Raw genomic sequence first — 140411 nt, 5'->3', positions numbered from 1 at the left:
TAGCAACTATTGCATTACTAAGGTACCTCACCTTAGTAATGCAATAGTTGCTAAAGGGAATAGCAGGTTAATATCTGGAAAATTATTGCAGTTGTGAAACAATATAAACACATTGGAAAATAAAATTGAAAAAACAAAGCACTGACTTTTCATGGGGATACAACTCGGGGATTGCACATGAAAAAACATTTTTGCCTCCTTGAGCTTCAGTCCCTTATATTTTGCTGCACCACACAGTATAAACATCGGATTCATTACAGGGCTGAACAATTGAAAAATACAAAATATGGCTATTAGTGGATATTTTATACAGAAGAACAATAGATAAACACTAACTAACATACATATAAATAAAAGCAATACATAATTATAACATATTATAAATAGGTGTAAAATTTGTGTTTTTGTAAAAGTATATGACCTAATGAATTCAGGTAAAAGCCACTATTGCTTATTGATTCAATCTATGATGTCCATTTCAGTCATGAAAGACAGATGTAGATAAAAGAGAGTAAAGGCTGGGGGAAAAAAATCGAAACCTGGATGCAAGTTAAGAAATTGAATGTGCAAATCAGGCAGCAGCTCAATATCAGCAACTTGTTCCGAGTCCTTTCTACACTGATTGCACATTATAGACAAATGCAACAAGATAGATAGAACTTAGTCAATACGGATGAAACAGGCTGGATGGTTGGTCTCTTCCATTTGAATAAACCCACAAACACGCACATACACACACTTCTACTAGTCTGTTTCTTCTTAGGCTCTTTTCATATCTCATTTTTTCTTTCCATATCAGATCTAATGGGAAAAAATGGAAATGTGCCCATCAGTCAGAAAGTGTTGTGCTTACATCAGGAGCAAGGTTTCCTTCTCCACAGTGACGAAAATACACCCAGTGACAGATGAGTCAGGGCGACTGTCAGTTGGTCAGTCTACAGACAGCAAGTCAATCAGTCAGTCAACGAAGAGTCAGAAATTCCGTGGGCCAGTCACTTACTTAGTGAGTCATGGAGCTGGCCACGTGTTAGTTAGTAAGCTGGTCGGCCAGCCAGTCAGTTAGGCCCCACTTAAGTCAGTCATTTACTACAGATGGAAAGCTGGACAGTCAATTAGAGTCAATATGGTAATCAGTGACTGCTGTCAGTCAGCCAGTGAGCATGATAATGATGAACCACAAGTTCATAGAGGATAATGACTCATAGAGCCAGATGTTTCTTATTTCATGTTTAGGAATTTGACAACGTGGAAAATATCAGCCCACTGAGTCTATCAACTGGAAAAAAGCTTGAAAACACTGGCAATATTGGTTAAATAATCCTCTATTTCACCTATGCAAAATTGAGGGGTGGGAATCGAGTTGACTTCCCATTAACACTGGAGAGTAAAGTTGCCATTTCCCTAGAAAACACCTGCTAGCCTGACTAACAGATCAAGAATTAGCAAGCAGCTGGAAACTGTTTGCACTTGTCTAGTGTGAGTGTTTCCCGTTACAGCAGGGGGGTAGAACAGTCTGCATAATGCCTGAGAAAAAGAGAGAGAGAGAGAAGAGTGGCAATGTGAGGCCTCTCTGATCACATCCACGCTCCACATCAAAAATCAGAGGCAGACAACGTTCACTTTCATCATATGAGAGTCGTTTGCTGAGGGGAATTGCACTTTGTCGTTGTCTTTGACTGCAGCAGGAAAACTGTGTCTGTGTGCTGTGTGTGTGTGCGTGCGCATGTGTGTGTGTCTGAATATTAGTGTTCATAAACATCGGTGCACTGTATGTGTCAGTGCGTGTGTGTGTGTGTTTAAAATGACACAGGGGGTGGTCGCACTTACAAACAGAAGAATGGCATATGGTGCCTTGCATTTTGGCAATCTCGAATGACAGGTGAGCAGAGGAATCAACAGTGAATGCAGGGTGTGTCGCGGGGTAGGGGGTAGCAATAGGAGGGCTTTACTTACTTAATGATCTCATCTGTGTGTCTGCATATGTGTGTTTGTGTGTGTGTGTGCATGTCTGTTTCCACCCTGAGGCAATACAGTACTGTTTTATGTAGATGAATGTGGAACAGGTCTCGCCGTTTAGCAGTGTTATATAAATACATAATAACAATACTGAGCAGGAGCTCAGCACAGAGCGGCTCTGAACGCAATGTCAACAGTTGCCTCAGGGCACATTTTTCTTCCTTACTGTGTTCGGATTGCAAGATGAAAGGTCTCACACAGTCCCAGCACCCCTCACCCCCACCACCTTCCACTGCCACTCTAACCTAACACACAAACGCCCTCCTCCCCACAGTGTTAATTGCACACCCCATGAGGCAGCAGGATGAGGCCCTAGTAGAAATGTCCAGTTTGAAGTCTAGTGCCTCCTGGATTAGGAAATTGTTGATTACCAAGTCCTGAATCTTGCTCTTTACCAAGATAATGATTTTTATCTGTCAAAACACCATGATTAGATACAGTAGAATTAATGCACCTATACTTTACTAATCATCAAAATATGCATGGACCATTGCTCCTTTACGGTCAAGAGAGATTTAGAAAGGGTGTAAATTCAGCTGTAACTAATTTGTAATTTAGTTATAAGTTGTATATATAAGCTGTTGCTGAAGGTGAGCGTCCAGATGAGACAACAGCCTGATACGGCACAAATGTTGAACCTTGCTCAATTTCTGTTGCAATGCAATATGATCGAATGCAGTTCATCTGCCATTTCGTGATTAAATGATCTATGCCGTAACGTTTCATAAATGGTTAATCTTTCCTAAATGTATTATTTACCACCCTGTAGTATTTGGCATCTGATAAGCCTTCAAATTACAGTTCTGCTATTCAAACTAGCCTACCTGAATTGTATTTCATAACACCACCCTGGTGTTTCAGGGCAGTATTATTTTTAAGTTGAAAAACAAGTAACCTTGGGTGTATAAAAAAGCAAAGTCTGGTTACCACTTTCATTTACATTTGCTTTGGCCCAGAGGATGTGATATTACCTGCAGCCCCAGCAGATCTGTAGGTCATAAGGTTTTACAAGTAGCCCTAATTAACTAATCCTTACTATGTACAGTAAATAACATAGGAAGTTAGATCCTAGAGTCTTACTGCAACTTTGTCCCTTGCCACTGTGGACCTCTGGACATGAATAGCATGAATAGGACAGCAGTGCTGCATATGCTATTAAAGCAGCAGACACTGAAAATATACATCTGTGACTGAGAGACAAAAGGACTAGACAGAGACCAAAATGTTGTATTTGTGCAGTACTTTCTAATAAACACTTAGACATTAGGGAATTGTGTTAACTTGTTAGGAAACACGGGACATTTAATTCCGATTAGACTGGAATAAAACCTTCTGTTCAGTCCGGCAGGACTCTGAGTAATGTAGAGAGAATTATATTAGCCAGTGTTAGCAGAATGACAGCTATTGTGAATCTTGATGTGCATGGCCGCCATGCTGATTGCTGCCTCACTGTACATGGTCCCGGCCTCCTGGATAATAGGAGACTATTTTTAGAATGTCAGAGAGAGAGAGAGAGAGAGAGAGATGGGTGGGGAGGGTGGGGTGGGGGGTAGAGACTGAGAAATGGCCGAGACGAATAGGGATGAAGCAAAGAGGGGGAAAAGTAGGTGAGGAAGAGAGGAAGGGAGACTGCATTGACAATTGTGCAACATTGAAGTAGCAGAGAGAAGACAGGAAAATGTTATGGGCAACCAAGCAACTAATAAGCTTGAACCTCAGCACTCTGCATAATGCGACAGCTCATTACTGCCCAATTAGGCATTACAATGCCTTGCTTACTGAGGTTTATTGATGCAAATCAACCAGGAAAAGATACCCTGGTGCCAAAAAACAGGAGGTGAAATTGAATGAGAATGTGTTGAAAGTACGTGCTCTGTGACAGTTCATTCAATTTACAAAGTCTCTGTGGGAGAGGTTATCCAAATTAGTACGTGATTGTGACAATACGGAGCTGATTTTTTTCATCCTCCAGTTATCAAGTGGCTGAAGATCCCTTTGATGATATTATGATGACCCTTTTTACAGCATAAGGCCACACACTCTGTTTCCAGTGATGTCATTAATTACACCATCTGTCTGACACCCATTTAGTTGGCATGTAACATCCTCCTTTACCTCTTTTTCTAACCTCAGTGCTGATCAAACACACAGGCTCATTCAGGCATATACACATATACACAAAAAAACCCTTGTGGCAGCTACAAACAATTTCCTTCTTCAACACACACACACACACACACACACACACACACACACACACACACACACACACACACACACACACACACACACACACACACGTACACTTACCATAGCCAGACACACAAAGACACCCCTGACAACTCACCCTTGGCGTTATACAGAAGCCTAATGTTCCCTCCTGCAGACTTGCAGAAGGCCACCAGGACACTTTAATTTCTTTATTTTCTTCTGGGCTTCTAATTCCCCTTCTCCCATATGCTGGATACATGGATTATCACATGCTACTAAACTCAGTCTGGATCAGGCTTGAGATAATTACTTTAAATACATAATACTGTGTAGTGTGTAATACTGTGTGCGTGTGCATGTACTGCTGACAGACTGTGGTCAAGTGCACTGATATTTAAGTAAGAGGTTGTCTTGACAGTCGCAGTCCTGCTGGGCACTATTTTAAGGTCAACACAATTGTGTATATAATAAATTGTTGCCTATAAAAACAATGGACTTCTTGTAACTGCTCTCCAATATGTTTACTAAGAAAAAAAACATTAAAATATCACAAACAAAACAAACTCTGCAAAAAATTAATAAAGCAGTTACAAGGGCTGTTGACTTGTGCATTTCTCTTGGAAACTGTACGGCCTCCTACATTTATTCCACAGCCCAGAACTGCATCCGCCTAATAATTAAACAAGATGATAAATATTTCATGATGCAGCTATTAAGTAGTGAAAGAGTGAAAACATCATTGTTAAGATGTTTGTTAGTAGCATATTTTACAATGCATTCACTTTGTGAAAAAATTCACATTTAAATAACTTATATGTATTTGTGGAAAATGGAATGTGTCAATGGCCGCACACATTTTAACAAGTTATAATATTCAATATTGTGATAATATTTGTTGTTCTAATAATGCAATGTCATCATTATAATAGTGTTTTTATCAAAGTTAAAATGTAGCTTAAAAAACTGTGGCTCAGTTTTCTTTGGGAGAACCCACATCCTACATCTCTATTGCCTGTTTGATTAATTAGTAACAGACTTTGTAACTTCCTTATATATATGGATAATCCAGACACAAACTATTCAGTGACTGCCAGGACCGTGGACTGTGCTTTACATTAAGAATGCAACTTTTGTTTCATCTACATCATCTTAATCTTCAGCAACATAAAAACGTAACTTTCCGAAAGCATCACTTAAACTTTGACAGACACAGCCCACAACTTTATTTGTTCCTAAAAACATATGTGTCTGACTGTGTTACATCATGTAACAACGATGTGTTTACACTCAAATAAAGCTCATACATTATGTATTTTCCAATATTTACTCTGTGGTAGATTGCTATGAGATTGCATGCAATAGCCACATCCAGCAATGAGGTAAGGCAAATTGTGAATCAGGTCTGGTTTGTTCATGTTGCTTCCTGCTGATGTGTGACCTCAGCACCAATTGCAGCTGTTTGCATTTAAATAATTTAACAGCCAATTACTGTAGTCATATATCTGTGAGTGTAATAAAGTTGTTTAAAATTATAGCTAACATTCACTCTCAATAAAGCTAGCTGTGGAAGGATTTGGCTTACTTTGCCACATTGCCACAACATTTTGAGAAAAAGCAGAGAAAAGACCAGTCTCCATTTTGTTTCCCTTCCAAGGGCACAGAGGAAGAAAGACACTGGCACAGAATCTTTCCCCAAATATGCCTATTTCAGAGAGAAATATGACCTATCAGTCACACTCATGCACACACTGCACACAGGCAATAATAAACACAGACTTTCAATATACACACAGAGAAGAGAGCTCTCATACACAAACACAGACACACACATGCACACACACATGCACACACACACACACACACACACACACACACACACTTTCTGTGAGCCTGGGTTGAGCTAAAATTCAAGCATGTCAGGTGGAATAGTCCATTTGAGGTGAGAAGCGAGGGGTGCAAATGTTTGCAAAGGTCCAGTCTGACTGCTTTTAATGGACCAGTGGTGTAGTCCGATAAAGGGCAGCCATCTATCTGCACCCACCCAGTCAACTCTGACACTGTTTCCAAGGAAACGCCACCCGCGGGAGCCAGAGAGGGAGGGTGGGACCTTGAGGGAACATATTCTCTGTGCATTCTGACTGCCAGTAGGAAGGAGGACAGGGAGAGAGTGATAGAAGGGTGGAGGAGTGGAGGGTGAGAGGAAAGAAGGGTGCATCAGCCGCCTCACAGGGGTTAACTTTAATCAGACATGGCACACACACACCCCAGGAAAAATAGAGCGACAAATGTAACTATAAACACATACTGTATGAACAAAAAACACACAGCAACCACGCTATGTGCAGATGTGTGCATGCAGGTGTCAGTTTCCTGCACACACAGGTACCACAGGATCCTTTGCAAAATGTTCAACAAATACAAAAAATCGTTTATTTTCTAATCTTTTTCTTTCACTTCTCTCCTGATCGTCAGAGAGACAGAAAAGACAGACAGCTGAGATAGAGTTGCCTTCCTGTAACCGGGCCCACTGCATCATCATCGTCATCATCATCCAGAGACCAGCTCACACTGTCACCTCCAATAATGTCACACATTAACAACTTCATCATTCGTCATATTCTTAGCTAACATGTTTGTGTTGATATGTGTTAGCTAGGATCAGGTAGCACATGTCAGTATGTTTTGTTTTTGAGAAACCCTTTCCCTTGAATGTTGTTTTTATGCAACCAAACAGCAAATGTAACCAGATTAATCTTTTTATAAGATGAGAATACTTTATGTTAACAATTAAAAAGCAAATACGCTGATTCTAAAAATATCAATAAAGTGTTCCCAGGCAACACATTTTTGTTCACTACATATCTTGCACCACAACTTCCAGTTTTTCTGATTACAGGATTATTTTATGTTCATGTTTGAGTATTATGTTTAAAAAAAGGATAACTTTGCTCATTTCTAATTTAAACATATTGTCCACAATCACAATATATGCATTTATGCCAATTAAATCTCTACTTCTACCCTTTGTTCTTAAAAAAACAAGTTGCATGGGAACATACTGCAGTCACCCACTAATTACGTTCAGTACAAAAACCGGAAAAGAAGTGTAAACAAAAATGCAATTTTGGTGCATAGAGCCTTTTAAGTTAAGTTAGGTTAAGTTTTTAAGAGACAGGGTTGGTACATACTGCTCATCATCTAGATTGGACTATAGTTAACGAGCAGGTCAGTAATGTACCAGGGAGCCAAACCACTAAGTGCTTTATAGTCAGACATTAAAATCTCTGATATGCAGGGAGCCAAAGAATTGATTTAAGAACTGGACTTATATGATGATATTTGTGAGTTTGTGCAAGCACTCTGAATGCTGCATTCTGAATGAGCTGCAGCCTTGAGTTTGTCTGTTTGTCCAGTCTACTGGAGGTGAATGTATGGACATTTTTTTTTTTTTTTTGAAATATGAATCCTATAGTTTTAGATATATTCTTTAAGTAATAAACAGCTGCTGTAGTTATGGCACTGATATGATTTTCAATTGGAGATTAGCACCAATCATGACTACAACGTCTTAACCTCCTCAGTATATTTTAAAGCCAATGGATCTGAACATGAACATACAGTACAACCTTTCACGGTTTTTAAGGAACCTACAGCTACTACATATGTCCAGCTTATTTATACTGTAGGCTTTAGATCAAGTAACAACAAAAACTGGTGGTATTAAATGTAAATAAACCCAAATTCTGAAGCTTTTTTCTTTTTTGCATTAAAGTACAAATCTTCCATTTAGGGACAGGTGCTTATGTTCAGTCCGCTTTTCACCACTATGGATTTTGTCTTGCATGTAAAAAGAAGAAAAAAAAATACACAAAAAAAATTTATTAATTTTTAAATATCAGGTCATCCTGTTACATTTGAGGCTTTGTACTTCAACTAACTAACCCCTCAACATTTTCTTTTTCTGTTGATCCTCTACTGATTTGTACTTGTACTTTTACTTTAGAACACAGCACTGCCATACTACAAACATACCGTCCCAGAGTCATTACCATAGTTATTACAAAACCACACTACATAAAATCCAGTCTACACAGCACTAAACTACATTGAACTACACTGGCCCACAGCCGCTAGCACCAATTAGAAGGTGTAATCTCTGCACATCTATCTGCCAGGAGGCCTGAGCACAAACGCTGAGCAAAGAGAGAGAGAGGGAGAGAGAGGAGGAGAAAATAACCATTATTATTAGCAGACAGCGCTGTCTGCATTGGAGGCTTGATCACCTTCTTTACACACAACCTCAGAGTTTGTGGGCTTTGTACAATAAAATGACTCACACACACACACACACACACACCCTTCCTATTTTGCTTTGTAATTTTGACTTTATACAGACAGCTAGGACCACCACTGCTTTTGTTGTGCAGTCTGCCACCATACTGTAATTGGGAAGTTGTAAAACTGGATTTCTCTTCCATCTATGTCCTAATGCTGCCATCCTCCTTCTGCCTTGCTTCTGATTACAGTCTGTATACTGTCTCACTGTGTAACACACTGACTTAATGTTATTATGCTTGAGCAGAGCCTTTGCAGCGACCCAGATGTCTATGTACTATAATCTAATCTAAGATGATTCTGCCTCTGGATTGGCTAATCCAACACCATTCTCCCTAATCTGACGTCTAATAGATGACATCTGGACGACACAACATAAAAAAGAAAAAAATAATGAATCCTAGCGACAATCTGATTGACTTGTTTGGGTACAATAATCTTGTCTGTACAGTAACGTTGTTCATGTAAGCATCAATTTATGTACATGTTTACCACAAAATGTACATGTATGTACAAATATTCTATTTTCTTTGAGACAAAGTCTACAAGGACCCACTGCTGTAATGCTCTAAAATGGAGGTTAAAATTTTGATGAAATCTTTATAATGTAGCCATTGAACAGGTTAGAATTTAAATAAATTGTAAATTTTAAATTTAAATTGTAAATAATGAAAAGGTTAATAAATAGTTCATACACATTTCTCTTATGTACCTCTTCTTTTGCCAGACAGCATGTGTCTCACTGCATTCACACAACTGTCTAAAACAAAATGAATAAGTCCAGAGTCTATTTCCGGGGTGTCAACACATTCCTTTGAATGTATAATGGATCAAATCATCAATAATCAATTGAATCTTTCACCTAGCGGTGGCATGTCGCCTCATTTTGGCTGCTCTTATCTTTTGCCCACTTCACAGGTGTGATCCGACCCCTGAGTGGATCCTCTCTGTCTTTCTCAAACTGCAGGAGACCTTCTCAAAGACCATAGCAACAGACCTGTCTTCCCTGTAAAAATAGGACTGGCTTCTGTGAAGCTGACTCGACGCCACCGATACAACACACACTTCACTTCATTGATTATGCGCCCAAGCCCCTCAGAGCCTGGCTTTACAAGTGATGTCTTCCCCTCCTCGCTTTGTTCACTCTCCTCATAGCTCCCATTTTCACCTTCTCACTCAGATTTGGAGCCATTTACCCCACCAATGCATCAATATTTTAGCTCTCTTAGATGTAAAGACTTTCCCTTTTTGTACATTTCTATTGTATTCCTGGGACAATAAAATGTTAATCTTATCTGGGCATGACAGAAATTATGTAAACATAGGCTGAAGAAAACCACAGTTGCCATATTGCAAAAATCAAGAAAAAAAGGGCCATCTGTATAGGTGGATCTTCTCTTTAAACATCACGACTTGAGAGCTGCTGTTGACACAAGTGGACACTTTTTGAAAAGCATATAAAGTATAGTAGAAATACTAACAATTAATAGCTGAGCAAATTTAGTAACAGTGCTTAACTTGCAATTCTTTTTACTATTATAATTATTGGCAAAATGTTCCTGGAAAACTTAAAAGTGTTGCCTGTATAGTCAAAGTTGGATGAACCGTATTATATTTTTCTGTTCCACAGACCTCAATTATTGTTTAAAAAGCAACACTTTGCACACATTACACATACATGTATAATTTCTGCTAATGCAAATACCCACTAATGCAACAAATGTGTATTGTTCAATAGCTAAAAATAGTCCCCAACAAGACAACAATTTACTCCTAAAATCTAGATCTGAATCTACTGAGCCCAGTTGTTTTATGAAAGTACCTTGCAGAACTTATAAAGAATGAAACTACATGTGTGGGTGGTTTTAAATTATTCACATGGTCATTGGCAATAAACACATTCTAGACCACAGCCAATGTAAGAAAGAAATTATGATATTTTATGGTGTTTCTTGTGATTTTACACATCTCAAGCTAAGTTCTTTTTAAGGTGTGTTCGAATTTAAGTATTTATATATAGGTATATATATTTTATAATATAATTTTTATATTGACGTGCACAATTACTAAATTCTCATGGTTGATTTTGTGTTATTACATTCTTTAGACATGAGAGCTGTGTATATATGGGGTCCACACACTGAAGCATGCTGGCATTTCACACCAGCTTTCAGCAGCTGTCTATTGACATCTGATAACACATTGAGAGAAGTATAAAATGCAGGCACCGGGGCAGAGGAGGCTGAGCAAACAAACACACCAAGAGGTGGGGAGGGAATGGACAGATGTATTGAAAGCTGTTGAGTGATGCATTTTTCTTTATTGCAGTACACACTGCTGACTGAGAGATAAGGAAAGAAGGATATGCTGTTCAGAGAGAGAGCGGTGTTTCAGTATGAATAAAATCCTTTCATATAGGTGCTCACCAAAACAAGGCCGGGCTGTACTGTACATATGTAAATCTGACACACCAAGGATGGCCATTCGAATACACATCCACTGTACATTCCTCAGTAAAGGTTTTTCGATGAAATTAAAGTCACCATCACTCATTCAGCAGCACATCTGTGATTCAAAATTTGAAGGTGAAAAATCACACAAAAATAAATCAAGCGTGATTTCTGATTTCAAAATAGCTCAAAGGCTCAAGTTATTTTTGGATAAAACAAAATTTCAAAACAGTATGTTCTCCTTAATGGCTTCTCATCACATCTATTTGGATTTGATTTTAAAGAACTCAGATTATGAGTTATCCTGGATTATGCAAAGGACCCTATGCACAAACACTTATCAGTTTCATTTCTTTGTCCTCCCAATGATATTCATGCCAAATCCCACAGCGCCGTATCTTTGCTCACAGCTGGCAAGTGTAACTAAAGGATTATGCAAGCAGCTTCTACAAGCAAATAGATTTCTCCCTACTTCAGAGGAAACTGCTTGTTGTGCAGCGCCTATCTGTCCACCAGGCATGCACAAAACACGTCTCCCATTTTCATTTTTTACTTGTTTTAACACTGCATTTCAGGGGGAGATAGAGAGAAGAGTGAGAAAACAGAAGCATAAACAAAACAAGCCCACAACCAGCAGATTTCACAATTATAGTGCACTCTATATAAAGGCTCAGCCATGCAGTCAGGTGTTGTTATTTCATAGGTAGATGGCTGCAGAGGGTAGCTTAGTTTCATCTGAACTAGACTGCATTAAAGCACATAATAAGACAAGGTGCTGACACCACAAGCCAATTAGCGTGCAAACATTCACTTGACAAAAAACACTGGTTAGCATCTTTAAGGGAGCCTTAAGTTTGTGACCCATAACTGGCCTTGCAGCAGCATTGAAAAAATGCGTCAAGTGACGCTGGGACTACTTCCTGTATGAAAATTATTTCTGAAGGTTTCTTTTCCATATAATGATCCGGTCAAGTCTGGTCTATGAGGCAATTTCTGATTCTCTGCATGGCTTCCCACCATCCCTGAGGGAGATGTGTATTAATTAGCATTGATCTAAGCAAAAATAAAACAGATCAGACTGGGAAAGGCACAAGGCTATAACAGATACAGAAGCTTCCTTGAAACACAGATTCGATTTAGTTTATACATTTTATGGAACTATATGACATCCCAATCCAGAAAATCATACCGTGCAAAACCAGAAAATAAATACCCACTTAGGTTTGTTGTTGTTAACTTAACTCAAATATTCCATATAATCATGTTTTAATTTGATATATAGCGAATAATGTTTAATCCACACATCCCCCTCAGATACTCTTCTGTCCTTTGTTTCTAATACACAATACATCACTCAGGGTCAAAGTGCTGATCTAGGCTCTCTCACCTGGGTCCTTTTGACCATTTTTCTTCCATAATGACCTGAAAGCCATAATGTAAATGTTTCTAGATCAGCAGTCCTAATCGCAGACCCAAGATGCATTCCATCTCCTCTTGCTGAGCAGGCAAGGCCTCTTTGAGTCATTAGGCTCCAAACAGCTGTGAATGCCTTATTATGTGCACAGCAGTGTATCATTGGAGTCAGAAAGAGAGCTGGTAATATCTAATTCTGATAAATGTCCACAACACATCTTTGTATGTGCAGCAAACTCTATTTAGAATTTTTTTTTCCACCTTCTTCTCCTCTCTCTTTCCCCTTTCTCTTTGTCAGCCAGGATGCCTATTTAATATATGTTCCTCCTTGCCTTTTGTGCTCACATTCAAAATGCTGCAAAAGATGTGACACCCCTGATGCCACTCATCACCTCAAAACCTCTGCAATACAACCTAATTAAAATTGAAACAAATAGATCCTTTATTATTACCTTAGATATAAGTTGCAGTCTGTGACTTCTGAACTGATCACGTACCCAAAACATTTGACACGGGAAAAACTCAGTACCTGAAGTTCACATTTGCTTGTTTAGACATGCAATAAGTCTGAATAAAGGTGTGTGAGAGTGTGATGTGTCATTTGATTCTACAGATTCTACAGATCTTATTCTGTATAAGTCGACCAAGGACAGCAGTATTTTATTTAAACATATATGGCAAAAAGGTGTATTACAGTACACTGACTAGCACTGTAGACACAGTAATAAATCACAAATATAACAAAACACTCCACCTAGAAAATAAATAGAAAAACATTTTTATCAAAAATATTAACAAACTAAAACTCCACTTGAAGCACCAGCAGTCAATGGGTATCTTTTATTTTTATTTTTTTCCCAAATTTAGCTTTTGTGTGGTTAGTTGGACAAAACAATGTTTGATGTCATGTTTGTCTTTGGGACAGTGTATAGACCAAACAACAGTGTCACTGTGAAAATACCACATTTCTGATTATTAAATAATCAGTCCTTAAATACGGAAAACAAGACTACCATTTCCAAAATCAAGACATATTTTTTCAGCCACATTTGTTGGATAAACATAAACTTTCTATTGGCAAACACTATGCAAATCTCTGCTGTGGTTTTTGATTTGGCTGCTAGTTGAAACTGTTCAATACTATCTCAGCCAACTGCAAGTCCACGAACAATCTCATGTACACCCTGTTTCCATTGTTAAGAGAAAATACACAGAGGAAAGAAAGGGGAGAAAGAGAGAGAAATGGAGAGTTTGGCTGGGAGGAACAGACAACAATTACACTTGCCCTAGGAGGCCGAGGGAACTTGACCATGTTGCTATGGAAACTCAAGTACAGCTGAAAGTAACACGAAAATCAATTCAGATTGAGCTTATCTCTCTCTTTCTCGCTCCTTTCTCATTTCAGAAGAGCTACAAAGCACATTTCCTCGCACGGAATCACATTTTAACCATTGCCAAGCTGATGCAGCACTAATCAGTTTTTTCTTTTTATCCACCACAAATGACAAATGTTTATTATAGTAACCAGAAAAATAAATGTTAAAATGCAAACCTCTGAAAGTGTATGAAAGAAAGATGCAAATGTGAAAGTGCTCTGACACAAGAATAATCACCCCCTATGTCTCAGGCATACCATTCATTCTCGCTCTTTCTCTTCTTTTCTTTCCATCCTGTTCACTCTGTCTCTTGGAGGGGCAACAGCAGCTGCATGCAGGTGATAAGCGTCTGCAGCGATGGGCGCACGGCTCTGATTGGCTTCCCCAACTCCTACGCTGATGTGAAGATTGCAGGCTGTATCTGTCAAAAGGCCACTCTGCTCGTGGTTGTCACCTCATGGCGTCATATGAGTTTGACTGGCCACATTCATGGTGTAAAGCCTGAGGTTTGCTTCCTTGTTCCTTTTGTATTTTAGAAAATTTCATAAGCAGAGATGATGTAATAGCATCATAGGAACATAATCAAAACTGTAACTAAGATAAAGGGAGCTTTTGATTGCTCAGATCATGTCTAACAGACATGAGGTTATGACAAGAACTGACTGCCTGTCACCCTTTTACCCCCATTGTTTTCACCACAGCCACTTAGAACCAGCCTGCAGGGAGCCTGGGTGTTGTTTGGATCCAACTCGTTGACTGCACAATGGCAAGGTGAGGTCAAAGACAGGCTGCTAGTATACTCGGTGTGTGTGTTTTTTCACTCGTGTTCTCAAGGCTCACGCCAAAGACGAGGCAAGAGGAGAGAAAACGAGCCTTGTAGAAAAATAATGATGCTTGATGCCTCATACATCAAGAAAAAGGTAGAGGGTCACATTGAAGGGAAGTCAGCTGCTCATTTGCTACTGAGGGATTCAATCTGGACAATGACTTTTTTGAAATCACAAAAGAAGTCAACTGAAACTGATATCATACAGTAAGCCTGTAGAGTAAGTTAAACTTTTTGATAATTTTTCTTATATTTACTGTGTGCATATTCTTAATAATGAACATTTGAATTTTAACCTCGGCACGAGCCAAATTTGTCTTAAAGTAAGGCATTTACGGTGATCAGGCATTTCATTATGACCACATGTGCAAACCCAATACAGTGGTTCTGCCAATTTAGTCACTTCATTGCAATATTTTACTTTCGTTTATTGTACAGGCTTTCTGGAAAGAGATAACCATGTTGACCTTGGGTGAGTACTGGTACAATTAGACAGTTTCAAACTTTGCAAAGAGTCATGGAAGGCATGGGGCAACAAAACTTTTCTTTTAAAGATAACTTTTTCAGATTTATAGATTGATAAATTGTTTTATGAAAAACTGGTGTCCAGCATTTGCTCCCAGATGATGACTGTGTCTGATCAGTATTACAGATACCCACTATGAGGGCACATGCAACAAGGCTTTGTGTGAAAGTTTAAAGAGGCTAAATGTGACTTACAGCATTTTTCCAGATTTACCACCTAGGGAGCAGAATAAGACCATGTATTAATCCTTGATTAGATGGAAAATGAGATAGAGAAGAAAATGGGGTGAAAAATCCTTATCACTGCAGGTCAGCAGAGTGATTTGAGTTATTAAGTGGCTTTTTTACTCTAATCAGTCACTTTTAAGATGGGATCAGACACCGTTGCATTATGGCATCTGATTGAGCACACCAGATTGTCTCCATTTCCCCCTGTGCTTCAGCTGGGAACATATGGGCAGTTCCTCCATGAACCACGCCACCTGCTACTAACTGCCACTAACACCCCCAGACACATGAGCAGAGGGAGTTTGCGCCTACACAGCCATAGTCATCCAACAGCCCACATCCAGAGCGTTTATAAACAGAAATTAATTGCTTGTTCCGGCTGTAATTAGCTCGCACCATGCTTATTACTAATCTGTGTCTTGGCCTTATGCCAGGTTAGTTCTGGCCCAGCTCCATACCATTTTCAACAGAGCATTGCTCTACAGTCATCTACAATGTCTGGCAGGATGGACCGTTCCACTATCCGACCTTCACTCAAGTATAAACCCATATTTCTAACTTTACTTTATACAGATCATTTTAGTAACCTCTTACTATTACTGCATTGATATGTGTACTGTACATATAAGTAGTGCTAGTTTTATTCAAGCAATGTTCTGATTTCATTAGATTGGATTAATAACTGCATAAGATCTGGAATTATTATTGATATTCATTTGACTCTATTTGATAAACTAGAGTCCTGCACAGACACCACAAAACTATAAAGCAACTTTAGGTCATTACTGTAAATTCAATTCTGGCAGTACACAGACAGTGCACTCTACCAAAACAGGTCTTATTTAAGCTTCTGTCTTCAATGCGAGTTGAAAACAAAGGGGCATCCCCATCACAGACAGCCAAATTGCCTATTAAAGATGAGAGCTTTGTTCAGTCTCCCAGTGCTCCCAGCCATCACCACCCTAATCATTCCCTGCCTAAACAGCCTAATGGCTGCCATATTGCTAGTGTTTATTAGTAAACACTGATGGAAGAGTGCCCGCTTCAACAGTTGTTGATTTTGTCTATCCGTATGGAGTATCAGCTGGGAATCACAGCCACCGTGCCAGAATGTTGTCTGCTGTTCAGTCTCCCGTCACTAAACAGGCCACTTTATTGTTTTATTTGCATAGTGATTGGGATGTCAGTAGATGCCTTAATATATTACATAAACTTTACTTTACATTACATTACTTCTTCTGGTATAATATGAAAGAGAATATATAATCAAGGAAGAGTCAAAATCTGAATTTAATTTCTCCACAAACTATAAGTCTGTTCCCCAGCTGTTGAACCAAAAGGACGTTCCAAAGATGACCTTAGGTTTAAGATGCTTTTGGGAAGCCCAGTCCAAGATCGATTTCCCTCCATCTATGTCTCAGTAACCCTTCTATCGATCCTTATCAAATATGTATCACGTCCTCAAGCCTTCACCACAGCTGAGATGGAGACTTCAAAAGGCAAAAGCTCAAACAGAAAGTCAAAGGAGAGCTTCTTTCAAAATGGCAATTCTCCTAGCTGAGGCAAGATGTGAAAAAAATGTATAAAGGCCGAAAATATGAGCCACACAACCCTGAAAACACAACAAATCTTGAATATAAAAAATGTAAACACAATTATTTCAAAAATGTTAACACACACTGAACAAATTTCTCCTGAATCAGGGTTTACAAAAAACAGAGACTTCAGTCTTCTACAAAAGACAACAATGACAAACACACTCTACTATCTGTGCTCAAACATTACTTCCTACTAAAAGGGTCTTGTCTCGTCCTCTTCCAATTCCCTAAACTCCCCATGTTGCAAATGCACAAAATGCATCCTTCAACTCTTGTTCCCATAATTCTCTGTGGCAGCAGCATAATTAATGCACGCAACTATTGATTTTTTTCTTTCTTTCTTTTTTATTTCAGGACAGTGACCCTACAACCCCACCCCTGACCAGCCACCATCCTCAACACTTTCTACCTAACAGTATCACACATTGCACACTGTCACTCATACGTGTATACCATAAATATAAATGTTAATGAATCAAACACACTTTAGAAGACACACAGACTGCACAGATAATAAGTACCCCATCTCCCTTAGCCTTCAGGCAGCTGTGTGTAAGTGGACTGGGAAAAGGGGTGCAGTGAAAGACAAGGGTCAGCATTTCACTAACTGCTGATCTGTGTGGGAGGAGGGGGGTAGCAAAATGATAGGCTGTGTTGTTTTCGTAGGGTTTCACTGCAGGATGGGTGGAGTAGCATGCAAAAAAATACATCCATGCATCCACAAACACACACTCAGCCACATATATGTATACAGTACATTAGCTTGCATGTACTGGTAACGAGTAGAATTATATCTAGACCATTTTCTGAATTGCTGTGTGATTACATGCAGGGATCACACACTCCTGCTCGAGCCATGACCCATTTACCAGCCCCCTAACAACAAGATCAACAAACAATTTTTGTGGGAGCAGGAGACACAGAAATCTGGAGAGAGATGGAGAATGTGAAAGAGGCAGAGTAAGGGAAAAGTAAATAAGGGAGGACAGTGGGAAGGGAAAGTGGAAAAGAGCATGTGGCTAACGTGACGCAGACACTTGTTTACTGAAGAAAAAGCCTCGCCCACTCTCCTCCTTTCTACCTTTTACATTTTTCCCTTCTTATTCTCTTGTTCCCCATCTCCTCATTTCCTTTCCTCTAATATGCCCTTTCATCCCTTGCATTTCTTTGCATCTTCATTCTTCCCAAGCTCATTTCTACCACCGTGCCCGCCTTTCAAGGTTGGCCTGACTTTGGGCGTGTTAAATTTACAACCTGTCTCCGCCTGCCTCTCAGTGCCCTCACTGTCAATCTCAGTGAGAAATGGAGGTGGTGGCACGTCACTGGCATGATAAATTCCTGCTGAGCAGTCATCTTGTAAACCAAACACCTACAGTTGCCCCTTTGAAGACATCCTTAACATTTTAGCGACTGAGCTGGTGGCTGGTTAAGACTGTGATTCTATTAGCAAGCAAACTGTTTAATTAGCCTCTATAAGCACTCACAAGAACCCATGAGAGAGGAGTGAGCAGAATCAGAGAGTGCAGAAGCACTTACATCGCTTAAATGCTAAACGCACAATTGGGAAGCAGCCGACATGAATTTGACTGAAAAATGTAACTAGAGGTTTTTTTTACTGATGCTGTAAGTATGGGATGGACTTATTTGCATAAAGCAAATAAAAAAACATTTTCCACACAGGAGGAGTTGACTGGTGCGCTATGCCAAGCAGGTTATGCAATGAGATGAAAAGAGATGAGAGAAGGCCAATAGTCAAGGCCAGCAAAGAAAATATCATCTGACTGTTTTTAAAAACATATTGCAAAACAGATATCCTGTGTAAATTTTATAGAAATATATAAAATTAATTTCTACACAATTACTGTTAGTTAAAGCCTAAAAGATATGGCCAGTATGGATAAAATGCATTATCATAGAGAATATAATTTTATATCACAGGATTAATATATATAAACCAATATAAGGTCACATAGAATTTAGTTTAAGGAATATTAAGATAAAGAGATATTTGGAAAGTTTGAATTGTCCTTGGAGTCATCTCTCTCTCTCTGAGTGGTCTCTGAGACCTTTTACCTCCACTCCTCTGTTTTTCTCCCTATGATATCCCACCTTTTCACCATTCCTATCTTTTCCTGTCTTCATCAGTGATGTTATACAGGATACCCGTTCTTATCTAGAGGCTAGGTTACTAGATGAAGGCGTTGCCTTAGCCTAAGTGCAACCAGTCACATCATCTCGTGTCAGTGAGATGCACCAAATGTATAAAACAATCTGATCTGTAAAGAGGTAAGAGAGATTTTTCTGTTATTGAGTGTGAAGTCATTTACTAAGTACAACACAATACAAACATAGTATATCTTCCAAACTAAGCACACAGTTGAATCAACCTCTCACTATAGTTTGAGCAAAACTGACCGTTATCACCTTCATGATTGAAGGGTTTATTAGACTGCATTAGCTTTAGCGTGGTGCACATAATAAACTACTCACTTTAAGTGAGTGCCTAGATGACGATCATAATGACAGCCAGGTTTAACTTGTGGTTCTGTCCCATAATCCATGCGAATTGTTTTATATTGATCTCCAAATTTGCAAGGAGCCTATACTTATGGAACAAGATTTAAATGAATGCAAATGTTGGCACATGCTATGAATAAACTGCAGGAGAGGCAGTGCATCATGTGCAGCAGAGATCATGTTGACTATGTTAATGTTGCTTTATAATATATCTACAGAACATAGTAAAAGTCACACACAATTTTATGATAGTAAAATAATCTGCATTAGCTTTAAGTTGCCTAACAACTAATAATGTACATTAGGACTCAAACAATAAAAAAACTTCTTGACAGAGAGTTACAATGTGTCAGTGACAACACATTTTCAGTTCATTAAATATCTGAGCAGTAGTTTTGCTGAAGGTCTTGTCTGCAACCAAGGCCACCCAGCTCATTACACTGCCTCATATCATGAATGATGAGAGACAAAATGTAGAGAGATGGAAATGAACAACACACACTATCCCAGCTCTAGGTCCACCATATAAAGTCCTGGCAGCAACACAGTCAGACAAAGCTCAACTCCTCCTTCTCTGCCCACCTTTATTTCTTTCTCTCTTTTTTTTTTTTTTTTTTTTTTTGGTGCTTTCATCTCTCTATTAGCTCTGTCAATTGTTTATCAAAAGCAGTGAGGAGGCGATCGTAGCCGGGCATTTGAAAGCTTATGCTGCGAGATCCATTTTAAAATTCATGACGGGTTAATGGTATGTTAGTGGCAACATTAGGACCCAGCGAGCTTGCGTAGTGCTCATTCACATTGAAAACAGGTCGCTTCAAATGACTACTAAGCATTCCTCATTCTGAGAGGTAATTCATATTGTAATTAACTTTTCAATCACAGCTGATTAATTAAGACAGGCCCTTAGTCTGTAATTATGCATCTATTTTTGTGAAGCACTAGATATGCAAAGATTTTGCAGCCATGATTTCAGCCAGTTTCCTCTCTGCATACAAGTTGATGATCTTCTAAAATCACATTTACACTTGATGAGATCAAACAAACAGATGATTGAAGGTCGATATCTTTCATGGAATTTGTTGAATGTTAATCAAGTGACAATTAAGTGACATCATCTGCATATACTTTTCACCAAGAATACAGTGATGATTATTTATGATCTCTATAAAGAGAAAAATCTCCAATTGTTCTTCTTCACATCCTGATGCACAATGCAAAGGTAGGAAAGTGCACTTGATGTTACCGGTCCCAACATAAATCTGGGATTAATAATTCAGTGTGACTGTGAGATAGATTTATTTGGTGTCCACAGAGACCTAGTCTTCTTTTATAATAAAAAAAAGAAAAAGGAAAGAAAAGAGGGGCTGGAGAAAGATTCAGAAAACTAGGCTGGGTCAACTGCCTGTCATGTTGGTATTCCTATGGTCTGGCTTGCTTTTTGCATATACACACACACACACAAACAGGAGCACATGCATCCTTCTAACTCTCGCTCCTAAAGTAAACATACCCTCTCCATAACAGTGCGAGGTGAATCCGCTCATGCATTAGAATCTACCATCAAATATTTATTACAGAGCAGCAGTGATTTTGACCGTGTGCTCATGCTTTTGACAGCACTCGCCTGCTGCAATACTTATTGGAGTAAACACGGACAATCCAATATCGTTGTTCTTTCAAACACTGGTGAAAGAACTTTAAGAACACCAAAAATAAAATATAATCCATCAACATTTCACTACATATTCTATATGTTGTCAGACTTACTGGGAAAAGCCATCGTTGTAAAGACATAATAGGTAATTTGAGAAATCATTGGCCATAATTAGTTTTTTAAGAAAAAATATGGCATAAATACATGTTAAAGCTGTGGTTCAGTTGGTATTTTACTGTACCATTTATATTTGGACCAACCTGACAAACCTTTTGACAGAGATGTAGAGAAGACATGTTAAGAGTATTTGATCCTCATAATGGACACGTTTTTTTAGCCACAGTTAAGATAAACATCATATGTAAATCTTGTCTACATGACTAATTTCATTTACACAGCATAATCATATCTGCATGCCGCATATTTGCCCGCTCTCCAGCTTTCAGAGTAACTTGAGTTACCTCGAGTAAATAAGTCGCTGGCATGGATCAGAAGACACATCTTCATGCTTGAGCAGACACATTTAAAATGCCACCAAAACACCGTCCCAGATTCTGCCCTCAGTCAAATGACATCAAGTGCTCACTTACAGGTCCCTGAACGCCCCAGTATGAATCAAAATCAGCCAGCGGGCAGTACATGGAGCAATCAGAGAGATAAGCATCCCATTTAACTTGAGTAAAAATCCAACCCGCAGAATGTTCTGGTGTCTTGAGTTATCATGCTGCGCCACTGGATTGAAACAAGGAGGGTAACTAGGTCAATGATGCTATGTAAACTGTTCCACTTTACCCCTTGCTGGACTAAAAATGGAGGCTGAGGAACAGTGCATATAGGAGAGAGATCTCAATGATTCAATGTGACAGATATCAACATCCTCTGGCTAGTGAGAGGACAGAGCTGCAGAGCCCCAGTCATGGCAGACTACGACAGTAAACAGGTAAGGAGATGACTCACAGTTAAACAGAACATAGCGTCCAAAGAGCACAGAGCAGAGCAAGGAGGGGGCAGAAATAAACAGCCAAAAAAAGGAAGCACACCTTAACCTCTGCAAACATTTGATCTCAGAAATTTGTCATTACCAGAGTGGAGGCTTTACTTTGTGCTCTTTGATAAATGACATACCTCATAGTCATCAGTCTTTTTAATATCAACACTGGAAATTGTCACTACCATTTAACCTTCATATATTAAACTTTATTTTTGACAGGATGTCTCTCTAGATTTATATGAGCACAAAAAATCCTGTACTGAATTACACAGTTATACTCATCTTACCTGAGCTGAGTGAAACTGTGTCTTTCTCCCATGATACAACAGTGACGTAGGCCTCAACAGAAGCAGGGATAATGCACTTGAAGACAGCTACACCACCTCTCATAGCCTTCTGGTCAGCTACTCTGACTGTATAGGGTTCCCGTGACACTACAGAACAAGAAAAAAATGCATATATAATTTTAAATTTTTTTTTTTATTAAAATTTTCTGATATTTAGGAATGGAGTAGAGCTGACTATCCCTGTAAAATAGTTTAACATTATACTTAAAGAATAAGCAAGATGATAGAAATTACATTCTGGGAAATTAAAACTATTTGATAATTAATTTCTAAAACCTGCATGATCCTTTTGATAGTTCAATGGCTGTTTTTGCTCACTTATCTGGTTGCAAGATATCTACCTGTGAAACTCAGAGCAGTCATTACCTGAATTCAGTCTTCACATGCTTTGAGCTTTTATTTTTTGCTTAAGACATGTCAGGATTGTTCTAGTTTTGGCAACACATATTTAAGTCACTTTTAGGGACACTGCTGCGTTTAAACTATAACAAAAAGCACTATTGCTGTTGCTACTATTAGCCACCCCGATTTCCTAATACCTGCTACTATTTTTTTCTCTCATTCTCACCACTGTTACAATACTACTGCGACTACCACTGCTATGTCCCTCACCTCCACTGTGCAAACCGACTTTTCCTTTAGGGACTCACCTGCTTTAATGTGGACATCCTGACTCCTAATCTTGCCAGAAGGGTTCTCGGCAGTGCAGTAGTATGTATTGTCATGGATTAGCTTGCTGAAGCTGGATGGCAGGAAGTTGAAGATCTGGAGGGTTCCATTGGGGTGGACATGACGGATGCCCGGGACATCATAGATTTCCTCGCCGGTAGCCAGATACCAGCGCAGCGAGGCAGGCGGCGCACCCCCAGCAGGACAGGGCACTGAGGTCCCTGTGGTGCTGGCAAATACTACCTCTTGCAAAGATGCATTGACAAAGTATAAGCTGGAATGTAGGTCCTCACTGAAAACTGCGAAAGAGAAAACACAAAATGTTTCCTGTTACAACCATGAATTTGCACCACTTTGTATTATGCTACAGAAACGAAGTTTCTTTGTTTGGAAACATATTAAATGTTTCCAAAATATAAACTTTGTTCTATTATATATATATATATGTATGAGGAGTGGATGGTAAAAAATTGGACCTGTTAGCTCCATAATAATCTCCAGCTTTTTGATTTGCTGAATGATGAAGCCAGACAATCTCTGTGTTTGAAAAGAAATTGTCAGTTGACAAAAAAAAGACAATCAAAGTATATACCATGATTGTTAGTATGTATCTCCCTTGCCATCATAACCTGGTGACGAGCCCAGAGGCTCTACACTAAATGGCTTACAGTGGCACTGGCAGCTGGCTTGGTCCCTCTCTGGGGAGAAAACATTTTAGCACTTCATAAATTCCTAACAACGTTTCAAATTGCAGACGTTTCAATCCTTTTCTCTGCTTCAGCAGCTCTCAACCAGCAATGAGAGACTCCAGTGACCTGCTGATGTACACATGCACATCCACACAACTCTCATTTGTTGTTACAAATTAGGACAACTCGTTCAAAATTAGCAGCACGCTACAAATCAATACTGTAGCATATTTATACAAGAATGTGTTGACATATTGGAGCTCTGGAAATATGCAATGAAATAGGAATGAAAGGTGAGTTTGAACCATAAACAAAAATAACCATGGCTATGAAGAATGGTTGGTACAAGGTCCAGACAACATCAAAGAAAGTCCCCTATCAATATTTAAGTTTGGCTCTACACAAAGCATAGATAATTCAACATAAGATGACACTTGTAGACAACAAGTATCTGGAATACAATCATCTTCCACATGTTAACTGTGATGTTACCTGTAGGACAACTTGAAAGAAGCGAGTGGGCACCAATCTATTTTTATATTTATATTTATATATATATTTTCCTGTTTGTGTCACCACTCTTTCTGTCTCTGTATTTTGATTTGTAAATGCTAACAGTGCACATTTCTGTTTGTTACTTCTATCTGCAAATTGTAAAAAATGATAACTAACAGTGCTTCTCTGGTTCTGCATCAGCATGCAGGTATGTTTAGGATCAGTTACTAGACTATGGCCTAATACTGTGAAGTTGCTTACGCTGATTAAAAAGTCTGTGATCATGCATAACATTATGACCACCTGTGCAATTTAATTCAATCCACTACAATGGCTCTGACATAAATTCTACTTTTACAAGGTTATAATTCCTCAGTTTTTAGGTTGAAACTGTCAAAAAGGTGATAATTCTACTATGTTTCTTATTAAGGTCAAAGAGGGTGGTGAAGTTTTACTGGAGTGCATTATAAGAAGACATGGTTCTATTTTGGCCACCTCATTCAATTGGTCATAATTTTATGCCTGATCAGTGTACATTTTAAGCATTACCATCGATCTAGGTTTGTGTCTGTTATTAGACAATCCCACACAAGCGCTACAACAACAGTTTGAGCTAATAAATTATTGGATTATTTAAACATTTTTAAACTTGTGTATTATTAGGTGTCTATGGGAAATTGATAATGATAACAAATAGAAAAATCCTCATGTTCAGCAAGAGAATTTATACTGTAGTAAGCTTATACACAAGGCATATTGTACAAGGTCACATATATTGTATATGAAACACTGACTCTGTAACCATTTGATTGACATACACTTTAAAGGATTAGAGTATATGCTGAAAAAAAAAATACATTTTAACACTGTCCTGTACAGTCTCATCATCTCATCATCATGTCAAAAAGTTGTAGCCAATTTGAATCTCTAAAATGTGTTGGGATAGTGTGTTAGGTTCTTAGTGGGTTTGTGGCACCAGCAAAGATGAAAATAATGCATCAAAGTCATATTAAATTCTGATTCATTCTCTTTTTTCCAGCTGGCACAGGGAGTATCAGTCTTCTCAGGGTTCTGTTGATAATACAGACTGGAGCCATGAACAGGGGGGTGAGATCAAAACCCCACCTGTTCATGAACGGTGTTCAAGGTTAGTGAGACGGAGAAGACACTTTGAAATCACTCATGTCAGAATTTTCAAAAAAGCTTTTATTGATGGAACATCCAGCATTTTTTTTGTGTAAAATATGAAATGTGCTGGTGATCACACTAAACCCTCTTGTATGCTCAGTCTAGGCAATTTGAGGAAAGGAAAGGAAAGCAAAGATTCAGATTTGCAGAAATAATCTGCAAACTAAATGTAAAAAAATCTTCATTAAAAATGCAATGACTGACACAACTGGCACACATCAAAGTTTTCTGCAAATACAATTTGGGTACTTAGTTAATTGATACTTTGAACGTTACAAAGCTACAATAGCAAATGGCTGGAGAGAAGTAGATCAAAGAAGTGTGCAGTTGCTTGGAAAGCTCCTATTCTGTTCAAGCATCAGAGAAATTGGATTAGGATTTATGTCATGGCTATTTTGATATTCGTCTGTTTCAAATATGAAAAGTATGTGAGAGCAACTCAATTCAGACTGGCTGAGTGATAGCAAGATTGATTTAATTAAAAAAGAAATGGACTCTGGTGGAAGGGTGCATGCTACTCGTTTTCCTAATTGACTAAGCTCGGGATCCACACCACAAATGGTGCGGTGACGCAGGTACATCACCCCCGTCAGACCTCACAAAGAGCACCATGTCATGCACCGACAACTGGCACCAGGGTCCAACCACTTACTACATTGCCCGAGAGGAAATCAGTAATTGGCATAATTTTTCATGAGCTCAACCGTAAAGGTGAAATAAATGACACTGTTCAATAATGCATTATATGCATCTATAATTGACTGTGATTTTTTCTGATGTGATATCTTCAGGGAGAAGGGAAACATTTAAAGCTTTTCTGTGTCCGAGCTAGCAGAAGAGCTGGACTGCATCCCATTTTTAACCTAAATACTCTATGTTTATACTATGTAAAAGACATACAGCTTTAAACAGATCAAAGATGTGTCAATGTACTTGCATTTATTGATTTTTGTCATAAATATTGCAAACTCTTTAGCAAAAGGTGCCTTATTTACACTTAAGCAACATTAGCTTTTATTTGGAGTCATGTTTCTGACCACCAAAGTCCAATAATCCCCTTCCTCGTGCTGTTGCTCTGTTTTTGGTCTCTACCAACTGCAAAAGGAAATATTTGTCACTGTAACTGCTAAATGCTCCACTAAGTTTGGTCCTGCATCAGTAGAACTCAAATGGATCCGTTTAGTTTTATTGCTAAAAACACTGATAGTTGGAAGTTGTGGGACAAGAAAACAAAGCCACAAGTTACGAGATGCAAAAAAGGGTTTGTAGAGCTGATGGGAACTGCATCAACTCTTAAAATGATTAGAACAGGCTTTTAACAAGTATCAGCAGTGCTCTACAAGTCTGTGACATAAAGTGTTTGTGTAGAATGTATATATGTCTTATAGTTTTCAGTAAAAAATAATTTCAAAGACATGGGCCAAAGATGAAAAGTATAAATAATAAATAAATAAACATACATTGTAGGTCAATAGCCATTCATATTTTCACTTTTTCCTTAAACAACAATCTTGCCTTAAAATTTTAGTTTACAAAATGTGAAAAATGTAATTGCTTGGCATTTAATGAATTCATGAATAGACTAATGACAATCATGTACTTTTTGCCTGAATAAGGCAAAAGGAGTTGTGCCTGTTGCCTCAAATTTAAGAGTATTTATGTTGTTTTGGAAAATGTGTTGCAGTGTTTTCAACATTTTTCACACACGGCTGATTTGGTATTAAATATGTGAGGCAGCTGCAGTGATGTTCCCTCTACAAAATGACAAACAACATGTGTGGTTTGATATCATCACAGGACTGTGAGCCTTCACACAATAAAGCTGATCAGCTGACAGGGTGTAACCAGTGTAACCATGACAGTGTGCTTTCTGAGTCACTGGATCACTAAATTTAAGTAAACTTGGAATCACATCTGATTTGAACAAACAACAGGTAAAGATGAATTCACGAACTGGGTTGTTGTTGAATCAAAGGCAGGAAGTTCTCATTATCACATTTTCAATCTTGTATTCACAGCTTAAATATTTTTACTGCTACTTGGACACCTGATCAAGGCTTTAAAAGTCATGAGGAATTGGTGCGATTTTCATTCTCTCATGTATGCATATTTAACTCTCCTTCTGTAGTCACAGATTTTGCCTTTCATGCAGCCACTGGCTTGGTTTATGAACACTGTGTGACACGGGAAGAAAAAAGAAAAGGAGAGCGCAAACAAGAAGAGACAAAGAGAGAATCAGAGAGACAGTGAGATTGATTCAGCTTCCCATATTTCAGAGGGCACTCGTGTTGCATCTGTTGAGCGAGCAGAGCCATTGTCTGAGTTGCCATTGCTGCCAGGGCGGGGGGACTCTGCACTGCACGGCAGCGTGGCACCGGGTGCTCCGTAGTGACAATGTGACAGCAGGAACCCTAGGTAATTAAAGCAGCTTTCTGCTCTCTGCCCTCAGGGCAAGTCTGCCTGGGATGTGGAGATCATACCTGGCTCACTCACATACAAGACTCTCAGTAGCCAAAGAGCAATTTTCCACTTTAACAAATTCCCGATCCGACTCCGGGTGTAAGGATAGCAGCATTGGTGTGATGCATGAAGTGCTAAAGCAAGTGATCAAGCTGTGTTCACAGCTGCTAAAAATCGGACTTGACCTGTGCATTAGTCAAATTTGAAATAAAGTGTATAGGTATATTCACTTTCATTTAATCTGATGAAAAGGGTTGAAAATCATATTTCACCACAGCAAATCAGCTGTATATCAAAGTCCATTAACCTGAAAGTAATGTCTAGTAGCTAGGAGTTCTGAGACAGGCAGACGACAACCTGGCAGCCCAGTGTGAGTAAGCATTCCCACTGATCTGCTCTGCCCAGAGGCAATACACCATGCATAGAAGTTAAATGACTGTCTTACAATTTGCTCTCATGAATATTAAGCAGTGCTGTGACAGTAGAAAGGGTTGGCTGTGCGCAAGCTGCTGATCCGCACTGACAGATCTGTCCTCTGATGTCTAGGAGGGGCTGGCAACGCTAAAACGAGGCCCCCACAGCAGATGAGCCTCCTCCTCCTCGGTCTATTTTCATGTCTTAAATGGGCCAGAGTGGCTGCCTGTCTCATCAAGGGGAAGCCAGAGATCCCGGACTGTAAAAGTGAGCGATAAAGACGTTTGTGTCTAAGTTATGCTGCTGTGGCTGATGATGAGTACATGAGAGAGGATCTGATAAAGGGAATAAGCTGTAGCAAACTATAGCAGCTCCCTCTGCTGCTGCTAATGATGAATAAAAACATTCACTGGTATAAATCAAAATTTCCATGTGATAAAACAAGTGCACAAGAACTTACTGTAGAGGAAAACCCATAGAGTAAAAAATATATACATTAAAAGTGCCCCATAGATTCCATCTTTTTTTACGGTGAGTTGGGTTTTGCCATGTGATCGGCAGCTATTGCAGTTAGAAGGAACTTATTAGACATTATTTAAGAGTTCAACACCTGCAAACTTAGCTAATAATGAAAACAATTCTCTAATTTTACCAAGATCTGAAAGCAGCAGCACGGCGTTGCCTATCCTCAACCTAATTAACTAGAATAAAAGCTACGTATTTATAGAAAACTAATGCTAATCCTTTTGACAAACAATACAAGGCAAATATATTTATAAATATATTTTATGGTTAATTTATTCTAGTGAGGTGCTGATTTGCCACATGAACTATCACAAAGACCGTGAAAGGGAAGCTTTAGACACAGTCTGATTTATAGTCACATTAAATAATCAACCTACAGTAATATGGTCATATTAGATGTATTGTCAGATAATAATTTTTTGGGGAATCCTTGTCCAACCCAAACAGTGTGACATACTGATAAAGTGTCTACTACTGCTGATTGACTAAAATTGCGTACAATAAATGTGAAATTGACAGCCAGGTAAACAACATACACTACAAACTTGAGTTGCAGCCCACTCATGCTAATACAAGCATTGAAAACACTTCTCACCAAAATGTCTGAGACTGTGTATTTCTACTGTGAATAAGATTGCCTAATAAAACACGCTATGTATTAAATTTAGTACTGCTGTGTTTAGGCTATGTTTCACGTTCAGTTTTGTTGTGGTCAGCCTCTCAGTAATCCAATAGTGTGTGCTTTTATAGCATTATGACACCCTATATTTTGGATGACGAGTGCACATACCACAGCAATGCCCTAGTTTTCCTGTTAAGCAATGAACATCAGAAACTTCTGTCCTTTAATATTCTCTACTATTACACTAAATTATGTTTGATTGAGACTTGAGTGGAGATAATCTAATCACTTCCATACTAATCTAATGGTCAGCGTACATAGGCTCTCTTGATAACATGATTAAGCACCAGCATTCTGGTTGTACAGATGCCTGTTGGCAGAGGCTTTACCTCGGTTATACAAGTAGACATAGCACATACTGGACAACCAACCTTATTATGTCACCAAACATTAAGGTTGAGGGCCCTCAGAAAAGTTGCTGTTGATGGTGTCTTTACATGACCGCTGTCCACCTGCATGCCAGCTAAGGTAACACAATCTCCATGAAGGCTTTAGTGTGCAAACACTGTGACATGAGATGCTGGTGAAAAAAATCGTCTGACACTGACAGCTTTTGACCTTCGGGATTTATGTTTCACTTGTGTTTCCTAAATCTGTTGACTGTGACACACCTTAGTGAAATAGTACCATAAAGAACTCTATTCTCATTCTCCCTCTTCTCAAATATTTACATGCGGTGACCTTTCCAATGTTTTACAAGCCACAGTTACACATACACTGGAGTCAAATGAACAAACACAAAATTGTACAATCAAAATATATAAAGTGTTAGATGGCGTTAAAGGTGTTAAAATTACTTTTAGAAAAAGGCAAGAGTGGATAGGGACTAGGCAGGCCTAATATTACTTTATAGGTTGATATAGCTTTTTTAGAAATAATATTAACATACTTGCCAAATTCATTTAGAGGAAAATGTTTTTTTAAATGGTCGTGGTGGTCAAAATGCAAACTAGAAATGCAGAATTCTGAGTCATGTGTACTGTTTGGGTACAGAACTAAAAGACTTCTCGTCAGGAGGAAATTGTGGTTTCAACTAATAACTTTTTTCTCTAATCTTAATCTTAGAGCTGCTGAGTGTGTCAACATAACCATAAAAACCTTTAAACATGTTTTAATTGCTACAAACTGAGACATTGTATTGCAAAATGGGATATTTGCATATAACACGTTTCTAGATTGCATTCATCTATCTTTTTCTATACCCTCTTTTTGTATTTCTTTTAAATGAGCCATTGGTTTGAACTGTGCCACAGTGCAAGTGCTCCTTTTCTTCAGCTCCTTTAAACTTGCTATACAAATATGCTGCTCTTACAACTAATATTGTACAGGTAGTAATGTCCTTATGCGGCCTTGGCAGCCTTCTGAAGATATTTCACTGTCCCTGTTTTGTCCAGGAGATGTCTGTGACCAGCAGCTGGTGAAGTGTGTTAATGTTGATGTCACAGCAGCTGGCTGCTCTCATCCTGTTAGCTCTGCTTGCCTTTATCAGCACCCCCCACGCTCATTTTAATACTCCAGACTCATTTGACCGTCTTTATGGACTTATCATATTAAACATTTATCGCAGCCATTTCCCTAAACCAAGCATGTTTATTCAACACTTAGGGGACCACAGCACAGCTCCTTTCAGCACTCCCCCCCTCCTCCCTACCCCCACAGCATACACACATCCCTATTTTCTCCTTTTTCTAGTTTATCTCCTCCTCTCTTTCTCAGCCTCCCGGCTTGCTTTATTACGACCCTCCTCCTCTATGTGCCACTGCCTGAATAAAAAGAAGAGGTATTTTTGTACAATTTCTTCACTCTCCTCTCCTCCCCACTCTGGTCATCCTTTCCTCTAGTGGCTGGGACTGAAGGGGCTGTGCTGTGCTGTGTTAAACCAGGCAGCCAGGCAGACATAAATATATTCTGAGCATTTAGTAGTTTGGATGAATGGAGTTTTAATTTAATCATCTGATCAAACACGAATTAACATAATCACTTGTGGGGATGGATAGTCTAGATAGAGAGACACAGAGCAACACATAATAGACCTCATCCTGGCAACAGTCTACAGGGACACTTAGCAACATGTAAACAGCTACATGCTTCAAGGGCCCCATGCAGCAGTCTGTCCGAATTACCTGCAATTGCGTGAAGAATACATTCAGTTCTCTTTCCTTCAATAGCTCTTCTGCCGCAGAAAAAGATCTATTCACTGTTATGCTTTCCTACGATCAAATGCACAGCTGCCAGGCCACGTGCCCTCTTATTTGATATTGGACAAGATGGTTTACTGCAGCATCACACCTTGGTCTAAGCAGAGGGGGTCTGGGAATTCTAGGAATACCACAAAGTGCTAAGATTATTGACAATGCACTCAGTCTCACACCGGACCGAGGGATCGATGAGTTGCTGGAAGGACATAAATCAGCCTCCTCTGGCTCCACTCCATGTCACACCCTAACCCACCCACCCAGCTGCCCAATTAAATGCACACGAGGACGAACACTCTATAAACCACACGCCTCCCTTCATATATAAAAACTTGCACATGCACATGAACACCAGGAAACACACAAATATAGCACCCATTTTGCACATCTCTCATGTACATCCACACACCCTCACACACCTTACCTCAACTCCAACAACATGACAGCGTTATAAAAATGGCCAGCTAAAAATAACCATCACTAACTTGGTCTTAAATCTTAGCATCTGTGCCAGGTTTAAAAATAAAGAGCAGTGTCGAGAAACCAAGCTGGACCCATTTGTCTTTCTGTCACTCTGTCTATCGAAGTTTACCTCCTCCATTATCTATTACCCTACTTTACTATCCGAATTGTGGGGCATCTCCTGGAAATGCAGACCCAAAGAGTCTGATTGAGATAGGATACTGAAACATACAGCAAAGATGCAATTGTTGTAAAAATGTAAGTTGAAGAGACATGTGCTCTATATACAAATTATTTCATGGAACTCTGAGGAGAAACCAAAGCTCAAAGGAAGCACAGAAAAGAAGAGACAAAGTGATGATACAACATTACATACATACATCAGGCCTATCATGTCCAAGCCAGAATCATGAGGTTCAATTCAGCCTTTAGCCTTAGAGAGTGTCAAGTTCAAAGCCTGGCCCAGGTATGTGGAGGACTGGATTAAGAGCCAGTATTTATGAGGTCCAGCTTGAATGTTTGTCTTGGTGGCTAATGGATAGCAAACTCATCACACCTCTACCACCTGTCTTCCACAATAAACAAAAGCTGTGGTGGGGCATTCACCACGAGGGCTATGGAACTAGTGCACAATATATATCTCACACATGGAGCATGGAAGGTTACATTGGATGGGCTACAAGCTTGTATCCTTGTATAAACTTTGTGCTCTCTCCATAAGACATGTTTAATCACCCATAAACAGATTTGTCCATTAATCAGCAGTAAAGTACTTTCAGATGTTTCCTGTTCTAACTGGCATGGTCAATACAAGCAAACATGGCTCCTGGTACATTAATTTTGTACTACACATGGCTAATTTGACACATAATTTTTGTGCAGTGGCAACATGTCTTCCTGGGCTGGAGGGTGGACTTACAAAGCTCAAGACTTGACATCAGAGACCAGGTCTACATCATGAATTCTGAATATGGTTAACAAGAGAATTTTGGGTGAGCTTCTGGTTTCAGTTACATGTTGCTGCAATAATTTAAATATGCCCTGTGTATCCTCTATGTCAGTAATGACCTAACTTTGAATGTAAATGCAATTTAATTAACCTAGACGACAATTCTTTCTAATTGCTGTGATGGTATTTAAAATTTACTTGCTATGAGTGGATATTGTGGAAACATATGGCATTTTATAGGATAGACATGTGGTTAATTAACAATGTTTGCTCACATTAAAAAAATGTTTCTTACAAATTGTATTTCATCACATTTTTTGCAGATAGCGAATGGATACATGTATAAAGGGCTTTGTAAGAGACAACACTGATGCATGGTACATAGGACAGGAGGAAAAGTAGTTGCAAAATCTTATGCAGCATTATTCAGAGATGATTTTATGCTCCACAGATAACCCACGTTCCTATAGAACAAATACACAAAATAAAGCAAAATGACTTGAACTCAATTTATCAATGTTTATCATCCACACCCCCACACCCAATCTACTGCCAATATCTACAATTCAACAAATCCTAACCAACCTTTGACTTTTCAGTCACTACAAGAATTGAGGGACTGTTAAGCAGAAAGGCATAGTTCCAAATCTCCTATGTAGTAGTTGGGTATTTTTATTTTTTGTTTTAAAGTTTTTCTTCCTCAAATCAACACAAATCTCTGCACAGAAGAGCAGATGACCATCATTCTTGACTTACCCAGTATTATACTGTCAAATGAAGCTTTTTTTTGCACCCATTCCTCCACTACAGTACCCTTGCGGTGCAGCACAGTAATATAACATGTCATTTTGACAGGTGCTGAATGAATTAAAAACATCCTCTCTACTGAGAACCCTGTCTGAGAGGGAAATCCCTGCCAGATGTACTACAACCTTACTTTGCACGCATGATCAAACACCTACATCTGGGTGCTGAGGGCTTTTCTGCTCTTCCCTGCAGATGCTAAATGATATCGTTAACATTTTAATGCAAGAGACATTTACACGCGGGCTTGCGCAATTACACCTCTTGATTCAGTGGAATCCAGACAGACACAGTGTGATCGGTAATTAGATTTTACATTGGGTGAAACGCAGCATACACACACACACACACACACACACACACACACACACACACACACAAACACACACACACACACACACCAGTCACCAAAGCTTGCTCCTAATTAGAGAGCTAGACAGGCTCGAGGAGGTACGGTACAGTAGAGTAGCCCTCATTATACAGCTAGGATGTATGAACTAGGGGATATCTATTATGATCACACATCAGGGTATCCATTACCCAACATTAGCAGCCCTTTCAACTGGAATCACACACAGAGTTCTGAATGTAACCCAACAAACCCTCTTACAACTCACACAAGTGAGCAAGAGTTAAGTGGGTTTGTAAACTTAATTTAGCCTATTAGATATTCATATCAGAGAAAGACTGCACAAGATGATCACTTGACTGTACGCTACATGTTTTCATGGGGTAATTTAATTTCATGAGCTGTGATATCGCTTCTGCAACCAAACCTAATTGGTAATTATAGTAAACAGACTAATGGCTGTGAGTGCAGCTGTAAGGCTGGTCAGGTTTCCCTCCTCTGCTTAATGGCGCATGTGCACCAACCACTGTGGCCACTGGCCGACCACTGGTCTTTGGACATCTTAACACAGACTTGAGAGGCACCTCATATATCCAACAAATGAAGCTCTCAAGGATGAACTACATCCACTGGGTTCATTTAGATGTACTCCCATGCAAACACCAGATTCCTCCTTATACTTGTGGCCAAGTTCATTTTATCTATCCACCCAGGTCCGCAAACCATTTTCATTCAGTCTTTCAGGTTGCTAATAATATGGGGTCATGTAAAATTGGCAGGCTAACTGGTGTTGGCAGCTATTTACTGTAATATAAGCTACACTGAGCTACATGCTCTGGAAAAGCTTCCTCATTTCAAAGTGGATCAGCCCTTACCCCAAGAAAGGTCACAGCTAATTGAGATCAAAATTTGACTGCATGATTTCTTGACATCTCCATAAATGTTCATTTATAAAAGAGATATAAAAGAGGTCCTTTAAAAGTCATAAGCATCAGGACAAGCTGTGTGGATGTCTACAAATCATTGCAGCTATCATGAGGACTGTGAAGCTTTGTCTCTTTATATCTTTGCAGTCAGAATTTGAATAATCCAGTTTAACTTGCTGCAGTTTTGCCGTGGGGCAGCTTTCAGGCAGAGGTATTTAATATGTTTGCTTTTGTATTGATGACTGAATCTATAGCTTCTTATTTGATAAGAATGGCACATAAAAAAATTTACATTTTTCTGAACATGGTAAAGTTGTCTATTTATGTTCCAGGTTTTTTGCGTCATTTGCAGAGTTCATTAGGCTGATTATACTGTATATTTGAAATGTCCACAACATAATATGGAAAAGAACTCAACCCTGGAGTTAGTGGTGTAATGGGATAGCTCCCAATCAAGAATTTGTGTCAGCTTAGTTTGAGACAAGACTCAAACTCCAAATTCCATGTCTAAAATGTTTGTAGTGACGTAGTGTGGCTTGTCTTCCAGCATAATTATAGCCAACATTGTGGTTTAAAACCATCACAAAGATAAAGCACCATTTGTAAAACCAACAACATGGACTCTTGATGCCTGCATATTTATTTCTGCTACCAGACTACAACATATACTTTTCTATCCCATGTAGTGTAGAGTGAATGAGTGAACGTTTATCGGACGCAGCCCCTGACACCCATTAAGGAGGTTACCATAGAGACAGGCCAGCGAGCATGTGATAGGCCCAACTCTGAAACAGCAAGAACTGTCTGGAATTCAATCACTGTGCTGTCTACAAGGTCATTCATTCATTCTGGCAATGCCTGCTCAGCCAATGAACACCTTATTTTCATGATAATCAACAAAACATCCAACTGCAGAGGACAAAGTCATACAGCCAGGCCGCTGTATAAGGATGGAGACAACACAAACAGCAAGTGATAAGAATACAGTCTTAAGAAATTGTAGCGCAAATGACGAACACAATGTGTAATGTCTGCACTCAGCACTGTCTATTGCTTAATCCCTATCAGTAGTTTGCCACAGGCCTTCTCAATAATCCCTTATGCAATAAACGGACACAATCTTGCCTGGCAGTTGATCTAATGTCAGAGTCAGATGATTATGATTAATGAGGATTCCTTATTGTTCCTTTATGAGTTTCACCACAAGCTGGGCTGAGGGAGATACCATTTTATGTGGAGTCAGTGTCAATAAACGGTACCGACTGAGGGTTGTCTCAGCACTGAAAAAGCGACGACACAGAAACAAAAATCCATTTCGAAGCCTTATTTTATCATCCCAGCCAGAAGGGAAAATCCATTTTGAGGATACACCATATAATATCACGGCGCCTCTATGTGTTTAAATGTATTCGTACCTGTAAATCCCCACTTCCTCAATTTCGGTTTTGTGAATTCAGCTTTTCTTGACCCTTTGATACAAATGCAACCAACCACAAGCTTGACTTTGTTTCAATATTTGGCAAATACCCATCTTATCACACGGATGTGTTTTCTTACAGATATGTTTCCATTTTCTTTCCTTCTCCGTGTTGATCTCCCCCTTTTTTTCTCCCTGTTTTCGTACACACCCAGTCAGCCATAATCCCTCCCTGTAGAGTGGATTCTGACCAATAAGTGAATGCAATAAACTGTATCAATTTTCTGCTATTGATTATAGGCACATTATGTGTGCACGATGACAGCCGCGTGCATGTGTGCACTGGTAAAAATTCACGCAAACACGCACATGTGTAAAACAACCCAGACAAGATGCACAACAAATCTGGATGTCTGAATATAGTATTTGAAAAATTAATTTAATTAAAAGAGGAATTTCAGCTATTTGAGTGGAAAATTTATTTCACATTTCAATGTGAAATTGTGAACAATTTTTGCATTTTCTAAATGCTGTGACCTCTGATAAATATGTCTCATAAACAACATTGCAGTTTTTCTTATAAAAACATTTTGTGCTTTTTCTTTTTATCCCAAACTACATTTAAAGATAAATAACATCAAGCAGTATTTAGATTTTTGAGGAATATGATGTAGATGTGTTCAAAGCATTCAGGCAGGTCACATAAATACAACAGAATATTCATCATGATTTGTTTAAAATAAAAATACAGATTGGTAGTTCTTAAATGCATGCATAAATTGACACATTACATTCATTTAGACCACTTTGAACTTGAAAAATATATCCATTGTGGGGGAGGGGGAAGGGGTTAAACCAAATGTCCATTATATCAAATACGTCACTTATTACTAAGGGCCACAGTGGAACAAGGTTGTGACAGAATAAGTGTCATTAGGCGTCAAATAAAAACAGAAAAAAAATCACGTTTACTGTATATAAATAACAAACAAACTTGAAACTATATAATCATATCTAATCATCACAGTTAACTAATTAAACAAATACAGGTCCAAGAGCATCATATCCTTTTAATTTCTTCTGACTCAGGGTGTACATCTGGAGGCCAGAGATGTGCCTAATATTTTGTAGGACAGCCTGGAGAATTTAAAACGCAATTCAAGCCTCGCCCGTCTCTCACCCTGTGTCAGGGGTGTCAGCCTTTTGACAACCACATAAAATCCATTTCATATGGGTCACAGGTGACCTCCATCCTCCCTCTCCAGTCATTTAGCTGTCTACCAGTGATTTGCCTTCTGCAGTAGGTAATGAGCGCTAATAAAAAACGAGCCGGTGAAACTTACCATTCAAGATGCTCTGCAAAAAGATAAAAGCCAATATCCACATGCCCTGCTCCGTTCAATCCCCCCAAGCTATGCTTTCTCTTCTTCCTCCGACCGGTGCCTCCCTGGGTTTCTCTTCTGTGCGCTTGGGGTAAGGTTAAACATTTGCCAATGTCTTGAAGAAAACCGGTCTCAATCTGTACTTTTAATATCTCCTTTTTACTTTTTCGTTACACTCTGATCTTTTCTGAGCCTCTTTGCGCTTGGAACATAAATGAGCCTCCGTGATTGTCTTAGGGAGAGATGTGCTCAGACTCTCCTCCCCTGCTCCGCGTCTTGCTGCTTCTCCCTGTTATTCAAAAGGATGCTGAAGGGGTGAAGCCCAGGTGTGTGCGATGCTGAGTCAGAGACGGGTACGAGCGGATCGTGAAACAAAAATGAATGACCAAACTGGCTAAACTAAATGTTCTTAAAAATGTAAGAAGCTCCGATTTCCTAAATAAAAGACTGACTGATGGCTCATCCTTTGAGGAAAAATACATTAAAAAAAATTAAATAACTAAAAGAACAAAAAAGCAGACATAAGGGAGAGGGTCGTAGAATAAGAATGAAAACGGGTTTTTTTCTGAGACTCCAAAGTCATATCATCTTCATCGCCTCTGTGCGTCCAAGAGGCGAGCAAGCGCATCTTCCCCGCTGCCGCTCTCTAATCGCACCACACTGACTCTCTGAGCATTACACAGAATAACCCTCTCCCCTGCCCCTGCAGACGCTTTAATTCCTCATTGCCTTAAAGGAGCAGAGGCGGCTACCGGTCGGTCCTGAGGGCAAGGTACTAGTGGAGGTGAGCGTGTGAGAGCACGCAGTGAGTGGGTCATTTCCATTAAGGAAATGAGCTGCACCTGACGCACAGAGGCACCTAGGATAACATTTTTACGCACGAAAATGTACCCACTCAAACAGAAAGCGCTGTCTGCTGGTGTGTAATGTGAAATCAGTACACAGCATTATATGCCAGATTTGACTTGACTGCAGCCAACAGGCTATTTCTATTATGGATAAGAACAGAGGAGTTTTCCATGCAGTAATGGAAATCTACAACATTAATTGATGCATTTAAACGAATTAAGAGTGTTTTTAGTGACGCGTTTCCTTGAAACACACTTTCAAACAGACTGAATTGTTATAGAAACATAAGAGACAAAGCATCATTTTACCAGATGCAGAAAATAGTGGGTTAAACTAAAGCATCCCCACCCTAAAGGCACACACATATAATGCGCCCACCACTAACACTACCACTCCTCCATTTTAATGCCTGCCTTGAGTACAGGGGCTGTATTAGACTGTGGAAGCCTGTGGGCCTGTCCACAGAGCTGGGTTACACTGAATGTGATATAACCAGCAGGACAGTCTGCATATCATTCTTTATTCCACGTGACAGAATACACTGAAAATTAAATCCTGTTTATCTACCCCAGGATAGTAATTTTCTCAACTTATATCAGGGCTCAGGAATTAATTTTTACAATTCAGAATCTGTACTGTACAAACCAAAATAAATGCTATAACATATACAGTGTGTGTGGTTTATATACTTAGTTCTGCCTGGCCCTTGTTTTTTCATGGTACAAATGGGTGTAGTTGTTGTGTTTTTGAAAAGTGTTGCTCTGTCTTCTTTTCAGTATTTGTTAACAGCATTTTGTCTGCCTGCCTCTCTTACAGAGTTCATGCCAGTACAGCAGACAAACACAAACACTGCTTTGCCATCTTTCTGTACAAGAACACACTGTTCCACTTTGTCTAAAAACAGTATATATTTATCTTTTTACTTGTCATTGATTAATTTAACGGGGATCTAAATGAAATAAATGTGTTTTTTTATCACCAAAATCCTCCTTTTGACCTAACATTGCACCAAAACAAATGTTTAATTAAGTAAGAGGATCACTTTACTTTTTCCTAAGCTGTGAGATAAGCCAAAACAAGTTGAAGTCTCTGTGGCGCTAACGGAGAAAACATGGTCAAATCAGGCCAATGGGTCACTGATCCTGTCTGTCATTTACAGTGGATTAAGACTGCTGTGCTGGTGTTTCAGCTCTGGACTCTTGGCATGGACATATGTTAAGTAGGTATGTAGCAACTGTGAAATATGACAATTTAATAGACAGGTTGAATTACTAACCTGGCTACAATGTTTTAAGAAGCTTGTTTTCCTTACAAACTGCACATTCTGGCTCACCATATTGCCCTATTGGCTTACTAAACATTTACATTACAAAGTCTTCAGCTTGTGCTTCCACTAAGCAATTTTACAAAGGAACTTAAGCACCTTGCTCAAGGGCACCTCTGTATTTTTAATTTACTTTCTCTGGAAAGTTCAAGGATTACGTGTGTGTATGATGCCAAAGGCAAAGCCTATCCATCCACATAGGTAATCAACCAGACCAGGAGTTCATGTGATTTCCTTGGCTCAGCCTTTAGCAATGTTCAACTGTAGAAGAGTTTTTGTCACTTTGCCAGCAAAGACAAACAAAACCCAAACAGTGAAGGAAAAAAATCTGATTGTGAGATCAAGGGATTGGGAGAGGGGAACTATGGAATTAGAGGGTGCCATCTGACATTTTAGGGGAAATGAGGCATTGGTATAGTCTAGCTCAGCAAACAGGATTTTATGAGAAGCAGAAATTAAAAATTGGATGAAGGTAATGGAATAAAGGTAATGGAATAAATAAAGAAATGCTAATCAAAAGGTTATATTTCTATGTATGTGTGTTTGTGTGTGTGGTGTACGTGCGTGCATGCGTGTTTGTGTTTGTGTGTGTGTACCAGATTTCAGCATGGGCGACATTAGCGGCAGCTACATGAAGTAGTCTGTGTACAGTATATACACCCTTTTACTATTGTACACACAATCCATATGTGGGAGTTGCAAAGTTTATGCACAGCTTCACGTTATGTGTTTGACAGCAAACAGAGACAGAGTGACTCTACAACGACCATACTATGACCTTACAACAGCCAATAGAACGCAGGTGTGCATAATCATTTTTATCAAAATTATTCAAACTAAGTAGAATATTACAAGCTCAGAAAGAGCAGTCTTAGTAGGTACATGTATGACTCCCGTTTGAACAGTAGGATGTCTAATGTTTGGTTAGTGAGGTCAGATTGCCCTTTCATTTTAAAAACTGTAATAAAAAAATAAAACACACACACACACACACACACACACACACACACATATATATATATATATACATATATATATATGTGTGTGTGTGTGTGTGTGTGTCTGTATGTATTATTTTTTATATATTAAATACAGAAGCAAGTCTCTGCGGACTGAACATTAACAAAGCACTGACAGTTGTCCATTAAGCCAAGCCAAGTAACAGGGAAGAAAGAAAGACCTCAGGCATCTGACCAGCAACCCACTCTTACAGAGCTTCAGAAGACCTCTGCAGAGATGGGAGCACCTTGTAGAAGGACAGACACCTCAGTAACACTTTATCAGTCGGAACTTTACATAAGAGTGGTTAGAAAGAAGCCAGCACCTGTTTAAACCTTGTCAAACAGTATTCTGGGAGCAAGAGGACAAAGATTCTATGGTCTGAGGAGACAAATGCAACTTTTATGACAGAACTTCATGGACTATATCAGAAAAAAAAAAGACAAAAACTTTTCTGTCTAAGAATACTGATCAGAATTGAGATCAATGCAGCCAAATACACAGACATTCCTCAAGAAAAACTGCTCCAGAATGCATAAGACTGGGTTGATGGTCACCTTACACAATGATAATGATCCAAAGCAGAAAGCCAATACAACAGGACAAGTCTCTTGATCGTTGTTCTCTTGAGTGATGCAACTAAAGCCCAGACTTAAACCCCACAGAACATCTGGTTACAGCCCTGAATCTAACTACCTAAATCCAAGAGTGAAAAGCTTGACTTTATTATGTAAAGCATCTTGAGATGACTTTGTTGCAAGCTGGCATTACATTCTGTAAAATCACATGAAAATATAGCATTATTTTAAAATAAACTTACAATATGTGTAAATAGTGAATACTTTTAAGTATAAGAGGGAAGCTTTTAATTCATACATATACAAAGGTTCAATTGAGCTTTGAATACAATATGTATGGTGATGCCAGCAGGATAATATTGTTGTAAAATTATAAGTTATATTTTGGTGATGCAGAGTTGTCACATTTACAATAACAAAGGGTAGATGCACACAGCTCACAGCAGACCAGGCTACTTATAAGGTGAAAAAAATGTATCACTCTAAACACAAGAGCCATGACCTTGTGACCAGTGGACAGAGGTATTCGATGGTAAACCCTAATAAATTATATTCAGGTATGTTGAGGAGGCACATGTGTTTACCAACTGCAAAACTGGCATTCATATTCTTACAGGGAATTGTATAATATTTTCATGCACATAATAAAATTGAAACTTGAGCACATGATGTATTTTCATCAATATATTAACTTGTGGTGCAACATATTTTGTCCATGTGGTTATATTCTAAACAGCCCTGAATAAGACATTTATATCTGTATAAAAATATTTAAATATCTAACATGATATACAAGTGGAACTACATAAACCATGTAATATTATTCGGTATCTCTGAAGCCATGATTTGAATACAAGCAGATAGGATGTTTGGTAGTGCTTGAGTTCACTGTGTGGGTAGGACGAGGAAAAGGGTGTAGTTCATTTTAGCCCAGCAGCATGATGCCTAAACAGTGGTAAGTGAATGTGACAATGAGACCCCTGGGCTGCTGGAGACAGTCTTGGCCTTGCTGTGTGGCCATGCATGCGTGTCTGAGTTTGCATGTGCCACCATGCTTGTGTGTGGAAACAAAGAAGGCGGTAGAGCACATATGAGATGACTCATGATCACTGCTCACCCAAGGTCGTGACATCTCAGACTTTAGCACTCAAACTGGCATCTGTGACTGTTGCTCAATGTTTTACTGCCAATTTTATTATGGAGGAGGATTTGCAGACAGAATGCAGTTCATTCAAAGCATTGCAGCTTCTTTTGTGCACCTCTTAGATTCATGTTCAAGAGCAAACCATTATCAAAAAGATTTCCCTAATCTCTGAATTGTTGTTCTCTCATGTTATTAAAATGGTCTTATTTGCCCTGGAATGATTACTGCATACTGCATTTTCGTTAAGTGAGATTTTTGTTTAAAAAATATAGTTTTCCTGAATGTTATAGCCAATTGCAGAAAAAGCAAAAGCAAAAAAGTAAACTAGTAAAAATTCAGAATTCAACTTATAGCAATGGCCTTTTATATAATAGGCCAATAGGCATTGGCCTATTTTAAGATGTTGTTTTAATAGCAACATCTTAAAAACACAGTGATGTTGCTATTAAAACAACATCCTGAAAACACAAACTGTGACCAAACGTTTACACTCTTTTAATCAGTCACTACACAGCAGACAACAAAACACAATATTGCAGCTATCAATATCCCAATATCTGATGGTGATTTTATCAGAGATAACAAACCGTGCGGCACTCTGCACTTTTTTCAGATGGCTTGTTGAAATACTGTAAAACAGAAATTCCTGTGTGCAGGTTTTGCCTACAGTGAGCATCTAGACTAAACCATTTCAGACACTCAGTATTGGACAGAATCTGTACTGTATTCCCTCATCAGTAAAAAAAAAAAAATCACCTAAAATTAAGAACTTTTTTTTAATACTGTGCTGCTGTTGGATGGAAATATCAAAAAAATCTAAATGATTCTTGTTGTTTTTGTGATCAGATATGTAACAATCTATTGTTTATTATTTATTGATAAATATACCATTAGTCCCCCCCCCCCCCCCCCCCCGCTTATCACTGTCCCACTGGTCCACACTGTCCCTGGTGTTTGTGCAGACAGGCTGGATAATCCCTCAGGATGGGGCCTCTTGTTTTGACAACTCCTCTGAAGCCCAGTGTCTCTTACAACAAAACACAGGCCGTCTATCATCAGCAAAATGTCAGCCCTGGGCTCAATCCTTCGTCACCCAAAGGAGGATCAGGTTGCCTTTTCACTATGTGAGCCATTAACTCAGAATAGAAACATTCCCTGCACCTGTATAATGAGCCCTTTTGTTTACTATGACAATGACATTGATAAGAGTCAAGCGACGCTCGTGGCTTCTGATAGAAGTGTGTATAAGGTTACATGTTGCTAGGTGATGTGGCTCCTAAACAGATTTCAGTGTTATGTACTCTTACCCTCTACTGATCCCCATGGGGTAAAAAAAGACACTTGCAGGTCAATCAACATCACACTCTTTAGATAAAGACTGAGACAACTTGGGAATGTACCAAGTGTGTCAAAGACATCAGGTTTTAAAATGATGACAGTAATGAATATTTTATGTGAGCATTATTAGATGGCTCACATAACATATTAAAGTTCTTCAAGGAATTGCATGAAATAAGCTTTAAGCTTATATTTTACTCAAAGTGAATTGCGACATTATCTTGAGGGATATACTTTATAGGGATATAATTTTTGACTTCTGTTTTGACTACTGTTTGACTTCAACAAGAAGTCAGTATCTTAACTTAGCTTAACTTTAAATATTTTTGTCATTCTTTTACCCGAAGCTTTAGCCTAAAGTAGTATAAAAACTGTAAATAGTCTGAAAAAGTTAATCAGCTTCTGCCTGAAGATAACAAAATGTTCCTCAGAACACCTTTAAAGTTCACTATTGTTTTATTTTATGGATAAAACAAACAAGATATAGTAAGTTAATTAGTAAGTTTAAGAGGTGCTAGTAGTCATATTTTCACATTCAGACAGAGCCAGGCTATAGCTTTGCATAAGAAAAACATATAGACAGTCTCACCTACAGTAACTCTTGTTATAAGGTAAAAAAGAAAAATACTAAACTGATTGTTTTTTTCTTTCTTTAAACTACTCGTTCTAATTTGGAGTCTAACACTAATGACAGGATTTTAGAGTTTTCTGAATTCTGTATTTTAACCCATAAGACTTCCATTCTATGCTGCAGAATTGACCACAGCACATGAACTACAGTAACCTTCCAGGATACTAACTTCCCAGCCTGCTTCGGCAACCCCAGTTAGTTTCCCATTGGTTAGCCCCAAGGTACAGAGGAGCATATCTGTAGCCAACCTTGACATGCTAAACTAGGACGCTGAAGGGGACAGAATGGGAGGGGAGGCAGGGGAGCAAGGGAAAGGGGAAAACATGTATGAAAAGGCTGCTACAAGAGTGGTAGAAATAAGGAAGTGAGATTAGAGAAATGAGAGAGTGATTTAGAAAGGAGAAGACAGAGAAAGGAGCAGTGTATAAGGAAGGTAGTAAAGGTGGAGAGAGTAAGCCCAAGGAGGAAAAAAACAGTGGGTTTTGGCGATTTGTACTCAGGCTGCCTATACGCCTGGTCTCCATCTCCTCCATTCTCTGCTTGAAAACTGGAAAAATCAATACACCCACAGTCTAGTGTATCCCCACATGAACTGGATCATTAAAAATATATAATCAAACACCCCACTATCATTTTTCATCACTATTACCATCATCACACACCTGAACAGGCGCAGATACCGCTATATCACCAAAATGGCTGTAACAATGTAATAACCCAATCAATGATCTTCTAATTACTTCAGTGCCTCAGTTAATCGTCCAGTTAAAGCAGCCTTTCAGCCTTGACTTTCAGAATGGCACATGGAGACAGGCTGCTTGTTAACAAATGCACACAGCAAAACCGTAGCAGGGCTGTTGTAATAAGAATATCTGACTTCTCAGCTTCACAACTCAATCCAACTCAGGGTCGCAGTGTTGCCTAGTAACAATGGCACACTACTGACCTTATCAATGTGGTCATAAAAATGTATGAAGAAGCCCCCCCTTTTCCTTCCAACATCCTCCCTGCAAGCCTTCGTTTATTCCCACAACCACCCTCGCAGCCCTTGTCTCCCCCCTATTTGAGTAAAATCTAAGCAAGGGGGCAAGAACCCCCCCCCCCCCCCCAATCTTTCCAACTCCTGCCAGGGCAGATCTGTGGTGGGTGTTATCTACCCAGGAGCTCCCTTCTCTTTTATTACGGAGGGGGGCCAAAAACATGTACACACTTGTGCTTGTGTTCACAGTATGTGCATAGTACATGTACGCAGAGCACAACAGATACAGTGCTGGTGGGCGGGTAGTGGGAGGCTGGGAGGATGCAGATTGCATGCTATGAAACTGATAGATAGCTGTAAGAACAGAGGGACACAGTCAAGCGCAAAGGAGACTCAGTACCACACCGCAAGGTGAGTCAGTCCACCAGCCTTTACGAGACTATTACTTCAGAGTGGAATTTCTGCTCTGCCTGCTGGGGAAGAAAGGAAAGTGTGGGAAAATGTGTTTATAGAAGAAAACAACAGTAATACAATAGGCTTACAATCTGCATTGAGCATCACAAAAATTGTGCATTAGTGAAAGCAATTTGGTTGTGACAGATGAGATGTATCTGATCTCTAACTACTCATGAGACCTAACAGAAAAGTTCATCTTTTCTAATTGGCTATCACCTTGGAGAGGCCTCATCCTAATGAGAAAACAAACTCCAGGTGTTGCACCTGATATAACCTCTGGGAGTCACAGGGGGAGTGTGACACATACTGTATGCACACCTGCTCCATCTGTCTGCTCTACAGTTGACACTGCCAGGACACTATACTGAATGTCAGGATGCTCACATCAAAGTCAAAGTTATGATCTGCAAACTGCTTCCAACCTATTCATCCCATGGAAATTCAGAATGAGGAAGTTATTTAGTTGTATGCAATAAAAAATGGTTTCTCTAAATGTATTTGTTCATGCAATAGCAAAATCTAAAACTAATCGTCTTGCAAGTAAACATTTATTTCTATTCTTTCAATGATCATGCACTTTATAAACAGTAATTGACTAAACAATATAAACAAACTTCTTATGTGAGTCTTGAAGTAAATAATTATTAGTGCTACTGCATTAAACAGATCCGCATACAGAGCCCTAACTATGTTGACAAACAGCATCTCAATAATGAGGAGGGCCACAGTCTGCCGCTCTCCTACCCACAGCTACTGAAACATCTGCTCTGTGGCATCCAGTGTGTGTGTGTTAGGGTAACTAGTGGATACTGGTGAGGGTATAGGCAGTGTCTTGAGAGGAAGGGTTCCTGACTCCCAACGTGGCCTGTTCGGTCATTAGCCTCTATGGCTCATCTATGTGTCACTAATGCAACACTACCACCATGGGGGGTAGAGTAAGTGAGAATAGCCTGTGAGACTAGCATGGGCTGTCCTTAGTCATACTCCTGCCTGAGCTGGGAGACTTGGCATACAGTTAGAAGTAACTGATCTAAAAAAAAATCAAAAATCAAACTCAGCTATCTTTTATAAGGCTGAAAACATACAGTGTGGTACCAGTGAATGAGCAGTGATGTATCCATGCACCTGTTGTCTGGCTCATCCCTCTCTTCTTATCCAGGCTCTCCTCATTTGGGGCGCTCTCCTGCAGTAGCAGCTGTGAATATGTAAGCCTTGTTAGGAGGCTGACAGTTCTGGCAGAGGGAGAGACAGGGAAGTTGCTTGTTATGGAGAATATGATAACTACACCAATCAGTCGCAACATTAATACCAGCTGGTGGTATTGTTGTGTGGACAGGGGTCAGCATGGAAAATATGTAACGCTGGAAATGATCAACAGGTGTGTATTGGACTGTGTAGCCACAGACTGGTCAGAATGCCCATGCTGACCCCTGTCCACCATAACATTAAAAAAGCAATATGGGGTTAATGGCGTAGCTGATTGCTGTTTAGATGTCAATTCCTGTTAACCAGAGACAGGAAACAAAAACAGTCTAAGAATAAATGACACATCTTTTAAATACAAAAAAACACAAAAATCATCTCTTCATCTTCTTCAAGACTTAATTACAAATTATTTATTTGAAGAAGATGAAGACGCTTTATTGGCGCATTGAGTACATATACATGTTACACATAGATGTTCATGAGAAATCTGTCCTTACAACTGTAAGTCATGGCGAATCAAGTAGATTTCTTTTGTGATCAGTTAAAATGTTTATTGGAAATATGGGAAATAATTGTAAGAATGTGTTAATTTATAGTTTTTATTGGTACTGGAATTTTATTAACTTTGGAAAGAGTCATGTTGGCTGTTGGTCATTTTCCAGTCTTTATGCTAAGTTAAGCTGACGCTACAGTCAGTAGTGTCATGTCAAACATACAGCTGCAGTACAGATATGGTTTCAATTCCTCACTCTCTGCAAAATAAATCAGCATATTATGACTAACTGTATGTCCCTAATCACAAATTCTAAATCCCATTATATCACTATCACATTGTGGGTATCGGGTTTGTTGAGTGTGTGGAGCGACACTGTGTTTATAAAGAATGATCAATGTGGTATTGGCCTGTTAATTGTTCATTTAAATTTGCTTACAATATTATTATTATTTATTATTAAAGTTTATTTTGTTTCCTATTAATATATGGATCTTTGGTCTTTTAGTCTCTTTTTAAATATAACTTTCTTTTTCCTGCTGATTGTAACTTGCATGTCATGGTCTCTAAAGAAAAACCCACTCTAATATTCACTTTATATAAAACTGCATTATTGGTAATGTTGAAATGACCAGCCTAAGAATTAATTAGTCAATAGACAAACAATTAATTACCAAATCTTTTAAGGACATATTATTTTCTTGGGTAATTTTACTTTATTTTAAACATAAAACAATTTCCAGTTCCAGTTTCTCAAATGTGAGGATTTGCTGATTTTCTCCTTTTTTATATCATTATAAACTGAATATTGATGGGTTTCAGACTGTTTCTCAAATGAAACAGAACATTTAAGGATGCTGTTAGCTGTGGGAAACTGTGACTGTGACACTGTGACATCTCCCTACAGTATGTTCAAATATTTTGGAGACTAAATGATTAAACAGTGAATAGAAAAACAATAGGAGTTATTTAAAAATAGTCAAGATATCAGGTGGCTTTTGCTTTTTTTTTTTTTTTTTTTTTTTTTTTTTTACAGTTTTTAGTGTATACAAATACTGGATTTATTTCTTCAAAATATATTAGGCATGATTTTGTGGAATTGTAATATTGTACAATTTTGCATGAGGTGACCCATTAAGCAAAGATTCTATAGATATGGAGCCTCTATGTGTAATTAGGTGGAAACGGTGGTATGTTGTTAGGGAAAAGGAGGGGTGGGTGGATATGACTCACAATGTAAAGCCCTCTCCTCCTCTTTCATCGACGGTAATGATCAGAGCTGTAAGGATTAAGTACGAGTGTCCTGTAAAGGAGCTTTGCACTGCCAAATGTAGGACCACTGGTTCTCCTAAGCCACCTAATTTGTTCACACATGCAGACGAAGCTCCAACGCCCCTTGATAGGATTAAAAGCCTGGGAATGGTGTGGAGTGACTTCCAGTGGCCAGCTGTGACACTGCAATAGGAAGCTGCATGGCCACATGTGAAGCACTAAATCAACAGACACAAGAGCACAAATGCTACTAAGTAAATGAAAGTCATACAGGGAAATTGTGACATTATTCACAATGATTTTGGATCACCAGCAGTCAACCAAGACACATTTGTCAAAATGTATTAGGCTACTATAACTATACTTTAAAGTTTTGAATAATTTAACTTCTAAGAGGTTGTTATTTATATTTGTTTCATCTCTATGGTCCTTAATGGCATGATACATGATATTGTAATTTATAATAAATTAGCAGCTCTTTTGGGCATTGGGAAAACAATGCAATATGCCATAATCAAGTTTAAATGGGGTGTTTACATGAATTTAGTTGCTGAATTTGTGAGATTTTTTTGTTTCTTTCTTTCTGTCTTTCTTTCTCTCTTTCTTTAATGATAGCTAAAAAGAAGGCCATGAGCCAGAAAACCTTAAGAAGGTATTGCACACATTTTACAAGTAGTAATAGACAAGTAAGCCATGTATTCATTTATTCAGCATCCACTATTTTTAGATGAAGGAAGTATAGTCACAGGGAAGAAATAAATAAAGAAAATTAATTGTGCTTAAATGGGTCATTCACAAGACTCAGTGCATGACATGCAAAACACAGAAAAGATTTTTTGTTTTTTTGTGGTCAGTCTTTCCACACATTTTTCAATTTATTTTAACTGTTGAAGTGACTAACTTCAGAGAAAGAGCCAGGGAGACACAGAGAGAGATTGGTTGAACATGTGACAGTGTAACAGTGGACTCATGAGGAATTCAGGGTGAGACAGTGGTTGTCTCTGTGTGAATTGGGAGCATGGAGAAGGCCTGTGGCATTGATCTTCCCTTACCACTGGGATCTTCTACCTCTTTCTCTGCACTGGTATTGAGGCAAATAAAACAGCCCTGGTTGAAACAAGAAAAAAAAAAAAACCTCTGTTTCTAACTTAGAGGGTTACAGTGCTTTTTCCAGACCCAGTATCTGTTCGATACAAGATGTACCATTCCTCATCTTATAGCAGATAATCTTCAATTGTAGCATTGTCGTACTGGAGTGCATTATAAGAAAAGCTGGTTCTAAACCTTTGGCCCCCTCATTCATTTTAAATGGGGTGGCCAAAAGATCAGAATCATCTCCAAACTCCACCACCCACAATGATCTCAATAATAAACAGAGTAGAATTATCACCTCTCTGACATGTACACCTATTTGCTATCTGTCCTTCTAGTTCACATGTTGGGTCGCCCACTTTCATTTTTGGCTGGAGTCTATCGCCAGGCATCCCGGCAGTTTGCCTTAAACCAGACAGAACTTAAATAAACCCTGAATGAAAACTACCATAGCAAAACCAAACCAGTATCAAGTTCGTTTTAGAGTACAAGTAAAACTTATAACATTTGAATGTGATTTTACAACACACTAAGCAAGAATTACAGATCTGTTTTTTATTTTTTTCATACTGTATAAGATATATCTTTTAATTATGCATTGTGTTTGTGGATTCTTTATATTTTCTACGTTTTGACCCCTACCGTAAGTGGACCACGTGTTTACGTTGCTAATATGTTATGTTACTTTATGTGGACGCGCCCTTTAGTTTGAAGGTGTTTACCGGAAGTCACATTTTCTATTCTGGCTAGCTTGACCTCGGTTGAAGTAGGCAAAAGTGGATGGAGGCGAAAAGAGTTGTAGAAGCCTGGCGAGCGCAGACAAACAGCTGTTTTCATTGTCATTTATACTTTAGAACCATGTCCGTCTGTTTTACTCACTTTTGACGGTGGGAAGCAGCGTTTCCATTGATGGCCGTTACGGCGGTGCAGGCTTTTCCATGATGGCTAAACTGAAAACTTAAAACGCAAACTTTGAACCCGGAGTCTTTTCCTAGACGTTCCCAGTTAATACTACAAAACACTGAACACCACCATGACACACAGTACTTCGGTTTCGATATGGGCATTTTCTTTTAGTTTGTTCTTCGGCGTGTCGGAGTGTTACTTTTCCATACCACTGAAGTTATACACAGGAAAGTACAATGTATCCGCGGATGTGAATTTGACTCCTCTTCGGCGAGTAGCGTCTGATGGAAACGGCCTCTCTCTGGCCTCTGATCCCGCCGGGACAGTGAACCTTCTGGACATGGCAGATAACTTACAGGGGGACTCTGGAAGAGGCTACTACATAGAAATGTCAGTTGGTACTCCCGGCCAAAAGGTAGTGTACTCTAAATAAGGTTATTGTTTGTGCATCTTTGGTTATATAGCAGGAATTATTTCCCCCGTTCATACTGGCAACAATACATCTTTTCCTAAAACAGTTTTGATTGAAATGATGGGAGGCAAAACCCACAGTTTTGGTCTGTGCAAAAAATTTGTTCACTTGGGTGTCGAAATGTAATGTCAGGTTTGAGTAGTCTGAGTTAGTCAAACCAAGTGTATACTTGTATACAGCAGCGGTTCATCCGGACTGGAAACGAAATGCGATTCCCCAGGGGAGCTGAATAACGTCGCTGTGGAGCGGGACGTCCTGACAACCTTGTGGGACCTGTTGCGTCGGATAACCCGTATAACATGGATGGATGTCTTAATAGTACGTTTTTGCTGCTTTTTCTGTGTTGCAGTGTAAGTAAAGTGTAGATCTGGATTATATTTACTGTGACTCATGTCTTTTCACGTTTGTTAAACTTTAAAAAAAGTTTTGCACATAGGAGCGACTGTGGGTTTTGACCCCCATCACTTATAGTGGAGGGATCTTGAGAAGGTATTAGTTAAATGCCTTTATTAACGACATAAAATTAAAACCTGTTCAAATAAGCACTAGATAAGCAATGTGAACCTTAGAAACTTTCCTTTCTGGAAATTCAGTATTCCATTTCTTCCATTTCTCTACTTTCCTTTTTAGGCAGGGTCATTGGTCGCATTTAGTTACAGTGCAGGGAGATCTGGTATGTCTGCAGTGTGTACACAGGGGCTGGTCTGTCCACAGTGTGATCCACTGAAGTGGCTGTGTTTGTGATATAATCATGATTAATTTTTTTAAGTATACTTAACAACTGTAACAACATTACCCTAGCAGAATAACAGAGTTTAATAGTACCGTCCCGAAATCTGAAAAGTTGGGAAGATGTGTAAAAACGAAAATAAAAACAGAATGCAAGGATTTGCAAATCTCATCAACCTATATTTTATGTTACAATAGAACATAAACAACATATTAGATGTTGAAACTGAGACATATTAGCTCATTTTGAAGCAACACAGGCTGGAAAAGTAATTGGCAGCTTACACATGGAAAGGCAGCATCAATGCTGAGAAGTACATACAGTTTTTAGAGCAACACATACTCCCATCCAGACAATGTCTCTTTTAGGGAAGGCTGTGTATATTTCAGCAAGATGATGCTAAACCGCATGCTGGATCCATCACAACAGCATGGCTTTGCAGGAGAAGATTCTGTGTGCTGAACCGGCCTGCCTGCAGTCCAGACTTATCATAAAACTTAAAATCCAGCAACAAAGGCCCAGTACTGCAGCTAGGATCCTGTGTCAGACAAGAATGGAACAACATTCCTCTTCTAAAACTCCACTAGCTGGTCTCCTCACTTCCCAGATGTTTACAGAGAGTTGGTAAAAGATGCTACACACTGGTAAACATCACCCTCTTACAACTTTCTTGAGATGTGTTGCTGCCATCAAATTCAAAATGAGCTAATGTTTTCCATGAAATCTAAAAATGTTTTCAGTTTCAACATCTGATATGTTGTTTATGTTCTATTGTGAATAAAATTTGCATTGCACTTTTTTATTTACGTTTTACACATTTTCCCAACTATTTGAAATTGGGGTTTTAAAATAATATTTCTGGCATATTTCTTTACTTATGAAATGAAATTAACTGTTTACTTCCAGGTCTGTCTGGGATCAGCTTAGCAGCACATCATTGTAGCTGCAGGGTGTAGCAGCTGGCTCAGTCTTTCACAGCCTTGGGGTCTGTAGGTAGACTAAAACCCAGTTCACATGCGCCTCACATGATGTTGTTTGTGAGGACCACTGTTTCTTACTAGGCAGCTGACAGGGATTATGAGGCTCCCAAGGAGCAAAGAGTAGCCCCGGAGTTGTACAAAACAACACAAGCCCTGGTTCATGGATATTTCCTATTTGCATTTGGTTACATGGGAATGTGCCACTGTAATTTATGTCTACATTTCATACTGCTTGTTATGTAAAGTGCCTAACAAGATCATATTAATGATTAAGAACTAAATGGTCCCGGAAGAGTTGAAAGAGGGACTCTCCTATCACTATTAAAAATACATGATGCTTTAGGGTTTTGTAGGTTTAAGGCCATGCTCTGCTGTGTTGTAAGTAGATGTGTTTGAAAAGGAGCTTAAAGCAAAGGTGAATTATCTCATTAGTAACGTGACCTCTTGTTCCTGGGTCTCTCAAGTTAAACTGATCACAGCTTTTAAGACTTTTGGGTGGCACAGCTCAGTTTCTCAGGCTCACAGAAGCTTATCAGTGCTGCCTGCTGTATCACTGCCCTGTGTCAGCCTCAGAAAGGATATTTTTGCAGGCTTGCAGTACTTGCTAGAGTACACTTCCCACACAATTTTACAACCAGTACACCATTATACCTGCTAACCCTACCCCTTTTCTTGTACGAACAATAGTAGTGTCATGGGTCCATCACCTGTTGATGAGTAAAAACCTTTTCACACCAGCTGTCCTGTTGTGGAGAAAGAACAGCTGCAACAAATAAATTAAGGCTTGGTTTCGTGTCCTGGTCCCCTTTATCAATGACATTAGTTAGAGCTGTGTGACATGTGAAAAAAACAGATGTGAAAAGACTGTGTCAGATGACCTCTCTACACAGTCTAACAGAAAGGGAAGCCTAGGCTCAAGTAAGCAGTTATTTTAATCAAATATTTTCAGAGCAAACCTTATTTTAATGTTGTACTCATGGATGATGAATTGGGGAAAATATTTTGCTGCGTATGTTAGCATTGATTGTGAAATGTCAAGAGTTTCCTGTTGGCTAATTCAACACTTTTTTATGACTGAAACAGCTGGAGTGATAATGTTCAGTATAGATACTGGAAGTGGTTGCACCTAACATTTGTCTTGTGATATTCCAGCTTTTTCACTCCTGTATTCTGTCAATAGAAACGTCTATATCACTTTTTCCTCAGTCCAATTTCTAATTGGTACTGTATGTGCAGCCAAAATGTTCTATAGTTCACTACTATTGAGTTACGTTTTTCATATTGCTTTAACTAAATTATGATAACATTACAGGGCCGTGATATTAACTGAGGCACTATTGAAATGAGGCACTAATTGCCCCATCTGTTAGCATGTCGCACAGCCAGTGTGAGGTGTTGGCTAGAGTACCTCACATCTGCTAATTAGTACAAACAGGTAGCAGATGCATTTTCCCACCATGGAGCCACTGCCATTTAGACAGTGAACAGTCAACTACAGGCAACTTCAGGCTACCACAGCAGCAGAAGAGCAGAATTGCCAAAGGCTCAGGAGCCAAGCTGAGAAAGGGTAATGTGACCAGGAAAGATATGTGGTGTGGGGGTAAGGAAATGCCCCCTTGCTTTCCCTCCTTCACCACGAGGTTTCTGTATTTTCCAGTGTTGCCTTTTTGGCTGGTTCAGGCCTTGTGTGAGTGGACTAATTCCCTCTGCAAAGCTGCAGAGGTATTTTAGATGGCACGGTTACAGTGATTGGACCATGGCCAGTCCAAGGAGGAGGAAATGATAAGCCTTAATCCTACAGACAGGTTGACAGGGGTTTTCCATTTTCTTTATAAATGGTTGATAATTACAGAACTCTTTCATAATGATTGCATGTGCACCTGACCATCACATTGAGGTGCTGGCTGCAAGAAATTATTTTTTACTGTACAGTTTCTGAGCAATAGTGGAGTATGATATGAGCAGGTTATAGTTAGACATGGTTTATCTGGGACTGGCTTGGGCTACAGAGGTTGAGGCAGTTGATTCTTCCTTTTCTGGTGCTTTATCCTTGTTTTTGGTGCAAAACATTACACTATTGTAATTTTCTGTTCTGTTAAATATAAAAGCAGTCACAGTTATTGCTGTAGTTACTGTTTCTTCACCTGCAGCTGAGCATACGAAATAAACTCTTATTAGTATTTTCATAGGCTGTCACATAGAATGTCATGTGACATCATTGAAGATCCACTGTATAGATCTTTTTGTTGTTGGCCTTGAGGCATTAGCGTCATGATCCCATCATGGTGAAGAACGCTTGCTAGTGCTCAGTGGTAGAGGTGACAGTAGTCTAATTGCCAATTACTTCCTGCTTGTTGAGTTGATGCCTTAAAGACAACATTATCTCAACTGCTGGTCCTGACTGGGCACATGACACATACCAGAATGGCTGGGTATGTCATACAGCCATGTCAGTAGCTTATGGCCTTTATGTTTGACACACATTAGAGAGTAATTATATCACAGTTGCTTAGCAGTTTTGCTCAGTGGTAAAACTCTTTACACTATTGTGTGTGATGTTACATCAATGACTACTCGTAAAATGCTACACTTAGAGTTTCTAAAACTTACCAATTTAATAGAATATTATATTAGATATCATACATTTCTATAATAATAATAAAACACAGCAGACATCTTAGCACATTTTTTTCAACTTTTATTTTTTTGGGAGAAAATGAGACAGAAATGTACTACACCAGATTAAAGCTATGTAGCTAATTTCCGCCTGTAGTCTTGTTACAATGGGTACAATAATGCTGTTCATGTTCATTTATGGGAAATTCAATATAGATTTCAATATGAGAGCAAAATATCCTTAGCAAAAATTATGATCTTATCCTGTTTTTTGTGCCCATACAATTTTATGTCCTTTTTCATTTTTGGTGTTTTCAGATTAATTACTTTTGTGTACTTTTTTTGTGTTGCCATGCCTTAATTTAAAGCGCTGCAAGGAATTTGTATTTTCTTCCTTGATTATTCTTTAGTCTTCCCACATAATTATCAAACTCAAACTTTAATGTCTTCGTTTCATCTTTAAAGCTTAAGTCCTCTCAGTATTCCTCTGTGTGAGCTGCCATGATATCTTGACTGAGGAGCTCTGTAAACTAAGGTGGGGTTGACTTGTAGCAGATAACTCAAACAGTTGTTAAAGCAAACTCTGCCTTGTGTTTTTCAGTTGAACATCCTGGTGGATACAGGCAGCAGTAACTTTGCCGTGGCTGCGGCTCCACACCCCTTCATTACTCACTATTTCAACACTGCAGTGTGAGTGCTTGGAGTACCATGTGTAATATGTGTTATCAGATACACAAAGTCTTGTAAATGTTATACCGATGTAGAGTGGACAGAGGCAGATTGAAGTTTATCACAAAAACAACGTATAGTTGTCATATTTCTGTGTTCAATAATCACCTATATGATTTTGTTACTAATTAATTTGCTCTTGCAATAAAGATTTAATTTTGAATTTGTCAGTTTACCTTTTTTAAATGGATCTTTTGAGATAGCCCTTTATTATAGCTTTAATAGAACAGTTAATTTAGCTATTTATCGACCTACCACAGGCCCTTGTAACTATTCACACTTCTTGGCATCCTACTTTTCTGTTTAGCTCCAGTACATATCGGTCAACTGGTCGAACTGTAACTGTCAGGTATACCCAGGGCAACTGGGAAGGTGAACTGGGTACAGATCATGTCACCATTCCACAAGGCCCAAATGGGACAACCATCATTAACATAGCAGCCATCCTATCATCTGAAGGCTTCTTCCTTCCTGGAGTCAACTGGCAGGGAATCCTTGGACTGGCCTATCCTATACTGGCACGGGTGAGAAATAACCTTTCTTAGGAAAAAGAGTTTTTACTCTCAATAACTGGTGAAACAGCACTTACCTCCTCAACTGTGGTCTGAATTTGCAGTTTTATTTAGCGCTGGTTAGGATGAATAATTTGTTCAATTCAGATATTAACCCTTTAAGCGGCATTGTAACCATGCAGTTGACCTGTTATTGCCGCTATTTTGCTGTAGTAAAAACTCTGAAAATCTTTGGATGTTTATCCTCATAAATAGTGTATGTAGCATTGATTATATCCACTGGGCAGCGATGCTGTGAAGAAATAATATTGTCTGAAAGCTGTTGAAAAAAGTGACTAAATATCTAAACCTATATATCCAAGCTGCAGGCTTTTATACTTTTTGAGATGAGATGCATGCAGATCTGGAATGTAGATTAGCTCTATTCATTTGATTGGTGAGCAATGTTGTTGAACAAATGATCATAGCTCAAAAAACATCATACACCTTCAATATTTATATTGTATGAATCTGCACAACTGTGGGAACATTTTAATAATAATATGCCAAAATCCACATTTTGCAATACGCAATTTGACTTAGACACACACACAACTACTCAAAGTATGTATTCTAATCTCTGTGATGTTTTTCTATTAAATCAGCAGGTTTTTTTTTTTTGTCCTTTCGGCAAATCATCAGGTTGAATTGCACATAATGACCCAAATTACCCTAAATTGGCAGCTCAACCAGCTGGTTGACTTGCATATCTGCATCCTGATTGGGTAATCTGACAAATAAAACGTGAAATATTGCTAAATGAAGAGGCAGCAACACAATTTAACTAATAAATATTTTTTAGCAAATGTATTTCTTAGTGTGGAATGTTAAGCCATAAGCTATTCCTTATCCCTTGCAAAAACTGTCACTAAAAGACAAATGAGAATAATACTAATAAGGAGGCAAAACTTGGTGGGGAAATACGGTGTAAACAGAAAGGAACTGTTATTTACTTGATAATATCAGATTTTAACAAGTTATGCAGAATTGCATGAATACTACTATCCTAAATCTAATCTGAGTGTAGTCGTGAACATTTCACATGACAACAGAAGTGTTTATAGGTCATAATTTATTTTCATCAGCCAAGGCTTGTATGCTTTTGTGTAATGTTTTCTTTTTATAGTTCTTGTATGATTTACTTTTGTTGTCCTAATTTGTATCAATTTATATCCCCGTTTTCTCTACAGTAATGTTTTTATCAGTTAATCAGTTTCCATTTTCAAGAGACACAGACTTTATGTTCCGTGTGTGTTTGACATAAGACCAATGTGCTTCTCGCTGTGTCAGTTTTCTTTAACATGATAATTTGGTGCTGATGGGACAGCAATGACGTCATTTTAAGCACAATACATTCTTTCATTCTGTCCTGACAGCAACTTTTGGGATCAAATACCAGTGATTGAGGGGCAGATACACTCACACTGACCACTTTGTGTTGCCAGTGTCTGCCTAGTTTTTGGTTCATCTTCCTTTTAGTGGTGTTTATTAGGCATGACATAACATGAGAATGACAAGAAAACCTATTTAAAGTCAACAAATGAGAAAATCATTTATTGTTTTAAACACTGCTGCAACATACAGTCCCCCTTACAGTCATCTAATTTTATTCCATGCAATTGCTCTTAGGATACAAAAACTTTTCACATTTTGTTTTTCAAATGTAGTTTTTTTTTTTTTTTATATATTTTATATTAATGGCAAACAAGGAAACCATACTCAGTCTAAAATAATCACACAATAATATAAACACAAAGCCTGAATCTCATATTTGATTATTACAAGATAATTGCTTTACATCTCCTGTCTCTCAATCAGCCTGACTCATCTGTGGAACCCTTCTTCAACTCTGTGGTGCGACAGCTGGGAATTCCTGACATCTTCTCCCTCCAGATGTGTGGTGCTGGACTGTCAGCCAGCAGCACAGCAGACCCTGCGGGTGGCAGTCTTGTGAGTAGTCAGCAGGGGCAGTCCCAGGGAGGCATCTAATAAATTAAACCTAACAAATACTGAATGGACTGGTTGTAAAGTTTTCTAAAAGGCAAAGAGAACATTTAACACAAACAGTTACTTTTTAGATTTTATTTGGCCTCTGGCTTTAATTGTGTGTTTTTGTGATATCATCCAGTTTACTTACAAAGAACTGAGATGTGGTTGAGCATTTCTATTTTTATTTTTGTCTAGCATCTAAATGCTTTTGCATCAGACAGAGCAGCTCGGTGCAGTTAAACATTACAGCTGGTATTCATGTTGTCAGTGTAGGTTGTCCATTGGAGGCCCAGTTTAGTTAGAATGGAGCCACTTAATCTGATACAGTATCCTGCTGTGAACAGGTCTGTCACTTTTTACAGGAATGGCCTTAGTGCCTTGCTCATTGCATCTTCATTATGTCATCCACTTATACAGACGGATGGATAATATATCTGTGCGTGCATGTGTGTATGCATTTTATGGCAAGCAAAACCCTTACTACAATGCACCTTTGTTGTGTATAGAATGTGTTGTTGTGGTCACAGATGACCAGTTTTATTTCTACTCAGATCATGGGAGGGGCTGAACCTACTCTGTTTCGGGGGTCAGTGTGGTACACCCCCATAATAGAGGAGTGGTACTACCAAGTGGAGGTTTTGAAGCTTGAGGTTGGCAACCTTAATCTCGACCTGGACTGTAGAGAGGTAAACTTCGAACTCTGTTGCTTTCCTGATTGTCTCAAACTGTTGAACACCATACAACATGGTAAATAAATGCCAGCAAACTATATCTTTAATAATGAAAACTAATATTTTATTTTATTTTTCTGAATGTGAGTTGCGCAACTGCAAGTTAACGTAAACCAGTGTCTCTGCTTCTTAAAGACCCTTATTTTCTATTCTTCTGTTAGCTCAAGGTCTTCTATAGGAGCCTGTTGAACTAATAGAAAAGCATACTGCTCCTCTTTTCCCTTTCTTTCAGTATAACATGGATAAAGCTATAGTTGACAGTGGGACGACACTTCTGCGACTTCCTGTCAACGTCTTCAATGCGGTGGTTGAAGCCATCACACGCAGTTCCCTGGTATGCTGCCGTCTCTCCACAGACAACGATGAAACACATTGTCAGAGCAAAGAGATGCAGAGGAGGATAGCACACACTCACTGTTCAAGGACATAGTAGCTTTGAGTCGAAGGATCAGGAAATTTTATTTATTTATTTGGTAAAAAAATATATGGGCATCCTTTTTTTCCTCTGTATTCAAGTTTTTGTTTTACGTATTGCAGCTACATAAAAACAATGGTCGAGGTTAATTTAAACCTGGAATTTTCAAACAATGTTTCTGCATTCTTGCACATTAATGCCAAATGGGAAAATAAAAGAACAGCAGTACATTTCTTGATGTTGAAGTGACCTTCTATTTTTTCTGTTCTTTTTCCTGTGATTCCTATCAAGGAGTTTTCTTCAGGGTTTTGGGATGGCACAAAGCTTGCATGCTGGATGAAGGGAGAGACCCCCTGGAGTTTTTTCCCCAAGCTGTCCATCTACCTGAGGGGCACAAATTCCAGCCAGTCCTTCCGTGTCACCATCCTGCCTCAGGTACATTAATAACCTTCTCTGGAGTTTCTCCTTCAGCGTAAGAGACACATACTGTTAGGGTTCCTTATTCTGTTATCTTTCATCCTGCAGCTGTACATTCAACCAATCACAGATGTTGATGGCAGTATGGACTGTTTTCGTTTTGGAGTGTCCTCATCAACTAATGGATTGGTGATCGGTGCCACTGTCATGGAAGGCTTCTACGTGGTGTTCGACCGTGCCCACAAGAGACTGGGCTTCGCTCTTAGTAACTGTGCAGGTGAGAGTTCATATAAGAAAATACTAGTACATATAAACTCAACATATTAGGTGTCCAAACAAGTTGAATAATTGATTCACTGTGTCTTAACACAATGATTTGGATGCTCATCAGCATTGTGTACATACATCTACATATATTTATGCCCGTAATATTTGTTTATGTATCATTTTGTATGCAGATTACATTGTGTGTTACTATTAAGTTTAATTCCCCAGTCTAACTGTGAAATGTGTTTTGGGATTTTTATTAAGTATTGCAGCTGCTTTAAAATTCTTCTACCTTCACAAACTGCTTTGCAGTTTCTTTGAAAACATAAAACATACAGAGGAACGAAAGGCTTTCCTAATATGTGAATATAATGTTTTTATGAAAGGGCTAGTTTATCACTACTTTATAGTTTTATCTGGTAATACTTTTTTGCTGATGGTACTACTTTGAGACTTTTTCAGGACAACAAGAAAACCAAAGTCCTGAGGTCCATAAATGCCTTTACATTAATTGATAACCTATTCAAAAGCAAACTGTGCAATGTAATATTTAATAAGGTTTCCAGGTTCACTGACAAAACAGGGTTTAACCTCAAACACTGGTACCTCCCTAACATTCTGTGTAAATATCAGCTTGACCAAGTACAAAGATCACTTTTATCCTTTGCCAAATACACAGACATAGAGCTGATGTAAGGATGTAGGATTGTGACTGTAGGGTTGCCAGCTTTAATTCCTGACGTGCCTGGTAAAATCTTCACAGATGCAATTCTCAGTTGCTGATGAGTACAAACCCAATTCCAAAGAAGGTGGGAAGATGTTGCTGAAGTCTCATAAGCCCATATTTTATTCTTAATAGAACATAAACAATATATCAGTTTTATATATCTGAAATTTTGACATTTCATGGAAAATATTAGCTAATTTTGAATATTATTCTCTGGCATTGTCTTGCTGAAATATACGCAGCCTTCCCTGAAAGAGAAGTTGTCAGGATGAGAGAATTGCTTTGTTGCTCTAAATATTCTATGTACCTTTTAGCATTTATGGGGCCTTCCCAGATGTGTAGGCTGCCCACACCATAGGTAATAAAGCCCCCCCATACCATCAGAGATGCAGGCTTTTGAACTGTCCACTGATAACAAGCTGAATAGTCCCTCTCCTCTTTAGTCCACAGAACAGGGCGGCCATGGTTTCTAAAAAGAATTTCAAATGTTGATTCATCTGACCACAGAACTGTGTTCCATTTGAAATTAACTGTGTTCCTCAGACCATTTTAAATGAGATTTGTCTCAGACAACACAATGCCATTTCTGGATCGTGTTCACATATGGCTTATTCTTTGAATGATACAGTTTTAACTTACGTCTGTGGATTACACAGTGAACCGTTTTCACAGACAGTGATTTCTGGAAGTCTTCCTGAGCCCATGCAGTAATGTCCAGTAGAGAATCATGGCTGTTTTTAATGCAGTGCTGCCCGAGGGCCCAAAGATCACACACATCTGGTTTTGACCTTCGGCCTTGTCCCTTGTGCACAGAGATTCCTCTTTATTCTTTGAATCTTTTGATTATATTATATACTGTAGATGGAGTGAGCTTGAGGAACATTTTCATTAATTTGTTTTTAGATGCAGTTTGTTTCAGATTGTTGAACCTCTGCTCATCTTTACATTTGAGAGACTCTGTCTCTCTTACATGCTGCTCTTATACCCAGTCATATTATTAACCTGGTTTCATTTGTTTTTGTGGCAATTACTTTTCCAGCCTTTTGTTGCCTCTCTTACAACTTTTTTGAGATCTGTTGCTGGCATCAAATTCAAAGTAAGCTAATGTTTTCCATGAAATTAAGATTTCTCAGTTTCAACATCGGATATGTTGTGTATGTTATCTTGATGAGATTTGCAAATCATTGCATTCTGTTTTTATTTATGTTTTATACATCTTCCCAACTGTTTTTCAATTGGGGTTGTAAAAATGATGCTGCAGATTTTCTTCCCGTCTGAGATAAGCTACCATATGTACCACATCTTAGCTTCATAGTTGTAATAATTATTGTATTTGTTTACTCCAAATGAATTTTGCAGTTAATGCAGTTTACTTTTATTTTTTTCATATAAAATAGTCTCATATTGGTTTTCATACATTTAACATTTTGCTTTAAACTTCAGATGTGACTCATTCCATCATGTCTGAAGTCTGTAACTACCCCTCATGTATTTCTCTGCAGTGAATGGTGGAGTGGCCCTGTCAGAGATCGCAGGACCCTTCTCTGCAGCAGACGTTGCAGCCAACTGCTCAGGAGGGTCCCCAAAAGAGCCCCTTCTGTGGGTCATCTCATACATCCTAATGGCAATCTGTGCCGTTATCCTAATCATTCTGTTGCTCCTGCTGGCCCTGCCGTGCCGGCGCAGAAACCACTCCGGGGAGATCACAGACGAGTCTGCACTGATTCGCCACCGCATCAAGTGACTGAGAAGAAAGGGCTGGGCAAACAGAGTAAATGTTCAGATGAACAGCGAGCACACCCCATCCACAGAGGTGGAAAATGGGGTGGGGCTCGAGTCCAATTGTGTGAGAGAGTCTAGACTGCACACATCAGCCTGGCCCATGGAGGTAGACACAGACAAATCAACTGCCTCTTAAAGGGAAAATCCATCCTGCAAAACTTCTTAAAAAGAGCTGTTGATGTATATTTGTTTCCATTTTCTTTTGTGTTCTTGCTCTTAATGGTTCATGCAGACATTGTGGCATAAAGAGCAGGTGCAATACTAAGTATAGCTTTAAAAGCTACAAAGCTGTTTTTAGTAATTAGAATGACTTGCTTTTTCTGAAACTGGAAAAAACTCATGCTGTCAGTATTTCTGTCCTGAGCTGCACCCACTAAAATTTAGTATAGTTTGACATCACTAGCACAAAGGCTGAATCAAACTATGAAACACTTCATCACAAAATAATTTCTGTCACACACTAAGCATCACACCGGCAATGATGTATAGCACTACAGGAATATCTAAGGGTGTTTTCTTACTTGCAGACCATCACACTTCTGAGAGTTTGGAGGACAAAAATAGTGCATGATAAACAACATGACACTTTTGTTTTTTCTTTCTTTTTTGTTATATTTTGTTTTGTTTATAGCCAGTTTAAATGTTACTGATATTATTTCCAGTCACACTCCTTTAGTCATTTCTAACTTCTAAAATGTTCCTTTACAGTTAACGATCTGCAACCACCTGAGTTTTCTTTTTTTTTTTTTAAGCTCTAATGCCACCTCTATCTGCAGTTTCCCTGTGCCTTCTTATATTGTAAAGTCAATCTCCAGTCTTCGGTGGATTGACATAAATGCCTGTTTATATTAAAGTTAAGGAGAAAAGCTCCTCAGACAAACACTGTTATTATGAAGAACATTACATACATGTTTACAGGGCCTGTAGTGCTTTTTGGTTTCACTGCTGGTACAGTTTATAAATTGTATCAGCAGTTTCAGAATTACTCTGCTGAATTGCACTTTGTTCTTAAAGTTTATCAAGCCTGTAACTTAAAGCTAGAGATCAGTATTTCTTGATTTGTAATTCTTTTTGTGTTCTTAATGAAAATTTACTAGTCCCTTATACATCAAACTTTATATTTAAATTTATTTGAATGTGTATTACTATTCCAAGTCTTTGCTTTTCAGACCCTAGCTGTTTAAGGGCACATATTTAAACACTAAGTTGGAAGACAAGGGTTTTTTTATTTTTGTTTTGTCTTAAGTGGGCATGCATTCACATGCATTCCTTAGCCACTTGGGTTCACTCTCCAAGTTAATTTTTCAGCAAAGCTCAATGACTTGTTAGCAATAAAACACATACCACATTGCATTGTACTGTCTTTTGACGATATTACAGTACAACATTTTATGTAAAAGTCAATGGTGACAGTACTTAAAACATATATCTTCTCTGGGGCCATTCAGCTCAATCATAAATTGAAGCTAGTATTTTTGGTTGTGACCAGAATTGTGTGAGTTGCACCAATATGTCACTATGTGCCATAATTTAAAGTTGTAAAATTATCGAGGTACACTTGAATGTCTGAATGTTTGCTTTTTATAGTGTATGTTTCTGTGCCAAAGTATTTAAATTAAATATATTACCTGTGACCAAATCATAGAAGTAAAACCTTTGCACCAACTATGTATAGTCTCCTGTGGGCTTATTGGATTATTACAAATCCAAGGTAATAATTGACTATCTTATGCGGGGAAATTCCAATACCAGATGTTTTTATTCAGTTCAAGAAGCACTAAGGAGCCAGCTGCTGCCATAGTGAATCACAATTATATGACAGTAACTCTTATGTCTGTCAGCAGGCACAATGCAGCCATCTGGTCCCACACACAGTAAGACAAATGAGCAATTAATTGCATTGTTTTAATATGTATATGTGCCGAATAATTTTGATAGTATTAAATCTCATTTTCCCACATCAAAGGCAAAAGCAGCATGCTGCTGCAGCAATCTTGCTATCACAGAACATATCCTGTAAGAAACCTGAGCCTTTATCACGGCAAAAGAGCCAAAGTCGTAGGAACATAATTGGATTTTTAAAAAACATTAGAAAATTCAACCCTTTGGTGCCATCAGGTGGTAGCATAACATTGCAATAGAGCATTTTACAGCACCAGGACATATACAGTAGCATTATCACCTTTAGAGCAACACACAGATGTTCGATTCATCCATAGCTCACACCAGCAAACAGCATTTTTGCTGGTGTAATTACAGCCGAAACCGAGTGTCTTAAAGAATGGTTTGTAGGGCTGGAGGAACTCATGCTCATCAGACCAAAGCTAACATTGCCAGGTTGTGTTAAGTTTTGCTAAGGTACAATAACAAAATATTTGGTTGTTCTTTTAGAATATGTGTTGCAAGAAAGTGGAACAAGTTAATAAGGCATATTAAATGCACAAGTACCCACTGCAGCTTTAAGTAAAATGTTTGCTTATAGAAAACTTTAAAGATTATGTCATTTCTATCTACATGTATATATGTTATAAATTGTTTGTAATAATAATGTTTTGACAATTTTAATGTTTTATTATTTTCATAAAAGGCACCTGAACTCCCACATTCATTAATTTACCACGATGGCCACAATAGTCTTATCTTACCCTTGACACTACATCCTGTAGTGAATTTACTAAAATTCCTTAAACATATTTATAAATATGGTTGTCATTTTCTATTTACCAGCAGTTTCTTACAAAATACCAATGCATGCAGAGGAAAAATGTCTTCTTGTACATAAATACGCCGATCATTGATGTCAGCTCACACACTGTTCAGATGTATGACTGAAAGTTCTGTATAGTATCAAGTTATATAGAATCTCCTATTTGTTGTATTCTTCTATCTGCATCAGTTTCATGTTTCACTCCTTTGAAACAAACAAGCACAATCACGACTATTATCTCACTTAAACATCCCATAGGTGATTTGTCAGTGTAATGAGTAAGCAGTTACATTAATGTACTAAACCACAGGCTGACACATTAACCTCAATATGAGTCAATGAATGACAAAAAATGCAAAAAAAAGTCTGATGTACACCATAATAATTTAACAAACTTTACTCAATTTTGGTGCAAATTAATGTTTTTCTTTTATTGAATAATGTAGTTACGTTAAAGAGCCGCATGTTTTCTTGTCAGAACAAGTAGGAAAACAAACTAATATAAAGTTGCTGAATGATAAAAAGTGTGCACTCATCCTACACAGCTAAATCAGCCTTGTAGAATAAGATAATGAGTAATCAAACAGTAAATGAACCAAATAGTTGAAGTATTGAAATGTTTCAAGTGCAGTTTATTTAAAGGCATATCACACATTCATAACGCATGTATTCATCTGAAAGAGGTTTGAGTATTAATTTTGCAAAAGGTAAAAATGCAAACAGCAAACATTAAGAAACACTGACATCTCCCTGGGTAAACAAAAAAGAGTTTGACATTTACATTCCATCCCCTAAACCCAGACATGACAGTTTATTTGTCTTTATACATTTCTTCAGGACATAGACAGATTTATAGAATATTGCAGCAAATCTCAAGACAATTTCCATGTTGACTTATTTTCTGTTAAAGTGCAAAGGAGTGTAAAAACTGATTATTCAAAAAGGACAAATATGAAAATGTTCATAAGCTAATTTTTGTTTTTTCAGTGTGTGTGTTCACCATTCTTCCTTTTGTGCCGATCCTGTTTATGTTAAAAAAGTAGTTTTTTTTATTGTTTGATTTGATTTTGTTTTCAATAAAGAAAAACTCTGTTCATATAATTTGCTGCCTGAAGCAGGCGCCTCACCTCTTCTCTACACCCAGGCCTGCCAGCCAGGGAAGAGTCTGCTGAGGTTTTTGGGGTCCATGGCTTGTTGGATGAGCAGGTTGACCTGCCCCCTAACGCTAAGGACTGTGCCCTCCTCCACCCCTTTCAGTTTCTCCTGCAACCGCAGCAACACTCTCTCTGCCACTTTGTTGAAGCTCTGACTGTCACTGCAGATAAAATAAGAGGATAAGAGGATAAAGAGGAGCTTGAGCTATATGGAATGAAAAAAGAGAAACATCGATGAAAGGCCTCTAATTTTTCTTTTAAAGGATAAAAAACAATTTAATTTCTTACAAAAAAAGACGGTTTACTTGCTTGATTAAAGTTTGTGATCAAGAAGACATAACATCAAATCTATAGTACAGTCACAATAAATCCTGGAGAGATAAACTAAATCAGAGACACATCCTTGTCCAGATCACCTCGATTTTTGGTTGTTATCTATGTCATCTCCCCCCATAGTGGAATTGAGTGTTGCGTTGAGCTCCTGTTGTTCATCATGCTGCAGGTAGAAGGCTTTCAGAGGATTCATGGTCCAGTCAAACAAAGGATCGTAAAGCAGCACCTGTTACAAATATTAACCACCACAAAAACACACACACAAAAAACATGCGTAACATTAAGTCAGTAAAAAACATTAAAAGTTGATTCATAACAGAAGTCATGTTTTTGTCAGTGTGTGTGTGGAGAGGAGATGCCCAATATTCATACCTCTACAATAGTCAGGAGAGCTTCCTGTGAGTTCCTCATCACCTCCATGGTCTTCTCACAACATCTGAACAGATAAAACAATACAACGTATAAACTTCTGATAAGACTCAAATACAGCATGATCCTGCTCCTTAGAAGAATCATCTGTGATGTGGTGTCCTTTTTAAATTAGCCTTTACATAGATTTATTTAGTTAGCTGGGTTTGTTAGTATCACTGAAAGCACCACAAGCTTAAATTACAACTATGATGGAAACAAGCACCATATAAAAACATTTACAATCAACCACGGTCAACTCTCAGGCTTCTCCTCACCTCCTGAAAACTCCCTCCACTCCAGTGATTCCCATCCCATCAACAATGTCTCTGGAGAGCCTAAAGGGCACAGTCTCTGGGGTGGGGAGGATCTTCCCCTGCTCAAAGGCCACACCTAATCACCGATGGAGAGCAAGCATAAAGAGGGACGAATATGATACATATCATGTCTGCACTATGTTTATAAAATGTTGTGCATTACAGACATCATTGTGAATAATACATTAGTTATTTCCACAGTCAAAATTTACCTAAATCGATGTGCACCAGCTCAGCTGTCTGTTCATCAATTAGGATGTTCTGAATGTGTCTGTCACCCAGACCTACGATGTAGCCAACTTTGAAAAAAAAGAATTGATTGGCTGAATCAAACAGACTTGATCCTGTATGCTGTATTTATAGTACACGACTTAGAGCATTCAGTACTGTCTGTACCTATAGAGGATGTAGCCACGCTGTGGGTGTAAGCCAGCCGTTTCTCCATCCACACCGCCGGGTCCAGGAATCGTTCCATGCAGAAATACCTGAAGACCGGCCTGAATTTTTTGCACACCTCATTGTAGGCCTGCAGTTTAGCGTCAAAACTATATTTCTGTGCATCCTACAGGGATAATAAATGAGGTGAAAATCTGTGAAGTGATGCTTTAAGAGAGCAATTTAAACAACTAATTCTGATTGTATTTGTTGGGCCAAGCCAAGTTTTGCCAAGTTTATAAAATGCAAAAACTGAAAAAGAGCAGTACCATCATCTTCGTGCGGCAGGCTGCGTTGTTCAAGTCTTTAGGTCGAAAGCGTTTGTGCGCTCCTTTATTGGGATCCACCAGAAACTCCCCGATAGGCACTGTGCCTGAACACCACTCTAACACACCACTACGTTGTGAGAATGGCACCACCTGGGATAAAGTACGAGTAAGAAAGGGAAACCAAGAAAACAATTAAGAAAACAAGAGAATTAGAAGTAGAGACCAAAGAACCAAAGGAAAGAAACAACAGAGTAACCTTGTCTGATTTATTATTCTCCTTAAATGAAAAAGTTAATGTGTGTAACCTTGTATCTTCTGATGTTGAGCTTCCTCTTGCGAGTGTCTGTGTTGCGTTGCAGCAGCATGGAGCACATGCCAAAGACCTGCTGCATCACCGCATCCTGCCGCAAGTCATCCTGGCCCTGTTCACACAGAGAAGACAAGAGTCACATCATAAACAGTAACATCCAGACCCAGAGAGGCTAGTTTTGGGCTGTAACAACAGTATTTTCTATGTATGCTATTTGGACTTTTTAGGAAGAAAACCCCAAACTTCATAAAGCTGTGCCCATCACTAGAGACCAGTAGTTTGAGTTCAATGTTACACCATGCGTTTTACACAATGTTAATACACCCCGCAAATTAAACTTAAAAACTATAGAAAAACTGCTGCTTCACCAGGACTCTGCCAAACAGTTCATTTTTTTTGTTTTTCTTTTTACCACAGCAGTAGTTAATTCCAAGTGTCTTTATGAAATAGAAAAGAAGTAAAGTTAAAAGTAAGCAGGGGGCTTATGACTTCTATTGCACACACCAAACTTTATCTTCAAAGAGAGGGGATTTGTTTGGTTGAGAACACACTTATACAAAGCAGGTAAAAAATGTCCCTGCACAAGTCTGTAACACACAAACAAATATACCTTGACCAGCTGTCTCCTGCTCTTTCCGTCAGAGCCTACACAGTCTATGATCTTGGGCAGGTTGATTCCTCCAGCCAGGTGATACTGAGGCCTGAAGGATCTGACAGTTATCAGGTTGTCATAGCAACCGGATGGATCCACCTAGTTACAACACAATGAGACATTTTACACAACAACGCACTTGATACAGTCATTGTCCTAAGTGTCTATGAGGAGGAATTTTGATCAAAAATTGATTTGCTTTCTTTTACTTAAAAGAACAAAACAAAATGGCTAACATTAATAAAAAAAGTTCAGTAGGTCACTTAAAACAAACCAAATCTATCAACCGTCCACCTTTACCATCTCTTAGAAAAAAGAACCCTCTATTAACTGTAAATTCTTTATATGTTCATGTCTTTCAAACACAAATTCTAAGAGACAATGAAATTTGGAATACTCTATAATTTTTTACCCACCAAAATTTCTTTGTTTCGTAATGTTTACTGTTTGCATTTTTACCTGTTGCAAAATAAATACTCAAACCTCAGATGAATACATGTCTTATGAATGTCTGATGTGCCTTTAAATAAACTGCACTTCAAACATCTTTTCAATCCTTTATCCTATAATTTTGTTTCTTTTCTGCTGTTTGCTGGTACTTCAACTATTTGGTTCATTTACTGTTTGATTACTCATTATTATCTTATTCTACAAGCCTGATAGAGTATTTGTAGGGCATTTAGCTGTGTGAGGATAAAAGACACAAACAGTAAAAATAAAGTTGCATCAAAATTAAGTAAAGTTTATGTTAAATTATTTTGGTGTACATCAGAGTTGTATACTACAAATTTAAAAGCTTATTAACACATAAGCACTCTTTCTGCATTTGTTTTGTCATTCATTGACTCAAATATTGAAGTTAATGTGTCAGCCTGTGGTTTAGTACATGAATGTAACTGCTTACTCATTACACAGACAAATCCCCTATGAGGAGTCAAACATGAAACTGAAGCAGAAAGATGAACAGAGCAAATATGAGAGGAGATTCTATATAACTTGATAGTGTAAATAACTTTCAGTCATACATCTGAGCAGTGTGTGAGTTGACATTAATGATCAGAGTTTTTATGTGACATTCCCAAGAAGACATTTTTCCTCTGCACTAATTTTGTATTTTGTAAGAAATTGCTGGTAAATGGAAAGAGAATAGAAATAGAAAAAAACAAATTAAAAAAGGCTGACATTATCAAAAAATAATAACAATAAAATAATAGAAAATCCATTTGGTCACTTAAATCAAACCAAAAAATTTGGGATACTCTATTATTTTTTTACCTTGATCTCCATTGTGGGGATGGCAACCTCTTCCAGGTTTTGGATTTTCATGAGGGGCTGATCAGCAGGGATGGGAATAGCCTCTATCATAGAACAAAGACACAAAGGAAGCTGGACATCAGCACACGTACAGGGAAGGGAAAGAGGGAGTCTTTCCTTCATTTTCACCATAATCCATATGAAATTAAAATAATTCAAATGAAATTATTTTTATGTTGGCAAAGTAGATGCTTTACAATGTAACATTATGATGGGATGCCAGGATGGACCCTTTAAGTTCTGTAATGCCATCCAGCATGTTGGTTGTGTTTAAGGTACACCAATGTCTTCTGACTACTCACTCTTCTCATTCTTGTGCCTGATTGCATCCATATAAGCCAGAGTGATGTAGGCGTGACACAGACGCTCAATTCCGCAAATCATCTCGCCCTTCTTTTTTCTGATTGTGTTAATGATCTTCTGTGCCCCAGCTGAACGCTCCTGCATCAGAAAAACTTCACTTGTGAAACAAGACTGAAGACTCATTTAAAAAGATGGTTATATTTTATACTTAATGAAACATTTTTTTGCCTAAAGTAAAACTATTGTAGAATAAAACAAATGGCTGTAAACGCACCGTGAATACCATTATTATATACAGGAGGTTACTTTAAATCGGGCCTTTAGGAAGGAAAAGCCAGTGACTGTAAGAGCTACTCAATATGGAATTCTTCCACAACTCTTAACAGTATGTTACTAAAAACAAACAAACATAAAAGCACTAATTTATTCCCTATTACTCCCTGACTTAGCTTCCATGCTCACTTTGCACCTCACTTGTAAGATTGCTTTTGAAAAGCGCATCTGCCAAGTGACTAAATGTAAATATAAAACCTAGAATTATATAATAATATAAAATACATGATTAAAAGTAAAGTCCTACTAGGTCAAATGGTGATGGCTGCCTTGGAGTGCTCTTAGACAGCTGGCTCTTGCAGAATGTCTCATCTTTGTTGGCATTCACCAAGGCAAAAATGATGAAGAGAGTGTGATGAGGATGCTCCAGAGATGCTCGGAATATCAACTGTGAGGGGAGCAGTAATAGTATTTTTTAAATGCTGCACTTTTTTTCCATTATCTGGATCAACCAAAAATACTACATTTGCTACAAAGTCAGATTTTTGGGAGTTTTAGTTTTGCCAGAAAAAATAAATACTTTATTACATTGTTAAGGACTTCGTGGAAGCCTGTATCCTCACTGTTGCCAGCTGCCATCTTGGTTCCCATTCGTGCAGCCAACTGATACATAAGAGGCAGAAACTTGTGGGAAGAGATTTGCCTCACCCCTTTCTAAAACACACACAAAAAAGACAAGGCCTTCTTACAAGATTGTGTGAGAGCTTGAAACTTTGCACATTAAATACTAGCGCTGTCAAACAGATTAGAGTTTCAGGTACTTTTACTCACCTTCATCATTTCATTTACGGCCTTAACATTAGCATTCTCTAGCCAGAGTGAAGCCAGGCGGAACACCCAGGTGTTGTGCTCCTCACCTTGTTTCAGACACTGAATGTAATTCTCCACCGCTTTACACAAGAAGCGCTGTCTGTCTGACTGCAGGTTGGACAGGGCCTTCTGATCCAACAGGAGCTCTTTTTTTACCTTTACGGTGTATCTGCCAAGAACAGTTAGTCGAGAGGTCCCTCTTACTGGCCCTCTTGTATTTTAGAAAATGCGATTGAAATGTGAACAAACTGATTAAGAGACAATAGAAAGAGCACACACCTGTTGGACACGTCACACTTCTTCATCAAGTCCACCTCTTCTTTAGCCTTCTCCAGCAGGGCCTGCTTGTTCTCAAACTCTGAGGAGTTCATGTATTTGTCAATGCTCTGGTACTGAGCATAAGCGAAGCGGGCCAGAGACAGGAAAGCCTCAGTCATCTGGCTCTGCAGCCTGAAGTCCTGCACCCCTGATTCCCCTTTGATAACGTTTACTGCCTACAAAAGAGGCACAGGAGTAACCTTTGTTGATATGAAAGGATGATTGTTTCTCTCTCACACACACATATTCAAAAAAACCGAATAAAAAAAATCTAAAGAAGGTCGTAGTAAGGGGGTAGTAGAGTTTTCTTACCCTCTCCAGGTACTTCTCCAGGATGACTCCAGGACTTTCCAGGCAGGTTTCAGCCAGCCAGTTTCCACAAAGCCGCAGGCACTCAGTGTAAAATGGGGCCAGGGCAGGATTTAAATCCACCTGTTTAATATGCAGCAAAACAGAGAATGCTGGCATTGACATTACTGCTTTTATGATGAGAGCTTGATGAAATATAAATTACAGAACGATCACATTGCTGCTGCAGTTTATACCTTATAAGAATATCATGTTCATGTCTAGCATAACAGAAATATTAATGTTTATCTCAGCAGGACTTTTACTATACTCCTTTTAACTGTAACTGAATTGGGAAAAGGGGTTTAATGTACAACATATGTATTTGTTTACACCTGACCTTTTCCTCTAGGTTTTGTATCATCTGTCTCAGCAGGTCCAGAGCCAGACTTTGCTCTCCTTTAGCCCAGAACACCTGGACCTCCTCCAGTTGCCAGGATGACACAGGGGAGGACACCCAGGTCCCTCCTCCACAATGGTGCTTCATCTGGTAGACTGCCCGCTCTGCCAACTGGACACAGTGGATTAGGGACTCACTATTACCCATTTAGTTGACATTGCAATTATTTAACAATTCTTATGAGACGCTAATCTACTATGACTTTGTTGACATGCGTTCAGATCCTACCTGTGTATTCCCACCTTTGCGGGCCAGCTGGCAGAGCTCCATGAGGTGGTCAGTGAGTACAGAGCAGAGGTACTGAGTGTTTTCGGGGTCTCCCACACTGGACATTAGGGTGCACTGGGCCACTGAGCGGATGGCCATAATGGGCTCCACCAAAGCAAAGTCACTGTCAGTTAGCAGCTGGGAGTGCTGATGCCACTGACTGCAAACATTTCTAAGAGTCACATCTGAGAGACACCTAATATAAAAAGGCAGAAAACAACGCATGTTAATCTAGCTTTGTAAATGAACTCTTTCTGACTGTGTATGTATGTTTAACTATTGTCATCACCTAGAGAAGAGCTGTTTAACACTTTCCAGTTCCCTTATGCTCTGCAGGTTCCTGAGGGCTGGGTACAGAGATGACACTGCCTCTAGACTCCCTCTGCACAACTCTTCCACCTCTGCACACCTGTATAAAGACAAGGACTTAAACGATTAACCTATTGGAGAAATTAATGTGAGTTAAATTCTACTGTATAATCCTAAGATTCACAATTGTCTACATGTCTTCCATACCTGGCCTGTTTCAGTGTTTCATCAAATACGGAGAACTCTTTGTCCCTCAGCGCTTGCAGGGAACAAAAGACCGATTCGTGAAAACCAGGTTTGGATTTCTCACTCCTGATTTAACAATATAGAAGAGAAGACAAAAATGTATTAAGTGATAGACTGACTGATTCTCTGATGGGTTACACTTTTGGTTTTTGCAGCAGACCACACTCATGTGTCCTTATGTGTCCTCACCTCTCTGAGAGCTCACAGTCCCACTGGGTGTTCCTCCAGGCAGCCTGGAAGCGGAGCTCTCTCAACTCAGTCCCCACCTCCACCCCTTCACTTTCCAGACCCCTCATGTAGGTGGTGAGGATGCTGCTCAGGCCAAAGTTCTGCAGGCCCTGTTGTTAGGAAATAACATTACAGTAAACTGATGTTATATTTATCTGCCATTATTTATTTATTTGTCTGCCAAACAGAGTGTGAGAATATTTGTAGTAATTTAATGAAAGAGCTTGACATCATACCTCCACGATTCCCACTTGTCGAGTGACCTCAGGCAGAGTAGAGTGAAGGTCATAAGAGGTCAGGGCCTTCCCCCACATGGCCTCATGCTCATAGGTTCGAATTCTATAAATTAAATTAGTATGGTAACAAAATTTTGGGGTTACATTAATTAATAAACACTGCATGCAAGTGACTGTGCTAAAAAATAGAAACCACCATCAAAAGCTCCACTTCCTAACTATAGTTTGGAAAAGACGCATGATGGGAAGCAGCAGGACTGATCAACATATCACTGATTACCTAGTCAGCGGCGTGGTCATTGTCTCCCCTCCACAGCCATACAGACTATCGGGTTCTCCGATACTCCGATACACCTCAATGAGCAGCTCCTTCACACACACAAGACAGCCATTAGCAGGATTACACCATGAACAAAAAAATAATTATAGTGATACATAGAGATAAAAAAGCATTCAACTGGATTACTTATTATATTATTTAAAACCTTTGCAGTCATGGCCATAAATATTGGCACCCTTGCAATTCTGTCAGAAAATGAAACCCTTCCCTCAGAAAATTGTTACAGTTGCAAAAGTTTTGGTATTCACACGCTTATTAGGGGCGCAGGAAGGTAGAGCAGTTGTCCACCAATCTCACAGTTGTTGGTTCAATCCCCGGCTCCTCCGGTCACATGTCGAAGTGTCCTTGAGCAAGACACTGAACCCCAACTTAGTTGCTTCCGATGAGTGTTGGCCAGCTGCATAGCAGCTCCCCCATCGGTGTATGAATGTGTGTGTGATTGTGAGTGTGAATGGGTGAATAAGAAGCAGTGTAAAGCGCTTTGAGTGCCAATAGGTAGAAAAGCGCTATATAAGTGCAGAACATTTACCATTTATTGTTTTTGTTTGCAACAGCACAAAAAAGCAAAGAAGAAAAGTCAAACTTGATAAAAATTCACACAGAACTCAAAAATGGACTGGACAAAATTATTAGCACCTTGTCAAAACTGTAAGAAATAATTGCTTTTCAAGCATGTGAGGCTTCTGTAATTTGTATTTAGACACACCTGGGGAGAGTAACACGTGTGGGCAATATAGTAATCACACTTGCAACAAGTTAAAATGGAGAAAAGTTGATTAAACCTTTGTGTTGTGTGTCACACTGAGCATGGAGAAAAGAAAGGATTAACATCCAAACAAATTCAAGCTGACCTGCAGACACAGGGTACAACAGTGTTATCTTGGACTATCTTTAGCCATCTGAATGAAAAGGGATGTTATGGTGGGAGACCCAGGAGGAAAACAACTGCTCACACAAAGGCATAAAAAAGCAAGACTGGACTTTGCCAAAACCACAGTCCTTCTGGAAGAACGTACGATGTACAGTTTGTTTACAGAAAAAGACATGAGGCCTTTAAAGAAAAGATCACAGTCCCTACAATCAAACATGGTGGAGGTTCAAAGATGTTTTGGGGTTGCTTTTCTGCTTCTGGCAATGGATGCCTTGACTGTGTGATCGGTATCATGAAATCTGATGATTACCAAAGAGTTTTGGGGCGTAACATAGTGGCCAGTGTCAGAAAAATACGTCTCCACCAGAGGTCATGAGTCCTTCAGCAGGAAAATGACCCGAAACATACTTCAAAAAGCACTCAGAAATGATTACAAACAAAGCGCTGGAGAGTTCTGAAATGGGCAGCAATGAGTCCAGATCTGAATCCCATAGAACACCTGTGGAGAGATTTCAAAACAGCAGTTGGGAGAAGGCATCCTTCAAATCTGAATGACCTGGAGGAGTTTGCAAAAGAAGAGTAGTCCAACATTCCAGTAGAGAGGTGTAAGAAATCATTCATGGTTACAGGAGGCGATTGATTTCAGTTGATTATTACAAAGGGGTGCTACCAAATATTAAGTTAAGGGTGCCAATCATTTTGTCCAGTGCATTTTTTGGGTTCTGTGTGGAATTGTTTCTTCAGCAAATAAAACAATTTTCTGGTAGAAGGGTTGCATTTTCTGACAGAATTGCAAGGGTGCCGATATTTTTGGCCATGGCTGTATGTGGTTGTGTCCATTAAAACATTTCAAGTTGTTTCAGTTGGCGTTTAAGAAACCTTAGTTAGTAATTGTTGTGTACTGTCAATTTGAACAACTACAATTTTTGACACACAAAAAATTGAGAACTGACCTGTAGACTGATGTCGGTGTCGTCCATTCTATTCTCAGTCAGACTGGAGATGGTGAAGTTCTGGCTATTCTCTTCAAAATTTATCTTGCGTGGTGCTCTAGACTTGGCTCTGTAAAAATGTTTTAATCTTGATAGTAACTTGAAATAAATTTAAATCACATGTAAAAACATCTGTCACTTTAAACCTCTTGCATACCTGCAACTTTCCTCCATTTTAGCTTTGATTTTATCAACATATATCTCAGTATAAAGCAAAGCAGTGAAGTGAGCGGAGCAGGATTGAGCAGCTTTGGCCACCTCCAGATAATTCAGCTCCAGCCAGAAGTTTGAGTCACACACTGTGCCCCAGGACTTACTGGAAGGACACAAAAATATATTTCAAAGAAAGGCTACACAGGATTTAAAGGAAATTTTTCTTAGTCAATTCAAGAGTCTGCGAATAGGGTGTTACCAAAACACGTTACCAGAAGGTTTACACATTTACTTTTATTTAAAAATGTATACAAACCCATCGGAGTCCAGTGGTCTCCGTTGGTGTCTTATGTAATCAATAACTGCCAACATGGTACGGAGAGAGGTTTTGTCATACAAGCCCTGACTGGCATTGTCCAACTCTGTAGAGAATAACAGACATTTATCATTAACAGCAGGCATGTATAGTTGTGTGACTGTAATGACAATTAACATTAACACTAAGGTGAAGAGGACAAACACTTATTGTTATCGCAACAGTTAGGTGGAGCCACAGTGCCAAACTTGCCAGAGTCAGAGTTAAGAGGGGTAGCAGACCGACTGGAGGCCTGAGCACTTCTTGAACAAAAGCTGAAAAAGTCCTGGATGTGGGAGGAGAGCAACTCCCTCCATGAACCATTTGAGTCATCCAGAAGGATGGAGTGGATGATGAGAGGCAGCAGCCTCTGACAGCAGTCCACACTCACCTGTAGACAGGTGAAAAAATAAAATGTTATTATATTATATATACAAGAACAGATTCAAAAATAATTGGCAGATAAGTGGATAAGAAATGTGGATTACAAATGATAACAAATGCTTTAAAATCGCATGAATAAAACTGGTGTTCTAAACTGTCCAATAAATAATAAAGGTGTTATCAATTTCTGGAACAAAGTTGCTGACTAATCACACTTCCATTCTGTGCATGTGGTTGTGAGATCACTGTAATTGACTTCCTCTTGCTTTAGGTAACCTGTTTAACACATTAGAACACCTCCTTACAGTAATGGCCATGGGCTCACCAGACACAGAGGTCGTGTCAGCAGCAGCGCCTCACTTCTGACAGCTCCACTGTCTAGCAGGGTGGTGCACAGAGCCTTCAGCCAGGCCTTGTGACCTCCTGCCCGTGGAATCCAAAAGTCCTGACTCTGCAGTTTGTCCCTGGCCTCTGAAATCTCCTCAGCAATGACAGCTGCCACCTAGTCAGGGACCATAGTCAGTTGTAGTATAACAGTGCACATGCAGACACAAAAACACAAATTTATGCCTGTATTTACAGACATTCTCAAAAAGGTACACAACTTTAATTTAAGAAATGTATGGACACAAACATCCCTAACCCACCTTGCTCTTGGACTTTCTAAATGGATTTAGGTAGGCCAGCATGGGGTCTCTGTTGTCTTGGTATTTTTCCCAGAAGACTACGCCCAGCTGAGTGGAGAGGATGTTTTTGACACACTGAGCTGCTGCCCGCCTCACCTCAATGCTGACACATAATCAGAGCCCAGAACATTAAAGCAAATAACTCATCTGTAATCAAGTACAGTTACTGAGTTTCAGGATTTACTGTACCTCTGCTGAGTGAGTGCATCATTCAGGGAGTTGAGGATAATGTACAGACGCTGCAACTCAGTAGAGCAGAAGAGAGACACAGACTTTTCATATAGGGGGTCTCTGCCATGGAGCAGGGCAATGGTGGAGAAATTCACTGGGCCCAGTTCTCCCAGACAGGTTCCTGCTGCCTCTGCAAGAAAACATGTTCAAACCCAAAAACGATTAAATTATTCAGACATGGCAAAGAATGCAACAGAGTAGAGTGTGACAATTTTAATAATGATTGATATTATACCCAGAATCTCAGTTCCTTCAGGATGGTTGACTGCTAGCTTACAGAGCTGCAGCAGGCTGAGGACCAGCTTTACCAACACACTGTTAGTGGGGTCGTCTACAGTGAGTACACAAAAAAAAAAAAAAAAAAAAAAGCTTTTGAGAAGAGCTGCATTATATATTTAACTCAACTTTTTGCCTCATTTGGTATCATACCATGGCACTCTTTCAGCAGCTCTTGGATCTGTCCCTTGTTTTCATGCAGCTGTTTGGTCAGATCCTTTAGTCCCTCCAGCCTGGTAAGTGGTAAAGACTCACAGGAGGTCACTGACAGGAAGTGGGTTATCTCCTGTAAAGGGGAAATGTGGTGACTGTAGATCAGCAATAAATGTTAATTGTCCTAGGAAAGGACATTTGCTCATCTCAATTCAACGGCGATTGAAAGATAAATGTGCATCAAAACAAAATCAATACATACATGATCCTGATACATGGATATTAGTTAGGGTCCTGCAAGAAATCTTGTATTTGCTGACTGGCATCACCATTAATGCTGGAACAAAATGTGACTACAACGGTACTACCACTGCTATTAGATATGGCATATAATGTAGTTTTTCACTTCAATTAAATTCAATGTCTTTATAGGATCTTTGCTGTGTAATTGTTCTCACCGAGAAATTGTATGCACTCACACCCTGACTGGACAATTTCCACAATAAATAGTAACGACGTCACATACAAGTTTGCTTCTGTGGCTGTTACCTGTCTCAGTGTAAAGGTCCCAGAGTTGTATTTTAGTCTGTGCTGCACAGAGCGCAGCTCTTTGAATTCTAGGAGGTTGGGAAATGGCTCCAACCTGCTGATGGCTCCCTCCAACTTATGTTGGTTCTCTATCACCAGAAACTGCAACAGATTGAGTACCTAAGACCCAGATAAGATAAATACATTGTTAGATATAGTTTCATGCTTGCATGCACAACATTTTTAGAAAAGCAGCAATAGGTACGTCCTAATTTCTGTGTACAAATGACACAAATCCGACAACATTTTGTGATTTTGAAGTAAACTTTTTGCATAATTTAGCAGCAAAAATCAAGAAAACAAAGTTTAAAACTTTTATCTAAACAAGCAATTTTTGTCTAGCATGTAAAGGTTTCCACTAGTGGGACTTTTAGGACATATAGTTACATGCATCACAGTTATGTTGCATTTACCTATTCCATGTTAGATTGCAAGCTTGAATTAAAGCCAGCACTGTGTTAACCTTCCTTTCACTTGCCTGCTTTGAGACGGCAGGCCTGCTGGTCACCTGAGCTGTGAGAGTCCCAACAATGACCTGTAGGTGACAGTCTAGTGCATCGTCACAGAACTGCAGTGCTGCTTGACACGCGGAGGTCATGAGGTCAAAGCATAGAGAGAGGCTTCGGTTGGAAACCTCGTCACACTGAACTGGTCTGTGGATAAAAGAAAATAAAACTGGTTACATTGTGACTCATTTGTGTATGTACAGTGTGGATGACGTGTGCGCTCTGACCTGCTGTTGATATGGTGTATGAGTGTGTAGATGATGTCTCTAAGGACAAATGCCCAGGCTCCTCCCAGACCATCCTTCACCTCTCTGAGCAGCAGGTTGACAAACAGGTGATACATGAGCAGGATACGATGACGTTCGTAGCTGTTGGTCGTCTCAGCCGCCCTTTCACACACTGCCAACAGAATTCTCTGGATAGAAATCTGCAGTGGAAGATAATGAAATAGCTACAAATAAGCATGATGAGCAATGACAAGACAAGAAATTCTACTGATACACAATAACAAAGACCAAGAAAACCCACATAAATACAACACCTTACCGGAGTTTTTGACAGTATTGATACTAAGGACTTGTGGTTTGCACTGTGGCACTTGCTGAGGTAGTCCAGAGTAGCTTTGATGACATAGGAGCTGAAGTATGGTGGGTTTGGTATGGGGTCCAGCTCCCTGAGGGGGCATTAAAGGGTTATTTAGTATCGATTATTTTTTGGATGATGAACTAAAATCCTAAGAAACATGGTAAATATAAAAGTATGAGTACCCTGTAAAGTGTTTTAGGTCTCCATCAGGCCCATTTCCTTCATACAGAGTCATCAACAGTTCCACCACTATGTCTGCCAGGTTGCTGTGGATCAGGTTATCGATTTGCTGTGGAAATTTGCCCAAAAGTGGAGAAAGACATGCAGTTCTGCTTTCAAAAGTTTTATTTATTACTGAAAAAGTTATTTTTATTGCTGAATGTGCCATGATATTAAATTACAAAAACCGCATGTAATGGGAGGTCTAACCCCAGGTGTTGTAGGCTGATGTTACACAGCTATTTTCACCTGTTTGCCAAGACAGTTAGCATCTTTGAGCTTGTCGTACACCCGATGGGCCTTGTCCCTCTGCTGTGCAACCTGTGAATCCTGACCAGACAAGGCAAAGTATGGCAGGATGATGACCATTATCTTGGGGAAGCAGTCAGCCAACAGCTCTGTCCAATCCTTGTCGAGACACCTGCCGATAGACTTAACTTGTTCAAAGTCATCCAGGAAGACCAAGTGGGAGATCAGCACCTGGTAAGAAGAGCTGTAACACAACAAGAGACAACGTGGATGTCAGATGTTACCATTATCCTTGTCATTGTGTTGCTGATATGTCAGTTCCAAACTTTTTAAGTCTGTAAACGAACTGATTCAATAAACACTGAAACGGGGGACAGTAAAACAGCTGAGACAAAAAAAAAGGATTATAGTTGTGATGTGAAATAAAAAAGCAAGCCACGTTTCCTCACTTATAGAAATCTTTTACTGTGTTGTGGTCTAGCAGAGTGTAGGGGAAAGATCCAAGAGTGTAGCGGTCGTCAGATTGTCTCTGTGCAAGCCATTCAGCAACCAAGTAGTAGAGATGTGAGCTGACAAATGATTTTACGCTCCTATAGCCCAGTGCTCTGGATACATTGCACAATATCTGTCAAGAAATGGGTTGAATCAAAAAATCTTTCATGTCTATTTTTAAAAGTTCACTCAGCATTTTATAGCTGCACAGGGCCCTGCAATTGTTACCTTTTTGAGGAGCTGTTCCTCGATATTGTTCTCCTTGTAGGACTGGAAGAGGGCAAACAGAGACTGCTTTTCACATAAAGGACTACAGCACAGCACAACAGACAGACTCTTCAGCAGGGTGGCCTTCCGGTTGAATGCCTCATCCTGCTGGTCCTTTGAAGAACTGCTTCTCTGTGTGTGATCAAACAGACAAAAATGTTTTAGGAAGTCAAACAGAGGCACAAAACACACAAAATAAACTGTCCCTGATATTACATAACAGTCAGTGCACATACCGGAAGCCTCATTCCCTCCTGGGCCTTGAGATAAATATTTTCAAAAGCGGCCTGCTGGTGTTTAAGTGGTAACATCTTCCTATTATCTGGATCTTCTGGTCTTATCTCCAGAAACAGCCTGGTTACAAAAGAGAATAAGGGAAAATTCAAGATTTTGATGTCCCTTTGTAGTAACACATCGACCTCATATTTTACATTTGTCTAAATACTAAATTTATTTTTTGATAGTTTGTCCATAGTGATGATATGGATCCTAGCTAAAGCATACCTTTCTACTGATGTGGCTACAAGCATGCGGACTTGGTGGTGGGTATCTGCGAGGTGAGAGGGAAGGATGACAGACACTGGATGATTCTCCTCACTGTCAGAACCTCGGACAGTCAAGACTGCCCACTTACAGCATGGGTCTGCCTGTCAAAGAGGAGAGAGATGTCACAAATACACTACAAGTAGAACAATCATTTAAATGAGGTATAAGGCATAAATTGAATTTTTAGAAGCAGAAGAAAGAATATTTAGTCAATACATTTTATATTAAGTGGCACCTCCAAAATGTCTGTCTTTCCACTGTGGGCTTTAGCCAACTGAAGCTATTTTTGCACATTAAAATGATAGTAGCTGGTAATCTCTGGGACAACCAGCCACCCCTCAATACTGCTTTGTTTGCCTGAAATGAACATGATTCAAATTTTGGTGAACTGTTGATATAGCACCTCAACAATTAATACATTAAGGAGGAGACATTTCATAGCTGTCAGAGAAAGCCATAGAAACTCTTTGAAAGCTTACCTCTAACAAAGCAACAAGACATCGCACTAAAGCGGCTCGCACAGTTGCAATGCATTTCCTTGTTTGACTCAGGAAACTAAAAAAAGAAGAGTGGTAAAGCCAGACTATAGACAGATGTGACAGATTGTTTTGTTGTGATATTTAGGAGAACTACATTGTTTGTGAAGGCAAGTGGCTAAAAAGCAAATGAAAATATGCCACTGACCAGAATCCAGACACCACTTGCAGCAGAGATCCATGAACATGTCTCATCTCCTCCAGCGTGTGAGGAGTTTTTCCCAGACTCCTGATGCAGGTTAACAAAGCCAGCAGCACAGCAGCACAGATCTCTTGGTCCTGACGATACATGTTGCAAAGGTCTCTGTAAACACAGCAGGGTGAGCACACTTCATTACTCACAACAGCACAAACAAAGTAATTGGTTTTGGTGCACTGATGACAACATATAAGTGAATATTAATTGCCATTAGTTTGTGTCACATAAAGATTTCCCTACGCTAGAGGTCGAAGAAGCAAATCAAATTCCTCTGGAGAAAGTGGATCCTCAGCAGGAAGCTCCTTCAGCAGGACAAGATACTTAGAGAGAAATAGATGTTAATGTTGAGCAAAAAAGCATCAATGCCACTGACTCTATGACTCTCCACAGCAGCTGCAACTCACCATGTGGAGGTGCAGGGCTTTGCTGAAATCCATTTGCTTCACCAGCAGCAGAAGCCTGCGTCGTACCTCCTGTGGTTTAAAAAGGAGGCCATGGATAGGCTGGACAGAGCTGCACTTGCATAAAAATTCCAAGACTGCAAGGAGGGCCAGATCCTGCTGCGCCAAATAATCCTCTGCTAACAGGCTTTTTGCACCTATTGGAGGAAAAATCAATAATTCTTTTACAACTTTGATCCGCTTATTGATTTTTACATTATGACGATGATCATCAACTCAAGCTAATGGACATGGTTTTATCTTTATTTTGACATTATGTGGTTTGGTGCCTCTACAATTGGCAAATAGCTCAATTACATACAGACAGATAAAAAAACCACAGAAAATGACAGCATGGAGCTAGAATACATGACTAGTGGCTGTTTAAGCAATACTAAAATGTTTTAATTCAGACAATGAGTTATTCCTTCTCACCTGGCCCACAGAAAGTCTCAGTGCTTTCTCCTATCGGTCTATGAGTCCCACTGGTGCTGCAATGGGACTCTTCACCATCCTCAAATAAGTCAATATCATGCTTTTGTTGAGTTCTTGTAGTCTCACAGTCATCATCCATATGATCATCTTCATCCACTGACTGTATGTTGACTCTCTTAGAAACACTGCTTAACTGAAAAGACAAAAAAGTGCAGCTATATTTGGCATTTCTCCCTAGGTTAAACAAATGAACATTTAGTATCTGCTGTATATGTCATTCACCAACACTTTGCAGATCTCTGCAAGATCATTGAGGAGCCCAGCTGATAAAATCATAATAAAAAGATTGGGGGAGACACGACAGACATTATCCTGCAAAAGAAAGAATGAAAGATTTTACTTACTGAAAAGAAAAATGATTTGTTGGCTGGTTTGTACATAAACCGATTAGCATTATGCGTACTGAAAGGATGCAAGACTAATTCACCTTGTTTTGTCTGGTGGCTGATTGTGTGCAAAGCTTCATGATTGATGTCAGTGTGCTCATGGTCCCCTCTTCTGCCATCTTCACTTTCACACTACAAACAAAACCGCTGAAGTCCTGAGCCACGGCCTTGAAACAAGCAATTAGCATGTGAAGGACCAGCACTAAATTATCAGGATGGGTTGAGAGCATGCATAAGTTAAATCTAAAGAAAGGGTAATACATATTTACTCTTTGTAATTGAAATTGATACCTTTGCTTTAGTTAAGAGCTGTGCGCTACAGGCCTCCTCCCGAGTCAGAAATCCAGTGGAGATGTAACCTGCTAGGACGCCATTGAGCAGATTCACACAACGAACCAGACACTCTGGAGGTGTGGACGGAGACTGTGGAGAGTGTGTGAGAAGAAACATCAGTTTATCAATGTCATAAAGATCCATGCACATAAAAGTACACTTATTACACTCTACTCACATCCGGAGAGTAGCAGTTGAGTAGGTTGTCAGCCATAGAAAGAAGGGACTGCTCCAACTTGTTTCTGAGGCCAGGAACAGCAGCAAACTGGCCACTAGCTGTAGATGTCTTTGATGACATGTTGGACCCTCGCCTCTCTGAGGGCTGCATGTTAAAACTGAACTGCAAGTACAGCTTCACAATCTCTTCCAAGTTGACATCAAGCGACCCTTGTTCTTCCAAAAAGGAACTTTAAAAAAGTATTTGAGAAAAAAATAATTTCTTTTCATATCATAAATGCAGACATTTATAAATAAAATACAACTAGCTGTGTATTAATAATAAAGTCAACAAACTATTGTTTCATGAATTATGCTAAAAGTTGGCTGCCTCACCTCGCTTCTCCTTTGGCACCCAAAAGAAACTTCAGGCCAGCTGTGGTGTCTTTCAAGGTCAAGGAGACCAGGCTTTTTGATATTAGATTGTAGGGAAAGTCTCTGTACACAAGGTAAAAAGAAAAGATACATCTACACACTTGTATCTTATTAAAAGGACAAAAAATGGAAAAGAAAATCAAGTTTATGTTCATGGCAAAAAAGAAGCATCATATATGTAATTTTCACCATATTACAATTAAGTAGTGAACCAGAATAAAATGTACTACAAAGTCATACACATTCTCAGTTACCATGGAAAAAACAAAAAAGTGGCAACCTGCAAAGGATGGGGTGAGGTCTGGAGGAATCTTCCATCTCATCACTCTGATCAGTCATCAGCAGCCAGTCCATGAGGGTCTCCTTTAGTATAGGTGACCCAGATCCCTCTGTAACCCCCACATAGTCCCAGCTGGAGCCCAGTATGAGACTTTTAGGGCATGGACATTTCATTAGAGCCTCAGAAAGACATAGTGCTGCACTCCTGTCCACACAGACAAAAAAAAAAAAAACACTAAATGATTGAGGATGGTGATGGGAATCAAACACACAAACTAAACTTTTAGAATACAACATTTTTGTATAAGCAAAATTTATTTTCTGAGAAAGCAGTGTGTGACTCACTGAGATAGTTTGCATGCAGATCCTGAGAAGAGCTTCCAGAACTCTCTGTCCACATTAATCAATCCACCATGGACAATGGAGCTGAGCAGGTCGAGGCTGAGCGCTTCTGTTTGGGGTGAGCTGACCCCTCGCAATGTGATGCTCCACACTCGCCTCCACAGCCTATTAAGTTCAGCTATGTGCACTTGTGCCCTCTCTGGGTAGCTAGCCTGGCACCGGGCCACCTCCCTCAGACAGCGCAGCACGTACACACCTCTGTCTCCTCGCCGCCGCTCTGCTAGAAGTTGGTACAACGCTGATAGGAGTGGGACCAGCTCCTGGTTGGGCACCATGGATGGATACTTAGATGTGAGTACTGCTGTGATCTGCAGCCTAAGGGAGCAGATGAGGGTTTGAATAAAATTTTATCAGGTTTATTTGATATTTACATGAGCTACCACAAAATTAAACAAATAAAGAAACATTTTTAAATGTTGTAATTCTCATACCATGGTATAACATCAAAGTCAGTGTGCTGAGGTTGCAGATGGTCTCTGAGGACTTCCCAGCCCAGTTCAATGCGGCGCCGCTTGCTGGCTGATCCATGAGAGGGACTGCCTAACTGGGTAGTTCTGATGGAGGCCTGCGTCACTTCTAACACATGGGCATCATTGTCATCACTGAACAGCTACAGCAATAAGGAAACACAGAGATTTTTAAAAGTAAGCAGATAAAAGAAGCCTGTATAAAGGCATAATATAAAAGTTTGTAATGGTTAATATAAAGACAAGATAAACTGTGAATAATATCCGTTAAACGATACTTAGATCTTAATTACCTGGTGACAGATGTCAGCTGTGAGCTCAATGAGATTGTCTTTAACAGCTATGTGTCTCGAACCAGTGACGTACTTCCCTCTGCTGCCAATATGGCTAATTTCGCTGACCAAAGCATCATACAGGTTGTAGAGCAGACTCTGCCACCTGGTCCAGTCCTCAGCGTGAGCACCTAATATGTAAGAGAGCTGTCAAAAGGTCCTTCGAGGTACACTTTGAAACATACCAGTGGTTGAATTTGTTTTGGTTGATTATCTTATATTATTGCTAACAATTACACAAGATAACCGCAAGTTTCTAGAAACATTTATTATGCCATCTGTTTATAAACTGCATATTCATGTTTTTCAGTTATTTATACAGAATTGCAAAAAAGGTTTCTTAATGTATATTTGTCCAAATAAATTGTCAAAAGTAAAATTAGAAAGCATTTTTTTTTTTACATTTTTGCAGTTTTCACCAGTCAAATGAGTGGAAACATATAAAACCTGCTGTGAAGCCTGTCTGCCAAACAAGGACAAAAAAAGATGTCCAATGGGCACAAAAGCTGCTTTTGATAAAAATAATCACTATATACCTGTGTCCTGCGTCTTGGCCCCTTTTGGGTGGTGAAAACAAATCTGTAGGTTGAAGAAATCAATAATCTCCTCTTTGAGAACAGCACTGGGCCTCATATCTGCCCAGACGTACAGTATAGAAGGCAGAAGCTCCTCTCCCAGTCGACACACCCACATACGACAGTTCACGGCTGCAGATCTCAAGAAGATGTTGAGAGCTGAGATGAGGTGCTCCAAAACAGTCAAGTGTTTCTCCTGCCTAATAGGATCATGGGATTTAATTAAGGAAAACAAGAAGTTTAATTAGCGTTCTTTGTAGTCCTAGCTGTTTCAAAGCTAAGTTATCTGAGAATTCTTCCTATTTACAAATTTGGTAAACATCTTCACCTGGCATTAAGCAGTGCTTTGGAGAAGAAGCTAAACAGAGTGTTGTTAAATCCATCTGTCTGCATGCAGCAGCCCTGCACCAGCGTTTGGATGACTCTGCTCACCAAAACACGATTGATGGATGTAGACGAGGAATTGAAGAATGCGCAGTACAGGTCCAATAGATCTACAGATAGAAAAAAAATACACAGAACATTCTGTGTTTAACAGCACGTAACTGTAGTTATAACACATCAGCTCAAAACATCAGAGTTTTATCATGTAAACTGATTTCTATAAAAATCAGGATATAAAATCTTATTAAATCAGAGGCTTAATTTGATAGAAAAACAAGGCACTGACTCTGCCACTGCTGTGGAGTGATGTCACACCAGTACTTGCGCACAGAGAGGATGTCCTTTAGTAGGAGACTGCTATAATCATCTCCATAAGCTGAACAGCTGTATGAACTCTGTAAAACCTCCAACACATGTTTCAGCAGCTCACTGCACTTCAGACGAGGTCCACCTACAGAGAGAAAGGGAGGCTTTAGAATTGCAGTACAAGTCACATTTCTCAGTTTTTTGGTGATTGTGTGCAGCAATGACAGATACTATTACAACATTTGTACTAAAACACCCCCAAACTTTTATGATACATTTCTATCATGAATGTGTGCAATAAACCCCACTACTGGATCCCACAAATATCTTACGTTTGTTTGCACAGCGAACAAAGTATTTGACTAAACTACACACTTCAGCCATCTTCTTCTTCCGTGTGGCCATTGTCGCTGTAACTGATTTACTTGATTGCATGCTTTCTGTCTCCTTCTGAACATAACGCTGCAGAAATCTGATGAAGAAAAAAAAAACACAAATTGTTCAGTGCACAAAAGGTTAAAGTGAGCATAATTCATACTGTCTATATTTATAAGGATACCTATGAGAAAACCTGAAACAAATTCTACATCTAAATAAAAAACATTACGTTTCCTGCACTGTCTTATCATTAGCTTATTGGCCCCAGTAAGGCAACTGTTCTTCATTTCTGATGTAAAGAAATTATAGTTAAACTAATTGATGAAATAAAAGCAATCTACACCAATAGAAAACACCAAGAGATGACTTGTGTTACACTAGATATTATCATTTGCAATTTATTGCATAGAGATACAAAACTGTAGGGACAAGTTACCTGAAAACAGCATCCCATGTAAGTTGCTTTGAGCTTTTAGCTTTATGTCCTGAGCATCGATCCAATTCCTGAACAGTTTCTGGATCTCGAAGGAGGCGTCTGAAGTGTTCAGCTTCTTTCTGGATGCACAAAGTAAATATACTGTTAAAAGCACTGGATTTATACAGCACATACCGGTTAACATTTGCAACAAAAAATGTTGGCAAAAGCGTAATGCAAATTATCATATATCATTAATATGCAGATGTGATTACCTTCCTCTCTGTTGCTCTGTCATTCTCCAGACCTCTGCAGCAGACCAGGAGATCATGAAGAGCCAGACTCATTGTGTTTTACGGAGGATGAGGGCACAGTTTGCCCTACAGGCAAATAAATGTTGACGAGAGAGGATGTTGTTATTCTTCCATATTAATAAATATTATTTAGCATAGATATAATATCTCTACAACTGCCAAATTACCATGCAACCACATATTACCTAGCTTCTACCTAAGATATTAATTCTAAATTACTGTAAAGCCACGATGACTTTAGAGACGTGCTACATTAGCAACACTACACCATCAGATTAGCTTTGAATTAGATTAGCTTTTTGCTTCACAATCTCTTATCGCTGTTTGATGCTCTCAATCTGCCCACTGACCTTAGATAATCTGCATTTATTGTCGTTGAAGCTGTAGCACATGCAGGTGCAGATGTTGGAGCACATGAGGAGCAGATTAACACAGCTGTGTGTTTTGGGTCAACTTTGCCATCTTGACGTGCGTTCACAGCCACAATCACGCACACGCCTAAAACGCAGGAAATTCCCGCCCCAACAACAGTGGCAAAGAGCCCACATCGCATCCAGGTCATAGCAAGTGTTGAGCGAGTCGTTTCATTTTATTGTCTTCATTAAAAACAAACAAAACTTATAATGTGTGCTATAATATTTAAATGATAAATAACACTCGAAATCAATGTTATTGTTTTGCACTCCTGTATATGTATATAGCAGGTCGTAGTGTACAGTAGAGTTAGACGTTTTATATTGGACTACAGCTCCCAGGATTCCAAACCAACGATCATTTTGGTACTTCCGGGTTATAATTGCTTGAGTTCCCCGCCTTTTGAGTAAGCAGTGGTGTCCTTAGTACATCGTCTTCACAATAACACTATCTATATTTGTATTAATTTGAAGCCGTTTAACGGATTGTCTAGCGAAATTTGTAGAAAATGTAGCTGACTCTTCGCTTTTACGGTCTTGTTTGACATCCAGCGGGCAGTCATGTTGCTACCGTCCGACGTCGCTCGGCTTGTTTTGGGTAAGATCGAGCTCTAGCTGTAACGTTAGCTTTAGCCACCAATGATACGCTGTATCGAGTGGCTCAAAGCTTACAGCCTTCAACTGCTAATCAACCGCCACTCAGCAGTGAGGGGCCTCATTTCAGCCTCATTATACTGCTATTTATCTTAAGCTACATGTTGTGAAAATGTACTTCTCTAGGGTATCTCCAAGAAGAGGGGCTGTCAGCCACAAGCCAAGCTTTCATTCATGAGAGCCCAAACCTGATGGAGTATGCCGAACACACCACTGGGGATGGGACTATTCCTGCTTGTGTATTTGTGAGTATGTCTTTTTTCTTTAGTCGATTCCCTTAGATGCTGCCATAAAGATACGAAAGTCATCAATCATTCCTTGTTTTCCCCACACAGTCGGTCTTTGGGAAGGGTCTAACGACTATCTTAAACGAGTATGTTGCTGCCAAAACCAAAGGTAAAATTAATTGACATTGTCCCCATTATTACACTTAATAATTGCCATATACATTTCGTGTTTATGTTATTGCTAATTTCTTATTTATTTCAATAGAAACTTGTCACGAAGTACCTGCAGTGTTGACCTCCTTGTGGAAAAAGCTGGATTTTACTCTAAACCAGATAAAGTAATGAGTTTTAGGTTGCATTATCTAAATCAATACAGTATTTTGTTATGAAACTGACGGATGACATTATATGGCTTGAGTATTGCTGATATTGTTAAATATTCTGCTATATCTTTCCTTAGGTCTTTGCAGAATTCGCCAGCAATATCTGCAAGTCAAAGAAGTATGTTATTATAATATAAATTACTGTATATATTCTTTCTTTGCTTTCATTAGCCAAATTTTTCTGCTGTGAGGTGGTTGTGGCTTACTTAGTCGAGCACATGTCCATTAACCCCAGTGTTGGTAGTTCCATTTTCACTTCCTCCCAGCCTCCTGTTGGAAGTATTTTTTTTTTGGAGGAGGAAACACTGTAACCTCTGTAGTAGTATTGTCAAATATCTGCAGTTGTCCCAGAACAGTTTCCAATGAGGGCCAATAAATTCTGTCAAAAAAATGATACAAATCTTTTGTCAAAGTAGATTTGACCCAGCCATTACTGACTTATAACATGAGCTACAGCCGCCCCTAATACTGACTTATAACACAATCAGTTAAAATATGACAATAGTAAATTACTATATGAATTGCATTACCTGGGTGCCTTTAATTTTCCTGTCTCTGTCTACTGCAGCACGTTCACGCCTTGGAGTGGCAAACATGGCTAAAGAGCGGGTTCCGTCCGCGGCTTCAGCTAGCAGTATCGTCTGCTCCTCAGTTCCTGAAACAAGCTCCATTGTCAGCCCCGTGCAAACCTCCCACATGCTTGGTCATTCCACTCCCATGAGCTACACTGCTCTGCACACCAGACAAGTCCCTGACAACAGCACACAACAGCATATCCATGATGGCAACCAGCTATTAAACACACCCAGTCAGTATCATTAAACTGTATATACATTTTATTTAGTTAATAGCATAATTGTTGTTCTTATCAGGTTGCAGTTTTTTCACTTTTTGACCTAGTCATTGTCTGAGCAGCTGTTATGAAAGAGCTTATGTACTTACTCCATCATTTGTTAAATATTCATCAGTCTGAACAAATGTATTTATCATTCATCTTGCATTTTCAGTGATGGCCTTCTTCATGCATTGTTATTAGCAACATATTTGTGATTTATAGGCACAAAACTATTAATAACTTGTCTGTTTCAGGGGATTCACCTGTGCAGATAATTGTCTCAGAAAATCGGTTAAATTCAGGCCCAATGTCTCCTGGAAGACGAAAATGGTAAGGAGAATTATTTTTACTCTATTTTCGTTATTGTTACTGCATATTATTGGGGGACTCCTGACAACAGCTGTCTGGAAAATGCGTCTTTTTCAATACCGACTGTTATGTTAATAAACAGAATTTATGCATGTGTAAATAATTTCTGAAGTGACGTTCGAATTCCAATTTGATTTTTTTTTTTTCTTCACTTTCATGCTTTTATGGCTTAGTAGAACACCCGAATAAAGCAGGGTGATTTTTATTAATAAGACCTGTGATTTTACTTTGCAGTTAAACTATTACTTATAACAGCAAAAACTTTGCGGATTTAGATTGTAGGTGTCCTGTGACTTTTTATTTTTGTGTGGGCTTTCTTTAGAAAGCAACATGTGTCTATGTAGAAGGCATATTGCCTTTTGCATATTGGCTTCCAAATCAATTTTTTTTTTCTTCTGCCTTTAGGGAAATGCCCAGAAAGAGAAGTGGTACTCCAAGTGGGTGCAGTGGCCCTAGCAGACCTGCCACAACTTCTGGTAACCTTAATGCAGAACCCCAAACTGAAGAAGTTGTTGACGAGAACTTCCCTGTAAGTAAATGTTTGGGTTCTCTCAACATGAGACATTTTGAACATATGGAAAAACACTGTTTACTTATAAAATGAGCTTGGCCTGTCTTGTGCCACAAATTTGGGCTGAGTCAGTGTAGATTGCCACTTTTGTTGCAAATATGAAACAAACATTTACCTTAATATTTTACATGCCATGGGTTCAAGGGTGGAAGATATAAAAGACCTGATATACTTTGTGCGATGAATATTTTCTGCAGCTAGGAAATAATAGCAATGGTGTCACAAATGCTATGCAATGTCTTATTTATCTTATCTGATCTCTTTTTATCTTTATTAATGATTAATGAATTATACATCTTGTAATAAAACATGTCTTTCTCCACAGCAACTTGTGATTCAAAATGCACGTGATAAAATATTGGGGGATAGATCTTTACAAGAGAAGCTCGCTGAAAATATAAATAAAATTCTTGCCAGGTAAGTGTTGCATTGGAATACTGCATTATGTCATAGTGTATATATTAAGATGTTGCAGTAAATTATTTATACCAATGTCTGTTTCAGATAAGTTATAACATGCCTACAAGCCAGATAAAAAGTATTTTAATATATTTATCCTGTGTCACCTATATTATCAGTGAGCCAATGCCCCAAACATCAAAGGCCTCATCAAGTACAGTGGAAGCAGACCAGTCTATAGATGAAATCCTGGGACTACAGGTGCTTAAAGACATCAATGCAATTTTCACTACACCATTGTAAGAGTATAACTTATTTTTTATTCCTTCAAAAAAGTTCATCAAGGTGCGCCTATTGTATTATTTTCTTTCTTACACCCATCAGCCTCAAAAATAGAATCTTTTTAAGGTTTGTGGTGAGTAGGGGTGAGCATGAGAACCCTGAACAGTTTGCGGCATAAAATTAAAACCATCTGAATTTATTGTTGTGACTAATCTGTGTATTTCCTCTGTAACAGGGAGAAATCCACATGAGTGACGATGCCATTCATGACATTTTGGAACAAACAGAGTCTGACCCAGCATTTCAAGCCTTGTTTGACCTCTTCGATTACAGTAACTCTTATATTGTTTATTTTGTTTTGTTTCACAGTTCTTTTTGCTTATGATTGAAGTCACAATTGAAAGTCAGTTCATTACAGGCTTATGCATTTGCAGATAAAACCAAATTCACTGAAGATGATCCAGGAGATGGAGATGTAAGCAGTAATCCAGAAGAGACTGACACTCCTGTTCTTTCATGTTCAGCCAGACCACTTCAAGCTGGTGATCCAGGTAATCTTACAATATTATTGTAGGCATGCACTTTGCAGACAGTATTGTTTTGGAAAGGCCTTGTCAGTGTTGCAACTAAATGAAATAGCTGTGTAATGAATCAAGCGAAGGTGGTAAAAGAAGAAGTTTAAACCCTGGCTTCTGTTTCCCCTCTTTACAGCTGTTTATTTAGTGCATGAAGTTAGTTTAGCTTGGCTTGCCTCTGGTCTGTATTGTTGCATTTTGAGTACATGTGAAAATTCTCATGAGCCTCACAAGAATTTGTGGACTGTGGATTGTCCATGCTAGTAGGCATACTTTTGCTGAAAGTTTTGTGTTTGTTTGTTTTTTGTTGTTTTTTTTTGATTTGCACATAATGATTTTTGTAAAACTCCTATTAAGGATGGAGCAGCCTAATATGCTTGGATGGGAACAGATCAATCATTAATTTATTCTAATTTATCTTCATTTATTCTGAATTATTTTTAAGGCACTACAAACATAGAAGTTACTGCTTCAGAAACAACACAAATGACAGTGAAAATGAAGCCTGGACAAGATCGTAAGAACAGGAAATCTAATGCTCCCACAGTGTTTAAAAAAACAGTTCTTGTTCCCAGCAACAGAGCATCAAGAATTGAAAAGAGTTCAGCTAAGATGTTAGTGAGTCACGGGGAGCTTCAAAGTGTCTCATCTGCTGCAGTGGATTCCAACAGAAATGAAAAAGCCTCACTGTTCAGTAACAGTGTTGGTGTAACAGCAATGGATGTTGAGGGATCGTTGAAAATACCTTCCCCTCATACAGACAATGTCACTACTCTGGAGTCTGCCTCAAAGAACAACACCACCACTTCAACTGCCCACAGTGAGTCAACCACAGTTCCCTCATCAAGAGCCCCTGCTGCATTCATTACAGCTGTAGTGACATCAGTCTCTAATGTGGACAAACAAGACTCTAAACAAGCACAAGGATCTATACAGGAACCTGCTGCAGCTCTGAGTAATCAGCCTAATTTTTTATCTCCTCTACATGTTAAACTGAACAAGACTCCAATGCCAACTGCTGACCTACCTCATAGGTCAAATTTAACCGGTGAAGGAGATGCTCGGCCAGTGTCTACGCAATCAGAAACACCTGAATCTCCCACATCTAAATCTGCTTCCAGCAGTTCCACAGTTACATCTGTGTCTGGTTCACCTTCAATATCTACTCTACCATTCACCGCAATGCCTGGCTTGCCCACATCAGCTTCTACCTCTGCAAGTCTTACAGCTACTCCTGCCTCATACACACCTGCTGCCTCACCGACACCCTCATCCTCCAGTGGCCCAGTGACAATGGAACCTGATTCTTCAACCATCAAGTCCAGCAAGACAAACAAGACTACGGCTGATTCTAATAATATAGTTTCTTTGGAGATTATCATCAGTGATAACCAGGATGAGGATTCTTCCACTGACACTGCCTTGAATCAAGCAATTTCAAGCATTTCCATGGACAAGATACCCACCATTTATCTTTCCTCTCCTGCCAAGTCCCCCGGATCACCTGGCACCCCAAAGGTCAACACAGATGAGGTGGCACAGGCAGTTAGTGGCTTGCAGAACTCTGAGACATATGCTAGTCCTCTCAGGAGTAAGGCTGAGACATTGGTCTCATCTCCATTACCAGGAACAGCTCAGGCTCCACAAAGCTATATAATTCAACTACCCTCCGCTAATCCTGCCCTACAAGTACCAACTGCTAGCTATTTACTTGTGACTGAACCCCCAACCACAGACGCTGCAACCAGACCAGTGCTACTGCCTGCCGGTGTCTCAAAGGGACAGCCTTTGCCTAACAACCACTATGGAGTGACCACACCAGCTTGTTCACAAGGCTACGCCACTGGTAAACGATATCGGACCACAACAGTGGGGTATCATAATAGACTAAAGTTAATCTCAGTCTCATGCTAGTATAATTGACCTGGTCTGATTTGACCTGGAGTGTTTGTACTTTTTTTGATAAGTTACATAAATTTACATTTATAGAAAATTCAGGAAACACCAGGTTGTTTCCTACCTTTGAGCTAAGCTTTGTTATACTATAGAATTTCCAGATATTATATGATGGCACACAGTTCATCTACAATTGTGTGCTTTCCCTGGTGGATAGGAGCATGCATCCTCTGTTGCCCATTGCTTATTGTTTGCCAGAGCATTACTTTTACCTTTGAAATAATTAAAAATACTTTGTGTTGTATGTACAGGTTCCACACTGATTTTACCATCACCTGTTAAACCCCTGATGCTTCCTGTTTCTGTTATGGGGCAGAATACACTTGGAAATGTCCAGATGGTTTCCAATCAGGTAACATAACTTCATCAGCAGCAACAAAATGTAACCTCCTCTTGCTAATTTCAACACAATAGGAAAATCTTGAATATTCTGGCGAAATTCCAACTTTTTGTCTATCATTTTGGCTCTTGTGTCTTTGGCCAACATGTGACAGGGTTTCTTAAGATCGAATGGGAAATTTCCATGAAATGTACCAAGTACATTCTGCTCAAAGGATGTTCCTACTGTTTTGGACAACTTTTAAGAGCTTTCCACTCCATACCTTTCATCATATTATTTTATCTCCTGAGTACCGGTATCCCAGTAGCAACTAATTGTAGCTTTTTTGGAATAGTTTCCAAAATATCTAAGTCATACTTTCATTGGCACATTCCCTTAAAATGTACTAAAATTGATCCCTTAAAAGGCGTAAACACTTAAGAGTTATACAAGTCTGTCAGAACTATTATTTCATTTATGCTCACACTATTTGCAAGGCTACAGCAAAAATCTCAGTACATTTTCTTAAGCCACATGAAACTTTATAAGTGTAATGTAACGTGTAGCAAACGTTGTCTTAAGTACAATGGACGCTAGACATTTGGCTAACTATGTCTAGAACATTAACATTTATAAGCATTGTTAAATACAATCTGTTACAGCTTGTTGCTATACAAAACCCGGTACCAGTACAGCAATCAGAAACTGTCCAGCCCAAACGTCCCATAGTGGCCGTCAAACAGTCTACACCTGCTGGTAAGTTATGTGTTAATCTGGAGTGCTCGAACTTCAGATATACAACAGGATGTAATCACCTAATATGATTTTGTCATTTTGCTTTGTTACAAAAGGATGTCCTCCATGCTGTAACACTTATTGATTTTATGTCACTGCCTTATTTCTTACCATTTTAGGCACAAAGACAAATGTGGTTGGTAAGGTGATTCAGCCTGCGTCAGCTGAAAACATAGGCCAAAAGGATGCAGAAACGGGTTCCGGTCACAGGAGAATTTTAATATTTGACTCTTCAGCAGACATTAATCTGCAAACTGGTAAATTAATAAGAAATGCCACACCTTCAGCTGCAAATGCATCTACATCACAATCTGTCGAGCAAACTGAGAAAGCTAATACACAGACTGCCCATCGAACTAAGCCTACTATCTTGGGTGGCAACAAGCCCAAGAGGAGGGAAGAGACTGCCAAATGCTTAAACGATCCCCCAACTGGGGCAGTTTTAGTGAATGATGCAGAGACATCCATGCTTTTACAGCAGCACCAGAAAAATCCTGTTAAAAAGAACTCTCGCAAGCAAGAACATAACATCCCTAACCAAGAGTCCTTGAGGGCAAATACAAGCAGGGTGGATCCATCTCAGTCTGAGACTTTGAAAAAGCCAGAATCAAAAGGGCAATCAAAATCTAATGATAGGAAACATAGTCATGATAAGAGTGATGATGAAGCAAAAGCTAAGAATTCACATGGTTCAATGTCACAGTCCTCTGATTCTGCACCGAAATCAGGAAATAGAAAGGACAAAGAGGAGAGCAGCAGGAAAGAACCTGGAGAAAAAGCGTCTGCCAAGTCTCGTGAGGGGCGTACAGAAAAGAGGACTTCCTCTCAGGAGATGCCAAATGTGACGGCTAACAAGGAAAATGAAATGAAAGGTAGCATGCAGGAGCAGCAACAGCCATCAACACCTTCATCCTCAGCAACAAGAGAGTTTAGCCCTCCAGCTGTCACCCAGTCTACATCTAATGCCCATTCCATGTCAACAAAACACCCCTCAAAGACCAGCTCTCTGGCCAAACAGGCAGCTGAGATGCTTCAAGACATCCAAAGTCTCCATTCTCCTTCCACACCAATCAATAGGCATGGAACAGGTACTTCAGACCTTAGTCTTTCGCGGACCCCTGTGACTGACTGTAACCAGGAGGAGTCTGCCGACTGCTTGAGGACTCCTTCTCGACAGAAAAGGAGTAAAGATGGAGAGGGGACTCCAAAGCATCTAATGCCTCCCAACACCCCTGATATCCCCACCTGCAGCCCTGCCAGTGAAGCTGGCAGTGAAAATAGCATTAATATGGCTGCTCATACACTTATGATTCTTTCCCGAGCTGCCATTGCCAGGACAGGTACGCCACTGAAGGACAGTTTGCGCCAGGAGGAAGTAGGAGAAAAGTCACATACAAGCTCAAAGATCTCAAAAAAACGCAAACAGTCTTCTCCCACGGACTGTCCCCCAGCAAAAAAAGAGTCAAAACGGTCCCCCAGCAAAAAGAAAGATCGGGTGAGTTCGAGATATATACTTATGTACAACAAAGTATTTGTTTGTTAGGATGGACTTAAAATATAAAAAGCTGTAATGGTTTTTGCTAGTTATACTTAAAACATTTTTTCAGTTAATATATCTGATTTGTTTAAAAAACTAATTTATTTATAAGTTACTTTACATTTGAAATCAAAAGCAATGAAGTGTTTGATATTTTCTAATTGAAAAGTGACATCTTATTATCAAAATATTTCCTGACTTACTTTCGTTTGTTAGACAATTAATTGAACTAATGTTTATGGTATACTTTAATTGTCTTGTTGATGCTGCTGTTATTATATGCAGACAGTATTCACAATTTTCACAAACCCACAAAACAAGTCAAAATGTTTTCTGTCTCACTTAGCATGCTAATAATAAAATGCTAATCCTGTCAAAACTTCATAGATGAATGTTTAGCTTAGTCTTACAACTTTAAACTGACCCTGACAAGCTGTGCCTGTAAAATTCTAATATGGCTACAGCACAGAGGATAAACGTTTCTCGAGACAAATGCCCAAAACATAACCAGCTCCCATAATGTACTCGACAAGCCAATTTGACCAATCTACCATATTTGTCTCGTGTGTGTGTGTGTGTGTGTGTGTGTGTGTGTGTGTGTGTGTGTGTGTGTGTGTGTGTGTAATGAGGCACAAATGTGTTTTTCCCTATGTTGATTAGAAAGTGTAATTCGTATCAGTACTTTTAATTTTGAGTTTCAGTAAAGGTTGCCTCTCTTAAAAATTAAAGATGGCCAGCATTTTGGTGCATACTTTTTGTCATGTAATACTGACTTTTGGTTTAAATCTGCAGGAAAGGAAGAAACTTATAGATTGCTTTCCTCATGACTTGGACGTGGATAAGTTCCTATCTTCACTTCACTATGATGAGTGAAACTGAACACGCCAAAATGGAAGGACTACCATACCACTACCTGCTTAGGTTACTATCCAGGAATAGAACAAGCCATCTGCTAAACCAGTGCCTATGGTTCCTATTAGTAACTTTGCCTGAGACCTTATAAGCTGCAGTCTCTCCTTCAGCCACTGAGACTTTGATTCGGCTGACTAGTTTTCAGTGTGCGTGATCTGTACAAAATCCTTATACAGTACGTGCAGCAACAGTAGGGCAACAACGGCACTTTCTGTATTTAAATTTTTTTTTTTATATCCTCGTGTTCGTTTCTGTTTTAATCAGTATATTTTTGTGCCATAGTAGAACAATTGCACATTTGTTTTGGGTCACTTTGACATGATAGGTGCATGTTGTTGAAATGAGTGACTTAAAAAATTTACTTTGGTCAATATTTGACTTGTATGTTGATAAATCCAGCTATGTCTCCACACATAATTGTAGTGACACAGAATAAAAAAAACCTGTCATTAATTTTAGTTTTGTCATGTTCCAAAAAAAAAAGCCTGGTTAATTTAAAAACTAAAGAACTGAAGTAGGTGAATATTGTGTGTTGTGGCATTCACATTGTTTTGGCGGGGGGGCGGGTTATAGAATGAAAAATCAGTGAGAGAAAATTGCTGCAGGTCTTCAAATTTGCATACTAAGGCTTCATTCGTTGTTATAATTAAACAAAGAAACACTCTTATGGGTGTTTTTATGTGTGAACACACATTGCTCTTCCTAAGCAGACTATAAGCAACCCCAGAGGCTTTATTTAACACCACAGGTGTGCAGAAGAAAAATGTGTTGAGAGATGCAAGATGTTAAAATGACAAAAGGGAAAGTGCTTGGGGTTGAAGGAATTTCTTTGGTAAAGCAATTGAATTGTAAGGTTTTTATTTCATGTGCAGTTCAATAAACGGTTTATTCTTAAAGTACAATTAAGAATTAAGAGCTGAAAAAGTTTACGTTTGTGTATTTTAAATTTGGGAAATCAAAAATTCACAAAATTGCATACATGTGAACATCTAGTAGTGTAGCAATTGTAATTGAAATTGACAAAAGCCATCGCAAACTCTGCCTTATATATCCAATTAATATAAGTACTAAAACAAACAAACATTAAAACCACTCTCTTATCAATAAATAAGGGTAAAACATGCGAAAATCTACACAAACATTGAAACATCTGTTATTGCATAATGGACATTTACTCAGTGCTCAGTTGTACTTGCAGTATTGGGTAAAAACTTTTTAAATCCACTTGCCCTTTTTTTAATTAATCTGTAACATCTTCCTAATATTAGGCAGCAAATCAAACATGGAGTGTCCAGTGTGATCTGTCCTTTATGATATTTTGAGCCAACAATCCTCTGTGCAGTGTTAATGACCCTCTGGAGCTCCTTCCCTTGAGCAACTGTACAACGGCTGTACCTCATACAGATACACTATGTTAGGGTGGTCTTAATGGACCAGTGTCTCTGCTGGGCCTTTTTTAACAGCGCAGAGGTCTTAACTCCCCAGGTCAGGTCCTCCTCAATATGGACCCCCAGGAAGGGGAAGTCTGGCACCCTCTGTACACAGTCCCCACTGATGTTTAATGGTAGAATGTTAGTTTTCTTCTTCCTGTAGTCAATTATCAGCCCCTTGGTTTTTGATGTTTATAGGAGCAGGTTGTTTTTGCTACACCGCGGTTTCAGCTGCTGCATTTCGGCAGACTCATAACCCCCCCGAGATGAGCCCCACAACTGTGGTGTCATAAGCAAACTTGACAGATTATGATGGATGGGGGTCCAGTCATGTGTTCAGTGAGAATGAGACAGGGATAGAGGCTGATCTGCTATGGTGTGTCAAGTGCTGGTAACCTCTGACACCAGCAAATAGAAGAGAGAAAACAATGAGACTGGTTGTGATGTTTATAGGTTATTGTAGGGTTTCTTGTTTTTGTTTGTTTATAAGTAATGCAGTTATTGTCTCCAATATTAATATTGGATCATGTTTATAATATTGTAGAGCAATTAGGACCCAGTATGTATGAGCCAACAGGAGTTCTGGCTTATAGGTCTGTTCTGTTTTTTTTTTTTTGTCTTTGGTCGCTGTGTCTTGAAAGGTTGGGCAAGTATGTGTAGAGGTGTGCTATGATATCACCAATGACATCACATCTCTGGCTTTGCCAGGCTTTCAAGTTTGCAGAGTCAGTTGTCAGGGAAACAATGTTGTGTTTACAGCGATTGGAGCTACAAGGTACAGCTATTCCTATTACAAGGTAACGGGGAGCCCTACAACGTGGTAGTGGAATGTAACGTGTGTAGCTGTGGAGGTACAGTTTCATACCGTGTTCTGTGGAATTATTTTGTTATTGTGGAACGTGGAATTCAATAAATGTTGAGTGTTTGTCATATGACGATCTCTAGAGTAGATAATTTTTGGAACACTGGACACGAGTAAGCCTGCCAGAAAAATGTCAGACATAACTTAAAAAATCACAGACAATATTAAAGATAATGGTGGGGAAAAATACATCCGCTCAATTCCTCATCAAGCTGAATCTTAGGTAGTTTCTATAACGTTTCTACGATGAACGGTGTAGTAGATTTTTTTAAACGGCAGAGGAATATTAGTTTTCCTTTTAAAAATATTTTTGGTTGAAAATAGCATAACGTAAGATTCATTGTGACACAGCAATCTTACCGATGATTATGTCGGCAAATCTGGCAACCTCCTATTGGACCGCGCCACACAATTTACGGAAGCTCTGTTTACAATAATTTCAGAATAAAAGTATTTAGTGTATTTGCTGAAACCCCTCTAGTATTCTGCCCACAATGATGTATATACACTTCATGGCTGAAACACATACCTAAAGCGAGAAAATAAAACGTTTGCGCCACACCTCGCTTTCACGTTGCATTTCAGTCTACAAATTAAATAAATGTAAGAACTTTTTATTTTTTATGGTCGACCCCTCGAGACTATGACACTTCCAGATTTTGTTTCCGGGTGAAAAGAACAGGAAAGAGGTCAGATGTTCATGTAATTTTCCCCTCGTTCTAGCGAAGCGTCATGGTTTAGTATTGCAACAACAGCGCGGCAACAAGGAAAACGTTTTACATATATCCCCAAAAGTAAGGTGACTCGTTATTGATTTAAACCCCCTTTTTTTTTTAAATGTAAAGACTGCTGACGTGTTTTAGCTTAGTCGTTAGCATGTGGCTAGCCGGGTAGCATAAGGATGATGATGATATGCTCGCTTTTGGCATATCTTGTTACAGATCAACCTAATGCTACAGAACGACTTATATTCCAGTTGTCTGTGTACGTTATTGATGTGGAAATGTCGGTAACAATCTTTCTGATTCTTAAAATATTTCTTTTTCAATCCCTATGTGATTTGAATGTTGGTTACCCGGCGTCTTGACGAATTATTCCCATTGACAGTTCAATATTGCGTCGAGTCCCACGTTGTCTGTCACGCTGTCTTGGTCAGTAGAAAGCGAGGAGGACACTGCTGAAAACACCAACTTGTCATAATGTCTGTCTCGTCCTAGACTGCCTGACCAGCTAATCGTTGATTGACATGGCAGCAAATGGAGCAAGCTGTGAACAGCCCCAGAAACGTGGAGGAGCTAAAGACAAACTGAATGGAAAGTCTACAGGTTAGTTTTAGTCCATGTAGTACATTTTTACACTATAGAGAATTTAACACTGATCACAAGTGCCCCTGGAAAGGTCAAGTTGTGTAAAATCTGATGGAATAGAATAGATATCTACAATCTCATAGCTTGAACAAGTAGTAAAACTCTTCAGCTGATTACATTTATTATCCCATTTCATTCGTCCTATTACTTTCAGTTTTTAAGTGTGCAACTGTAGAACAACTTGTTCTGAACAACTTGTTCTACAGTAGAACAGCACAAGAAACGGATTTATTGGTTTCATGCATATCATGTTTGTAGCATTACCTATGCAACAGGATGCAATCCTAGATATACTTGGAGAGGTTGCAATATGTCAGGATAATTGTAATTTGGATTGTTCTTCAGATTCATTTGTAAAAGAGAGAAGACAGAAGGATAAAGAAGAACGTTTGTCTCTGGTATTATGGAGGAGGCCTGTCACCACACTACATTACTTCCTCTTGGAGACCCTTATCAAGCTAAAGGAGTGGACTTATAAGTAAGAAGTTAAACAGGTTTTTCTTATGAGCCTCAATGTCCTGTTGAATTTTCTTGTAATTGTGTTGGTTACCTGTTATTGCTTGTATAAGTAAAGCAGACATACTGCATTATTGAAAAAAATAATTTCAATAATTAAATAGGTTGAATTTTTGACCATAGTTTTATACCGCAGACAACCCCAAATTGTTTTTACGGTGTTTAGAAACTTAATCCTTTTTCAGTTTCTAAGTTTGGAACTTCATTTTTTTATTTTTTTATTAACATTTAGATTTCTTGTCTTCCTGTTCAGGCTTTGGCAACGGCAAGGCACAGTGTTCCTGTTTTTGGTGTTATGTTCTTTCTTCTCTATTGCGTACTACACTGAGGGAGCACATCAAAATGTAAGGCTTGACTGTTCAGCTATTTTGTGTTGTTATTAAACGCAACTGCTTCAAACATGTTTAAAGGTTAATGATAAGTCTGTCTTCATTTCCCTCAATACCTTCTTAGAATATAGCTTATGTTTAGAGATAAAGAGGTCTGCACTGTTGTCAAGTAACCCTTGATCATGCAATCAGTTGGCGGAGCCTTGTGTTTACAAATTCCTCTGTGCGGTTGTCTTTCACAGTTCAGTTAAAGGACCGATCTACTGATTACAATTTTTTTAATAATGCATTTATAAATGATTTACTAGAAATCAAAACTAAGAAGTTCAAATAAAAACAATTTTAGGTTATTGTAATGTGTGATTACATACTTTTTAGTAGAAAGTGTAGTATTATATTAATGCATATTTCTATCCTAAATAACTACTATTGAAACTGTCATTAATGATTAAAAACATTTTTCACTGTAGTATGTCCAGTACCTGGAGATGAAGTTCCTTTGGTGTGCCTACTGGATAGGCCTTGGGATCCTGTCATCAGTGGGTCTTGGGACTGGACTGCACACCTTCCTTCTTTATCTGGTAGAATGTTGTATTTGCATAAAAATTCTTTACACAGTATACAAGTGTTTATTACCATTGTAGAAAAGCATTATTGATACATTTTTTATTATTTTAATTGTATTTATTATTTTTAGATGTGTAGTATAAATCTTCATGAACATTCTAGGCTCCATTTAAAAAAGTGCTCCATTCCCGGTAGGGTGCATATCAAGACATAGATATATCTGAAACAGGGGAAAGCCACTCTCAGGGGAGCAGTGACAATGAGGAAATATTCCCTTTTAAAATGTAGTAATTTAGTTAAAGAATCCAAGCGGGGGAATAGCCAAAACAAACAAGTTTGTTTAATGTTTAGCTACCTAGTTTGGCTGCTCTACATAAATTCTATGTAAACTTCAGATTATGTTGCTGTAAATGTTTCCCTATCTGAATTTAATTTAACTAGAACAAACGGAAATTCAGTTGTGTAGAGAGATTATACGCTGACAAAATGTGTGCATGTAAATTTCTACACAGTAATATCTAATCTGTATGTTGTCAACATGATAGAACTATATTTACATATTTCTAGAGAAATAAAACCTCAAACACACATGCCAGCCACATATTTTCACTGTCAATAGATTGCAAATTAAGAATGGTTGTAAGGAGAAAACTGGTAACCATCATGATGTGGTGCTGCAATCAGCATATGTCAGGATGTGTAGTTTCTGTAAACAATATTCTGTAAAATATTTGTTTTTAGTTTTTTTTTTTTTTTTTTTTTAGATGATAAATATACTTTAATCTATTTCGTTTTACAGTAGATAGTTGGAAGCAATGAGCTGCATTGAACTCAAGTTTGGAGCATTTTTAAAAAAAAAAAAAAAGCATATGCTTGTTCCTGTAATTACCACATGATGGCATTGTACTCTACTGTACATTCATTGACTTTTACTTCTTCAAACTCTTTCCATTTTCTCAGCCGTCTAACCTGGCTAATCTTAGATCAACCAAGTGTCATGTTCCCTGACAGAGAGTCACAGAGTGACTGTATCAGTGAATCACCAAAATATATGTGTCATAAGTGATGATTGTGGTAAAAAGGAGAATTAAACCAAATAAGAGCGAGGAAGAAATTCTGCCTCAAAGTCCCTATTATGATGGTGATGTGGCTTCCGTTCTGGAGAACTTGTGCAGTGTGGGCTGGCTGAGTTAGTTATTTCCATTAAAATGAAATAATGGGAAAAGATGGAACTGTGAGCTTCCTGTTTTTCCAGCCTCACAGTTTATGAGATGTTAGTTTGTGTACTTCCATTGTCTTTTCATATGTAATAGTATTTTACACACACACACATATAATTTGTTGTTTGTTGGCAACATGATATAATCCCCCTGCTCATAAGTAGACTATTTCCTGTTTCTCGGCTTACTACAACTTTGTTTGTGTTCTTGAATGTTACAGCTCTCCACACTGCTTCCTACTCAGTGTTGATGTCAGCTATAGACAGGAAAGTCCCTGTGTTCATTTAAAGGAAAAAAACACATGTAGCACCAACAGAGTTGCACTGAAATTGATAAGCCCATAGAGAGAATTAGATCATGGTGCTCCTGAGAAAAGGGGATTCACTCACCATTTTGATCTTATGATTCATTATGGTCATTTGGAGGTCATTGCCTTATATCGTAAGTCTGTGATTCCAGTATTAGGTTAACCTGGAGATTAAACAAAGAACTGGATTTTTGCATTTTCTCAGCTTAGCTTTCTGTATTGATAAAGCTTTCTACTAAGAGTTGATTTGCCTATCTTAAGCTCACCTTAAGGTGAAAAGCTGTTAAATTGCTGTTAATAAAAAAAGTTAATTAAAAAATTGCTTAAGAAAAAGTAGAAAAATGGCAAAGAGAGTTTTTGAAATACTACAGATTAGATTCACTTTATATGCATTTGGATCTCATTGGAGATGCACATCTCCTACCCAGCACAATAATGATTTAACTCCAGAAATGGAAAAGTGATCAGAAGATATTTGGTAACTGGAAAAATGCAGCAGTGATGACCACCTTCCATACAGCGCTTTCACAGCCTCACATTGTGATGCATTCATGGGTGTGTTGTGATGCAGCTTCATTGGTCCAATACCAAGGACTCCTGTTGTTATTTCTTTATAATTATAATTACCTGTTAACACTGACTTGTTGGGTCAGGATGAAATGCAGATAAGTTAAGTCCTGTTTTGTTTAAAAAAGACTGTTGTGTAAACTAAAGAAGCCTTCTGTGTGCTCATACTCAAGAGTTGGGTGGAGAATTTCTGTGGGCCAGCAGTCGACACACCCTAATTATGTGCTGTCCGTCCTACTGTCATTGTTGCTTGTATCACCTTAAAGAGGCATAATGGACTATCTGTGTTGTAGTTACAGCTGGTGCAGCAGTTACTGAGGCCAGGTGCCACCTGGACCTTTTTCAGTGATAAATCATGACATACCTACCATACAGACAGTGTGTCTCAACTGCTGTTGAAGCTTCCTGTGAGTTTGTACCTGTGGTTCTGCCTCTGTTAGCATGAGCTGTGTTTAACCGTGGAACAGCAGCGTTACTTTTTTTTTTCGGCTTATCCCGTGAGTTCAGGGTGGAACAGCAGTGTTACTATACAGTAACAATCATCATCAGTCAATCATCTATCGGAGTATAGTGTATCTTGCTGTTAATCTCCAACAAGCTACAGTGTTTGCCACATTTACAATCACATGTAGACACACATCCATGCTGTGCCTGTGCATATATGGTTTCTTGCTCATTAAAGCATCCTATTTACTTTTCCTGTGACTTTTTTTTTTTTTTTTAGGGTCCTCACATAGCATCAGTAACACTGGCAGCATATGAGTGCGGCTCTACAGACTTCCCAGAACCTCCATACCCAGACCAAATTGTCTGCCCCCAAGGTGAAGTGGAGGGCAACATCTCCCTTTTCTCAATCATGTCAAAGGTCCGACTGGAGGCCTGCATGTGGGTGAGTAGTCGTTTGAATAAATAGACAATGGCAAGAATGTTTGGCACTGTTATCGGTGGGTGGTAATGGGATAGCTGGCCACTTGCTAAAGAATTTAAACTCCCATTTTCAATTCCAGCATGCTTACAGTATGTACCTGCCAAGACACACAAAAATTCAAATTAGCATTTTGCACATCCCAAGTATGCATTATTTTACATGATGAAAATTTGTTGTCTCAACTTCTAAAAGTTGAGGTGGCATGAATAGTTTTCTGCCTGTGAATGTATGACATCAAAAAGCAATAATAATGCTGATATGTAACATTAAATTTGTGTGCGTGCAGGGCGCAGGCACAGCCATCGGAGAGCTGCCTCCATATTTCATGGCCAGAGCAGCTCGTCAGTCAGGAGCTGATCCTGATGATGAAGACTATGAGGAATTTGAGGAGATGCTTGAGCAGACTGAGGGTGCTCAGGTAAGATTTTATATACATATGTGTTATAACTTTGGCATTGGTCATTTTCAGTTGCCCTATACATGGGCACCTAGGTACAAAAAAAATTGTACAAAGATTTAAGAGACAATATAGTACCCAACGGCTTTGAGTTTTGAAGGGGTGACACCTTAACCTTTAAAATGTATCATTTTAACTTAATTTATTTGAATTTTTAAATAACACAAAGAATTGAATTTTTTCTTACTCCATTTTCTAACATTTTGATACTGACATGTCTATCACTGCCTTTGGATTTGTATTAGCTCAGTTCTTTATACTTTCCCCAACCAGTAAATATATGGTCCCATCTGATTTGGTCTCATCTTCATAATGCACAACTGACCATGGAGCCACTGTCCAGTGATTGGTTCTAAAGTGCCATGTGACTTCAGTGAAGCCCCTCCCTTCTTACACTTCCAGTAAATCTGTGTGTTCGTGGGTGAGTCACCCTGAGCACAGCTCCCCCTTTAATCATCTCTCAGGCTTTGCTCTCTCTTGCTGCCTCCTTTTCTCTCTCTTCACCGACCTCTAATTTGAAGGACGGACAGCTCCGTCAAAAATTAAATTCACATGACTGAAGGATTCTGAGATCAGAAACTGAGTCAGCAGAACAGAACTCATGACAATTTGTGCACTTTGCCTCTATCACCTATTTTCACTTTACTGGTTTCGTCTTTCATCAAGAGAATATATTCAGGATGTATCCACCTATGCATTTGTTGGGACATACGTAATCATCTCAGAGTCCGAAGCACTTTTGTTAAGTTCAGATCAGCCCAAATACAAGTATTTAGAATTGGGTATTGTTGTGTACTGCTACAGTTGGTTACTCAGGACAATGTAAAATGAAGGCTAAAAACCAAACACAATATCCAAAGACAAAAAGAGGAATGTACTTAAATTGATCTGAATGCATTAAACAATGTGTAAAGAATCTGTCACTTGCTTAATAAAAATAAAAATCCTTGTCCTTCCTTTTACAACTCTCCCATTTTTGTCAACGGCACCAAGGTGGACCTTGAGTGGGTGCGTGGGATTCGAATCCGCGGCCTTCTGCATCCCAAACCAATGCTCTACCACTGAGCCCCCTACTTGCTTTATTAAATAAATGTCAATTATGAATAAATTGAGTGGCATTACCTACATGAGGAAAACATAGTTCTAAATAAAAATTTGCACATAGAATACAGAATACATAAGTTATTTGTTACCATTAATTATTTTTGGCTTGAAAATAAAAATGAAAAGTTTTGATTCTTAATGACTAAGACTAAACAGAAATTTTAATTGCTCCCAAAATTGACATTGAGGATATGCCAGTTTTTGGGATTGCCTCTTTAATCTCCCTCCTGCATTGACTGTGATCTCTACCATGTGACCACAGACGTTTCACCCCCGCAAGGATGGATTTGGGATCAAAAGATCCACGGCACTTCAGCACCACACAGTTTTTAGTTTTGCTGCCACCAAAGTCACCAAAACAAACACAAAATCTTACAGTGCTCAGAAATAGCAGGTATTTTACCACAGTCCTCTTACCAAGGCTTTTGGTCCTTGTAATTGCAAATACATCCACTGTTTGGTTAAAAACCACACATCTGCAGAAAGTACAGCATGGTTATTACAAGAAAAAAGGGGTAATTATGTGCTCAGCGATATCCATGTGTATATGTGTATTTAAAATGTGTATCATGGAGGGGAGTGTAATCTGTTGTAAAAGTCAGCACATTACTGGAATTTAAAAAATGAAAAATAAAAAATGAAGAAAAAAGTCATACTCAAATCTACCCAGTCTTTTGGCAGCAATGTTGTATTTAAATTGGTCTTTTAAAAATTATTTTTGCAGGATTTTGTGACAAGAGCAAAACTGGGAGTCCAGCATATGGTGCAGAAGGTGGGATTCTTTGGAATCTTGGCTTGTGCCTCAGTAAGTACCAATTGTCAGTAAAGTTACTGGCACCTGTAAGTAAGGAAATCTGTTCTCATCAAGGTTTTTATTTATTAAAGGTTGTCTTCTGTTTATGTTTTAGATCCCTAACCCTCTGTTTGACTTGGCTGGAATAACTTGTGGTCATTTCCTGGTTCCTTTTTGGACCTTCTTTGGAGCAACTTTAATTGGGAAAGCCATCATCAAAATGCACATACAGGTTGGTCTCAACTAAAAGATTCATAAGAGGCTATAAAAACTAACTGGGGAGCAGTTCACCTCAGATTACACTACATTTTTTTCATTTATGAAATAAACCATGCAAGCACATACCACATACTTGCAGCAACTTGGCTTCAATTATTACTCATCTTTTGTTTCATGTCATCACAATTCTCAGCTCACAGTGTAATAATGTAAGGCAAATAAGAAAAAATGCACATGCAGTGCTGACTGATTCAGTTTTAACAATCCCCGCTACCTTAAAACGTGTTGAGAAAGATCAAACCTACTGCTTTGGAAATTACTTAATGACTGTGAGAAACTCCTAATTGGGCGCTTCTGGTTAACCCTTTATTAGAATGCTCTGTTCCTTTGGGGATTCCTAATTCTGGTTTGAAGTTTGAGTTGTATCCAGAACATATAAACAGAAAGAAGCAGCGAAGTAAGAAGTAAAGAAACAAGCTTTTAAGAAGTCTTGAACTAGAGCTTGGATTCTTAATAATCTACTAAATCTAAACAAGTTGTTAATTACGCTGTATATTGTTGAGTCTGCCACACCAGTGACTAATGTAAGGCTGGGCTGAGTGAAGCTGTCTGTGTGTGGGGGAGTTACTAAAAGTCTTAACACAACTATCCATCTTTTGGTGGTGGCAGCCAGTGATCTCACTCTGGGATCATTCAGATAAAGGGGCCTATATGGCACCAGGGGCTATGGAGGATGTAGAGTGGACATGAGACGGTAAACCTGACAGAAGGAAATTGAGCAGACAGTAATAGGCTGCAGGGGGTCTCCTTTTCCTTTTATTTTTCTGTGCTTTGAACCCCTTGGACATCACGTGTCATATCCTGTCTAGCTTTGTCCAGGGGGGCATGTGTCATGGTGGTTAAAGCTGATCAGTTAAAGAACCGGAGAAGAATATTGTGGTTTTGGTCCCCTGCTTTGGTTCTCTGCAAACCACACAAAGCCCCTTGTAGTCCAAAATTTAGCTAACTGCCAGGTTTGAATTTTATAATTAGCGTTTCTATGGACAGTGACAGATGTGGCCTTAATTTCCTACAGCTGTGCTTCTAAAATTAAGAATCAAAATATATGTCTATATATCAATCTGTCTGCCATCTGTTTCTTAAAGACAGTTTGTTGAAATGTTTGTCCAGATGCTCTGTAAAATGCAGTTTTAGTAAATTTTAAGGATGTTTTATAAGTGTATTGTATAATCTACCTCTGCATATGATCTGGAATTTGCAATCTTATAATTCTGTCTCTCCTCTTCCTACAGAAATTGTTTGTTATCATTACCTTCAGCAAGCACATAGTGGAGCAAATGGTGTCACTCATTGGGTAAGTTTGTGTGCTTGTGTGAGAAAGAGAGAAGGACTAAGAGAGAGGCACTGTATTAATGAGGCATTTTGTGGAGTCATTGTCTTTCCCCTGGTTATGTGGTTTGCATTTCATTTGTACACATTTTCAGAAGCAGATCCTGTATGAATATATGCTTTTACTGCGGGGGTGTCTGTGCATGCATCTTGCATTTTTTCTCACAAAGGTATTTCTTTCCCACCACATGCCATCATCTCTGCAGCACTGGTGGTCAGGCATGTGAGGTCCAATTGAAACATGTTGATCTGACTCATCACGTTCTGCTTTGACTAAGAGCATTGCCCCAATGAGGCGGTTTAAACGATCATAGACATGGGAAAAAAAATATTCTATGACTGTTTAATCAATGTCAGATTTAGCAGATTTATGGAATTTAGAGGTAAATCAAGATGCGGGCAATGATTTGCTGTGGCGACCCTGAACTTATGGGATAAGCCGGAAGGAAAAAAATAAAAATGGAATTTGGAGCTAAAATCTGTTTTTTTGTGTGTGTGTTTAAATAAAATATTTAGTAGTTTCAGTAAACCACAAAAATTTATTTCACACAAATTTAACGAGTAGGCTACTCCTACTTTCTAGTCGCTGCTCAGTTTTTTTAAAAATGATCGACTGACTATAGATTTTTTCACTTTACACTGTATGTGTGTAATGTCCATGTATTACCTAAAAGGACATTTTGATCAGAATTTGTCCTGTTCTCGATTTAAACTAAATAAAGTGTTCTTTCCAGTGAAACCCAGATGGCCCTAGGTGACTCGCTATGATGCATACAAATGCTGCTTCACTGCTGACAACACTGTTTTGTTTTCTTTTTTGCTTTTGCTGTGAATGGATTCATAACTGAGAGATATAACAAGAATGAGTCAACTAGTTAGATTTAGTTGAAATTAGCAATTACGCAGTTCACTTCTGTTGTTTGTTGAATAAATTGTCTCTCGTGTTTTTGCTTAGTCTAGTAAAGTCTAGACAACATATTTATGTCCTCACCAGGGACAGAATTGGATTTATGTAGTGGGACGGCTGTGTGTGAGCCTGCGGTATATTTTTCTTTTCGTGGTAATGATAAGGTTGCCAACATGTAGAGATTCATTTGAACTGCACTGCTGCTGACCAAACGGTATAACTAAATAACAATGTCTGTATATAGCATGAATTGATAAAATGGCATCCATTATGATTAAACCCCCTGCTGAGCTAATCCATGCCGCCTAACAAAGACATGAGCACACCCTGATTAGACGTCTTTCCACCCAGAATGCAGCAATGGTGGTAAAGGTGATGACATCATGTCGACTCACTTCCTGTTTCAAGGAGCTGACACAGGCGCCTATAGAGAGCTAAGAGATATAAAAGGAGGGCTGAGGACTTACTGCTTCATTCCTCTCTGCTGCCTGCTCCTGCTCACAGTAACAAGTAGAGGAACTGTAAGCTACTACAAGGGGCCCACATGTAAGATGAAGCCTTCAGGATGGGGTCCACAGATGCTGGTTGAATGGTGGATCATTGAAGATCTTTCATAAGAGTTCAGGGAAAGAGATGAATTCATAAACTGCTCTCTGAGCCTCTAATAGGGAAGACTTGAGCTTTGTGCCAAAGGACTTGTGCTTAAAGGGTAAGTTATTTAATGTTTTTCTTCCCTCTCCTGCTTTTTTCTTTTCTTTGCTGCTTTGCATGGATGACATTCCAGGTCTGTCCCCAAAGTGGGACCAGCATTGCAGAAGCCCTTTAGTCAGTACCTGGAAGCACAGAGGAACAAGCTGCACCATGCTGGAGGAAGTGCACCAGCGGTAAGTACAGTACAGAATAATATCTAAAGACATATGCTCTGTTTAGAATTCTGTTAAGTTCAGTTCATTCAATAGACAGGCTTCTTAAGATCTGTAACAATTTTGGCAATGTTTGAATTCAACGGCTAATTGATTTTTTTTCTAAGGCAATCTTTATTTAATATTTGAAAGTTTAGAAAGATTTTGTTTTTAACTTGTATATTTTTATGGAAACAGATAATTGTGTTTTTTTTATAGAATTGTGAATAAGATTTTTACTCAGTGGGACTTTGTTTGTGCTCTCTGGTGGACAACAGAGCCATTGGTTTCTAGATTACCTCAAACAAATATTTTGGCATTTCTTTACTGAAATTTGTTGTTTGATGGCCAACACATACACTAACAGCCATATATATATTATTCCAGCTCTAGTTTCTAACTTAAAATTTGGCTGCTGAGGGGAAAAAAGGAATTCAGCAAATTAAGAAATTTTGTCTTTTTTATTATACCATATCCTTGTATAACGGTAATCAGCAGCATATTCACCCTAATTTGGGGTTTACAGGATGAGAACTGGCTCTCGTGGGTGTTTGAAAAGGTGGTGCTGGTCATGGTCTGCTACTTTGTCATCTCAATTATCAACTCCATGGCTCAGAGCTACGCCAAGAGGCTGCAGCAGAGGAGGCACTCGGAGAAAACTAAGTGATGATGATACAAAATGGTGCAAACATCCAAGTGACTGTGCTTCTGCTGCTGCTGAGAGCCCTCATCTCAGCCCCAGCCACTCACAACTTAACAAGCCTAACCCTCATTTTTTTTCTCAGAGACTGAACCCTCAAAAAAAAAAAAAGAAAAAAAGCACTGTTTGTTGGTGTGTGTGCTTTTGAGGATGTATGTACTGTTTAATGTTTGTCTCTCTACAAATTTTGTAGTTCCTCTCATCTCACTCTAGGTGTGTGTAGTGCGATTGGTACTACTGCTGATCTTAACATGTTACTTAAATAATAAATTACCTGATTCATTGACCTCAGAAGTAAAGCAGCAGTTTGGTGGTGACTGCTGTGAACGGGCAGTGCCCATCAGATGGTATGCCTTATGCAAGATGGGAAGGTCTGACTTCCTTGAATATAGTTCTTGACTTATAGACTTGATTTTTTTATTTAATTTTGTTCAAACATTAATGTATGGATGGTCCTTGATATGTCTGTGTAATGTGCTGCCATGAGTTATTGAAGGTCTTTCTTTTTAGGGTTTAATTCTCCTGGTGTTTTGTCTAGTTAAACATTAATACCAATTTGTCTTTTTGTTTATGAAATTGTCATTTAAAGATTATGGAAAAAGCAATATCAACTTTAATCAGTGTGGCATTTGCACATTGTGTAAATATCTTTTTGAAAGTATGCGCAGATGTATTTCTATCTAATAGTCTGTGTGCAAATTAGTCAACTTGAACCAAACCCCAAAACAAAGAGCGATAACATTTGTAAAGTGGCATTGTACTCTCATCTTACTAGTCTCATTTCTATTCTGTACATTCAGGTTGAAACTTGGATCAGATCATATATAAAACACTTAAATCATGGCACTTGTTTTAAAGTCTGAGTGTATCATTTGTATTCTCTTGTAGGAGATAACTAACGTTTAAATATTCACCCTGCTAAATGCTGTTTTAATCCTGGTGAATTTAAAAACTCCTAGTTTCTTTAACCCTACATTAACCATGAAGTTCCTCTCAGAAATGACCATCTTCAAGGTAAGTGAACAGTTCACATGTACCATGGTTTATCAATTCCTGTGAGCATAATACATCCCTGGACATTTAAGAAAATGTAACCTTTTATCTGAATGTTAATCAGTTGCTCTCCTCTAATTTTGACTTGGTGATTTTCTACCATCTGCACTCATATGTCCTCCGTGAAACATTCTGTAGACTCTGGTCAACTCAAGCTTATGAATATGATCCCTCTTAGCAATAGTGTTCTCCTTGGCACCATTTTCCACCTCGTCAGCTAGCTTATCAGACTGGTGTTGGCTGTTAAAATTAACATGGCAACAGCAGTCTGTAAGCTGGCTGAAGCTGTGGGCCTTCAGCTACTTACCGGAGCTTCTTTGCTCAAGTATAGTGTACCACGACATTTCAACTGATTGATTTGTGGGTATGACAACCTGTCATTAGTCCCACCATGAATTTTGTGTCGATTGTCCCATTTAAAACTTTGATGTAAAATCAATTAATAAAGTGATGAAAACTATGTTAATTACCTCTTGTCATGTTTTCTTGGTGCTATACTGTACCTCTACTAGGTATGAATACATTTATTAAAAAATTATAAATAGTTACTAGTGACTTTATTTGGTACACATGTACAGTATAAAGCAATACAATACAGCAGCTCTGCCACTTACTTTTACAATGTTATAATTTCTGTCTTTAAGTTGGAAATGTAAGAGAGGTGATAAATATACTCTGTTTATTATTGAGGTCTAAGTGGGAAGTAAAGTCATTATGGAGTGCATTATAAGGGGGGGTTAAGGTTTTGGGCACCTTTTTTAAAATGAATGAGGTGGCCAAAACATTAGCACCACCTTTTCTTATAATGCACTCTAATATGACCCCACTGCTGCTGGATTGGATTGCATTAGATCGTACAGGTGTGCCAGGGAGTGTATATTAATTCTGGATTTTAAATTTACAACTTACTAATTATTAATGCATTGCAATCTCGTAAATGTAGCAGAGTTCTGTACGACTACAACCTGAAAAGGTCTGATCCCCTGCACTCACTAAAAACTGCACCCAAGCTTTTAGCTGTAATATTGCATTACACTGTTGTACATTGATAATATGATTTTTTGTTTATATAAATAAACTACTTCATATAGTATATTTTACTTATCTCAGAGCATAGTGACTTTCAGGGAGTTCATTCTTGACACTAAATGCCAGACGACAAAATCATCTTCTCACAAACTCCATAATTTAATGTAATAAAATGTTTACCCAAGCCACTGCAAATTTATAAAATTCTTTGCGCTCCCAGTGAAGCAAAAAAGTATGTTACACCAAACATAAGTATCTGTAGTGTCCCATAACTGTTTCCATTTTTAGCACAGTTGATTGTAGCTGCTGATGACTTGTTCAAGAGAAGTAAAGCTATCTAAAAAATCCTCCTCAGAGATCCCAAATTTAGTGTACTGATGGACATAAGCCCTGCAACAGAAGAAATGGTGACAAGAAATTAACAGAAAAGTAATTCTATCCAGAAAAAAACTTTTAATTAACCTTTGGGTATTATTGTTTAAAAGACAGTGTGATGGTCATATGTATAAAACTCCCCTATATAAATATTCCCTTGAATATCTTTAATGTTTACTGTTTGGACAAAGGTTTTGGTGAAACTGATATTAAGAATTTTTCTGAGAAACAGGACTGACTCACCTGGAAGCAAACATATTCCAGGCACTTCTCACCATGTTATCCAGAGGTCTGAGCAGAGCCTGACTGTTGCTGACCAGCGTCACAGATTTCTCATACTTATTAAAGAGCACAGGGGATTTCCACAGTGTGAAAGATTCCTCTGATGAAAGCCAAGAAGTGTACAGGTCTGGGTCCTCAAAGCCACCTGTGGAAAGTATATAATTCCCATCACTCATCCTACACCATCTGAGGAGTTATTTATATATTTTTTTTAAAAAAGGTGCACAATCAGTACATTTAAACCAGACCTGTTTCTGCACAGTAGACATCTTTTCCTCTCAGTATGAGCAGGTTGGCCAGAGATCTGTTAAAGCCGAATCCTGTCAGACTCCTTGTCCGCTCTGAGCCTGAAGGTGGACGCATCTGCCAGTCTATACCTGACACAAACAACAAGCATCCTCAAGGGTAAATACAATCTACAACCCCAATTTCTAAAAGTATGGATGATGTGTAAATTTAAAATAAAAACAGAATGCAATGATTTGCAAATCTCATCCACCCATATTTTATTCACAATAGAACACAAACAACATGTCAGATGTTGAAACTGAAATTTTTACATTTCATGGAAATTTTGAATTTGATGGCAGCAACACATAATTCACCATCTACAGTATAGAATATCAAAATGTTCAGAGAATCAAGAGGAATCTCTGTGCACAAGGGACAAGGCCAAAGGTCAAAACTTGATGCGTGTGATCTTTGGGCCCTCAGGCAGCACTGCATTAAAAACAGGTTCTCTACTGTACATCACTGCATGGGCTCAGGAACACTTCCAGAAATCAGTGTCTATGAACACAGTTCACTGTACAATTTACAAATGTAAATTACAGCTGCATCATACAAAGAAGAAGCCATATGTGGACACGATCCAAAAATCCCACCGTGTTCTTTGAGACAAATCTCATTTAAAATGGTCTGAAGAAAAATGGAAAATTGTTTTATAGTCAGATAATTTAAAATCTGACATATTTTTGGAAACTGGGGACGCCATGTCCAGCGGACTAAAGAGGAGAGGGACCATCCAGCTTTTTATGAGCGACAGTTAGAAAGCCTGAGTCTCTGATGGTATAGGGGTGCATCCATGAAATGGTAAAAATGATCAGTTTCAACATCTGATATGTTGTTACTATTGTGAAAGAATATGGGTTGATGAGATATGCAAGTCATTGCATTCTCTTTTTATTTACGTTTTACACATCTTGCCAACATTTTTGAAATTGGGGTTGTACTTTTAAAAATAATAATAGCTTAATAAGCATGCTATTATCTGCTGATAATATACTGAACTGAAACTGGAGCCTAACAGCCACAAAACTGATTTTGACAAAACTTGCCCTCCTCCATTTTGCTGTTAGAGATGAGCATCTGTCGCATGTGTTTGAGCAGCCCTGGCCAGCTGAACGTGCTGTATGCTATGGAGGAGCTAGGCATTTGAGGGATAGTGCAAACACTGAGCAGCTTGTACTCTGGGTGGCATGCGAGGGCGCTCACTAGCTCACCTGAGGGGAAAAAAAGAATCGTGTCATTAGGGTCAGAGAGTAATGCAAAGATTAAACGTATTAAAGTTTGTTGATGGAGGTTTCTGTAATTTCTTCTTTTTCTCCCTGATGATTTGATGAGAATGTGATGCTAAGATGATAAATTAAATTGCTCTAAATTTCCGCAGTTCACTAATCTTAGAGTGACAGGATGAAACTTGGCTTGTCAGTACATAAACAACATTCCCTTTTTTAAATATAAAACAGTAACTCTCCAGGAATTTTAATTAGATGACTGAACTCCTGCTGCAAAGTAAAGGCCTGTGGATGTCTGTGTCCTTCTTTGTCCATTAAAAGGGCTTTAAGAAATGATCTATTCATAAGACAGCAATCATTACACCAAGAAAAACTCTCTTGGCATTCATTTGGGCATTTGGCTTAAAAGATTGTAAACCTGCCCTATAATATAAGTTGTTTCTTCTTATTAGTTCTCTCGTTGTTTACTAATGATCTGGAAAAGTTTGTAATCTGATCTCAAGTTCTCTTTTAAATGCATTTGGCTAATTTTCCAAATTTTAAAACTCTCCCTACTCCAAAGAAATTTCAGAAAATCCTGTCGGAAACTTGCTGTGTAAATGTGTTTTTGCAACCCTGTGTGTCTTGACATCTCTCACCCAGAGGATTTCGACTGTAGACTCCATGAGAGTCGGCAGTGAAGGCAGGCTGCAGCACACTGCCCAGCTGGTGAGCAATAACCTTGTTCACATCACTGAAGGAGATTTGTTTGATGTTGAGCAGCTGACTGCAGATCTTGTGTACTGTGTCATTCTCATGCACCAGGATGGCGTCTGACAGCTGGTAGAGATGAGCCAGAGTCAGCACGGAGTTATAGTTCTGGACGATCACCTGAAAAGCGAGGTCAGGAAGTTTTCTGTAATTAACAGCATATAATTCCCTCTAACATGAAAGACCGTAAGTTACTGAAAGCACTTTACAGCAGTCTTCACACCTCTCCAGTCCTGTATGGCCAGGTGAGGTGGTTGAGGATGAAAGACTTTGGGTGGAGGTCCCGGAGACACTGAGTAATGTAAGTGCCAACTCCAGACCCTGTACCCCCTGCCACACTCATCATGGCCATGAGCCCAGCTAATCTGTCACAGCACTCCACCTCTCGCCTCACCAGCTCCTCCACCACGTCTCTGTTACGTGGGCCATGGACACAATACCTAGTGTCAGACATGAGGCATGTTTTTCACTTGTAAGCTCATTATCATTTATTTCTAAACACACGAAACATATCTGTAAAAATGTACAAGGTTACAGTTATGTGTAATGCATTAAAATGCTTTCTGTCTTGTAAATATTGGTTTGACAAAATAATTCCAACTCATGGGTCACTTACTACTGTTTTATTTGATTAATAGTAGTTTAAAAGTTGAAGACATTTTTCTGAAATGCATTTCTTTGTGAGTAATAAACGAACTATTTGGGACTATTTTAGACTGTAAGTGATGAGACTTTTATAACATTGATTAAAGTTGATTTGTAAAAAATCAGTTGCAGATACTGTATAAATGAAGTACATTACATAAAGGATACTCCAGCCAGCGATCTTGTATGAGAACAAACCCACATCTATTACAACACTGTATTCTCCAACTGATGAGGTTCTCTCTGGACCTCAATGGAATCAAAATTAACTGACAAGACAATTTCACATTAAATAATAGGGTAATTGACAATGGTTAGATGTAATATTATTCTTCTGTGACAGCAGCAGTACATATGAGGATTAGCAAGAAACAGTCTGAAATGTATTTTCTTACCCATTAGCCCAGTTATTTCCAGAACCCTGACTCTGGCTGAAGTGGGAAGCCTCTCCATACCTCCACTTGCCAGACTTTGCGGCTTTGGTCATACTCTGGTTAATCACTTTAGGCTCCATGTCTATGAGCACAGCTCTCGCCACAAGATCTAATGAATAAATAAAAAACAGTTACTCATTATTAAACATTGTAGCTTTTCTTTTCAAATAGTTCAGTTAATAATATTGACAAGAAAACACTGAGAAATCTGCCAGAGCCCAAAGCCGTATCTCTCAGGTGGTAATTTTTCAGCAGGGAGGGTAGTACAGCCTAAAGAAGCTGAAACAAAAGAGTGTCATATTTACTCGAAAAATTACATTATAAACAATCAATGATTAAAATAGATTAATCTGATTAATCATCAGCTCTGTGTGTCACCTGAAAATGGTTACAGAAGGTTAGTCACTAATAACATTTACTCTGAGGACAAATTTGTACTAATATACAAATCTGAAGAACTTTATGTAAGTATTTTGTTTTCATGCCACTTTAGATATACAGAGGAAAATACTGTATTTCATTATTTAGCAGCACAGTTAATTTTGCAGACAAGGTACTTGTTCATACTAAAAGTATGAAAAGCTGATAGATCAATGCTTACAAAATTACCCTATAAACAAGCACAGTTTAAAAGAACCAAAATTAATGAAATCAATTTATTGATCATTTATCAGAAAATTTTGTGGAAACTATTTTAGCTGTTTAGGTCATTTTTTAATATAAAAATATCGTTTTAAACTTAAGTATTTGCTATTTCTTCTAATAGATATGCTTTATACAGAGAAATGTACGGAAGACGGAAATAATAATAATAATAATAATAATAATAATAATAATAATAATAATAAAGATTAGGATGCTCCAGCGTTCACAGTAGATAAGTAAAAGGTACCAAACAAATCACAAGCAACATCAAATCTAACGTAATAGCATTAGTAATAATAAGGATGGGTTGAGATGAATGTTACGTCTTCTGAAACTGTAATTACATGTTCCAAATTGTTACATTCCTTTTTAAGAGACATCATTAAGACCATTTTACCTTAGCCTATTCATCTTCTGAATTCCCATTTTATTTTTGTCCAGATGAAGTGAACCCTGAAGTAGCATTTTACCTCCGTGTGCGTTTTGGTGGAAGAATCGCTCAAAGCTGCCGGCGCTGTATGTTTTCTTCTGTCCCTCCTCAGCATCGCTGCAGATCACGTCAAACAGCTCCTGGCCCACCTGATTTCCGCACTGACCGAGCTGAACTGTTACTACAGACATGTTCCTCCCAGCTCAAGACTCCCCACAATGATCGAATGCTTTTTCACTCAGTCGATGGGAACACACATTGTAAAATCCATCGGCAAATTCACCCGGTGTGTGAAACCGTTCACGGTTGTTTCCAAGCAGCGGTAAACTATGCCGCTGCTGGCGCCACATGATGTTAAAAAACGCACTTCCGCCCAGAACTTTTAAAACTTCAAAATAAAAGTCATTTTCCTTACGCACCGTTGCTCTGTTTTAATTGTAGCCACATCTGCTTACACTATAATACAAGTCACATCATTAATTTGGATCAGGTTCAAACATTATGGTCGTCGACAGGAGGAATAAGAACTAGGGCAACCGTACAACAGAGTTATTGGCAAATATATTTTTTTACCAGTGACGTTATTCCCTGCTGCTTAATGCCAGTTCTTTTCCCAGTCAGCCACTTGTTGGACACCCCAGCTTGTCTTACTGAAGTAAACACCGTTTCATTTTTATACACTCTATTGTGCTGTACATTTAAATTGGATTTGATGCAACATAAAATTAAATTTCTTTTAATAATCTACACCCATTAATGCATACTTTTAAAGTTAAACATTTTATATTTTGTATATATACCTATATATATATAACATATATATAATTATGCAATTTTATTCATATTATTATTTTTATTCTTATTGTCAGGAATAGTTCAAATTGTTCATTTAGTATGTCCTAGATTTGCAGGATAAGTTTGATTCCGATATTATTGTTCAGTTTCTGCGAAATGTGTGTGTATCAAATAGAGAATCGAAACTGTGGAGTAAAGTCTTGTAATGAGTAACAACGGAAAGAGGGTTCAATTAAAATTGAATTAGCAGCGAATACAATCTGGGTTGCCACAGAATGGCAAGTCTCTGGTCACCGCCCCTTCAGATGGGAGCTGCAGTGAGCATGCTCCGTGTAGTAGCCGGTTATGGCGGCGGTGTGTGTTTGTCCATGAGGTGGGGGACGCCTGCTATTCCTGCGGTCTGTGACAGAGCGATCCTAGCGAAACGCTGCCATGGCTGGAGTGTTTGATATTGATTTGGATCAGCCGGAGGAAAATGTCTCCGATGATGAGAATGAGGAGGTACTTTTACTCTGAGATGTTGAACGTAACGGGGAGAGTTGTCACAGCAGAAACTCCCCCAGCTCAGTAGCTAACTGTTAGCCTGGTAGCCTGCCAGCCACCGCAGGCCTGCTCCTGCTGCCGGAGCTCTCAGGCCTTTACTAACGCGGTTAGCGCCGGCTAACGCTAGCCCGCCACCGTTTGTCTCACTGCAATAATGACAGAGCTGTCACTTGTATTTTAATAGCAACACTATCTTGTAATAAAATGCATGCGTTGTTCATGCTGTCAAGTTTAAAAATCATAGCTGTCACGTTGGAGTTGTGCAAGCAGAGCCTTACTTGGCCAAAGGTGCTGCAGTGATAAATGTGGCTCGGGGTGCAACAATTTATTTTGGCAAGACTCTGCCAGAGTGGGACTGTGAGCACTGAAAGCTGGAGCCTGTTTCTGGTCACACTAAACTAAAGAACAGTCTGAAAAACAGCAGCACAACAATGCTGCAGAAATGCACTGTGCCTTTAAATATATGCTTTGATTGTTATAATCCATGTACTGCTTAATGTGCATGTCAACTACTCTAGTTGTCAGCAAAAACACGATAACCTACTGGAAGTGATTTAAAAGTGAAATGTAAACATTAATCAAAGGTGCACATCTACATATTGTTTAGAAAAAAAAAACTTTTGGCCTATTGCTAGATATCTTGCATCCTGTTGATGATCAAGTAGCATGGGGTGGAAAACTACCCTATCATTTCAGCTTTTGTTTTGTTTGTAAGTTTCACATCACAGCACCTGTACAAACGATTTCTCTGTAAACAATCAGATAATTTGACTAAATGTACTCCATGACACAATATAGTGTTAAAGGGGCTTTATTATTATTTGATCAAATAGTTGTTCTTCTTTGACCTACAATCCAAAACCCTTTTGTAATAATATAAAACCGAGAAAGGGAACATTTGGAGAAGCTGGATCAAAAGACACTTGGAAATTGAATAAAATGTGTTTTTTAAAAAGTCATGAAACCAAACAGAGCAGCATGCTCATGTATTATTCACCAATGTTCCTGCAGTTACTTGTTGACTTGATGATGACTTTGTTGCATTTTCTACTTTTTATTCTAGTCTCAAATCAATGATATCATGGACCAGTGCAGTGGATTTGAGTTGTAAGTATTCAATGTGCCAATCTGTGTTTGCGTCCATTTATGATTATATAGTTAATTCATAGAAATTGGTGTAATAGCCATTTCATAAAACATAAAAATACAAATTGGAGCAATCAAAAGTCCATAGATGCACCATGTAAAAAGTATTGTATGCGTGCAAAAGAGTATTGTCAGTTCTCAGATTTGCATTTCATAAAATTTAATTAGTCCAAAATCAAGAAAATCATAGCTAGTGGTATCGCACAATTACCTAAAAAATAAAATTAAATAATCATGATTGACAAAATACCAACATGGATGTAACTACAGGAAAGTAACTAAGAAAAAACTAAATAAATCTATTCTAAGTTAAGCAATTGTTTAGAGTAATCATAGATACGAGCATATTAATAATTAGGAAATACAGACTAACATATATATGTGCATTGAATACATCTCTGCAGCAACATGGACGACTGTGAGAAGATTGAGATATCCGAGGACAATGTCAATCAGGGGACAGAGAGCATCAGACCAGAGTGTTTTGAGTTGCTACGAGTCCTGGGGAAAGGGGGTTATGGCAAGGTACTGGTGTTTTCTGATATGATCAAGTTCATTTAACATACACAATCTTTGTAGTATTTATTGTGACATATTGACCTATTATTTCAACAATTTGATGAAGAAACGAGCAAATAACTTTTTTTTTTCTGTGCAGGTTTTTCAAGTTCGAAAAGTTGTTGGAGCTGCATCGGGCAAAATATTTGCCATGAAAGTTTTAAAAAAGGTAATTTTTTATCAATAAAAAATAGTTTGTGATAAACAGGTGCTCTCAGTTTGTATCCTATGAACACAATTGCATGCTTGTTATTACAAATAAACATTGTGGTGCTTCTGTCTGCAAATATTGGCTGCCCTTGAAGCCAGTGGTGGGGTAAGATTTCAGTGCTGTTTGGTAGATTGCCATGTGTGCTGCTCTGCTGCAGCCTTGGCACTTAAACACTCTCCCATAGCCCATTAGATTTCAATAGATGCTGCTTCCGCTTCATTGGCTAAATGACCCCAAGTGACATGTTAAAGACCTGCCAGCCAGTTATGTCAGTCGTTTGCAAGCATTTATGAACAGTCCTGTAGAGATGGGATTGAGTCCACTGGCCATATTTATGAAACATATCAGAAAAAGATATCAGTCCTGACTTGCCCAAACTTTTTATACTTACAGTTTTTCATCAAGCTTGAAAATCAAACCACTTTTTAAGTTTTTTTTAAGTAATTTGTGTCTTCTTTAAAGACAAAACAATAAGTAATGAATCAAATTCAGAGACATTTTCAGAGACAAGAGTAAAACCTCTTTGTATACAGAGGTTCACAAAAATCATAATCCTATATATGAAAAACTGGATCCAGCAATTTAAATGTTGCACACCACACCCAGTTAAAAACAAAGCACATAGCAACAATACCCATGATTCACGACTGTCTTCTGTAATGAAATTAAATGTCCCTGCTGCTTATTATTTCTAATGCAGCCTGTTGATTAATCCACTGAGGGAACCTGCAAGAATTATGGCTCTGAGTCTGTGTAGAAAATATTATAAATAACTCTTAATCAAAGGTGTTGACCAAACATCGCCTGGATCGTACTACAGACGTAAAGACCAATAGTTACAAGCTCTGTATCAGTGGCAATTTGTTTCTTTTAACATGTTTTGGTAGCCCTCTAAACTGAGCACACACCCGGTTCGGCGCTGAAACACGATACATAAATGTGCATGGCCCTTAATGAAAACAGATGTCAAGAAACCTATCAGTCAGCGCGCTTGTAGAGCGAACTTGAAATCAAAGAGCTTATCACAATCTCAGTCTGCCTTTTTGGAGCTCCATCAGTTGTCAGAGTTCTACTGCTCAACAGTCGAATACGTCATCATCTTTCAGTCATGCAGGACAAACAGTCCAGCAGTTTGTACGGCAGTTATACACAACCCGTTTTCTGAGTCATTTTACATCTGAAGTAATTAAAACACTGTGTTTTGCCAGCTGTAGCATCTGCCTCCTGACTAACATTTATACATTTCTTCGGGTTGGGGACACCAGGCTATGATTGTACGCAATGCCAAGGACACGGCCCATACCAAGGCAGAGAGGAACATCCTGGAGGAGGTGAAGCATCCCTTCATAGTTGACCTCATCTATGCCTTTCAGACAGGAGGAAAGCTGTATCTCATCCTTGAGTATCTGAGTGGTCAGTACAAGCAGTGCACACAAGTACAGTATACACATCTGGCTCAAACACACACACTGAAGGAATATTAATGCATGTGGTGTGAAATCACTGTGTTTGTATCACAGTTGTTTCATGAATCATGACTATAGTCTAAATTAGATCAGTGTTGGATAAGCCAAAATGATCGGGCCACATAGCTTTAATTTCTGTACATTCTAACAGATCAACTCCTCCAGTGACAAAATCCAAAGTATACACATTTTGTATTAGTTGTGGTTTTTTACTCATTTCTGTTTGTCATCATAGGGCAAATGTGTTTCTGTTTAATAAATAGTAGTTTATTAATATTTTAAATAGTGAAGAAGGAATCAGGTTGTGTTTGCGGGCTAGTGTTTCCCAGAAAGTTTCCAGATCGGGTTCCTAAACAGACTAGAAAAAGTCCACGATCATTTGAAAGTTACTAGATAGCAGCCTTGTGTACATATGTCATATACACACAGAGATGTGTGCGAAAATACAGTAAAAATAATCTGCCCAGAATAATATTTTTTGAAATATACAGATAAAATGCTTAAAAGCTTAAACATTCTAAATGAATATGTTGCCTGACTACTAAAATATAATTGAAGATGAAAATGTTCTGACTGTGTAGTAGAATTTGAGTGAATGTTCAAATTTGTTGTAACATGGCCTATAGGTATAATATATGTGTTAACTGTGTATAGTATGTGTTCTCATGTGCAGGAGGAGAACTGTTCATGCAGCTGGAGAGGGAGGGCATCTTCATGGAAGACACAGCCTGGTAAGGACTGTTTATTTGTATGTTTTTTACTCAGCTTGAAAGATATTTATCTGTGATTTAGATTCATTTTCGACTGTTGGCTGCTATAAAAATGTGTTACATTGTTGAATATGTCAGATTAAGAGAACTGTTTTCTTTGTTTTGTTTTTTCTCTGTAGTTTTTACTTGGCAGAGATTTCCATGGCTCTGGGTCACCTGCACCAGAAGGGCATTATCTATAGAGACCTGAAGCCGGAAAATATCATGCTCAACAGCCAAGGTGTGTGTGTGTGTGTGTGTGTGTGTGTGTGTGTGTGTGTTCGTGCTTGCTGCCTTTCTGAAGGGAGTTGTACCTTAAGCCATTTCCAGGTTCTTTGTACATGTTTTCAAATATATCTATCCAAATGCGCAATAACTATGAATATCATACAAACAGCAACAACTCCTTCAACATTTGGGCCTATTGTGATTGAATGTAGTTGTATATGTTCAGCACAATTGGAAATGAGCCTGTCTGATTCTGTGATGTTTTCCTGCCAGGTCATGTAAAGTTGACAGATTTTGGGCTGTGTAAAGAGTCCATTCATGATGGCACGGTCACCCACACATTCTGTGGTACCATCGAATACATGTAAGTCTCCACTCCCACATCTTCAATCACATTGTTTCTCTCTGTCTCTTCTGATGCGTACACTTAAATTCCTTACTCATTAGTACATCTGCTCTCCTCCTGGCAAGCTCGCTGGAAATGGTCACCGATTAATGCATTAATATGGGTCTTGCACACATTTCACTACAGGGCACCAGAGATCTTGATGAGAAGTGGACACAATAGAGCAGTGGACTGGTGGAGTCTGGGCGCTCTGATGTATGACATGCTCACAGGAGCGGTCAGTTAAAAATTTACTTCAATCTTAACGATACACTGTTATAAAAAAGTTAATCAGAGTTTGGAATACTTGTTCTCTTTGTATCTCTGTTCTCTCTTCTTCCACTGTAGCCCCCATTTACTGGCGAAAACCGAAAAAAGACCATAGACAAGATTTTGAAGTGCAAGCTCAGCCTCCCGCCCTACCTCACACAAGAAGCTAGAGATCTCCTCAAACGGGTATCTACTTATTATTTTGCAGCTCATATTAGTCCAAGTGTCCAGAAATTCTGAACCCAAGGGCCGTGACACACCAAACCAATGGTGAGTTGATAGTGCGGTGTGTTCAATCGCCAATTGTTGGCCTAGACAAAGGCAAAATGAGCCAATGCAGCAGCTGGTCTTTGTCGTTGCTAGTTCTTTGAAGGCGACTTTGGGTATATCTGCCCTAACCCTGACCTCTGAGGTCACCAATGCTTTGAGTTCATGGGAGTTTTCAGTTCAGTCAGCTCTGAGTGCAGTTATGCGCATTGTTAATGTAAATGTGTTACAAGGCACATTTATCTTTAAAAACACAACCTGAGAAAATAGTTATATTTTATTTATCTTATATATAAGATATTACTGTTATGTTTTACTGTGCGCAGTCTGCTCATACTCACACAGAATTTAGAAAAATCAGCAGAGATTTCAGAGAATGCTGTCTCTGTCTTTATTTTGAAAAGCTAGGTCTAGGGTAACAGATATCAACAGTTTTTGATCTCCTGACAAACCTCTACAAATGTAATACTTGCTTTGAAATCAGCAGTATGACTTACTACTTACTTGAAATGGCCCAAAGACTTGACAGGAGGAAACAGAAACACACAGAAAATTGTGAAGAAAATCCCAATAACTGATCCATAGTTGAAGTGATCTCTGCTTATGCAGCTAAAACGTTTCTGTCAAGTCAGTTTTCATTAAACCTGCTGACTGAAACACACCACAGGTGTTCATCCCAAGAAAGCATGGAGTTGCCGTATGAGCAGTATTTTGATTTTTGACTTCTGGTTCTACAGTTGCTGAAGAGAAATGCCTCATCACGGCTTGGAGGGGGAGCAGGAGACGCCACAGAAGTGCAGGTGAGAACTCTGGACCGGCCTTTGCTTCAGTTTAAGTGTAACTTATCCGTCCTGAAAACATAAGTTGCACTAACACTCACACTTCCATCTATATAGAAAAGCATCATCCCAGACTGAGGCGCCATGTTAAACGTCCCTGTGCTCATTGCTTTTGCATTTGATGTCCCATAGGCTCATCCCTTCTTTAGACACATCAACTGGGAGGATTTGCTGGCTCGGAAAGTAGAGCCTCCCTTCAAACCATTCCTGGTAAGTACTAGAGCAGATGTCTAAGATGTCTAATTCTGAGGTGGATATTACTAGTATTTCTATTGTTTTGATCTGTGTTTGTAAATGATGCCACCTGAGTGGTTCAAGGTTTTCTTGTGGTCTTCTCATGATTCAAACCTTGTCCTGTTTTTTGTTGTTAGCCGACACATCTACTCACGTTGCTCTACCTCCTCATTATGGTCTGTTTTCTTCTATATCTTTGCAGCAGTCAGCAGAAGATGTGAGTCAGTTTGACTCAAAGTTCACCAGTCAGACACCAGTTGATAGCCCGGATGATTCAACCCTCAGTGAGAGTGCCAATCAGGCCTTCCTGGTAACTTCTCTGACTTCATTTTCTCCGGTTTTAATTGGTCATTAATGCTTCAAAAATGTGCCTTTTTTTTTTAAACGCTGAAGTAATAATACAATAAATAAATCTACAACCTACCCCTACATTGTGGTCATGCACCAAGTGTACCTGTGTTAATCTCTGACGTTTTTCACTGTTTTGTAGGGTTTCACATACGTCGCTCCATCAGTCCTGGAAAACATCAAAGAAAGGTTTTCATATGAGCCAAAAATTCGCTCACCTCGACGGATTATGGGCAGCCCAAGAACACCTCTCAGGTATGTAAAGCCCTCTGTAGCAAGCACATTAAGAGACAAAGGTATGCTTGATAGGTTGACTGGCAATGTTCATGTGTGGGTTTTTGTCCCTATATTGTTGGAAAAAAAATTTGTGTTGTTTTGAAATAATTGTACACTTTGTGGCATCTCGTTTCCCTCTCCATTCCTCTGCCTTCAGTCCAGTTAAGTTCTCAGGGGCAGATTGCTGGCCCCGGAGCCCTCTCACCAGAGGACCAAGTGTTCTCCAGTCATCTCAGGACCAGGCCATGGAACTGTCCACCCCAGAACAGATGGACGTCACAAACAGCTCTGAGGCCTCGGCCCCTCTTCCCATTCGTCAGCCTGGCGGGCTCAACCTGGCTCACATGAAGCAGCAAGCTTATCCCGTCATGGCCAATAGGCCTGAACATCTACGTATGAACCTATGACCCACCTATGACCTCTAAAGGAGTTTATTTCTAGACATTTTTTTCCTGTGTTGATACTTTTTAAGTAACAAAGCAAAAAGTTATGGATGCCGGAGACAATGAAATCAAAAATTGCACATCCGCACACTACATATACTGTCACAACCTGGAGTTGTGTGGGAATGTAGGACTGCAGCGTGCTGCTGTTAAGAGCTACCAATGACATCAGTCTCCCACCACTTGTCCTCCAACACCTCAGGTCTTTTGGCCTTTGTCTTCTGAACCCCCTCACTCCCCCCGTTTCTGAGTTGGACTGCTAAGACCGGAAATCATACACGGAGCTACAGCCAGTATGGAATCTAGAAATCAAAGGCGATAATGTATCACACAGTATGCAAGCTATTTAAACTAACATGCAGTCAGTTTACTGTAAAAAGTTATGTCCAAAGTGCTTTGTACTATTTAAATGAATGGCAGTGAAGAAATTACTTCCATTGGGAGATTTTTGACAGTACTTCATAAAGAAATGCTTTCAATCTCCTAATTATATAAATTAGGTTTATTACTGAAAATGATCAAAAATTACTGTGAGCAGTGAACAAGCAGAGATTCTAGTATTGATGAATATAACTGTCTTAGGTTTTACAAAATTAATGCATTAACTATGCTATACCTCAATGATGAATACAGCCAAAATTAAAAGGAAAAGTTAATTGTTCATCATTGACGTTGTGGATGACATGTTGGTTTATTTGATGTGATGTGGGATCCATACTTCAGTTATCTTCTCTTCGAGCCTTCTTTACTATGGGATGTATCACCAGATTAGTTGACACGCTACCACATAATTCAGCTTTATGCAACGTTAGCGTCATTCTTATCAGCATCTAAAACATCACACTGATCTCACTGCTGTTTTGTTTGATCCACCCCCACTGGCCACTCAGGAGACTGTGGGCCTCAGCAGTGACTGGATGTCAGGTCCTGTCTGGCACTGGAGTGAATTTATACTGGAGACTGTGGCACCAGTTGATCTGGACACTGTCTGCAATTGGTTTAATGCTCCAAAAACTTGGGGCAACATTTACAGCCTCTTGGATCGGTGTTCACTTGTTTAGGAGGAAAACTTTAGAATTCCTGAAAAACAAGGAAAGTTGTAATAAAATGTAAAAAAAAAAAAAGGGTCCATAGTGTTTTCTTTGTGTGCATAAAGTCATCTGTATCCAGAAATTCAGGAAAAGAACCAGAGACCTCATATGTGCATTTTTTTAATGTTCATGTACGTTTTGTTTCAGATCTTATCGATGTTGCAGCTTATGAAAGAACATTACGGAACATTGCTGCTAGCATTTTAAATTGTTTATGATACAGCCATTCAGTGCTGTCATTTATTTTTTTCTGTAGGTGGGGATTTGGAAACTATAAAAACAAAAAGAAAATTACAATTTAAAAGGGTATGAGGTAACATTGTAGGATTCGTAAAAAAAAAAAAAAAAAAAAAAACATTCACCACCACCAAAAAGTCAGTTTAGCTGACAAAAAAAAAAAACTTATTGGAAACCCTGATCAAAAAACATCTTAAGAAGTAATGTACATGTGCTCAATCAAAAGTCACAGTTCATTTACTGTTACATTTGGGGGGAAACGTATATAACTGTGCTATCTAAATGGCAAAAAGACTTTACAGAGACATGCTCGAATCAATGAACATGAAAGGCCCAATAAACATCACAGTAAAGTAATTCATATAGTTTAAAAAATATATATTAAAATTAACAGTTTAAGAAGCAACTTACAACATGAGTGTAATGTATAGCAGTGTGCATTTCAGAGGTGGTCGAGGATGCAAATGTTTGCGTCTCTATTTTAAGGGTCAAAAATATTTTTTTCATCAACTAAATTACTGCACATTCAGATATTAAATTGTTCTTTGAAGTTAAAGTCAATATTTAATAATTTATTAGGGAGGATGCAAACTTAGGCACCCATGTCATTTTCATTTCACTTTTTTTCTTTTTTTATTTCTTGACCATTTGTGTAACTTTTGATGATGAAAGGACATTTGTGTCACCTGAATGTGCATTATTTTGTAAGGTTCAAGGTTAGGTTTGCATCCCCTTAAAAGGTCATTTTAAACATAACCCTCAACCTAATGTAATAATAACAATAATAATGCACACTTTATTAATACGAATGTTCTTTAATCATTAGAAGTAACAAATGGTAAAAGAGCTTTAAAAAAAAAGGTAAATGAAAATGACATTGTTGCAAAAGTTTGCATGCCCCTTCATAAATTAAAAATTAACTTAAATTTTTGATTAAGTAACATTTATACTATCTGAATATGCATTATGTCTTTTTGACATTTCAAAATAGAGGTATGCAAATTTTAGCAACAAACTACAAGAAAACCTTGCTATCGTAGTAATCAAAAACTGACCTTTTACCCCTTGTTTACATTGTCATTAACAAAGCATAAGAAACCACAAACTTAATGAAGTCTTATCCTCTTTTATCCTTACATGACCCCTGATTAGATTCTCAATGCTGGCTTTCAAAGAAAACACTGTAACATTCACTTACAGTACGCTAAACCTAAGGAGAGAATTTGCTTCTAAACTTTCTCACAAGGCTGGTGCTCCAGGATCTGAATTTATGAACATTTTTCTTAGTTGTTATAAGAAAATGTCTAGAATTTCTAAAGTGATTTATGGATGTGAAAGTATTTCAAGACCATCACAATAAGCTGATGTGTTAAAAATTAACATACAGTATATTGCTCTTTCACAAGTAGCCACAAAAGTCTTGAAAATGCTGTGTGACTACTGGGATGTTGGGGAAAGACAGGGCATGATGAGTAAAGTCATATCTGCAGATTCTTTAGTTATTAGTCATCCTCTTGAAACTTAAAAAAATAAAATAAAATAGATAAAATATTTTATCAACCAGACGCTACTAATGAGCAATATGATCTAACAGTTGAACAGTTAAACCTGCAGAACACATTCCGCTGTGTCGACCCCTGAAGGGACAAGCCAAAAGCAGCTCATCTAATTAAAAGCCACACTCTCTCTCTTGTATTCAATATTGTGAGTAGATTTATCAAATATAAGCAAAGATGGGGAAATGTAAAATAACTAAAAATACAAATGATATTTTTGACATCTTTCTTCATGTAACCATTGATGATAATGGTTTGATATTATGCAAAATTCACTGTGCAAATTAGATTCATTCCTAAGGAATGTTTACTGGTCTTCACACATGGAACATGTAAAATAGGAATAAAATAACTGAAGTATTAAAGGGTTGTGGTTTTGTGTTATCTAACAATATTATAATCAATGTTACACAATGAGTATCATTTATTTAACAACTTTATCCTAATATTCCCTGTCTTGACTGAAACCCAGCTCACAAAGATTAGCTTTGACTTCTTTTTGCTGGATATTTTCAATGTCAAGACCGTTTGATCTGCTAAGCAAGGCACAACAAACTTTAGAGAAAAAAAAAATTAAATCATTAAAAAAAAAAAAAGTATAGATCTGCGTAGAAATAAATCTTATTACTCTGGGCTTAACCTACATTGACTGCCAAATGCAAAGTTTGTCAGCAAATGTTTGTTGCAACAAAAATCCCAAAAATAGAATTTTTATATAAATGATAAATATCCGATAAATAATAAAAGTACTCTGGTATTTTGGCCTAAACACCAGTGTGAGACTCTGTTGTGCTGAAATTTCAGTTAGTTATTTTTACTGCAATTTGTTTTGGGATGATTACATGTAACCAGCTCAACCATTTGGTGATCCAAGCAGGTTAAAACAAAACCCAGAGGATTATTTTTTTAATTACTCATTGACTCAGCTCTGATTTGGTTAAGCTAGCTAGCTTCAGCAGCAGAGTATGCAGTTTTAAAACTTTCTTACCAATGGCATGAATAATAAGAAGGATATTTACCTCCACAGAAGATATAATGTGCGCAGTAGTGGTGCATTTCTTCAACTGTATGTACTTTAAGATGATGATGAGAAACTGAGAATGTTTTCTAAACTAACAACAAGAGCAGGACTCAAAAGATCTAAACCACATGGGTGAGGTGGGAATTACGGTATGTCCAGCACTTAGCAGACTTTGGAGCAGTATATGCAGAGGTGCAGCTGATCAAGTGTGTCTGCATTTGATGATACAGTGTCATTATTAGCCCACTCTGCATCTCCATTCAGCAGGGCTGGTTTCCTGGAGCCGCCTCATTTTCTTCCCTAACCAAACCCACCAGGCTAAACCAATCACAACACATACAACTGATTCTACATAGTAGCCGTCCAGTGTTGTCACACAAACACCGCCCTCCTTAACGCACAGCTGGAGAAGAGGACAGAAGGACAAAAGAATAATAGTCAGTTCAGACTTTCTATCTGAGAACATACACTGTCTCATCCCACTCACCCTGATTACTCACCCCTGCTTCTTCTGGAGAGCCACAGCTTTGGCTAACAGCACCCTGGCACTCCTTATAGGTCAGTGGATCCACCATCCACAAAGCCACAGTAGAAGGCCAGTTTCCTCCAAGGTTAGTCACTGTGTTCAGAAGGGTCATGTAGGTCCCGCCAATGATTGGGTCACTGACTTTGGCATTAAAAGCCATGCTGGCCACATACATACTATACAATGCCACCTTGGATAAAAGCAAGGGAAACATTTGCTAAACAATTTTGAAATAAACATTAACATTTGAAACCTTTAATCTGATTTGAAATGTGGGCTGAATCATCTATTGGTCTTAATCACCTAATGGCAAAAGATAGGGAAAAACAAACAACAAAAAAGGATTTGTTGGCTCAAGAACTACATAATAAGTATTGTTCTTGGTATAATTATTCTTATGTTGCACAGTGACATCTGGGAGCAGAGGTAGGAAATTAGTATGATTCAAAGGATAAAGAAAGAAACCTTCAACACTTCTTGGCCCACATAAATCTGTACTGAGTGATGATGAACTAACTGTTACTAATTGTTACGTACAAAATCTAAAAATCCACAAACACATTTTTCAAGTAATATTTTGATGAACATGGAAAAAGCTTACATATAATTTTTGTGCATGTATATGGTTTGAATATATACAGTTAAAAAGAACACAAAATGACAAATTGCTGTCGCTAGCCTACTTCACAGCAGACAATTTGACATGTCAACTGCTAACCATTTCTTTTCCATTAACATCTTACTGCTTTAGTGTTGCATCATATTGGAATGTCTGCTAATTTCAACTAGTTTACATTCCTCATCTCTAAAAAATGTCAAATACTTTTTATTAAATATTTTTAGATGCACTTTTGTGCAATCAATGTATCACTTGAATACTATTACAAAGAAAAACTATGTCAATGACTTGATTGTAGAAGGAAAACAGTTCAAAGGGGGAATAATAAAAGTATTAAGACATGTCAAACCTGATGTGCCGCATAGCTAAGGAGCACTAGGGCATAGTAGTAAACAGGGAACCCTCCTTCTTGTTTTACACTGGGAGTCCACCACACCAGCAGAGCATATTCCAGCCCTATAAGCAACCTAGCAAAAAACAGCAGCAGTTTGTTATCTTTTTGTTGGCTACAAGTGTATATGCATGGGTTTGTATGTATGTGTGTGTTAAAACCTAAAAGGGAAGGCCTTGTAGAAGATGCCCAGAGGCCTGGGCCCTGCTGTGTATTTACTAATGACCAATGGTAGAAGGATCTGCAGAGGCACCATGGGCACTGCCAGCAAGGCAAGCTGTTCTTTGGGAACTCCAGCCTCCACCAGCTTCAGACCTGTCACAGCATCTGCTGCAGAGAAACCAATCTGAAACATATGGAGAAGACATTCAGCAAACATTTAATTCACAGAGGACAGCAATGTTCAGCAGCACAGAAGCAATGTGTTGCAATTAGTATTATAAGTGTAAACCAAATGTTTATCAAGCAACAATTAAGTACTTTAGCAGTGAGAAGCAGGCCACAAAAGGTGAAGACTGCGGGCATTTTGATTATGGAGAAGAGCAACTTGTAGGTTTCCATGACGCCTTGTGTCTCCTCCTGGACTCTCCGCTTTCCTTTTCCGTGCTCATTTTCACTTTTAAAGACAGCTACTAGTGTTGTGGTAACCAGGAAGAGCATTCCCCAGAAAAACAGGAAATCTGCGGAAGAGACACAGGACACATCAGAAAATACACTTTAATTAACAGATCACCCAATTACTATGCTGTTACAAACATCCAAAAAAGTATTACTTGTAATTCTGTTAGGAAAGGGATAAAAGATACCTGGCAAGGTAATGATGCCTGTCCCTTTAGGCTCTATTCTGAGGTATTTGTTGCAGAAATCAGCAGACTCCAGAGCCAGAAAGAGCACATTCCCCAAGAAGTAGCCAGCCGTCTGGCCTACAGAGTTGCATGTAGATGCATAACCCACATTCTCTTTGGATAGCATGGTCAGGGCCCAGCCATCCACAGCTATGTCCTTAAGGGAGATCAATTGGAGGTCTGGACCGAAATCTACTTGAATGCATTTGTCTTTCTGAATACATGTTTTTGTTTGCCTACCTGTGTGGCTGCCAGGAATGCAAGCATAAAGAAGACTGCAGTAAGTGCTACCACGTTTGGTCCTTCCTCACTCTGTAGCAGTGAATTAACCGTTACAGACAAGTACAGCATGAATAATCCCAGCAGGTACTGGGTAGGCACAAGCCATGACTTTCTGTTGAGAGTTTTGGAGGGTACAGAAATAAACAGGAAAATAATGTGCAGTGTGAAGAAAAAAGTACAGTAACACATTAACATGAAGAATAAACATGCATCCTTCTTACCTTCTACCAAACCTGCTGAAGTAAACAGCATCTACCAGTGGTGCCCAGAGAAGCTTGAGACTAAATGGCCAAAAGACAAAGCTGAAGAATGCTTGGTCTGTGTAGCTGACATTTTTACTCTGTAAGATTAAAGGAATGCTTCCAGCCAGTCCCAGAGGAATACCTTGCAGCACATACAGAAACAAAAGCAGCAACACATTCCCTAACTCGCCACGGATCCCAGGCCGAGCTCTGCGCCTCCTGTCCTCTGAGTCTGACCCTCTGATAAGACCCTGTGTGTCCTCTTCTGAATCTAGTTCCGGGGCATTCGTCTCAACCCTGTCTATGTTCATTATTCCTTCATGTGGAAGCCTGGCACCTGCCAGCTTTCTCTGTCGTCCATTTGTGTGAGTGCTCGAATCTGAAACTTCCATTTTGGAGTAATGGGCGTCAATCCTGCTGAGCCCTCTGCAAATCTGTAATAAATAAAAAAATAAAAAAATAATTGATTAATTGAAGATTAATTGAAACAGCTAAAAAGCTGTTTATTAATTTCAAGTCTCTGGAGCTATAATGAATTAAGCATCTAGATCCCAAAGAGATTACAAATCCATTTAAGGGAGGTAGACAAATCCAATGATTTACAGCGAAGTTTTTTATATTAAAAGTAAGTAACATAATATTTAATAGACAAGCTTTTTTAAAACACAAATCTTTACATAAAAAAAAAATCCTCCAACCTGCTGTGTAAGCAGTGAAATATTGACTACATTTAAACAAACTATCAACAAATAGTTTTAAAAAGTTTATGACTCCTAGGATGGTAACTAACAGCCAAATTCAATCTTCAATCTTTAAGAAAATGACAAAGGTGGACACAAGAAAATCCAGAACTGTGTTAAATTAAAAGCGATGAAACATTTAGGACCCCATTTCTGAAAAATTAAGGGTCCCAGAGTACAAGGAGTAACAGACTGCCCTATGTATAAGTCAAAAAAACATTGCCTAAGGCCGATTATGGAACGGACCAATCCGGTTATTACCTGTAATTTGTACTTTTTACCTTTAAGTTAGCCAGTTTCGTTAGCCTTACATAAAAGGCAGCATATACATAAGTAAACAAAGCTGTAAACAGAGTTTCCATTTGAATAATTGTGAAACAATATGAATACATACAAACGATTTACATGAGATGAAAAATTATACTGACACCCCTGAAATAATAACGTTAGAGTATTCCTGATTAATTCATGCATAATGTCAACGTTACCTGGTGATAATGACAGCATGCCAAACCAACAAAACACAAACGAGTATTTCAAAGAGACTACCAAAGGAAAATGGATTTTATCCTATGTTTCAGTCAACACAACCTAGTAGCATGTTAATAAAGGTGACAAACAAAAGAAAACAACTACCGTGTAAAGTGGTTACATCGGTGAACATCACAAATGTAAGTGAAAATCAACAGAGGAGTCAGGAAGTGCGGCGTGTACAACGTCTAAATGTGTCCGGTTCCTACAGCTGACGTGTCAAAGCACAAATGAAAAATGTTCCGTTTCATGGATGTACACCATCCATCCATTATCTGTAACCGATTATTCTGTGTAGGGTCGCGGCGGGTACACCCTGGACAAGTCGCCCCTCTATCTCAACCATGTATATGTGTGTGTGTATATGTATTGCTTTTTGGGCCTCACAGGCAACAATCTACTAACTGGTAGTGCTTTGGAATATCATTAAAACAGGCTGTGTTCTCAAAGGTTGGAAATAGCACACCAGTAATTGCATCAGTCCCACAAAACACCTCATTAACGAAATAAAATAAAGCATAATAAAATGAAGGTACCATGTCATGAAACTTACACTGATACGGTTTTCTTTCATTGGGTTGCTTTGTTACACTGACAATATGACACCGCACCTAATTTAGAGGTAATGAATAACAGCACAATTTGCCTTATGGTTGCTATGAGTGCACGTGAGGCTACTTAGCCTCACAGATACCACGTGACAATATGAAATTTGTGTGGATCAGCATCTGACAACAAGAGTACTGTGAAGCAGCACTAACCACGAGAGAAGTAAAAAAGAAACAGCCTTAGACCCTATTTTAATCCTAAAAAGTGTCAAGAAATATACGCAAAGAGCCCCTCAGGCACAGGGTAGCGTTATTATCAGAATTACGGAAATAACCTTTGTAGCTGCAACAAAAAATAACTTTCTTTAAGAAGTACCTACATGATCAATCAGCTATAAAGTTATCAGTTATTTTTCTGTCAGTTAACTATTTAAATAATAATTTGATCATTTCTGCTCAAGTACTGGTTCTCACCTGGTAGTGATCCCTGAAGGGACAATTCAAAAGCCGTTGATCATTGACTCCCTTAGCCTGTTAATCCAGCAATACTCATGGTAAAGTCTGTGTTTCAAAGCTAAAGTTAAATGATTCTGAACTAGGCTACCTTTGGTATGGTTAAATTAATATGAGTTTAACCAACCATTCTAACTAATCATAAATGAGGATTTTACACAGCATGAATAGGCCCAAATGTGACAAAGGTTATAATAATGTGCTGTTTGAAAGAATTACCACACGGTGGCGCTAATATCATTTCATGCGGCCTCTTTTCATGCTCTTTAAAACGGCTTAACGTCTCATCACACCCATGTAAAATTAGTGTTTTGCCCTGTTACATGTGAATCAGCAATCTTGTGATCTTCAAAAGCAGTGGTCTGTAAGCCT

The 140411-nt window shown here is 38.7% G+C and overlaps 8 protein-coding genes and 1 long non-coding RNA gene across 22 annotated transcripts in view; 4 read left to right on the top strand and 5 right to left on the bottom strand.

Annotated features, from left to right (window-relative positions):
- dscamb (Down syndrome cell adhesion molecule b) overlaps positions 1 to 38945 on the bottom strand; it is a 104214-nt gene extending 65269 nt beyond the window's left edge. For 2 of the 7 annotated variants that reach the window (XM_067507636.1, XM_067507638.1), the window contains exons 1-3: positions 38055 to 38935; positions 23138 to 23455; positions 22428 to 22574 (exon numbers count right to left, since the gene is read on the bottom strand). In XM_067507636.1, the coding sequence (XP_067363737.1) occupies positions 22428 to 22574; positions 23138 to 23455; positions 38055 to 38097 (508 nt within the window). In that variant the 5' untranslated portion in view covers positions 38098 to 38935. Of the gene's footprint in view, positions 1 to 22427; positions 22575 to 23137; positions 23456 to 38054 lie in introns of all 7 variants that reach the window. The other 5 variants (XM_067507641.1, XM_067507640.1, XM_067507635.1 and 2 more) reach the window with 4 other exon arrangements.
- A 12250-nt stretch (positions 38946 to 51195) lies between these two features.
- On the top strand, positions 51196 to 65436 carry bace2 (beta-secretase 2). Of its 2 annotated transcripts, none has more exons than XM_067508411.1 (9): positions 51196 to 51775; positions 56760 to 56848; positions 57195 to 57411; positions 59257 to 59388; positions 59979 to 60113; positions 60391 to 60492; positions 60865 to 61008; positions 61099 to 61267; positions 63487 to 65436. In XM_067508411.1, exons 1-9 carry the CDS (start codon positions 51488 to 51490, stop codon positions 63726 to 63728), a joined length of 1518 nt encoding a protein of 505 aa, XP_067364512.1. In that variant the 5' UTR covers positions 51196 to 51487; the 3' UTR covers positions 63729 to 65436. The 2 variants fall into 2 exon arrangements, with proteins under 2 accessions (XP_067364512.1, XP_067364513.1); XM_067508412.1 differs by lacking the exon at positions 51196 to 51775 and adding an exon at positions 52011 to 52150.
- A 1648-nt stretch (positions 65437 to 67084) lies between these two features.
- On the bottom strand, positions 67085 to 90807 carry atm (ATM serine/threonine kinase). Of its 2 annotated transcripts, XM_067508409.1 has the most exons (63): positions 90539 to 90724; positions 90150 to 90254; positions 89896 to 90014; positions 89414 to 89553; positions 89062 to 89226; positions 88720 to 88885; positions 88353 to 88591; positions 87778 to 87947; positions 87449 to 87627; positions 86961 to 87332; positions 86617 to 86820; positions 86298 to 86399; positions 85924 to 86152; positions 85704 to 85835; positions 85454 to 85579; positions 85249 to 85338; positions 84967 to 85159; positions 84496 to 84689; positions 84332 to 84411; positions 84041 to 84196; positions 83836 to 83911; positions 83315 to 83457; positions 83047 to 83164; positions 82772 to 82942; positions 82501 to 82676; positions 82052 to 82295; positions 81766 to 81872; positions 81545 to 81671; positions 81226 to 81425; positions 80971 to 81145; positions 80454 to 80612; positions 79905 to 80037; positions 79711 to 79806; positions 79434 to 79605; positions 79206 to 79347; positions 78884 to 79060; positions 78388 to 78565; positions 78136 to 78241; positions 77824 to 77982; positions 77628 to 77736; positions 75744 to 75832; positions 75464 to 75566; positions 75189 to 75337; positions 74961 to 75065; positions 74734 to 74853; positions 74406 to 74640; positions 74118 to 74288; positions 73742 to 73861; positions 73391 to 73605; positions 73073 to 73280; positions 72830 to 72955; positions 72549 to 72689; positions 71968 to 72106; positions 71627 to 71709; positions 70310 to 70450; positions 69695 to 69811; positions 69390 to 69539; positions 69082 to 69247; positions 68898 to 68984; positions 68647 to 68761; positions 68333 to 68396; positions 68044 to 68186; positions 67085 to 67788 (listed from the first exon to the last, which is right to left on the bottom strand). In XM_067508409.1, exons 2-63 carry the CDS (start codon positions 90219 to 90221, stop codon positions 67608 to 67610), a joined length of 9264 nt encoding a protein of 3087 aa, XP_067364510.1. In that variant the 5' UTR covers positions 90222 to 90254; positions 90539 to 90724; the 3' UTR covers positions 67085 to 67607. The 2 variants fall into 2 exon arrangements, 1 of the variants encoding a protein (XP_067364510.1); XR_010914699.1 differs by lacking the exons at positions 67085 to 67788; positions 68044 to 68186; positions 68333 to 68396; ... (22 more) ...; positions 78136 to 78241; positions 78388 to 78565 and having other exon boundaries at positions 79020 to 79060; positions 79206 to 79292; positions 90539 to 90807.
- Positions 90808 to 91000: 193 nt separating this feature from the next.
- Positions 91001 to 100868, top strand: npat (nuclear protein, ataxia-telangiectasia locus). The gene is made up of 17 exons (XM_067508410.1): positions 91001 to 91199; positions 91382 to 91500; positions 91591 to 91651; positions 91748 to 91820; positions 91943 to 91983; positions 92434 to 92673; positions 92955 to 93030; positions 93475 to 93598; positions 93966 to 94057; positions 94219 to 94300; positions 94557 to 94653; positions 94756 to 94872; positions 95342 to 96742; positions 97104 to 97204; positions 97834 to 97927; positions 98086 to 99461; positions 100296 to 100868. Exons 1-17 carry the CDS (start codon positions 91163 to 91165, stop codon positions 100374 to 100376), a joined length of 4212 nt encoding a protein of 1403 aa, XP_067364511.1. The 5' UTR covers positions 91001 to 91162; the 3' UTR covers positions 100377 to 100868.
- LOC137129361 (uncharacterized) lies at positions 92161 to 92510 on the bottom strand. Its single transcript, XR_010914700.1, has 2 exons — positions 92396 to 92510; positions 92161 to 92244 (listed from the first exon to the last, which is right to left on the bottom strand). It is a non-coding gene; the product is annotated as an uncharacterized lncRNA (long non-coding RNA).
- Positions 100869 to 102613: 1745 nt separating the features above from the next.
- Positions 102614 to 115822, top strand: vmp1 (vacuole membrane protein 1). Of its 3 annotated transcripts, none has more exons than XM_067508419.1 (12): positions 102614 to 102642; positions 103925 to 104032; positions 104420 to 104552; positions 104844 to 104934; positions 105390 to 105500; positions 108305 to 108469; positions 108795 to 108926; positions 110794 to 110874; positions 110978 to 111094; positions 112374 to 112435; positions 114162 to 114261; positions 114806 to 115822. In XM_067508419.1, the coding sequence occupies exons 2-12, from the start codon at positions 103954 to 103956 to the stop codon at positions 114944 to 114946; spliced, it is 1212 nt and encodes a 403-aa protein (XP_067364520.1). In that variant the 5' UTR covers positions 102614 to 102642; positions 103925 to 103953; the 3' UTR covers positions 114947 to 115822. The 3 variants fall into 3 exon arrangements, with proteins under 3 accessions (XP_067364520.1, XP_067364518.1, XP_067364519.1); XM_067508417.1 differs by lacking the exon at positions 102614 to 102642 and adding an exon at positions 103351 to 103501; XM_067508418.1 differs by lacking the exon at positions 102614 to 102642 and adding an exon at positions 103365 to 103396.
- Positions 115823 to 117199: 1377 nt separating this feature from the next.
- tubd1 (tubulin, delta 1) lies at positions 117200 to 122518 on the bottom strand. Of its 3 annotated transcripts, none has more exons than XM_067508413.1 (8): positions 122180 to 122518; positions 121026 to 121173; positions 120209 to 120425; positions 119874 to 120105; positions 119056 to 119220; positions 117967 to 118095; positions 117680 to 117863; positions 117200 to 117451 (listed from the first exon to the last, which is right to left on the bottom strand). In XM_067508413.1, the coding sequence occupies exons 1-8, from the start codon at positions 122328 to 122330 to the stop codon at positions 117346 to 117348; spliced, it is 1332 nt and encodes a 443-aa protein (XP_067364514.1). In that variant the 5' UTR covers positions 122331 to 122518; the 3' UTR covers positions 117200 to 117345. The 3 variants fall into 3 exon arrangements, with proteins under 3 accessions (XP_067364514.1, XP_067364516.1, XP_067364517.1); XM_067508415.1 differs by having other exon boundaries at positions 122107 to 122247; XM_067508416.1 differs by lacking the exon at positions 122180 to 122518 and having other exon boundaries at positions 120209 to 120899; positions 121026 to 121159.
- Positions 122519 to 123248: 730 nt separating this feature from the next.
- Positions 123249 to 131558, top strand: rps6kb1b (ribosomal protein S6 kinase b, polypeptide 1b). The gene is made up of 15 exons (XM_067507437.1): positions 123249 to 123435; positions 124541 to 124584; positions 125028 to 125148; positions 125282 to 125350; positions 126658 to 126805; positions 127532 to 127589; positions 127748 to 127848; positions 128109 to 128199; positions 128368 to 128458; positions 128569 to 128676; positions 129495 to 129557; positions 129729 to 129806; positions 130033 to 130140; positions 130321 to 130433; positions 130612 to 131558. Exons 1-15 carry the CDS (start codon positions 123367 to 123369, stop codon positions 130859 to 130861), a joined length of 1512 nt encoding a protein of 503 aa, XP_067363538.1. The 5' UTR covers positions 123249 to 123366; the 3' UTR covers positions 130862 to 131558.
- A 761-nt stretch (positions 131559 to 132319) lies between these two features.
- slc33a1 (solute carrier family 33 member 1) lies at positions 132320 to 139173 on the bottom strand. Of its 2 annotated transcripts, none has more exons than XM_067507434.1 (9): positions 139084 to 139173; positions 137687 to 138141; positions 137424 to 137577; positions 137145 to 137340; positions 136819 to 137018; positions 136500 to 136684; positions 136297 to 136414; positions 135303 to 135518; positions 132320 to 135205 (listed from the first exon to the last, which is right to left on the bottom strand). In XM_067507434.1, exons 2-9 carry the CDS (start codon positions 138097 to 138099, stop codon positions 135041 to 135043), a joined length of 1647 nt encoding a protein of 548 aa, XP_067363535.1. In that variant the 5' UTR covers positions 138100 to 138141; positions 139084 to 139173; the 3' UTR covers positions 132320 to 135040. The 2 variants fall into 2 exon arrangements, with proteins under 2 accessions (XP_067363535.1, XP_067363537.1); XM_067507436.1 differs by lacking the exon at positions 139084 to 139173 and adding an exon at positions 138936 to 139077.
- Positions 139174 to 140411: the final 1238 nt, after the last annotated feature.

The sequence above is a fragment of the Channa argus genome, chromosome 6 (assembly GCF_033026475.1).
Source record: "Channa argus isolate prfri chromosome 6, Channa argus male v1.0, whole genome shotgun sequence".
Taxonomy (NCBI): Eukaryota; Metazoa; Chordata; class Actinopteri; order Anabantiformes; family Channidae; genus Channa; species Channa argus.
The sequence above is the reverse complement of the archived record's forward strand: the minus strand, read 5'-3'. Positions and strand labels throughout refer to the sequence as shown.

Bases quoted from the DNA above. Each gene is read 5' to 3' on its own strand.
- vmp1 (XM_067508419.1), top strand. From the start codon at position 103,954: ATGGCAGCAAATGGAGCAAGCTGTGAACAGCCCCAGAAACGTGGAGGA. The intron at 104,033-104,419 runs GTTAGTTTTAGT...ATTGTTCTTCAG, and splicing joins ACTGAATGGAAAGTCTACAG to ATTCATTTGTAAAAGAGAGA. The intron at 104,553-104,843 runs GTAAGAAGTTAA...CTTCCTGTTCAG, and splicing joins CTAAAGGAGTGGACTTATAA to GCTTTGGCAACGGCAAGGCA.
- slc33a1 (XM_067507434.1), bottom strand. From the start codon at position 138,099: ATGGAAGTTTCAGATTCGAGCACTCACACAAATGGACGACAGAGAAAG. The intron at 137,341-137,423 runs GTAGGCAAACAA...ATCTCCCTTAAG, and splicing joins CATTCCTGGCAGCCACACAG to GACATAGCTGTGGATGGCTG. The intron at 136,685-136,818 runs GTACTTAATTGT...CATATGTTTCAG, and splicing joins GCCTGCTTCTCACTGCTAAA to ATTGGTTTCTCTGCAGCAGA.
- rps6kb1b (XM_067507437.1), top strand. From the start codon at position 123,367: ATGGCTGGAGTGTTTGATATTGATTTGGATCAGCCGGAGGAAAATGTC. The intron at 127,849-128,108 runs GTGTGTGTGTGT...TTTTCCTGCCAG, and splicing joins TATCATGCTCAACAGCCAAG to GTCATGTAAAGTTGACAGAT. The intron at 129,807-130,032 runs GTAAGTACTAGA...ATATCTTTGCAG, and splicing joins CTCCCTTCAAACCATTCCTG to CAGTCAGCAGAAGATGTGAG.
- atm (XM_067508409.1), bottom strand. From the start codon at position 90,221: ATGAGTCTGGCTCTTCATGATCTCCTGGTCTGCTGCAGAGGTCTGGAG. The intron at 68,985-69,081 runs GTACAGACAGTA...TTTTTTTCAAAG, and splicing joins CGTGGCTACATCCTCTATAG to TTGGCTACATCGTAGGTCTG. The intron at 68,397-68,646 runs GTGAGGAGAAGC...TTATCTGTTCAG, and splicing joins GTGGAGGGAGTTTTCAGGAG to ATGTTGTGAGAAGACCATGG.
- tubd1 (XM_067508413.1), bottom strand. From the start codon at position 122,330: ATGTCTGTAGTAACAGTTCAGCTCGGTCAGTGCGGAAATCAGGTGGGC. The intron at 118,096-119,055 runs GCAAGTTTTGTC...TGTTTGTGTCAG, and splicing joins TAACAGCAAAATGGAGGAGG to GTATAGACTGGCAGATGCGT. The intron at 117,452-117,679 runs GTGAGTCAGTCC...CTTCTGTTGCAG, and splicing joins TGGAATATGTTTGCTTCCAG to GGCTTATGTCCATCAGTACA.
- bace2 (XM_067508411.1), top strand. From the start codon at position 51,488: ATGACACACAGTACTTCGGTTTCGATATGGGCATTTTCTTTTAGTTTG. The intron at 56,849-57,194 runs GTGAGTGCTTGG...TTTTCTGTTTAG, and splicing joins CACTATTTCAACACTGCAGT to CTCCAGTACATATCGGTCAA. The intron at 61,268-63,486 runs GTGAGAGTTCAT...ATTTCTCTGCAG, and splicing joins CGCTCTTAGTAACTGTGCAG to TGAATGGTGGAGTGGCCCTG.
- npat (XM_067508410.1), top strand. From the start codon at position 91,163: ATGTTGCTACCGTCCGACGTCGCTCGGCTTGTTTTGG. The intron at 92,674-92,954 runs GTCAGTATCATT...TGTCTGTTTCAG, and splicing joins CCAGCTATTAAACACACCCA to GGGATTCACCTGTGCAGATA. The intron at 97,205-97,833 runs GTAACATAACTT...AATCTGTTACAG, and splicing joins TCCAGATGGTTTCCAATCAG to CTTGTTGCTATACAAAACCC.